General features: G+C 41.7%; 9 protein-coding genes across 11 annotated transcripts; 1 reads left to right on the forward strand and 8 right to left on the reverse strand.

Moving 5' to 3' along the window:
* Positions 1 to 1,136: 1,136 nt before the first annotated feature.
* On the reverse strand, positions 1,137 to 6,887 carry LOC139447159 (uncharacterized). The gene is made up of 3 exons (XM_071228351.1): positions 6,581 to 6,887; positions 6,084 to 6,272; positions 1,137 to 1,360 (listed from the first exon to the last, which is right to left on the reverse strand). Exons 1-3 carry the CDS (start codon positions 6,885 to 6,887, stop codon positions 1,137 to 1,139), a joined length of 720 nt encoding a protein of 239 aa, XP_071084452.1.
* An 8,263-nt stretch (positions 6,888 to 15,150) lies between these two features.
* On the reverse strand, positions 15,151 to 27,808 carry LOC139449135 (uncharacterized). Its single transcript, XM_071230619.1, has 4 exons — positions 27,792 to 27,808; positions 19,007 to 19,385; positions 18,166 to 18,354; positions 15,151 to 15,374 (listed from the first exon to the last, which is right to left on the reverse strand). The coding sequence occupies exons 2-4, from the start codon at positions 19,368 to 19,370 to the stop codon at positions 15,151 to 15,153; spliced, it is 777 nt and encodes a 258-aa protein (XP_071086720.1). The 5' UTR covers positions 19,371 to 19,385; positions 27,792 to 27,808.
* A 10,376-nt stretch (positions 27,809 to 38,184) lies between these two features.
* LOC139448546 (uncharacterized) lies at positions 38,185 to 43,372 on the reverse strand. The gene is made up of 4 exons (XM_071230113.1): positions 43,295 to 43,372; positions 40,184 to 40,368; positions 39,593 to 39,673; positions 38,185 to 38,635 (listed from the first exon to the last, which is right to left on the reverse strand). Exons 1-4 carry the CDS (start codon positions 43,329 to 43,331, stop codon positions 38,273 to 38,275), a joined length of 666 nt encoding a protein of 221 aa, XP_071086214.1. The 5' UTR covers positions 43,332 to 43,372; the 3' UTR covers positions 38,185 to 38,272.
* Positions 43,373 to 48,874: 5,502 nt separating this feature from the next.
* On the forward strand, positions 48,875 to 71,310 carry LOC139447940 (vitelline envelope sperm lysin receptor-like). Of its 2 annotated transcripts, none has more exons than XM_071229439.1 (10): positions 48,875 to 48,947; positions 62,658 to 62,707; positions 63,552 to 63,594; positions 64,478 to 64,665; positions 65,029 to 65,183; positions 65,711 to 65,859; positions 66,619 to 66,697; positions 67,418 to 67,571; positions 70,621 to 70,651; positions 71,169 to 71,310. In XM_071229439.1, the coding sequence occupies exons 1-10, from the start codon at positions 48,914 to 48,916 to the stop codon at positions 71,285 to 71,287; spliced, it is 1,002 nt and encodes a 333-aa protein (XP_071085540.1). In that variant the 5' UTR covers positions 48,875 to 48,913; the 3' UTR covers positions 71,288 to 71,310. The 2 variants fall into 2 exon arrangements, with proteins under 2 accessions (XP_071085540.1, XP_071085541.1); XM_071229440.1 differs by lacking the exon at positions 48,875 to 48,947 and adding an exon at positions 60,406 to 60,440.
* On the reverse strand, positions 54,237 to 60,753 carry LOC139447941 (uncharacterized). Of its 2 annotated transcripts, XM_071229441.1 has the most exons (4): positions 60,664 to 60,753; positions 57,501 to 57,685; positions 56,610 to 56,690; positions 54,237 to 55,573 (listed from the first exon to the last, which is right to left on the reverse strand). In XM_071229441.1, the coding sequence occupies exons 1-4, from the start codon at positions 60,701 to 60,703 to the stop codon at positions 55,244 to 55,246; spliced, it is 636 nt and encodes a 211-aa protein (XP_071085542.1). In that variant the 5' UTR covers positions 60,704 to 60,753; the 3' UTR covers positions 54,237 to 55,243. The 2 variants fall into 2 exon arrangements, with proteins under 2 accessions (XP_071085542.1, XP_071085543.1); XM_071229442.1 differs by lacking the exon at positions 56,610 to 56,690.
* Positions 71,311 to 82,766: 11,456 nt separating the features above from the next.
* LOC139448417 (vitelline envelope sperm lysin receptor-like) lies at positions 82,767 to 94,390 on the reverse strand. Its single transcript, XM_071229970.1, has 9 exons — positions 94,352 to 94,390; positions 93,423 to 93,465; positions 92,082 to 92,266; positions 91,035 to 91,189; positions 89,340 to 89,488; positions 88,690 to 88,771; positions 87,674 to 87,827; positions 84,021 to 84,087; positions 82,767 to 82,870 (listed from the first exon to the last, which is right to left on the reverse strand). Exons 1-9 carry the CDS (start codon positions 94,388 to 94,390, stop codon positions 82,767 to 82,769), a joined length of 978 nt encoding a protein of 325 aa, XP_071086071.1.
* A 9,166-nt stretch (positions 94,391 to 103,556) lies between these two features.
* LOC139447661 (vitelline envelope sperm lysin receptor-like) lies at positions 103,557 to 111,684 on the reverse strand. Its single transcript, XM_071229087.1, has 9 exons — positions 111,643 to 111,684; positions 110,469 to 110,514; positions 109,745 to 109,935; positions 108,536 to 108,690; positions 107,523 to 107,668; positions 106,378 to 106,459; positions 105,633 to 105,786; positions 104,695 to 104,746; positions 103,557 to 103,699 (listed from the first exon to the last, which is right to left on the reverse strand). The coding sequence occupies exons 1-9, from the start codon at positions 111,682 to 111,684 to the stop codon at positions 103,557 to 103,559; spliced, it is 1,011 nt and encodes a 336-aa protein (XP_071085188.1).
* Positions 111,685 to 119,152: 7,468 nt separating this feature from the next.
* Positions 119,153 to 125,541, reverse strand: LOC139447662 (vitelline envelope sperm lysin receptor-like). Its single transcript, XM_071229089.1, has 9 exons — positions 125,500 to 125,541; positions 125,011 to 125,053; positions 124,033 to 124,223; positions 123,198 to 123,352; positions 122,205 to 122,350; positions 121,480 to 121,561; positions 120,492 to 120,645; positions 119,710 to 119,752; positions 119,153 to 119,289 (listed from the first exon to the last, which is right to left on the reverse strand). Exons 1-9 carry the CDS (start codon positions 125,539 to 125,541, stop codon positions 119,153 to 119,155), a joined length of 993 nt encoding a protein of 330 aa, XP_071085190.1.
* A 9,224-nt stretch (positions 125,542 to 134,765) lies between these two features.
* LOC139447748 (arylacetamide deacetylase-like) lies at positions 134,766 to 139,612 on the reverse strand. The gene is made up of 6 exons (XM_071229235.1): positions 139,463 to 139,612; positions 138,227 to 138,343; positions 137,833 to 137,950; positions 137,454 to 137,517; positions 136,641 to 136,762; positions 134,766 to 135,439 (listed from the first exon to the last, which is right to left on the reverse strand). Exons 1-6 carry the CDS (start codon positions 139,610 to 139,612, stop codon positions 134,784 to 134,786), a joined length of 1,227 nt encoding a protein of 408 aa, XP_071085336.1. The 3' UTR covers positions 134,766 to 134,783.
* Between the last annotated feature and the right edge of the window lie 4,567 nt (positions 139,613 to 144,179).

Below are 144,179 nucleotides of genomic sequence, written 5' to 3' on the forward strand. Positions count from 1 at the left end.
TGCTCAAGATGTCAATCACTAGATTGTCTGGTCCAGACTCAATTAATTACAGGCCGCCGTCTTGTAGCTGAAATATAGCTGAGCAAAACAAACAAAGAAACAGAATGGCCAAGTTATGACTTTCGTTACTTACAACCTTTTAAAGCATTTCCCTCTGTGAACAATTTCTGACTTGTGTTTCAAGTGTATTTTAATTTTACAACATGCACAGCAACATCAGTTGTACAGTTGCTACAGCAAGACGACTTCAACAACAAAAACACTCCATAGAATATGTTCACGACAAATATGGACAGTCGTTACAACAAAAGAAGAAATTGTATTAAGGAATGGAGATTTGAGAAGAGGTACTTCAAAGGCACTAAATAATTCTAAATCGTCATTACCACTCAACTCGTGAGACGACAATGTTGTCTAAAAGCACAACATATGTTTTATGATATATAAACTTCACAAACAAAATGCGGTATGCTACCATTACAAAATACAGAAATCTTTTTTTCTGTTATGATTTTATCAATCTTAATCTGTGGTTGTGAAATGTTCGGATATTGTGATAATGATCAGCGGGAAGTCCAATATGGCTTTAATTGTCTTCTGACCACATAATCTTGTGTTGCACATAGTCCCCTTTGTGATTTGAAATATTCCACCAATCCATAAATGAATTCAACTGTCTAGAACAATAGGTCAAACTGTATACGGAAAAGGGTATACATGTATGGTTATGTAAAGGTATTTTGTGTCTCTCATAAAGGCTATAATAACGTGCAAACGTGCTGCAGGTGTGATACCCAACGAAAGCATCCAAATACCCACCCCAGGACTCATCATGTGCTACCTAGGGATGCTTATTTGACTGAAAACCCAGTACTCCAAGCCATACACAATGCTTCTCTCAAAGGAGGAGTCAAACAATTCTTTTGAAACACATTATTTCTCGAAACATCCAGCAATATCCGCGAACTAATTTATTGTGTAAGTCAAGAGGACAAATTATGCATTTTCTGTATTTTCGGGCTCTTTATGGACAGTAGAAATTTATCCAACAAGCACAATTCAATTTCATGTAAAGGGACAGATTGGATAAACCTGTCCCAACGCTCGGTAATCTCTTACATATTGGATATTACTGTTTAATTGCCAATGACCTTGACATCACATACTCTTAATTGTTTAGATACACCAGGTACCCTCAGTTCAACGTACTGGTAGGATCCGGACAATGATACACAGGAGAACTCCTGAACACTGCTAGGTGCAAGGAGCCCCCATGTTTTTCTGCAAGTGTCCGGGCAGGCAGTCGACGACCAACAGCCATTTCCCAGCGCCACTTCCAGGGTTGCAATTGGATCCGTGGCTAGAGTGGAAACAAATCATTCACTATTTATGTCATAAATAATCTTTAACAATGTGTCAAGTCTGGGTTTGTCAGTGGTGTGGGATGGCTACAAATAAATATCCCATCTTCACATGTTATGTTTTTAACGATTTCAAAAGAATCAACTTGATAAATTAAATTCGATATTTCTGTTACTCCTGTACTGTGGAGGTTCTTTGCCTGGCATTAACTGTTGCGTCTATTTTGCTGCTCGAATATTGGAACAACTTTACATAGCTTCGGAAGACATTGAACCACAAAAGGGTAATAAACAAAATCATCAAAAAGAAAACCAGTTCCAAATTAAACCAAATGAAACAAGGAAAGATATATACTGGATAGGATTTTGCTTAAAATTACATTCCTCAGGGCAATGAATGTCAAAACGTCAAAAAATACAAAAGAAATAATCTAAAGCAATGTGCCAAGTCTGGGTTTGTCATGGCTACAAGTAAAAATCCCATCTTCACATGTAATGTTTTTACAAAGAATGAATGTTTTTTTTGCGTCACAGGTAGCAACATTTACTGTAATGTCATGAAACGAAGAAAACATAAAAGCAAGAATACAACGTTCTCAGTCAGAGGATAAGTCATCAACATTATGCTGTAATTATAGCGCCAAGCCAACTATTTGCGCTGTCATCAAAGATGATAAATGTAAGCGGTATTTGCGGTAGGAACTACCGCATCCTCAGTGGGCGGAGCTTATACGGGTGTTCTGACAGATCAATATGACGTCATGATTCCACAAATTGGTTAAGTGTAAGCGGGTGACGACATGGAAACGTCTTCAGATCTTCATAAAATGTTACAAGGGAAGGTTCAGATTTATATTTTCATTCCAGTCTAACATAAACAAATTAGTCCTGTGCTTGTATTCTACTGATGAAAACAAAATACGTTTGTCGTGATGATTGAGAGCATAATATGTACCATGGCACCAAACGTAATTCTATGGCCTACGGTCAGTATATTTTCAGTTTATGAGAAGCATTTCTCATAATAACCACGACAATCGTCTTTTGTTCGTATCGTTCGTCTGGCCTAAACCTGGAATCTGGATGACAATGATCGTGAAAACCCTGGTAATGGTCAAACATACTTTCAAGTGATGAAATTACGTTTTGGTTATTTCCGTCATGTTTCCCTTACCCTTGAATAAACGAAGTGTCTAGAGATCCCAGATACTTGGACTTGAAGAAACTGATATTACACGTAGCAGCAGATGAAGGATTGAATTGGACAAAACGGGGAGTGATGCCAGATTGTGTTTTAAAACGAGGTGCGAGGTGTATCCAAATCCATCGAACAAGAAATACATGGGACACATGTGGATCGCATGGTCAAACTCATGTAGGTCAAAACATCCAGTTTTATTTCGGTACTTATTTAATACTTGGTAATGTGCATTGTTATGTTGATACACGTGGCACATTCATATATTGTTATCAAGTTAAGACACATTGGCGCAACTTCTGGTGTTTCAAATGAAACCTCTTCCCAAACACTAGTTGAAAATTCTGTGTTATAATAAGTTTTATATGAGTTTAAAAAATATCATCTGATTATTGTGGTTACCTGTTGAATGCATGTGATCAAAACGAAACACATAAGCTACCCACAGCTATCTGTTTCGTTTCCGGATTGAAATGAAAGAATCTTGTCGTTAATACTTACGTCACGTTAATCTCGTATATATGTTTCGTTACTGTTACGTCTACCGAAACTGCTGCTGTTCTGCTGTAATTATATACACCACAATACAATATGGCACTAATGCATAGATCTTCAGCAACCTATGCTTGCCGTTAAAGGCGACTATGCTTGTCGAAAAAAGCGACTAACGGGATCGGATGGTCAGGCTCGCTGACTTGGTTGATGCATGTCATCGTATCCCAATTGCGTGGATCGATATTCATGATATCCATCACTGTATTGTCTGGTCCAGACTCGATTATTTACAGACCGCCGTCATATAACTGGAATATTGCTGAGTGCGGCGTTAAACTACAAACAAAGAAACAAAGCATCATATGTCACGTGTACACATGACCATGTGCTTTGTTATTTATAGCGCAACCCCAAATAAGCTCCGCCCACTGTAAGTGACGGAGACGCTCAAACACGACCGAATCGACTTTTTTTTATGATAAAACTATAAAACTGGAAGGGAATGCATTTTGACAGGATTTAAGAGAATGGTCGATGTGCAAAGGTCAAATCAATAATAATAATAATAATAATAATAATAATAATAATATTCCCACCACCCTCGCTCTTCCTTCAATCGCTTATATTTACCAATCATTATGGGAGGAAGTGGTTTGATTAACGTTGGGGCTCTTCGTGATAGAATTGTTTTGTGCACTTTTGCGCACATTTGTCTGACGATCGTCTTGTGAAGCATGTCAAGACTCATGATGAAAACAAGGCATTCCACAGTCTTCTTAAACGAGCCAAGGATTTGTGACATAATTTCAATGTCAGTGTTGATTTTGTTGATGGTTCTGTACTGCTGGACGGTTACAGACATGAGTGTCAACCAAGCGAAGTACAATCAATATCAAGTCGGCCCAGACTCAGTTTTTCAAGGAGAGGCTTTCTGAACGACCACTGCATCGAGTTTATGTGCAGTGTGTTGAGATCCTGCAGAGTCATTCGTTTGGGTGAAGTCGTCTGGCCCGAAAAGTGAAACTGAATGCTTTCTGTTCGCTTCCCACTCGAAACAGCCAATGTGTGATTTTGCATTAAAATGTAAATATGAAATGTAGATTATGTAATGAATTTAATGAGACTGTCAAACACGTTATCAGTGGATGCCCAGCTTTGACACATACACAGTATTTTAAGCGACATGATGGAGTGGCGCGGTCATTTTATTACCATCCTCGCCATGCTTGTGGTTTTGACACAGAGGTCCACCCTTAGTACGACCAAAAATATGTAGAGGGCGTCATGGAAAATGGTTAATACAAAATTCTTTGGAATAGTCTCAGACGTATCCAGGCCAACAAACCCGATCTTGTCCTTTTTGATAGATCCAATGAAATCATTTATATCATTGAATTTTCTGTCCCCTTTGACACTAATGTGATTGACAAGATTGAGTGAAAACATGGCAAATATGAGGACCTCGCTTTCGAAATGTCACGCTTGCATCCAAAGTACCAAGTTGTCCGCCTCCCCACTGTTCTCGGTGCCTTAGGTTTGGTACCTCCCAATCTGCTGACTGACATTGGGAGAGTACCCGGGTTTGCTACCAGGAATGCAGCCCTTCTGACAATCTGGGTAATGCAGAAGGCTGCAGTGTTGGGGAGTTTTGTCATTCTCCGAAAAGTTCTGGGTGGGTTTGACTAGGCAGCGCTTCCTGGGAGAAGTCCCATTCGCTGTCTGGGCTGCGTGTAGAGTGGGCAAGGGCCCTGAGCTGATAATGAGCCTAACCAGCCTAACTGTGCAGCCTAACTGTGCCAGGATCACCCAAACCCTCTTTGCTACATTTTTTAAAATTTTAACCTGTACATAATAATAATAATAATAATAATAATAATAATAATAATGATAATAATAATAATAATTTTTTTGAAACGGAACATCTGTGTTGAGTCCTATTAAATAGATATGTACAAACTTACATTAAATTTAAGGAAATATGGTTAAGCGGTTCCCATGTCTTTTCTCAATATGGCTGTGGTGGGTATTTTGAAAATCGGATTAGAAAAAAAACTTCACGTGTTATCAATGTGAACAAGCACGTAAGCTATCAACTGTATTTGGCCTTGTGTTTTTTTTGGAGAAGATGTTTACCGACGACGCTGTACAGGTAGGTGGAATCAAAAGGCCTGTACATATAACCAGTGCTTCACAGATGTTGGCAACCGTCCACTGTACAATAGCACAATGACACCTAACACCAAAGTTATATGCGTTTATGGCTAAAGGCATCTTCCAATACTGTAAATCCTTGAAGAGACTCCTGTCTTGATTAGACGCCAGGTCAAAATCAACAATTTTTATCCCTTTTCAAGTACTCGATCAAGTGGTATTGAAACGAAAACTGTTAGCAAACAAAACGCTTTTCAAATTACCTCGTAGGAATTTAATGTGCTTAAAACATAAAAGTATCAATTATCCTAACTACCACATAACTACCAACACGACTAACATGTGGTCGCTCCAACTGTTCACTGCAAAAAGGAAAACCCTGTTTATGGGCATTTGACGAAAAAACGACGTTTTGGGGGCACATTCTAACCATAGCTCTTCGGTCCAAAATACGTCGTTGATTGACATAGAAAGTCACATTCATGATTAGTCACATTCATACATAGACCACCCATGTATTTCTCTTGGGGCCGATATTTGAGTCGATATTCACTATTCTGCCTCAACTCTTAATGGGTTAAACACATGTTTACATTCATACGTATTTAATGTGGTCCCCTTTAGGCGCGTAAGCATGCATCCCCCTAAGCGGGTTCTATACAGCGAAATTTAGTTTTGGTCACCTTATGGACGTCGCGGATTATGACGTCAACGAAACCCCAGGAATACCAGCAAAGTCTATAACGATTTGGCGAAATCCAAAAGGTTCAGAGTACATGTTTCTTATGGGAACGATTTGGGGCATCCCAAAGCAAAAGAGGGGATAGTGCTGTTTCTGGATCATGATATGCAATTTTACAACAACTCCGGTGACTCACCGCAACAAGACCCCGCGGTGGTTACTTGAATGGTGTAGATGTTGTAGGGTTGTCCAAGGTCCACCTTCCACCAGGGATTGGTACCGTATGCACTCCAGGCACATCCTCCAGTCAGAGCTTTTGGGGGAGAATAGTGGGGGTAGACAGTGGAACTCAAAGAAGCTGTCTTGCCAATGGCGATGTTGTACACTGTTTTGAATTGTAAATTGACGATGTATATCGATTGTTTCGCAATATTTTTTACTTTCTTCAGAAATTTGAGCTTTGCATTGATTGTCCCATCAGAGGTGGTACAGATTATGCTGAAACGATTTAAATGCGAAATCACGTTTGGTTTCGATGAAAATGACGTTGAAAAGTATTTCAATACTATCTAGTTAAACACAACTTCAAAATATAAAAATATGAATTAGAATAATAGGGTTCTAACCAACTTTTTAATAACATATCGAATGAAGTTTAGTTTTGCCAGGACAACGTTTGTTACAGAAACGCACCCTCGATGTATCGTGTGTACGATGTGAATCCCTGGTCCGTCGCTGCTCCTTGTTCCACGAGGAAAGATCTCATGTCACACGTGCCGTTAACAGGGTAAAACTTGTACCCCACACAACCCTGTAGACCAGTGCACTTGCGGGCACAATCCAGCGCCGTGTTTGCCATCTTCCTGTCCAGTTGATGGTTATAGAATACCTGCCCCGAAGGACCTCCTGTCAGTGAGAACTTGACTTGGTCACGAGACGCAGAGATATGTTGCAAACACACCAAATACAGCCACAAGAAATGATCTGCACCTGATACCATTTCTCCAAATGTCACGATGGATGATTTGCCCTTTAATATTCCTGTTTTTTCTGTACCTGGTTGGAAGAACATTGAATCAAAAGTTTAAGAACGCAGGTGGCCAGGAGCAGTGAATGAGTTTGTGATGACGCTCATTTCAGCTTCATTATGCTCGTATGTAGGACGAAAGCTCAAAATGCCACAGGTTTATAGATCAACAATAAATACGACCCGTTCATCCATTAAAACATAGCTATCAACACAGAAATCCCTACATTAAAATATTTGTTTGTTTGCTTAACGCCGCACTCAGCAATATTCCAGCTATATGACAGCGGTCTGTAAATAACATCTGGACCAGACAATCCCTTGATTGACATCATGAGCATCGACCAAGTCAGTGATCCTGAACACCCGATCCCGTTAGTCGCCTCTTACGACAAGCATTGGCACCTTTTACGGCAAGCATGGGTTGCTGAAGACCTATTCTACCCCGGATCTACATTAAAATAGCTGAAACGGCAACACATATATGTATATGTATCAGAACATACTTGGTGAGAAAGCAATGCCTGTCATTGGCAGCAAGCTATAGAGGTAGATGCATCAATATTGAAATAAACTAGCAGGAAAAAGAAACGCCATCAAATAAATAATGGTATTCAGGTTTTCAACAAATTTGCCAAACAGCGCGAAAACAGTTGGGAACACATAGCTGGAATTCAACTTACCTATTCCCTGTGAACATGTGCACGTGCTTCACGTGATTTGCGAGAAAAGTGAAATTAATCACTAAAAAAGTGCAAAATGTGCACAAAGTTACCGTATGAAATTCTGGTGTAAAATATGAGCACGATTGTACTCTCCCATCACATGAAACCGTTTAAAACAATGAACATGCCTTGACTAACTGCAGAGTAGAGGGCGAGAGCCATCGGTATGTTGCAAATGGGAGCGACGCAGGATCACGTTGCTAGGATTGATAGGATTGCTGGCAGTACTGCAGACAGGCCGAGGAGCGGAAGACCCAAGGTCACGACCCCACTGAAAGACCGGTATTTATGGGTGCTTCATCTAGGGTCCAGATTCCTAACTGTGACGTCATCATCCGCAAACAGCAGAAGGACCGTTGCTAGACGATTCCGCCTGTATTGTCTCCGTGCCTATCGACCTTTCAAGGGCATGACGTTAACGTTTCTACACCGACGTCACAGACTGAGATGGGACAGGACTGTACAGCAGTGGCAGCAGACAAATTGGCGAAGAGTGCTCTTCATTGTCGAGAGTAGGTGCCAGCTCTTCAAGGCTTATGGGGCGGTTCGAATCTACCGACGACGTGGTGAACGGACGGCACGTTGTTGCGTCCAGGAAGGTGGACCTTATGGAGGTGGTAGTGTCATGGTTTAGGGTGGCATCTGCGGGGACTAGAAGACAGATCTGGTCATTAACGACAGAAATCTCACTGCACGTCGTTATGTTGATGAGGTTTTGCGGTCTGTGGTACTGCCTTTCCTGCTCCAGTCACTTGCGACTTTCTGAACGCCAACAACGTGACCGTATTGCAGTGGCCAGTCAGATCACCGGACCTGTCGCCCATAGAGCACCTATGGAACCAACTTGGACGCAGGATTTGAAAACGTCCACAGCCGCCATTGACGAGGGATGACTTGGCAGGTGCCCTGCAGGAAGAATGGCGTATGATCCCTAATTGAGTGCCAGGAGACTCGTGTACTCAGTTCGACGTCGTGTTAGGGCCTGTATTGTTGCTGGAGGGGCTCACATCCGATACTGAGCCATGTGTGTAGCACGGGACTTCGATTCTGCGGGTGTGATCGAATACTGGACAGTGCACCCAGCATGATAAACGTGTCTGCAGAAGTTTAAATACATCTTGCCTTGTCTTGTCATTTTCAAATACCGCTCCTGAATAATTGTTTATTTTATAATAAAGCATCACTGTTTCTAAATTTTGCGTCTGTTTTGTTTTAGACCAGTAAATTGTATAGTGACGTTTCTTTTGCCCGTTAGTTTATAATTTAGAAAATATGTGACATCTAACTTAATGTTATGATTAAAACGATGTCTATCAATATCTGCGTTTTGCTCACCTTAGAAATACCTGTCACATCAGAAGTTCCTCGAGAAAAGAAACTACCAGATGTCAGTTTCACAGTAGATTCCGTCGATAGATATCTCTTTTGTCCACGACCAGATCATGAGATGCACTTTTGTGTCGTTCACATGGAAATCGTTCATAAATAACTGATCAACACATCCAAGGGGAGATCAGAAATACATGACCGTCAGTGTTAGCGGCGCTGAACAACAAATAAACCAAACAAAAACCAAACAATTTCCTCGGTATTCTTGACGTTTTACTGCTCTTGCTTAACTCAGACATGCAATTGTTTGAGATTTGATCGATGAAGCCCTCACACACGATTTAGATTTCTTCATGGTTCTTTCATTAGAACGGGGCCATGACGACTTAGGAATTGCAACTCATTGTGTATTATTCCAGGGTCTGCTGAATCTCTTCAAATTTCTCCTGATTATTCACGCCTTGTCAGCATATCCTCGGAGTATTCAACAAAGAAATAACATCTTCAACCAGTGTTATATTCAAATTATAACTTTGACTGCTAGTTACAGTAGCTTTTTCAATTAAATTCTGTGTTAAGTTTTAATACGTTCATTGACAGAATGCCATTGGTTAGATTTTGGATTTTTCAGTCTTTAAAGAAATATACTATTATTTGTGTGTTGTTGCTTACCCATAATGTTGACTAGTATTTGGACCTTTGACAGTTCAAGTTCAGGAGGATTGATTAGTTTTATGAAGCTTGCATTGCATAAATATTAACTGAACTTGTATAATAACGTCGCACACAGACCCCTTGAATCGCATGTCCAGACAGTGAGGATTCCCACACAAGCAAGATATATGAATTACACATATGTAAAAGCTTGAAAATCAAAACTGTAATATTGGAGTAGACAAAAAAGAGATGGCACAATATCACCCCTAGCTTGATAGGCATGTAAAGTGATGTTTAGAAGTCGTGTTTTAGGTCTTTACCGGAAATGACCCAAGCATTTAAGCATAAGAGGCAACCAACTACAATAATATTTCTCTCGTTTGAAGAATGAATAAGATAGAAATTATTTTCTCCTAGCGGTATGTCAATCAAAGTGATTATGTGCCCCTAGGTGGCGTGATTAAGGGAGTATATAAGGGGTTGTACAATTTTGAATTGTTCTCTCTCGCTCACGTGCATACACGTCCTGAAACTTGTTTCTTATATTTATTTGATGTATATGTATATAGTAAAAAATTGTTCTTCATTTTATGATTTTTTGATTTCATGTGTTGCAGATAATCGTTGAAATGGAATACACATTTGAGGGTAATGTGTACTGTTGTAAGTGATGCTTTTGCTTGGCTGGCGAGTCTTTACAATACAGCGTTGCTTCATTGAGAAAGTCCATAGTTGGATGCAGTGATGTTGCGTTGCTTGGCTTGAGGGCCTTTATAATACAGCGTTGTTTTATTGTGAAAGTGTGCATTGTTGGATGCAATGATATTGCTTGGCCGGCGGGCCTTTATAATACAGCGTTGTTTTATTGTGAAAGTGTGCATTGTTGGATGCAATAATATCGCTTGGCTGGCGATTCTTTACAACACTGCGTTGTTTTATTGTGAAAGTGTGCATTGTTGGATGCAATGATATCTCTTGGCCGGCGGGCCTTTCTAATACGGCGTTGCTTTATGCATGATGTGTAATTTGTACATCTGTTAAAACTGTATCATTCTGCTGCAGAGCCCTTATATCACATATCTTCAAAATAAGACCATATATACTTAGCTGAAGACCTTTGATAATACTGCATATACTATGCGAGTTGCATTGTATATAATAAATTATAAAATTCATTTGTAACATGATGTTAATTAATTGTTAGTATTTCTGTTTGGATTTGCATATACATGTCATGAGTATACCCTCCAGTATTTGCTGCTGCATCCGTTGAGGGAACACGGTTCCAGATATTTTTATATCTGGTTTTACGTGTCGGGCTTCAGCAGAACATAAATATTCATAGCAGATTGCTGACAATGTATATACAAATGTGTATAAATGAATATCTTTGTCTTTTACTATACGCAAATAAATCGGCCGTGTATCACACAGCGTATTCCCATATTAATGGTGTTGTGTCTTGATTAAGTATGTAGGGGATAAACAGGAAGGTAATTTCTCACATGTTTGGGGGATAATCTCAAAAAAGCAAACAAATAAGCATTACAATGGAAGAGAACTGAAAACGTTGGTGAGATATGTCACTGATTGTAAGTAAAGCCTCACAATAAACAGTCAGGAAGAAGAGCAAATTCAAAGTGTCTTTATTTATCTGTACAGAAGTTCGTGTAATATAACTACTGAAGAGAAGAGTTGACGCCGTTCTGTTAAAGACTAGAAATGATAATAACCCCCGGGGATAATGGCACTGGAACATAAACAGTTGTCATTCTCTGCACGTGCAACTCGATGATCCAACCTGAATAACAATAGTTGTGGGGTTCTAGATATTAAGAAAGTAGGTCCCCAGAAACCTATCCTTTCAAAATAACTACCGGGGAAACGAAAGTTGTCACCGACTTCACTTGACCAAACACCGAAAACAAAGGCAGATTTATGATGATTAATTTATAAACAGAAATCAGTTTCCATGAATTAGAATGAAAATGCATTGTAATGCCCATATTGCATTCTCTGCAAGACACAAAGAAAAAGTCAAGGGGTCCAAATTAAAAATATACCATCTCCCATTGCAGCAGTGACAGGTTGTAGAAATAGTTTTAAAAAGTGCTAAGCGAATTTATTACTCGAACACACTTTATTAATTAACATTCATCTAAGTATTTTAAATGTGTAAATCTTGTACGTTAGTAACCAATTACCCCCAGTAAACGATACAAACTCAAAACAAATGCCTCTCCACACTGAATTGGATGTGGCAGAACTTGACCTACATCGCGGTCACTCGTTCCTACTGTCAACTACTGTCAATGTTGTGGTTGCCAGTCACCTGCATCTGACCGGTTACATGAAGCAGGATGACAATTTCCTCCTCAGATTTGGCTCATCATGAACCTGTGGATTTATTGGGAATAACCCTGCTGGCACAACGTGATTGCCAATGGAATTGGAATATGACTGAACAGACTTGTTTTAGGCTGACAAGAGAAATTCTTCTCTCCATATTACCCCTCGCCTGTCAGCTTAAAGCTGCACTCGACGCCAACATGTGAAAGAAATGTGACAGCTGTGACCCTGACACAATTGTTCGTGTATGTCTTGCTTAATTGTGCGTGTTCTGAGATGAATTTAATCAAGTTTGTTAAGCTGTTGTGAACAAGGTCCGGTGCTGTGACTGCAGTTATGTCAGGACATTTGTTTGTGAGTTTCCATGGCTTTTCGAAGGGAGCAGTGTCTTGTGGTAGACAAATCCCCTCTGCCAAATCCTAACGTTGGTGGTACGAGATGGCAATGAATATCGATCACAAACAGGTTTGTAAACAACATGTCATGAATAAAGTTTAAAAAAACCAAAAAAAACCAATAGTGTATTATAATGTATTATTTTACTTTCATTATCGTTTGTTTCAGTGAGGAAATTACCTCTCTCTACCAAACATGCCCCTTAGAAGTTCATAAAAGTTATCATTTGTATGCAAAACTCATGCCTTCGTTAAATTGTGTAATCTCATCATCGAAGCAATCAGGTTTTTGGCCTCGAACGTCTAAATCGTCGCCAAAACATCCGATATCAAACGTACCGTTTTTCATTTATTAGACACTCGGGCGTCTGTTTATTTCGCGAGAGCCGTTGGCCCTGTGTGTGTTAGAGGCCTGATGCATTATTTAGAGACCCAGTGTCTAAAAGAAGAAATATTGATACCGTATACAGTTCTAATTATGAGTGATCGATCGGCAGCCATTTTATGGATCGATATGTAGGCTATCGATGTATTCATACGCACGGTTTTTGTGTGAAAAGGCTTAATTTATTTATGAGAGGTTTCTGTTGCTTAGAGGAAACCTCTTTTTAATCAATCAGAATCAAGAATTCTTCAATGTCATGGTACAATTAGTTTTAATGTCAACCGTTTGATTCACTATTTAATGAGGATCATGTCAATTAATTCTCTCACAGTTTCGGTTGCTTATTATTCGTCTTTATAAAGTAAATTCAATACTTGTCAAAGTGCTAACACTGCAACTTATACAGTGCACCTATAACCAACTGATCATAATGATCCAATATTAACCTTGCACCATTGAGACTATGTCTGCGACATGGTCATCTAAAGCAACAAGGTTTAGAAAGCTGATGTGTTTACAAATGATACTGTCGATAAGTTTAGAACATCCTTTGGTGTAACACATTCTGAGCAGTTAAATGGGGATAATCATTTAATAATAACCTTCGGACAATGTTTCAGTTTTCTTATTTTCTTCTTGTTTCAAAATTGAAGAAGGTACAGTATGAATTAAGTAGCGAATGGAAAACAGTGCAAGGTCAAATGAAGGCCATGAAATTCAGCATTAAAGTGGAGCGAGAACAAGCAGGCAATGCCATGGGTTTGACTTTTAGTCAGGTGAGCTAAAAATGTTGTACCAAGACAATGTTGCTCACGTAGTATACATATACACGTGCATGTAAGAGTAGTTCATACATGTACAAGGACGTACTTGACTTTTGTGAGTGTAGTAGCAATTAGTATGGCTGCTCCTTGAGATTAAACACTTTATTACATCGTAAGGGTTATGTAATCCAGAGGATAGTCTGGTATCTGTATTTGGCGTCAGGTCAGTACACAGAACAGAACTCACAAAGGCGATGACTAAACCCAAATAATAAATACCGCAATAATGAAATAACAAAAGTTGGTAAGGGTTCACCCATTTATTGTTAATGTTAACAAAGTAAAGGAAATCAAAGAAGAACGTAAATAAGCACACTGAATGTTGAGTCTCAAACTTAAATAATATTCGTCAATTGACCACAAAATGGTCACGGGATCGAATGGTCAGGCTTGCTGACTTGGTTGATGCATGTCATCGATCCCAAATGCTCATCGATCGATGCTCAAGATGTCAATCACTAGATTGTCTGGTCCAGACTCAATTAATTACAGGCCGCCGTCTTGTAGCTGAAATATAGCTGAGCAAAACAAACAAAGAAACAGAATGGCCAAGTTATGACTTTCGTTACTTACAACCTTTTTGAGCATTTCCCTCTGTGAACAATTTCTGACTTGTGTTTCAAGTGTGTACTTTAATTTTACAACACGCACAGCAACATCAGTTGTACAGTTGCTACAGCAAGACGACTTAAACAACAAAAACACTCCTTAGAATATGTTCACGACAAATATGGACAGTCGTTACAACAAAAGAAGAAATTGTATTAAGGAATGGAGATTTGAGAAGAGGTACTTCAAAGGCACTAAATAATTCTAAATCGTCATTACCACTCAACTCGTGAGACGACAATGTTGTCTAAAAGCACAACATATGTTTTATGATATATAAACTTCACAAACAAAATGCGGTATGCTACCATTACAAAATACAAAAATCTTTTTTTCTGTTATGATTTTATCAATCTTAATCTGTGGTTGTGAAATGTTCGGATATTGTGATAATGATCAGCGGGAAGTCCAATACGGCTTTAATTGTCTTCTGACCACATAATCTTGTGTTGCACATAGTCCCCTTTGTGATTTGAAATATTCCACCAATCCGTAATTCAACTGTCTAGAACAATAGGTCAAACTGTATACGGAAAGGGTATACATGTATGGTTATGTAAAGGTAATTTGTGTCTCTCATAAAGGCTATAATTACGTGCAAACGTGCTGCAGGTGTGATACCCAACGAAAGCATCCAAATTCCCACCCCAGGACTCATCATGTGCTACCTAGGGATGCTTATTTGACTGAAAACCCAGTACTCCAAGCCATACACAATGCTTCTCTCAAAGGAGGAGTCAAACAATTCTTTTGAAACACATTATTTCTCGAAACATCCAGCAATATCCGCGAACTAATTTATTGTGTAAGTCAAGGGGACAAATTGTGCATTTCCTGTATTTTCGGGCTCTTTCTGGACAGTAGAAATTTATCCAACAAGCACAATTCAATTTCATGTAAAGGGACAGATTGGATAAACCTGTCCCAACGCTCGGTAATCTCTTACAAATTGGATATTACTGTTTAATTGCCAATGACCTTGACATCACATACTCTTAATTGTTTAGATACACCAGGTACCCTCAGTTCAACGTACTGGTAAGATCCGGACAATGATACACAGGAGAACTCCTGAAGACTGCTAGGTGCAAGGAGCCCCCATGTTTTGGTGCAAGTGTCCGGGCAGGCAGTCGACGGCGGACACCCATTTCCCAGCGCCACTTCCAGGGTTGCAATTGGATCCGTGGCTAGAGTGGAAACAAATCATTCACTATTAATGTCATAAATAATCTTTAACAATGTGTCAAGTCTGGGTTTGTCATTGGTGTGGGATGGCTACAAATAAATATCCCATCTTCACATGTTATGTTTTGAACGATTTCAAAAGAATCTTGATAAATTAAATAAAATTATTTCTGTTACTTCTGTGGAGGTTCTTTGCGTGGCATTAACTGTTGCGTCTATGCTGCTGCTCGAATATTGGAGCAACTTCACATAGATTCTTAAGACATTAAACCACAAAAGGGTAATACACAAAATCATCTTCTGCCCTATTACTTGTCCGAATACACAATACCAAATATTTATAGGGTGTCTCACAGATCTTGTGTCATCATACCTCGGTTCCAATGACATTATATACATGGAGCAGAAAGGAGCCAGGAAGGGATGCTGGGGTTGTAAGGATTAATTGCTAGTTCAGAAAAGTATCCTTGAAGAGGCTACACCTTACCACCCGCAACTTCTCAATGTGTTGGATAGACTACCGAAAAACGTATGATTCTGTACAGACTACCGAAAAACTTATGATTCTGTACCTCACTAATGGATTTTGAAGTCTCTGGAATGTACTGACCGAGCGACTACTTGTTTTACTCAAGTCTTTAATTAATTGCTGGTCAACTCACCTTGAGAAGTATTCGCAGGGGCAGTTGGTCACTTCGGAACCCATTTCTACCAGAATAGGAATATTTCAGGGCGATTCTCTCTGTCCTTTGCTTTTCTGTTTGTCAATAAATCATTTAAGCTTTTTGATCAGCAAAAAGGAAGGTTATTACCCACGACCTCCTAAGCACGGATCCCCAACACCTCTTATTCACCACCTTCACATGGATGACCTTGAACGTATTGCTAATGGAGGATCCACACTAAGAGGACTAAACAATTCTCCTTGTCGAGTCCATGTTTTAACCATATTGGCATATCCTTTGGACTCAACAAATGCAACATTCTCCATCTGAAAAGTGGCAAGATAGTAGAGGGAGGATAAGTCAGGTTACTTGGGGGAGGACTTTTTACCATCTCGTGGTAGGTCAGGCCTATACTACTTTAGATACAGATTAGGGGCAAACTCCAGACATGTCAGACAACAGATCCCATCACTTTCTCTCTTCCCTCAACTTATATTTACCAATCATAATGGGAGGGCGTGGTTTGATTAACGTAGAGGCTCTTCTTGATAGATTTGTAATGTGGACTGATGATCCTCTTGTGAAGCATGTCACGACTCATGATGAAAACAAGGCATTCCGCAGTTTTCTTAAACGAACCAAGTATGCGGGACATAATCTCAATGTCAGTGTTGATTTTTTTGAAGGTTCTGTACTGCTGGAGGTACAGAAATGAGTGTCAAGCAAGCAAAGTGCCATATCAAACTAGTCCACACTCAGTTTTTCAAGGAGAGACTATCTGAACGACCACTGCATCGAGTTGATGTGCAGTGTGTTTAGATCAGCAATCCTGCAGAGTCATTCGCTTGGATGAAGTCGGCTGGCCTGAAAAGTTCAACAGAGGGATTTCTGTTTGCTGCTCATGACCAGATATCGTCAGTGTGTGATTTTGCATCAAAATACAAATATGAAATGTAGAATATACAATGAATTTAATGATGCTGTCCAACAAATTGTCAGTGGATGCCCAGCTGTGGCACAAACACAGTATTTTAAGCGACATGATGGCGTGGCTCGATCCTTTCATTACCTTCTTCGCCTTGCTTGTGGACACACAATCCATAGTACGACCCAGAATATGTAGAAGGTGTCATGGAAAATGATCAATACAAAATTCTTTGGAAAAGGCCCGTTTCCAGCCTCAGATCTATCCAGGCCAACAAACCTGATCTTGTCGTTTTTGATATATCCAATGATATCTTTGCATTGAATTTTCTGTCCCTTTTAACACTGTTATTGACAAGATTCAGGAAAAACATGGCAAATATGCTGACCTCGCTTGCAAAATGTACTGCTTGCATCCAAAGTACCAAGTTGTCCGACTCCCATTGTTCTCGGTGCCTTAGGTTCGGTACCTCCCAATCTGTTGACCGACATTGGGAGAGTACCCGTATTTGCTGCCAGGAATACAGCCCTTCTGACAATCTGGGTAACCTAGAAGGCTGCAGTGTTGGTTAGTCTTCACATTCTCCGAAAAGTAAAATGATAATAATAATAATAATAATAATAATAATAATAATAATAATTGAAACGGGACGTGTGCCGTGTCTCTTTAGTAACTTAATATGTACGAAATTAAAATTTTGTAACAAATATGTCCATTATCCTTTTATTCTCAATATGGCTGTCGAGGTGGCATACTGAAAACCAGATTTGAAAAACTTCATATGTCAAATTTGGGAAGAAGCATGTTTACTATCAGCTTTATTGGTCAAGTGATTTCTCAGGAGAAGATGTTTACCGACAACGACGACACTTTACAGCTAGGTGAGATCAAAATGCCTGCAAATATAACCAGTGATGGATAGGCGATATGATGGCAAATGACACTCAGCCCAAAGGTTATGTGTGTTTTCGGCCCATTACCATTTTGGTGATTCACCCACAATCATAGGGTTCTGGCGTGCCCAAGGGGCGCAACTCTTCACAGTTGCGCCAGTTCTGGGCCAATTCTGCCTGGAATCTTAATGGGTCATTTGCTGAAGCTCAGGGTACATGTTTCTGATGGAAAGGTTTTGGGGCATTCCACAGGTGAGAATATGGCTGCTTCTGTTTTTGCATGTAATACAAATACCTCGGAGTAACACACCGCAACACGAATCTGAGGTGGTTACTTGAATAGTGTAGATATTGTAGGGCTGACCAAGGTCCACCTTCCACCAGGGATTGGTACCGTATGCACTCCAGGCACATCCTCCAGTCAGAGCATTTGGGGGAGAATAGTGGGGGTAGACAGTGGAACTCAAAGAAGCTGTCTTGCCAATGGCGATGTTGGACACTGTTGTGAATTGTAAATTAGAAATGGCATTACAACAATACTGCTACTGTCTACCTTACGAAACTACACCACCAGTACCCCTTCTAAAACTGCGACTACTATTGCGAGGATAAAAAGTATAACTTCTTTACTTTGACGTCACCTACTTCAACAACAACAACACACAAAAAAACCAAAAATACTACTAAAAGGTCAATTACTAATTTACTAAAATCAACAAATACTACAACGAAACATTCTTTGTTAAATTTGCTTGCTACCATCCTGAATTGAAAAGTTTGTCAGTACATCGCAATAGTTTTAACTTTCATCCTGAGCTTGAACTCAGCATAGACTGTCCGACCAATGATGTTTGCAGATTAATGTGTGCAAACGATTTAAATACGAAATCACGATTGGTTATAATGGCAACGATGTTTGAAAGGATTTCAGTGCTGTCTCTGCCGGATGTACTATACAGTATTTTATCCAGTGAAAGCCTCATATATTTTCCTGGACGACAGTTTCAACTTCAAAAAATTAATTTCTAATTAGAAACACCAAATATTGGGTTATGTAACCTCTACTTCTTGCGATGTTTAGAGTGTTTTAAATTGGTGGAGATTATCGATAGATTTTGTTTGCAAGGACAACGTTTGTTACAGAAACGCACCCTCGATGTATCGCGTGTACGATGTGAACCCCTGGCCTATCGCTGCTCCTTGTTCCACGAGGAAAGATCTCATGTCACACGTGCCGTTAACAGGGTAAAACTTGTACCCCACACAACCCTGTAGACCAGTGCACTTGCGGGCACAATCCAGCGCCGTCGCTGTCATCTTCCTGTCCAGTAGATTGTTATAGAATATCTCCCCTGTCGGACTGCCGACCAAGGAGAACCGAACTGGGTTACAAGATGACGAGGTTTGTGGCAAACATAGCAAAAACAGGCACAGGAATACACCTGCACCTGGAACCTTTATCCCAAGCTTGGACGTTCCGTAGATAGTTTTCGTGTTACGTTGTTGTTTGAACATCACTCTATGGTGTACCTGGATGAAAGGAGAAATGATTGCAAGTACTTTTCGCTTTTGTTTTGTAAGCGGAATGAAAGTTTTATCGTATGACATCATATTGGTACATTCGTACAGTATACAGTATGTGATGGAGAACGACACAGGAAATCAGTGCCAGCAAACACAAAACAATCATATCGCTTCCTGACACCCGTGAAGATCCGGGGTAGAATATGTCTTCAGCAACCCATACATGCCATGAAAGGCGACTATGCTTGTCGTAAAAGGTGACTAACGGGATCGGGTGGTCAGGCTCGCTGACTTGGTTGATACATGTCATCGATCCCAATTGCGTGGATCGATGTTCATGATATTAATCACTGGATTGTCTGGTCCAGACTCGATTATTTACAGACCGCCGTCATTGGCTGGAATATTGCTGAGTGCGGCGTTAAACAACAAACCAACCAACTTGTTCCTGAACTATCACCATGACATATGAGGAGATTATCAACCATACCTAGAAAAGTGTTTTAACCCTATTGGTGCCAAGGGACTATATATGGCCCCTCATCTTTCACACCCTCTTAGTGCCACCGGACCATATATGGTCCCGTAAAAATGTCCCTTTTCATCTGTAAATTAAGATGTCAAAGACTGAGCGCGCATAATCAAAATTATAACCATCATCATCACCCTAATCATCTCAGCTTTAATATCGTGTATCGTGTAAATATGTTGAGATTAGTAAAGTGGTTACCGCGCCTCTCGACCTTTTTCTGTAATGCGAATGACGGCGATTTTTTTTTATGCACCCATGTCTCATACACGTAACTATTATAATATCAGAGAGCCAATTTGAAAAAGAAATCTATCAGCCTGGACAGAAAGATTTACCTTTCCCCACTGTATAGTTATTGTTACCGACGTTTAGTCGGCAACGGAAATATTTTGTTCAAGTATTGCATATTATTATCGACTGTGTGTCATGATGGTTTAGTATGGCGCTAGAGACGAAACGACAGTGCAGATGTGGAGTGAGTGAGTGAGTTTGGTTTAACGCCGCTTTTAACAGTATTCCAGTTATATCACGGCGTGTCAGCTTAATGTGGGAGGAAAGCCCGAAGTGGTGCAGGTCTCAGACGTTTACCACTTCGGTGAAACCCACGAGCACGGGTATGGTGCTGACAAACCTAGAAACATAATTGGGGCGAACCAGGATTCGATCCCACAATCATAGGTTTCTGGCGAGCCCAAGGGACGCAACTCTGCACAGCGAATCGCGGCGCATTAGACGACTGGGCCACCCGTAACCCCCTGCAGATGTGAAAAGATAGCTATGATCGTTATTATTCATTCGTCACCACTCGCCCCTTTCCGTAACCTGCAAGAAGACTCGTCCCCCTGTCGCTGAATGTTATGTGCGAAAATACGACAAACCAATCAGAATGCGCGTATGATTTCAAGTTCTTCGTCAAAGAATCCCTCAGAAATAATTTTTGATTTACATATGTCTTGCATCTAAAATATACCAAAGACACAGTTAAATGTGTTCAATCATACTGTATAATTCCGCACGTCCTGATGTGCTTTAAATTGCATCTGAAATGTATATAATATATGGGGAAAATGTGTGAACGATTATGAAACGAGTTGACAATTGTTTTAAGTATGCCCGTTTGCGCTAAGACGGAACCCGGTCACAAAAATGGCCATGAGAGGGGCACGCGTCGCTATTCGGCTTGTCCCGGAATAACACGAGTTGGTCACGAATGCGTTAATATCATGTTCGCATTGTGAATATTTATAGGCAGGAAGTTCATGATCAAAACGTAAACATTGAATGGACAAGCTCGAAGTGATCGACAGGGCACGTTCGCATCATACCAGTGCAGCGATTTCTTGTCTACTCGCTTTCAAACATGTTCGCCCGTTTCCACAAATAATTATAAGTGCTGCTTCTTTCAAATGAAATGACTAACAGTCATGTGTTATTGCTCAAACTACCTGACCGTGTGAATGAATTGACCTAATCGTTTCACATGTTGTCGGGGGGGGGGGGGGGGGGGGGGGCAGTCGCGATTCGCTCTGCAGAGTTGCGTCCCTTGGGCACCCCAGAAACCTATGATTGATGGTTCGAATCCCGGTTCGCCCAAATTATGTTTCTAGGTTTGTCAGCAACATACCTGTGCCCCTGGGTTTCACCGAGGTGGTAAACGTCTGAGATCTGCATCACCTCGGGCTTTCCTCCCACATTAAGCTGACACGCCGTGATATAACTGGAATACTGTTGACAAGCGGCGTTAAACCCAACTCACTCACTCACTCACATGTTGTCGCAATAAGAGATTGTAAGTGTGGCCACGGCATCTAACGTTAAATGACGCCAAATTGTAAACGAATTGTGTCATGGTCGGTTTCATATATGGTAGCTCAGCCCCCATTTCTGTCGAAGGTACACGCGATACAAGTATTGAAAACATCAACATTATTTCGAAAATGATTTTTTGCATTTGGATTAACCGCTTGTGGATACAATGTGCTGTAAAGTTCATTGAAACGGTGATAATGGCGCTATGATTGGTTTGATGAAATTAAATTTACAAATGATTGATGTTGACTGTACTCTCGATTAACGTATGATAATCTTATTGCAAGTCTTCAACACTTTTTCGATATGTTTTCTGAAAAGTCAGAAATGAGTAAACGCTTTATTTTTTTCGTCCAATGACGTAACAATCTTCAATTTTATTTGTGTAGGCAAATGGACGGTCGGCGATTTCCCGCCGCTATGATTTTGTCGTCTGGACAGATGCGTGTGATTTGACCTCGGTGTTGTGACGTGGATGACGTCATGTCAAACAACTGATCTAATGTTGTGGACGTATAATGGAATTATATTGGTTGGTTGGTTTGTTGTTTAACGCCGCACTCAGCAATATTCCAGCCATATGACGGCGGTCTGTAAATAATCGAGTCTGGACCAGACAATCCAGTGATTAATATCATGAGCATGGATCCACGCAATTGTCAATAACCGGACATTTAGATTTTCAAACAAGGGCGCTTACTTGACTTTAATTACCCCATTCGGGTGATTCCATGTTACGATAAAAGTGGCAAAGTAGGAAATTTACAATATCAGACTTGTCGATGGCTTGGCAGTGCATTTAGATCTTTTGGATTTGTTGACATCAGATACGGTTGGAAAGACAATCAACTCGAGTTGAATGTTATACAATTTGGTTACACTGTGTGACGGAATGAGGACGTTTTAACACTTTTGATACAATGTATACGTTTTTGAAACCGCGACATTGAAAAGTGAACGTTGTCCGAGAATTGCGATCACGCGGCACTGGATCCACCTCCGGCTATAAAAATACGCAGAGGTGGAGAATATTAATTTTCCTATCCGATATTGAAAATTTGACTGCAAATATTAAACCGGTTTTGAAAACAGACCCTGCTTAGAGTTGTCCAAAAATACATTCTGCGTTGAAAAACAACAAATTTCGACCTTTTTATCGTTCACCCATAAAAGTACTGTGCGGCGATTTATTTTATTTAGCAGTTTTACGGAAACTGCGAACAAACTTCTGCCTAATTTCTGAAGGACATAAATATATATATTGAATGGATTTATGTGCTCATGTATATCGCCAACCATTCAATACACAAAATAGCCTGCCGTAAATGACGAAAACTAATTTCTCTCTATTGCGTCAAAAGACGACAGAGAGGTTAGACATGTACACAGAAAAGGGGGCGTAACTCCGCTATGCAAAGCAGTAGTTTATTGTAACTCAGGTGAGAATTAGCCGTGGATAAGGACATTATATTTTCGTGGTGTTTTGTTCACGAGGAACCAAACTGTTCCAACACAAATATCGATATTGTAGCTGTACACGTTTGGGTATCAAAAAATTAAGAAATGATAAAATTGTATTTCATAAAAAAGGAATTAAATAGCGAAATGGATATGACCCTATCAACCTTATAAATCAGTCCTTTGAGGCCTACATTCTCCTTATTGTGTAAGTGTAATTTGACTCATATTGCACCATTATTAATGACACACTAGCCTTTTCATCAAATGTAATGAATTACTAAAAAAATGACATCACTTTATTTGACGTCATGGCTGGTTTTACGTCTTTGACAACGTCGGATAAAGACGACACTGGTATGTAAATTAATATATATCTCCCCTAATTTTCGTTCAGAGTATGGCAAATCTTGATGTACAAAACGGAATTTGACGCGTTTCTCGACACAACATAAAATGACTGTTTTATCATGTAAATACTGTTTTGAATAGGTAAACAATTAGATAGGTTACCATGTATCTTAAATGAACAAAACCAGCACCTGTTTGGTATCAGTTTTACGTAATGACGTGCGTCTAAATACATAGATAGCCTACATATCGATTCATAGAAAATGGCTGCCGATCGATCACCCCATATGAACTGTAAAACGTATCTATATTTCCTCTAATACACGCTGGGTCTCTAATACCAGCCAGGTCTCTAATACACGCCGAGTCAAGGCCTCTCGTGAAATTAACAGACGGCATATAGTGTCAAATAGAGGAAATACGGTAGTTTGATATCGGATATTTAGAGCATTCTTGGCCGCAACCCTGACTGCTTCGATGATGACATTAAAAGACTTAACGAAGGCATATCTTTTGCATACAGATGAAATGTTTATGAAACTATTTGGGAAATGTTCTATGGTGACCAGAATCGGAACAATTTAAGCTATTTCCTCATTGAAACAACCGTAAAAGTAAAACATAACATTATAAAAAGTGTTTGAAAAAAACTTTATTCATGACAACATGTTGTTTACATACCTTATTGTGATCGATAGTCGTTGCCATCTCCGTCAACCACCATCGTAAGGATTTGGCAGAAGAGGATTTGAAAGTCCATAACTCAGAAAACACTTGTCCATTCGAAAATCCACGAAAACAATGTCCCGACATAAATTGAAGTCAAACTTGATGAAATTCATCTCAGAATACGCACAATTAAAAATATCATTCACGACCCACTATTTCGGGGCCAAGAATGTCTCATTCCATTCACACTCTGGCTTGGAATCCATGAAATCTTGAAATTGACAGGTCATACCATGCAGATACTGAGATAGGCCCAACCTCGTCAAAATGTCCGGCTCGTCGGCTGGCTAAAAACGGCTGTTCAGTCATACTCAGTTCCATTGGTGATCGTATTGTACCAGCAGGCTCGATCATTCCCAGTAAATCTACAGGTTAATGTTGAACCACATCATAGATCGGGGTTGTCATCCTGCTTGGTTTAACTTGCAACGGAGAATGTAAACACAAGATTGACAGCCATTGACAGCTGTGAGGTGTGAGTAACCGTGATGTAGATCAAGGTCTGCCACATCCAAGTTCGGGGTGGAGAGGCATTTATTTTGATGTTATTATCATTTACTGGGGGAAATTGCTAACTACCCTATAACACATGTTAAATGTATAACAGAATGTTAATTCAAAAATGTGTTGTAGAAATATATTCGTTTAGTATTTTAAAACCCTTTTCTACAACCTGTCACCCCTACAATACTAGAAATGATGGCATGTTGGATTTCCAAGAAATGACCTCTCTCGCACAGTGTACAACTGTGTACAACAACCTTGTAGAAGTTAAAACATCTGTCTTTGGACGAAGTTTGGAGCGTTATTTGCCAACTTCTTTTTTTCTTTTCAACTATGTATTTTGTACACTTATTTTGAACTACTCACGACTATGGTGATTTTAATCTTGTACTTTAGTAATAATTGTTACATATATAACTATCTGTGACCACTTTTCGGAATGTTCTAAGATTGCGGACCTGTGTGCCTGTGTTGTTTCGCGTTGCAAGAGAGCGCCGTTTTCAAAGCGTTGCTGCCGTCATGGTAAAATGGAGATAAACCTACTGTGTTTTGAAATTCGATGTAGTCCCAGTGTAGTCTCAGTCTTTTTTATAATTACATGTATATATTAAAATAAAGAGGTACACCTCTACTATGGGACTACATCAAATTTCAAAACACATCTCCTAAATACAAAACGACAGGAATAATTCGTAAATGGTTTGTGACCAATCTCATTAAAATCAGATCTTAGTTTTCGCTACCGCGAACTCTGACCGACCAATGAAATGACTGACATGAAATCGACAGCCAATCAGAAGGCAGCTTTCTCGATCTTCACGACACTAGTTAGAAACTTCTGACTACGCTTCGAAACATATTTTGACATATTCTCGATTAAAAAAATTAAAACTGATGAAAAGAACATTCTGGAATGTAGATTGTATGGATATAATCATAAAACCCGTAACTGCTGTTCGGAATACCCTCTGTTAAATACTTCGAGGTTGGATGATGAGAAAACACATTCTGACTGTCACTTTCATGATCTGGTAAGCGACGCTCTGATTGGTTGGGTGAAAGGTCGTTCTGACGTGACCCGTAATGGGATGTCCTCAGATCTTTGTTTAGCTTAAACAAACAACTTACCGACAAACGTTGGTAGTCTCACGCCAATAACTGTTCAGCGGGGAACAGTAATTCGTTCTGGCCAGTCTGATATTTCTTTTTCGAAATAGGCCGTCTGATATTATAATAGCATACGTTTTCAACAAGTTCAACATGGCTGAAAAAGGTCGAGAAGCGCGTAACCACTTTACTAATTCGTCATATTTCCCAATCCGTAGCACTGTATAAAATATGAGTTACACAATATTAAAGCTGAGATGATTAGGGTCACGATGGTTTTTATTTAATTTATAAACACTCAGTGACATGTAAATTTACAGTTGAAAAAGGACATTTTACGGCACTAAGAGGGTGTGGAAAGTGAGGGACCATATATGGACTCGTGGCCCCTGTTGTCCTGTTGAAACAGCTCCCTCTGCCGGTCAATGATTGGAAGAAGGTGAGGTTGAAGAATATGATTTATGTGGCGATTTGCTCTCAATTTCCCCTGAACCACAACCAAGTCAGATCTCGTGGTGTAGGATATGGCATGGCACTACCGCCACCGAAATTGTCGAATTCACGTTGTGTGCGTGTCAACACGTTGTCTTCCATCTCGCCGGTGTAGAAGAAATCGTGATTCATCGGTAAACCACACTCGTCTCCAGTTTTTCAAATTCCAAGGCTGTAAGATATGACACCGACGCAAGCGTCGCTGTCGATGGATCTGTTGGAAAACAAGGACGACAACTTGTCTTCTAGTTTTGGGTCGGATTCCAGCCTCGCGAAGATTGTTCCTGACAGTCTGGTCCGATATCCTCCTCAAACCAGGGATGCGTCCATCAGCCTCCGTAGCTGTGGCATTTCGATGACGTAAGTGGAACAGTCGAATGTAGCGATCCTGTGCAAGGGTGGTAACTCTTGGTCGGCCGGTTCTCGGGCGGTCTGCGGTGGAATTGAACTGTGTTTATTGGTCGAAAAGGCGGCAAATGGGGCGGTGATGGACGTTGAAGTGGCGTGCGATTCCCCCCTATGGCGATGTTCCGATTGGCAGCGATGAGTCTCGGCCTTTTCGAACTTGAAAAATGTTGACAATTGAATGACAAATTATTGGCTTATGCTTGCCTTTTTATAGCCACTACCACGAGATACGAATGCCATAACTTGCACGGGGGGCACGGGTTGCCCAGTCGTCTAAGGTCCCTTGGGCACGCCAGAAACCTATGATTTTGGGTTCGAATCACGGTTCGCCCCGATTATGTTTCTAGGTTTGTCAGCACCATACCCGGGCTCATAGGTTTCACCGAAGTGGTAAACGACTGAGACCTGCATCTCTTCGGGCTTTCCTCTCACATTAAGATGACGTGATATAGCTGGAATACTGTTAAAAGAGACGTTAAACCCAACTAACTCACTCACTCACTCAGTTGCTCGGCACAAAGGGAATAAAACAAGGACTCGCAACTCAAAGTCAATGAGTCGGACTGACAAACCGCGATATAACTGGAATACTGTTAAAAGCGGCGTGAAAACCCAACGTACTCACTCACTCACTCATAATTTGCACGTGCATTTTGCTTTACTGTTTTCCTCCATGACATTTTTTAACAAGTGTGAAAAGAATGCCGTTTAAGACATTGCAAATCGACAATGGCTGCGTTTGGATGCACCGTTTGTCGAATATCGGGCCACCAACATTTTTCTAATAACATATTTTCAATTTATATACCGGATTTTTTGTGATATCAGGTTCAATGAACTACATACTACCTATGCGTTTCTTTTTTTGAAGAGTGTAGTTATTTACTGGCCGCCGTCATATAGCTAGAATATTGCCGACAACTACAAATAACAAACAACTCTTTAGCGATATAAGTCATATTGAATTAAAGCTTTAAAACAAATTCAATTCAAATCATTCTATAATAGAAATCTCCACATACCTTGGAGCTGGTTGTCACTTCCGAAACATTCGCCTGGCAAATGAGGAACCTATAATTAATGAACATTTCTATCTTTGTTTGTGTGTAGTTGCCAAGGGATACACTAGCTTGCGTTTGTTTATCACTTCTTTTGAAAGTACTTTGTTAAGGCAACCCTGTACTCAATGAAGTGACAACAATGCTATACTGCTCTACCAGTGTATGTAAACAATTCCAAACACAATTTATGCTTGGTAAACTCCTGACACAGATAACAGACTGATTTTTGAGATTTGTCCAAAGCATATATACTGTATGTAAACAATGCTAATATCCGAACACTGTTCAGATATAAGCGACAAAACCCTGTCCATATTCCTAAGAAATCTCGAGTGTACGATTCCAACTATGTCATGAGCATGTGTTTATTAATCACTATAAAAGTAATGTTTCTTATCAATGTCATATGGATTTCACATTTTTCATTCTTTTAATGCTACGTGTTGATTCGGTACATGGTAGCACATGGTTATATAGCCACGAATTGCACATAAAGATAGTAACATAAAAAACAAACAAAGGAGGGCGACAATGTGATGACAGGGATGAAGTCTGAAGCGAAACTTCGCGCTGAAAGAAAAAAAATAAGTTCAAATCCTAAGTCAACTCTCCCTTCATTGCCATAACAACTTCTGAAATGCTACTTTAAGATATTATTATCTATGAACGCCCATGGACAAGAAGTTTAACTTAAACTAAATGTATCAATCATCTAATATGGTTCATTAATGGTCAAAGAGACAATTCCCTTTCACTGATTTTTCACAGCGGCTACAGCCTCTGGTGTGTACATTTCACAGCGGCTCCAGCCTCTGGTGTGTACATTTCACAGCGGCTCCAGCCTCTGGTGTGTACATTTCACAGCGGCTCCAGCCTCTGGTGTGTACAGTTCACAGCGGCTCCAGCCTCTGGTGTGTACATTTCACAACTTTTGAGGTTCTATCGGGCTTCCGCTTTCTACCAATATTTCAAAGAGCGTCATACGACTCTCGCTCAGAAGTTGTTTGATCAAGGTGACAACATTCGAAGCCTCAGTAAAGCTTTCAAAATGGTTTTATGGATTGTTTGATGTTTAACGTGGTAACATTCAAGCTATATGAGTCAAAGTTCACGTATATCAGCCAATCAAATTCCGTGCAAGTGTTCACGTGCTTCATAACACTTAAAATAATATTTATAATTGAATATCATTTGCCTAGCGAATGTTTCTTAAATGTGTGTTTGTTTGTTGTTTAACGCTGCACTCAGCAATATTCCAAGTATATGACGGCGGTCTGCAAATAATCGAGTTTGGACCAGACAATCCAGTGATTGATGTCATGGGCATCGATCCACGCACCTGTGATACGATGACATGTATCAACCAAGTCAGCGAGCTTGACCACCCGATCGCGTTAGTCACCTTTTACGATAAGCATGGTCGCCTTTTACCGCCAAGCATTGGTTGCTGGAGACCTATTCTACGCCGTGATGTTATGGCCAAAATTTCGCTTTCTCACGATCTCGCATTCTCGTGTTTCGGCATATTTAGCTCGTTTCCAAAGGTTGAGATCGCGAGAATGTCCCTTACAGTATTCTATACCAAATGCTACAGCAGTATATTTTTCCTAACGATTAGAATTCAGACCACGTCCCCGCAAGACAACAACTATAGAATGTAATATGTAACTAATTTGCTATTGTGGATGCTTACTTTAAAATAACCACTTGATTTGAGCTTATGTGAATTGTACATTATGAGTATATTGAGTTCAGAAGATTTTCGGTCTTTCCAAAATGGTCACCATATAATATTATAAACTATTCTGCTTTCCTTAAAAGCGTTATAAAGTGTACTGATATCCCACATCACTATGCTTTGGGTGAAGATTATGTGCTGTTGTGCTTGGCGTGGAAATCGTGTCCCATTATGCTTTCGGGTGAAGATCATGTGCCTCTATACCTTCTGTGATTATGCCATGCTGCTGCGCAAATGTGTATATCTCGTACCAAAATGGTTTTGAATGTCACATGCTCAGCTATTGGCCACAACTGCAAGTTTCATATGACGATCACCTCTGCATATTTAGCATAAATATCACCACCGCATGCTTTACATGAAGATTACCACCGCATGTTTTACATGAATATCACCACCGCATGTTTTACATGGATATCACCACCGCATGCTTTACATGAATATCACCACCGCATGCTTTACATGAAGATCACCACCGCATGCTTTACATGAATATCACAACCGGATGCTTTACATGAAGATCACCACCGCATGTTTGACATGAAGATCAACACCGCAAGTTGTACAATCGTACAATCTGCTTTTGGCAGAGATTTCTCAGGAATAATGAATACTGTTTTGTCGCTTCTTTTCACATGAAGATCACCACATTATCTCAGTCTCTCTTGGGCTATTTGGTTTTCTATTTAAATGAATATTAAATAATTTGATGCACATTTGTCTGTCTTCATTTACTTCCTTGGAGTTTATATTCTTTTAAGTAACATCGGAACTGAAGTATATGTGTATATGGAATTGAATGCAAATGCGTAGTACTACATAATAATCTGATATAATCATAGTTATACCATATGGACTCTCAATATGGGAAACATACTGTCGTGGCAGTTGAACTTCATTTTAGTAATGACTATGTCATAACTAATGGGTAGCCTCGCTCCAACTTGCACTTGTGCAAAGAAGGGTTGGTTTGCCGTGCCATCATGAGAGAACCTTCTTATAAGTTGGAAATGACAGTAAGTCATTAAGAGGTTACCCAACCCAGATATGGGAAGCTGTGGGGGTCAACAGTTGAGCCGTAACGGTGAACGGTGTGACGCCTCCAATCTGATGGCGAAATGAGAATCATCGCTGATTCTCCTAATAATAGCTAGCAACGTTAACTGTATGGCCAAACTAATCAAGACGTCCCTCCATACATGTACATTGTAGGTGTTTTTTAACTAAGTAAATGAACACGTACACACATCACGAGTGTCAAAGTGGTATGTATCAAACCCTACATCAGTATATGCTGGTACATACATGTATGCATGTAGATTTGTACAAGACTAGAGACACAGTGCACGTTGATCATAAATCAAATATTCATGTCTAAAAGAATATTTAATGACATCATTATTATAGCAGGAATATTTTACAAAGTGGTGTTGACATGTATTTATCAAATATACCTGCAATCCATTCACAGCGTAGCACCATAGTATACATTGTACATGTGTGGTGATGAGATGCGATGTGATATTCCCATAAAACTCATAATTAGAGACATGAAACAATAAAACAGTTTTCGCAGAAATCTGCGGATTATTTGCGAATTGTTCGCAAATTATTCATAAATTATTCGCGAATTATTTGCAACTTATCCGCTGAATATCCGCGGATTATTCGCAATGTTACTGCAGAACACGAAACTATTGCGTTGTAGTGTACACCCTATAAACGAATGCTTGAACAATCGTCGGGGACATTATTGATCAATTTCAGGTTCATTCGTCTTTCTTGTGTGTTTGTTTGCTAATACACCGCCAACATTACAATTGTATACACCGCCAACATGTTCGGTTTATTCTCATGTAACACCTAGTCCTCTTTACTTATCCACTCATGACCATATTTGTATTTCTGTAATCATCTGATATTTTTTTTATATCTTCTTTTTGGGAGAGTATATTTATTCTGATAATGTTCCATCAAAACTAAACTATATGTTTGATGCAGCCTCAGAATTTTGAAAAGGTACAGGAAACGATCGTTTAACTATTGTCTTTGAAGTTGATCAAGAACGTATCGATCGATGTCATGTTTTATTACTTTCCCAAACGCTGCAAACGTTTGATAAAGTACTTCATTGATGCAGATCACAACATTCTATTTCTTGGCACCATGTACACTCCTTTATCACCGACCTTAATCACCGGAGACTTGTTCCATTGAAACAACTCACGTTGTTGAAATCCCTCGTGAATACATTGCTCTTCCAGTCATCCAGTCAACAAACAATATACTGATCCTTCACTAAGGCGACAAACATACATGGCGTCTTGTGTTGACAAACGACAATGTGTCTGCCTAGAACACTTTACAATACAAAACTTTACAATACAAATGAACAATGCGAAATTAGTTGACATGTTGATGCATTAAACAGTGTCCCTGAATTTAAGAATAATGTCATGTTGAGCTAAGTTTATGAACATTCATGTCCGGATCCTCGGGTCTAAGATTGTACCGTGCAAATATTCTCTGGCCAAACAGTTCTTTGATGAATACCTACAATAGCAAAATCAATTGTAATTATATTACACGATTTAGATTTGTTTGCCTCTTTGAACTGTATGTTAATTTGTGTCTGAATCGGGGATGAGGATGTGATTGTTACTGTCTGATAAAATATGCAGATGGCTTGTGGATATTCACTACACATCTTGCAACATACGACCCATAGGCAGTTTCCGTGGATTTACATTCAAACGAAAAACATCATGGGGGTCACGGGTTAGAGATTCCGGGTTAGAATTGGTCCCCAGCAACCTAAACACTTTGTGAGAGACAACTTAATGGATCGGGTGGTCAGGCTTAGTGGTATGGTTCACTGTCATCGTATCCCGAGGACGTGGGACTTTGCACATTCCAATCAGTGGTTTGTCCGGCCCAGACTCGATTGTTTACAGGACGTCCACATATTGCTGGAATTTTGCAAAATGCAGCAGAATCAAAATAGTGAGTGAGTGAGTTAGTTGTGTTTAACGTCGCTTTTAACAGTATTGCAGTTATATCACGGCGTGTCAGCTTAATGTGGGAGGAAAGCCCGAAGTGATGCAGGTCTTAAACGTTTACCACTTCGATGAAACCCACGAGCACGGGTGCTGACAAACCTAGAAACATAACTGGGGCGAACCGTGATTCGAACCCACGATCATAGGTTTCTGGCTTGCCCAAGGGGCGCAACTCTGCATAGCGAATCGCCGCGCCTTGATTGGCTGATACGAGAACTTTGATATTTCTAGTGCTACGTTTGATTCACCTGTTTGATCACAAACAAGAATATCTATTTTTAATGTAGGTTTTTTCACTTAACCAAAACTGTGAACTCCGGGCATGATGACAGGTGATAATTGCTATCAGTTGAATCCATCCGTTAGTTGATCCATCTCTAAAATCCACCCGTTATCCGTTGATTCCATCCACGAATCCATCCGTCAGGTGATCCATCCATGAGATCCATCCGTCAGTTGATCCATCCCTAAAATCCATCCATCAGTTGATCCATCCATGCGATCCATCCATCAGTTGATCCATCCATGAGATCCATCCGTCAGTTGATACATCCCTAAAATCCATCCATCAGTTGGTCCATCCATGAGATCCATCCGTCAGTTGATCCATCCATGAGATCCATCCGTCAGTTGATCCATCCCTAAAATCCATCCGTCAGTTGGTCCATCCATGAGATCGATCCGTCAGTTGATCCATCCATGAGATCCATCCGTCAGTTGATCCATCTCTAAAATCCATCCGTCAGTTGATCCATCCATGAGATCCATCCGTCAGTTGATCCATCTCTAAAATCCATCCGTCAGTTGATCCATCCCTAAAATCCATCCATCAGTTGATCCATCCATGAGATCCATCCGTCAGTTGGTCCATCCATGAGATCCATCCGTCAGTTGATCCATCCATGAGATCCATCCGTCAGTTGGTCCATCAATGAGATCCATCCGTCAGTTGATCCATCCCTAAAATCCATCCGTCAGTTGGTCCATCCATGAGATCCATCCGTCAGTTGATCCATCCCTAAAATCCATCCGTCAGTTGATCCATCCATGAGATCCATCCGTCAGTTGGTCCATCCATGAGATCCATCCGACAGTTGATCCATCCATGAGATCCATCCGTCAGTTGATCCATCCATGAGATCCATCCGTCAGTTGATCCATCTCTAAAATCCATCCGTCAGTTGATCCATCCCTAAAATCCATCCATCAGTTGATCCATCCATGAGATCCATCCGTCAGTTGGTCCATCCATGAGATCCATCCGTCAGTTGATCCATCCATGAGATCCATCCGTCAGTTGGTCCATCAATGAGATCCATCCGTCAGTTGATCCATCCCTAAAATCCATCCGTCAGTTGGTCCATCCATGAGATCCATCCGTCAGTTGATCCATCCCTAAAATCCATCCGTCAGTTGATCCATCCATGAGATCCATCCGTCAGTTGGTCCATCCATGAGATCCATCCGACAGTTGATCCATCCATGAGATCCATCCGTCAGTTGATCCATCCATGAGATCCATCCGTCAGTTGATCCATCTCTAAAATCCATCCGTCAGTTGGTCCATCCATGAGATCCATCCGTCAGTTGATCCATCCATGAGATCCATCCGCCAGTTGATCCATCCCTAAAATCCATCCGTCAGTTGATCCATCCCTAAAATCCATCCGTCAGTTGATCCATCCCTAAAATCCATCCGTCAGTTGGTCCATCCATGTGATCCATCGGGGATTTTATCCTCCATTTCTTTCGTAGTTAACCCTCCCATGAGACCAGATGTATTTACTGAATACTAACGTTTATAATTGTCAAAGGACATTTCTCTCTGTCATTTTACTAATAATAACTATATATCTACTTACATTAAACACATAACTCATGTCCACATTTTAACTTCATCATATTCTAAGTCCGAGGTTTGCTTTTTCTTAGTAATTGACCGACTTTTTTCATGTTTCATCATGTTCAAGGATACATTCTTGACATTTTCCTTCACTTAATCATCAAATATTAGTGAATAATAAACTCAGTTGTTATACATGTTGGGACAACTATAACAAATTCTCAGATCCGAGATGTAATGTCATAACATCAAGATTAATGCTACTATTAATCTATTTCTACCTAACCTATAAATGCGTGTGCAATAGACAACCCTACAATCATAGAATCACAAGGTTTTGAATTCTATATCTTTCAGGTTGTTCGAAATATTTACTGGTGAGTAAATTTTGCTGTTGTAGTTTTAACATACCTTAATAATCATTAATTCTATGTACATATAAGATAAGACATGTATGTAATCTGAATTAGCATTCAATTATGTAGTGTTCGTTATAATTAGTACAGAAAATCCCCAATGATGTCAGACGTTCTATGATGAATAAATGAATTAAATGAATTCAACTTAATTCAACTTAATTCAACTATATTAGTAGCCTGCGCTACTTCTATATTTATTAATCTCACAATTCATTATTTCTGAACGTTTAAATTATACGCTGATCGCAACAATCTATGGAGATTTTATAAATGATTTTTCCCGAATTGATTCTTTATCCTTTCCTTTCCACATTAAGGAATGGATCAATTAAATGTGTGATTAATGAGATTTGCTACTAATAAAGTTTATATTAAAGGATTCACGGATCTAACGGATTGATTTTAGGGATGGGTCAATTAATGGATGGATTAACGGATGGACTCGACTGATAGGAGCTGTTTCCTACAATGATGCATTGGCTTAGATACATAAATGTATACTGAGTCAAATTAAAAACTTCAACTTTTTAAAAGTAACCCCATATATGATATACAACGGACAAATGTATCAGAGAAGGTAATTTTTAATCATTAATGTCCAAAGAAGGACTTTAATTAACGGTGGTTACCATAATTTGTTCCAAGCACCTACGGTATTCGGTAATAACATCAACAGTTTAAATCATAAGTTCCAAGCACGAGAATCTGATGTCACACAAGTTCAGTAGCGTTGACAACTGCCACACAACGCCTCCGCATGGACCCTGTGATGCTTGTGAACACATGATTGGGAAGACGACGCCATTGTTGCTGCAAAATGGTGCCAAGATCTTGCAAATTCTGAGGTTGGTTCTGGAGAGTGCGCAGACTTCTGCCAAGAACATCCCAGACGTGTTCGATGGGATTGAGGTCGGGAGACCTTGACGGCCAGTCCATGACGTTGACTCCCGCATTCTGAAGGAAATTCCTATTCAAAATTGCTGTGTGGGGTCTGGCATTGTCGTGTTGGAAGATCAAACCGGGTCCACGTGCTGCCATAAAAGGCAGAAGTTCTGGTGCCAGTACCTGGTCGCGGTAAGCAGCAGCGTTGAGGTTACCACGGATGACAAGAAGCCTGGAACGTGCATTGCCACAGAAAGCACCCCACACCATGACACTTCCGCCTCGAAATCTGTCAACTTCCTGTACACAACACTGGGCGTAACGTTCATGACGGCGCCTCCACACACTCGCCCTACCATCAGCAAATCGAAGATTAAATCGGGATTCATCACTGAAGACGACTTGATTCCAATTCCTCTGAGTCCATCGTAAGTGTCGCTGTGCCCGCAATTGACGTTGACGTCTGTGTAATTGAGTCAGAATCAGCCCGCAGTATGGCCGCCGTGCTTGAAGGTGAGCAGTTCTCAGACGGTTTCGAACAGTTTGCGCACTCAGTCTACCCCTAAACAGTTCATTTCTGGTTGATGTAGCCGTCAAAAATCGGTTACGGAGGTGACGTAAGACAATCTGACGACCCTCTGCATGTGACATCACACATGGTCGACCTGGCCGAGGGCGATCAGCGGTGGTACCCGTTTGCTGTAGACGCGTCAGTAAATCATAAACAGTCCGTCGGCTACAACCTATCGTCCTTGCGACTTCAACTACGGACGTTCCCGTCTGCAACATGCCGGTGGCACGTTCACGTTGCAAAGGCGGGGCCATGACAAATGACCATAAAGACTTTTGTTTTCTTGTGTTTTTCTTTTTTTTTGTTAATGACTGCTAACAAGTATGGCTGATAACACGTGCGGTATCATGGCCACGTGACCAGTTGCACGTGAAAAAAACACTTTTGCCACTATAGTGCTGTGCACATGATTTTGATCGATTCACCTGCACAAAAACGGGTGTTATCTGAAGACAATACGTGGCCATTACTGTTTAAATACACAATAAGGTCCCACAATGATAACTGGTCAAATGTTAAAATTTTAGGATTGTGAAGTTTTTAATTTGGTTCAGTATATTATAAGTTACATATGTAGCAGTTTAGTGAATGTTTTTTACGAGTCAACAAACACATACTACGGGGTTGAGGTCTTTATTGCGATGAGTGTGATCAAGGATCTAAGATAACATACACCCTGAAACACATAATAACACAATAAATGATAAGTAAAACATTACCATTACTGCTAGATACATAGCATAGGCTTATTACAAGTAAGTATTTACATATATCAGTTATCCATTAAACACTAGACTGAACCTTAAACGATTATACTAGAACATATACAGTAATAACATGATCCACAATACCGACATTTAAGGGAGATAACTCCTAGATATTCAATTGACTATAATATATACACAATATATATACATAACGCTTACACATTTTGCATAAACATATACAATACTTTAAGACAGAAATTAATGATATGATCTTACATTAAATGTGGTCATCACAATTAGATTACATCGTAAGTCTTAGACAGATATAAATAACACAAAACACAATGCATACCCTGTGGGTGATACAAGGGTGTGGATCCCAACTGCCACATGTATGGCAACACCATAGATTATCTGAATAAACAATACATAGACTAAAACACTATTTAACATTAAATATATTGAACAAAGTAATACACACATTTAATTTACAATGATGTGCATGTATCACATCTGAATCTGTACATTACAAAGCTTTTTAAAACACTCTTGAAGTAAAACACTTTCACACATATTTCATTGAAGTGATAGAATACATTTTAGTGATAGTGTATGGGTGTTTAGCTTATCTTATGCAGATTTAAATATTTAGACATGATCAACATTTATGTTAGATTACATGCATTTAGTTTACTTCATATATAAAACATACTGTTATTTCAGTACAACACAGGATAGAGATTACAACCATTTAACTGACCTGATTTAATATTATCTCTTTAATCTTTGCTGGTCTGAGCAGTTCTGTCAGTTCATGTGCTGAGAGAGTATGCAGTGTAATCAAAGCATGCAGTTTAACAATAGGTGTTAGCTTGGCCAATCAGCAAATGAAGCTTCTGGCCATGGGGCAGTTAGTAGGTAAGACAGGTCAGATACACTTTGTTATAGCTGACTGAAACTGACAACTAGTTATATATAATAAATATATGTAAAAAAACTAAAATGAAATTGAAACGAATATAAACAAAAACTACATCGGCCACACATACTGTTTGAAAAAATAAATTAGCGATTCAATATGAGATATAGTATTTCATAGTCAGTGCTTATCCGCATTCATGTAAAAATAATATTGAACTATGTGTACGCAGATATCATATCACAAGTAAAGATAACACATTTTTATCAAAAACTACCACAAAAGTCACAATACAGGGACATTTTCAAGGGCCCTTGCTCCCAAATGCTTCGTAGGCCTTCTTAACGTGGTTGTTCGACTCCGGTTCGTCTAACTGTTTTCGTAATGTGTCAATCTGCTTTTGCATTGTCCCATAGTGATTTACGAATCCAAACGAACGAGCGTAGATGCAGAAGAAGATTGTTCCAATTAGGCAGGTGATGAAGAGAATTACTCCCAGACTGATAACGATGATACCAAGGACGACATTGACAGTTGTGTACGGCTCACATTTGATAGCGGCGTCCGGATTGGTTGAAACACATTCACTTATTGCCCAACCAGTGACCGAGAATTGCAGCGAGGCAAAGGTGAGGCATAGGATGTTCATGACATAGTTCACCAAAACCTGAAAAAGAAGTTTTCACATGTGGTGCTTTTAATTGTTAAAAGTATTCATATACGACTATAGATTTCAAATAATGTTGAGATGATATTTCATATATAATTTCCTTGATTTATACAATCATAAAGTTTATATAGGGCAAACCATATCGTGACCTTGACCTTGACCACTAAGGAGGGAGCGCTGTTCCCTTTTAAGAACACCTGGTGTCACGCATGCAGTAATCGAAAGTCGTCAAAGGCGCCGCAATTCGCTGTGCAGAGTTTCGTCCTTCGGACACGCCAGAAACCTATAATTGTGGGTTCGAATCCCGGTTCGCCCAAATTATGTTTCTAGTTTTGTCAGCACCATACCCGTACGCTTGGGTTTCACCAAAGTAGTAAACGTCTGAGACCTGTATCATTTTAGGCTTACCTCCCACATTAAGCTGACACGCCCTGATATAGCTGGAATACCGTTAAAAGCAGCGTTATACCCAACTAGGCATTGCTTGGGGGAGCTACAATGCACTGTAGCTCACCTAAATTGCGAACAGATTTGATGCCGCTTCAATCTTATGGTGACAAACATCTATAGTGAGATTGGTTCAATATATAACATCATGTACAAAGAGGTTGAGTTCAAATGATAATAATAATAATAATAAAGACTTGGAACGAACTATTATTCAATCTTCTTGTGGTTCTTAAGAATAAATAATTCTAAATCCTCCTGTAAATATTTTGTGAAATCTTTTAACAAAACACGTTACACAGATAATGCTTTGTCGTCATAACAAGGATCATGGATGCCTTATTTCACCTTCATAGGTCAAGCAGTTTCAGAGGAGAAACCCACAAGCAGAATCATGCCTGTTATACAATTACTGTCTATTGCTTTTGGGCTGTCTGCATTGCCCAATTGTACCAAATAGAATACACTGACCATCAGTAAATCAGGATCTCCCTGCACTGAACTTACGTGTCTTTTGACCCGCCGTTCATCATTCTCGAGGACGGCATTGTTGGTAGCTTTCAGGCCGGATATACTTCCAACGAGGACCTTGGAAAATGACAAAATATTGAAGATGACGTGAGCTACCAACTGTCCTCCTCTAAGAATGGCATCCGACAATACAGTTGCCGTTTACCGACAGCTTCGAATCCCGAAAGGTTATACGTATACTGTTTCTTCTGAAAATGTGTTTTTTTGTAATTCAGTCGTCAGTGTTTCACCTTTTTGTAGTGGAAATATCAAAGAACTGTTTGAAAAAAAAGATTTGTTGTATACACAGTTTCATTTACAAGTGTGTCAAGTATGCCTCTTTTAGTTGGGCGTTGAGGTAGCCAGGTGGTTAAAGCATTCGCTAATCACGCCGAAGACCCGGGTTCGATTGCCCACATGGGTACAATGTTTGAAGCCCATTTCTGGTGTGCCCCCCTGTGATATTGCTGGAATATTGCTGAAAGCGGCGTTCACTAATTTAGTTTGATACCAATATTTTCTGTTTCTGCATTATCTTGTAAGGTTATTTGATTCTAGGTATTCGAATGGTGTGACAGAAATACTTACTAATATCCCTGTGATGAGAGCATACCCATTTATTTGAGGGTAGTTTGGATTTGTCAAAGCGACACCCATTGAAGCAATGCCGACGACAATGCAGGGCACACTTGTGACCATCTGAACCCACGATAACATCCGCAGATGATGCGCGCCCTTGTCACGGAAGTCCTTGCCGTCGGGCGTATTACACGCTGAAGCATAAAATGAGAGATAAACAGCTTATTGTCTTGAAGCAACCATACGAATGTTCAGTTATATTTATGCTCCACTTCGTTTTGGGATGTCTTGTTTTAACCATTTCACCTCTTTTCTTAACTTACTGATTTAAACGTTTCTTGCGTTACCATGTTAAGATTGTGTATTTAATGAATGCATTCCAACAAATTGAGACCCACCCTGAATATCGACTCCAGATGTCATAACGAAGACACTGTTAGTACTGAAGCTGACTGAAGGGATGTTGAATGTGAATATGTTTTTTCCGTTTTAGGTACCTTTGTACCTCTGATATTATTGTCTAATGTGTCATTGGGGTCAAAATGAACGAACCAGCAAATATATTGATTCTGAGGGAAATGAAACCTTCTTATTGTCAGCCGTACGGTGGTACTAGCGTGGGGCATGTAAGCCTTTCAATGTCAGCCGTACGGTGGTATTAGCGTGGATCATGTAAGCCTTTCACTGTCAGCCGTACGGTGGTATTAGCGTGGATCATGTAAGCCTTTCACTGTCAGCCGTACGGTGGTATTAGCGTGGATCATGTGTAAGCCTTTCAATGTCAGCCGTACGGTGGTATTATCGTGGATCATGTAAGCCTTTCACTTTCAGCCGTACGGTGGTATTAGCGTGGATCATGTAAGCCTTTCACTGTCAGCCGTACGGTGGATGGTATTAGCGTGGATCATGTAAGCCTTTCAATGTCAGCCGTACGGTGGTACTAGCGTGGGGCATGTAAGCCTTTCAATGTCAGCCGTACGGTGGTATTAGCGTGGATCATGTAAGCCTTTCAATGTCAGCCGTACGGTGGTATCAGACATACGAAGGTACTAGCTTTGGGCATGTAAGCCTCTCACTGTCAGACATACGAAGGTACTGGCGTGGGGCATGTAAGCCTCTCACTGTCACACATACGAAGGTACTAGCGTGGGGCATGTAAGCCTCTCACTGTCAGACGTACGAAGGTACTGGTGTGGGGCATGTAAGCCTCTCACTGTCAGACGTACGAGGGTACTGGCGTGGGGCATGTAAGCCTCTCACTGTCACACGTACGAAGGTACTGGCGTGGGGCATGTAAGCCTTTCACTGTCAGACGTAAAAAGGTACTGGCGTGGGGCATGTAAGCCTCTCACTGTCAGACATACGAAGGTACTGGCGTGGGGCATGTAAAACTCTCACTGTCAGACGTACAAAGGTGCTGGCGTGGGGCATGTAACTCTCTCACTGTCAGACGTACGAAGGTACTGGCGTGGGGCATGTAACTCTCTCACTGTCAGACGTACGAAGGTACTGGCGTGGGGCATGTAAGCCTCTCACTGTCAGACATACGAAGGTACTGGCGTGGGGCATGTAAGCCTCTCACTGTCAGACGTACAAAGATGCTGGCGTGGGGCATGTAAGCCTCTCACTGTCAGGCGTACGAGGGTACTGGCGTGAGGCATGTAAGCCTCTCACTGTCAGACGTACGAAGGTACTAGCGTGGGGCATGTAAGCCTCTCACTGTCAGACGTAAGAAGGTGCTGGCGTGAGGCATGTAAGCCTCTCACTGTCAGACGTACGAAGGTACTAGCGTGGGGCATGTAAGCCTCTCACTGTCAGACGTAAGAAGGTACTGGTGTGGGGCATGTAAGCCTTTCACTGTCAGACGTAAGAAGGTACTAGCGTGGGGCATGTAAGCCTCTCACTGTCAGACGTAAGAAGGTACTGGCGTGGGGCATGTAAGCCTCTCACTGTCAGACTTATGCATAAAACGCTGCATAAAATGAGTCATGTTACAATACACAAACATATTTCCTATTTATGATTCTGTTTTGATTTAGCGACACCCAGCAGACATCATATACTGGATGATATCACCAGTGCGAGTGCAATGACGGGTTTCTGTATCTATTGTATGTACATTTGTGTTTGAGAAATTCCTCATTCACTGTGGCAAGTTCCGTCTCTTGGGCATACCAGAATCCTATGATGGTCGGTTCAAATCTTAGATTCGCCGTGAATAGTTCTCTTCCCAATTTAAGCTCACGTGCAGTCAAATCGGCCCTAAACCAGTGTCAATCACTGACCAAACATCAGGGTATTTGCAGGGCGCTTCAAACACTACAGATCCAAACCCGCGAAGAAGGCCCAGTTAGTTGTTACACCAAAGTTGAAAATTTTCAGAATAGTTGCCATTTCCTGAAAACAAATACAGCCATATTTCTCCCTTGATCAAATATTTAACCCGACATTTATACAAGCAGGAAAAAACCGTCATATCATATAACAGTACACTGCAAATAATTACTTATTTTTATGATGTAGGTAGAGTACTTATATTTTGTGAAAATGGCACGTGCGCAATGTCACTGGCTGTTGCCACGACGTTCAAGATATTCCGAATACCTAGTGGGATTATTGATAAATGAATTACAGTTAGAGTTTCGATATATATATATTTCTGCTCGTAAACCTGTAAAATTCAACACAGGACAGCGAGAACGTCTACATCGTTATCAGATCTATGTAACATGGGTGTGACAAGTCTAAAGTTAGTACCATGTGCGAAATACGCTTGAGTAAGAAAGCGCACGTAAAATCTCCAATGATGATGATGATGATGTCTAAAGCTGCAGTGCTAAAGCAGGGGTCTGATCTCTTGTCGATCTTTTTCGGGAAGTATAAATAAATGACTTGTAATAACATGCATGAAAACATTTATCTCATTTCTGCTTTCGTCTGATCGGGATCGTAATATTATGTCAGTGAAAATATGATATGCCAGATGTAAGACAGACTTTGGCCTACATTCACATACACTGTGAAGCTAAATCTCGAATTGTGACACGTGGAATAAATGAGTTGGGTGAACAGTTATGTCAGTGCGATGCTTGGTATATACTGGTATATACTGGTACTTACTGGTGCCCACATAGCATACACAACCGGTGTCATCCATGGTCAGTTCTTGAAGTGGTCAGTTAAACAGGGATACAGAACTCAACACTAGTAGCCGTGAACTGAGGGCACAAGGCCGTGTCACTGGCGATATCACGAGGTCAGATAACAATGTTTACACACAAGGCGGTGACGCAGACCTACATATACAATCACATGACCTCAGCTGACTGATATTCTCTGATCAAGATAAACAGTCTTTATCAGTTGCAGCAGGAGCACGAGGGGTACATGGGTACCCGTTAGGTTTTATGTCACGAGCCGGTTGGTTGGTTGTTATACGCCGCACTAGGCAATATCTAGCTATATGACGGCGGTCTGTAAATAATCGAGTCTGGACCAGACAATCCAGTGATTGATATCATGAGCATCAATCCACGCAATGGAGATCGATGACATGCTTCAACCAAGTATGCAAGCCTGACCACCCCATCCCGTGCCGGTGGCCAAACAAGTGACGAAACTGTAGGCATTAAATATAGTCATGCAGTATATTGTAGTGACAGTTGTGAAGGATAGTAAGTGGGTGAGTTACACTGTTACATCGTATCTGCGAAAACATAATGCACGTTATAAGGGTAACTATGTTATAAATATAGAATACTAAACGAGCTCTCGTGTAATACCAATTTTATGAAACGAGTGAATAGTTGTGGTATCTGACGAGCGAAAGCGAGTCAGATACCACAACTATTCACGAGTTTCATAAAATTTGTTTTACACGGGATCGAATTTAGTTTTTTATTTATTACTTGCCATTGATAACGTTTTTAGAATTATACTGTTGAGTATGAATAGGCTGACACCTACACGATCCACGGCATAGTCCAATTGAGTTTAACAGAATAATACTTCAAACACGTCAAAAATTGAAACGTATGAATTTAATACCATACAACGGTCCACCTTTAGAATTCAGGCGTCCGTTCCACAAAATTATCGTAGGGCTAATCGCAACTCACATACTTTAACTTAGACAAACGACTGTCGTTGCGCTACAATACGATCGCCTTGTGGAACGGGCCTTGCACCTCAAAGTTTACAATCACGTCACAATACCTGATGACGTAAATTGTGGAATTTTGTTGCAAGGTCCATCGGCGAAACAACGCCATGTGACGTCAACCTAGCAACAAGGTTGCTGGGGTCATCGAGTGCGCATAAGCTCCTCTCAGTGATCTATCAACTCCATACGCAATGTCTTGTATTGTAACATAAATGTAGGTATGTTCCCTGATCTGATTGGTTAAAAAGTGTTGTCGAATGAGCATAACATCGCTGAAATTTTGGGGTCTCATCACCGTGTATGTATACATTAATTAATGGAACTATTTTTGAAATCATCAACATGGAGGAACAGACAGAAATTTACCCTGACTTCCACATCGGAGATTTCGATGAAATATTGAGTGAATGGGGCGACGAGACATTTTCTGAGATAATACAAGAATTTGAAGGTAAATGAAATTTACCTTTTTCTATTAATTACAAAATCATAATCATGAATGATGTAATTTTCTTGGGCTTGGCCAAAGGAAAAGACAAAACAAAATCAATTTTTAACAGAGTAAAAAACATTTATTGCAAGCAGTACAGTACAAGCAGTACAGGACATCGTGGATGGGAACCTCTCCAAATCTACTGGGGGTTAAAATATTTCGACGTAAGCCATTGAAACATAAAAGAATACATAAACACATACCAAAATTTCCTACGCAGATTCGATCAACATCAGCGAGAGTTACGTATACCTCCCTTTCACCATTGCCATAATGGCAATGTAAAGCGTGACCAATGTGTCATCGCAAAAATTGGCAATAATATAACGAGATTGACCAAAATCTTAACATAAATTAAATATTTCGTTTTGTAAGATTTGAGATATGTTATACTAAATGGATATACGGAAATTTCATTTAAACACGACACCGTAATAATAACGAATTACTCCCACTTACCGTCACATTTGTACCCTGAACAAGGCAATCTTTTCACTTCCAGAATGGCTTGGTTTCCGAGGTTTTGAACCCACGTTCGAAGAGCTCCCTGCTTTTCAACTGAATGAGAGACTGAGGTTCTTTTATGCCGAAGTCAGAAATGCTGAGGGAGACCTTTACTCAAAATCAGCTCGCTAACGAACGTAATTTGGTACCTGTCATAGATACAAATATCCTGCCACTGTCCACTGCTCCCGTAAATAATTTCCAGGTTAATTCTTCTGCTAATTTCCACGGCCTCTCTCACATATGTTAATCCACTGTAACAGTAAACAACTTTTTCAATCCCAGCTAAGCTGCATGTCTGAAATTTCGCACATGTTTGACGTCTCTTGTCACCACCTCAGTTTCAGGCGAGTTGACACTATCTTGTACAGGGGCCAAACAGTATGTACGTCTTTTCTAATTTTGATTATTTGTATTTCATAGATACGCATAACTACAAATAACAAGTAAGATGAGGAACTGTGATAAAGAATTGAATTTGTGATATTTCCTGTTGTTTGTTTATTTTCTGAGAACTGAGCTTGAACATGTGACCACCCCTTTCGTAAAATGGACCCTCATTATTGGAGTACCTCGAAACCATTGATCGGTTTCGCGGCACACCATATCATGCATCTTTTCGAAGGTGAGCACGAGGAGACGTATTACTAACGACAGTTTTGTTGTGTCATGCGCTAAATAAATTAGTTCCTCCTAAATATCGATTTAATTAACGTTCATGTTACAATGTCGATGAATATTTCGTTTTGTAAGATTTGCGTGATGTTATGCTGAATGGATGTACGGAAATTTCATTTGAACACGACGCCGTAAATATTTATCTCCTAAATAAGCCAAGGGATGTCGAGAGCTTTCAATATTTGTTCGTGAAACGTGTTCCGAGAGTACATAAGCACGCGTTTTGGTATTACACAATGTGTAATACAGCTATATGTTTATTATTAAACGTGTGATCTCTTCACGGGCACGTAATAAATTGTATAATGTGGTATGCAGATAAAAGGACTTCAACAAACGTCACACTTTGGATAAGTTGATAGCATGGATCTATTCTAGGTTAACATGAATTGATTTATTGAATAGAAACAGCATATATGTGTATGTGTCTTTGTTTTAAACTGGAACGATTATTCCACCAATTCATGGATCACATTCTGTCCACGCTTTTCCAGGCCTCTTGCGTTTAACCAACGTAACATGATACGATAAGAAAAGTCGCCTCTGTGCAGCCCGGCTTCTGTCGGGAACAGCACTGGCGTGGATAAACTTTTCACTCGATTCGCCGTATAAAATAGTCCTGTGTTGTCGACGCTGTGACCGAGTATGGCCCATCTACAATTCTATGGTCTGGTGTGTTCATTAGTGACAACTCTGACATATGGACAAGAAAATATTGTTGCTGTGGTTAACCAAGTTAACATGTTGCAGATGGAAATAAACCACATGAAAGTGGAAGTTCCGAGGTTTGAGGCACGAGTGCTGAACAAGATGGCGATGTTGGAGTTGATGCAACGAGCTGACCTGGTGGAGAAGATTGTGCCGTCCTATATACAGGCTCAGGTCGAAGAGTCTTTGAAGCAGATTCTCCATGCGCAGTCTTTTAAAGCAATGGTACGAAACTACATGTATTCACAAGTGAAGCATCTTAAACGAGCTTATCAGGCGATGAAGAGACAGGTGAAAAGTATCAACAGGCGTGTAAGACAAAAGACATTAACGAAGACCGTATCAGGTGTTGACGCACAATCTGAACGTCTGAAATCTGAAAAGACAACATACATGCTCAATATGTCTGATATTCATGGAGTGATGAACAGTTCTAAGCACACTGAGACAGGGAAGCTGATGAGCCATCTACAGACAATGATGACTAATACATGGAGCCGCGTGAGACACGTGGGTCAAGAAGTGAAGTCCTTGGGTGGACAGGTGTCTCTGCTGAACCAAACATGTGCGAAGGCGTCACTGGAAAGACGAGCTATTCAATCGACAGTGGATACACTAGAAGCGAAGGCGAATCAAACTCGGGAACAGATCGGGCATATAACGGAACAGGGTACGATGCTGAAGACCTGTTTGACCCAGATGAACAATTGTCATGTCGGGGACACAGGGGGTGTCACGGCGGGTGACAACCCCAAAGAGACCAACGTGAACCGAAGGCGTCAGAGTTCTACTCCCTTGGTGATCCATGGGCCGTCAACAGCTTCTGCGACAGAAGCTACACCAGCAGCTACACCAGCAACTACGTCAACAGCCATCATGCAATCTCCGGGGCGCTATGTGGAGGTCATGACGAGGATATTAGTTGTGAAGCTTGAGTCTTTTACCGTCCAAAACCCCCATCTTCTAGACGTACACAACAACGCTTTGCAGGTATACGGCTATATGCGTACATCACACATTTCGTCTGTAACGTATGATTCCAGAGCAAGGAGCCTGATTTTTTGCAGACATTTACCAAAGGTCATACTGTCGTCTAATTTGGATTCCTTTGATGTTTCACGACTACGTAAAGGTGTTATCTCCCTTGGAATGGCTGTAGACGTTGACAGACGATTAATATTCCTCTCGACCTTCAAGCCAAGACGTACAATCAGTCGGATGTCAACGCGCGGAAAACACTTCCGGGGCATTGTAGACCTTACAAGGCATGGGTCATTTAACCCATATAACATAGCTATTGATACCAGAAACAAGATGATATATTTCTGCAAAAATAGTGATGGCTTTTGGTCAGTGGGTTATGATGGTAAGAATCTTCGCAGGATACAGCAGACGGGGAGCTCAAGCGCCGTTACCATTGACAGTCAACGGAACAATGTGTACTTCAGTGATGCTGAGAGGGTGATGAAGTTATCACTATCAACAAATACAGTTACGGAAATCATAGGACTGAGTGGCAGGATATGGAGTATGTGTCACGTGAACAACAGTTTGTATGTTGCTGGATATGTTGGGGGATTTATTGATGTCATATACTTAGGAAACAATGTACACTTTAATCTGCAAACGATGAAACACTCCAAGAATATTGTGTTGCCGTTACCCTGACTACTGAGCCTACGTAAGATCCGGGGGAAAGAAGTTCTTTTGTTGTTGTTGTTGTTGTTGTTTAACGCCGCCCTCAGCAATATTCAAGCTATGTGACGGTGGTCTGTAAATAATCGAGACCAGACAATACAGTGACTAACATCGTGAGCATCGATCCACGCAATTGGGATCTTTGACATGCATCAACCAAGTCAGCGAGCCTGATCACCCGATCCCGTTAGTCGCCTCTTACGACAAGCATAGTCGCCTTTTACGGGAAGCACGGGTTTCTGAAGACCTATTCTACCCCGGATCGTCACGGGTGGGGAAGAAGTTCTGGATTTCCATAATTCATCAAATGAGTAGTGGAACTCAGTTTGAAATAGCATTATGCGTGAGATCATATAGGAAATATTTCACATATCTCTCTATACATAACAATATCCCAGAGCGATTTCGCCATCATGCATCTACCTGTTCTTGATTAAGTACGGTATGTGTAAATGAACCTCGTGTCCCCGAGTCCTTCCGTGTGGCATCTGTTGGAATGAGAGGGAACCTGGAGGAGGAACCTGCCAAACGTATGTCAATATGTTGTCTATATGCTGTTTGATATGCACGATACACGAGGACGATATTATATCTGTGTTACAGACTCTCATGCATTTTTCAAAGTTTACAATGGCGTGTCAACTTGTTGTGAGAGGATATCACGTATCATAATCGGGACGAATCGAGGACTCGAACCCATGATCAGCGGATCCTCGCACTACCAAAGGACGCAACTCTGCGCAACAGGTTGTCGCGTCTTCATAACTTATGATCACCAGTGGGAAAAAGTAGCAATGATGTTTTCTTGTCTTCGTGTTTAAATTGTATGAAATGAATTAAACATTTATATATATAACAGGCTCGAAAAGATCCAAAACAAGGTGGCATTGATTTGACAAATATCCCCAATGTTACGTTCACTTTATAGGATGCCAATTGTAAAAAGGGTTGACTTCAAGTTGCTAAGTCTTACGTGAAAGTATGTCAATTGAACAGTTCCATCTTATCTCAACGACCTTGTCCATGTGTACCAGTCATCTAGGAACTCGCGGTCTGGTGACAAACATCAGCTGATCACTGTAGCAGAAAATTGGAATGCTCTTCCAATTGAACGGTCCCATCATTTGATATTTTCAAGTCGAGACTTAAAACATCTTTGTTTGATAACTTAGCCATTGAACTCTAGTTTACATATGTATGTATTTTGTCAGCGCTTTGAGCATGTTTTGTTGCGTGGAAGTTAGCGCATTATAAGAATTCTTCTTCTTCATCTTCATCTTCGTCTTCTTATTATTATAACGCCAAAGCGTCTACCAAAGCCACTTGTGTATGAATATTATTTGGGTGGATGGAATTAGTCGTGTGAAATCCCCGGTTGATTTTGTGAAATATTGCGGAAACAAGTTTTCTGTAACAATGACGGTGTAGGTTAAACACTTTAGGATCGACGGGGCTAAATTACTGTAAAACGTAAAACCCGGTTAACTCGAAGTCCATGGACTCTTCGAAATGTTATGGTCCTAGAACAATCCTTATTTGTACAAAGATGAAATACCGACACTCAGCTTGTCTCCTCTTTTCTGAGGACTTAGAGTTGTGGAGGCCCAATCTATTTCCGAATATGAGATAACGAACACTATCACAAGCAGTTTCTGACTACCAAATGCAGTCTGTTTAGGGCAGTAAAATTGTCTGAGAGAGGATTTTAATATACTAAACCGCAAAAGAAACGCCACCCCAAGTAACATTGCATGAAAAGTTGGCATTAAAATATCTAGGTACTTTTTGTCAAAGTTTCTAAAAAATGGAATTTGATCATAAAAAAACAAAGCAGATGAACACTATCACAAGCAGTTTCTGACTACCAAATGCAGTCTGTTTAGGGCAGTAAAATTGTCTGAGAGAGGATTTTAATATACTAAACCGCAAAAGAAACGCCACCCCAAGTAACATTGCATGAAAAGTTGGCATTAAAATATCTAGGTACTTTTTGTCAAAGTTTCCGAAAAATGGAATTTGATCATAAAAAAACAAAGCAGATGACAATAAAACCGATCATCCAAACGCATCACGACAACGGCCATGGTAACCCGATGTACGTGAGTTCCGTGCAAATTGAAATGCACATGCGTTCCCCCATTTCTTGCCCTATAAAAATCTACCCAGATCAGATAACATTCATTCGTTATTTAATTGCCCCCACATGCCAAGATTGACAAGAAATCAGAGACACCAAGCCTCTAGACGATTGCAAGCTGGATAAACCGCCCGGCAAGTAGCCAATGCATTTCAAGTCCAGTTAAGGACCATATACAAGCTCCAGCAACAGTACCAGACCACCAACACTACAGATGACCGACCACATAGTGGAAGACCAAGGGTCACCACCCAACGTCAGGATCGTCCGATCGTGCGACAGCATCTTCAAGATAGCTTTGTTACTGCTGCGGAAAATGTTCAACAGACCATTGGGACACACCAGCGACACATTAGTGCGGATACCGTGCGTCGACGATGACGAGCAGACACCCCCACTGTCACAGGCCACACCGAGGACCCATTCTAACACCACGTCATCGCCGGGACCGTCAGTGGGCAACACAACACCAGCATTGGCGCCACCGGCAGTGGAGAAAAGTCCTCTTCTCAGACGAGAGCCGTCACTTTATCTGAACAGCAGATGACAGAGAGAGAGAGTCTGGCGACGCCGTAGAGAACATTATTCGGATGCATGTGTTGTTGAAAGAGACTCGTGGTCCGAGCATCATGGTGTGGGGTGGAATTGGTCTTGCACAGAGGGTCAGCCCTATGGTCTTCCAGAACATTGGTCCAGGGAGAGGCAATGGTGTAACAGCAGCTCGGGACATTGATCAAGTCTTGAGACCACACGCCTTACCTCATTTGGCACGTCGCTGCAACCACGAGTTTCAGCTTGATAACGCCCGTGCCCACACTGCGAGAGCAACAAGAGACTTCCTCCAGCAGAATGGCATCAGAACCATGCAGTGGTCTGCCCTCAGTCCCGGTTTAAATCCAATTGAGCACCTGTGGGACGAGATTCAAAGACGGCTAAATGACGTCCGACCAAGGCCGACAACTGCAGCTGAACTGCAACAGGCGTTCCTCGGAGTGTGGGCTCAAGTGCCTATGGCCTTCATCAACCGCCTCATCCATTCCATGTATCGACGTTGCACGGCAGTCATCAATGCACATGGCGGACACACGAGATACTGACATTTTCTCAGAGACTAGTGTTTCACTTTAAGAACATTTGACACTTTAATTTCAACCTTGATGATCAGTTTTACCAAGTTTCATCTTTTTAATATGTCTCAAAGTATGTTTACAGCGTTTGGACAAATAAGGTTTCTCATATATCTATCCATGGTGACGTTTCTTTTGCGGTTCGGTAGCCGTCCCTTTTAAAAATGATTGATTCGCCCTTGCTAGCTTTTACCACACATGGGTTTCTCTTTTCAACTACATGTCGAGAAACATCTATATTTACATCTAGCCGGCTGTTTGTCTAAAGGAATTTGTGTCGGCGATATGAATGGCACCGTGACATAATATTATGTGCAGAATGTCGGTGAAGTAAGACATCAAGACTGTGAGAGACGAAAACATCCTTATCACTTTGGTGTATTCCTGATGTTGACTCTGGCTGTGTTCCAAAACAGGCGGCTTATGTTCATAATTACATGTATGGTTACGGCTTAAAGTTGCATCGTCAATTTTCCGACACGGGCGATATATTGATGAGTGAGTGAGTCGGGCTTACGCCACGTTTTAGCAACACTCCAGCAAAGAGTTCCACAGTGTACCAATGTTGGGAATCGAACCAGGGCCTTCGGCGTGACAAGCGAACTTGTTTACCACCAGCTAGTCTACCCGTTGCCCCTCCCCACCCCACCCCACCCCTATAGAGCGATTACATAGCCAGTACAGTTGTGAAGTGAACTTGTTGATACTGTCGCTTTGAAAATAGGGTTACGTAACATTGACACAATTTCGGTAATCGCCACAACAAATATAAATGTCCAAATTTGAATGTAGGTCTGAATTAGTTTTATTATCCACGTGTTGAAGAACAGGTGGCAAAATCCTAAGTCCGTACGTCACTCGTGTGTCGTAAAGGTTGACCTCGTTTAATTCGTTTTGATTGGATAACCGTGACCTCTGTGAGACCGGAACTACTTTTTTCATAAAATATCAGGTGACGTCGTTCACTTTTCCAACTACAAGGCAGAGCTGAAGCAATCTCATGAAAGCGAGAGACATTTACAAACACTTTATTAAACCAAACAAGATAGTCACAAGCATCAAATTCGCTTAAAGTTTCCATTCTATATTAGTTATGCACAGAGCTACTACAGACATTATATAATCGAGCTATATCCATTTGCAATGTACGACTACCGATAGATCGAGGGTCCCCATGAGCGTGACGCACCCAACCACTTTCGCGATTTTCAAATTGATTTAACGTGAAAGTTTAAGCGTGGTGAAATGAAGTCAGTTTAAACTATCTGGATAGATATCAAGACTTGCGTTGGATGTTCCGGTTGAGCCATCAGTGTCCCTTTCGAAGCGTATTTTGTGACCCTGCTTCCGAAGGTGTTAGTTCATGAATGAACATACACGACTGCAAGGCCAGGTCACACAAAGTGAACAGTTCCGATACAAATCATTCGTAAATTCCGTGGGTGGGTGTCTGACCTCTGTTCTGGCCCAAAACATCCCCTATTCGCTATTAAGCTCTAGGGTAATACCCTGTGTGTAGATAACGCGTGTCCTTTTTTATTCCGATGGTGGCATTTCCCATCGTTCGAAGCTGTTACTGATATGCAAGCTGACTTCACGTCTTCAGTATAGGGTCGTAACATCAACGTCTTCTTAAGGATATAAATTTAGCTAATAAGATCAAGGAAACCGAACCATTTTTATTGCACAGCCGGACCCGTCGGTGCGAGTGACCGGGTGTTGATCCGAGATTGAAAGCACGGCGCTTATTGACTTTTTAAGTTTTCTTACTGTTGTCCTGCGCACTAACAACAATACGCTTGTAATTACCATAAGCTCTTCTACATTAAGAATTTTTTTTTTTTTTTTGCATAGACAACAGCAGGAACATGTAATCAATGCGTATCCATAGAAATGTCAACAATGCCCATATTTGGGCATATATCAATATTCATGCGCAACCAGATTTGGAACCGGTTTCAGTTTGGTCTGTTAACGTACGACAGTTGTTATGTATTTACACCTCAATACATATTTAACGTGGGTAATAAATAAACTATCATACTCATTCTCGTTAGATACCATTTTTACGAAACTCTTTCTCAACTTTCTAATGGTATCTAACAAGAACGAGTGTAATGGTCTCCATATATTTCATTGTTGAAAGAGCAAACAATGCAAATTAAAGTTTATGGTTATGCATGTTTTCTTACAATTTTAACGGTTACAGTCAACCATCATTTTGTTTATTTACCAGTTAACACACAGTCACGCGACGAAAGTTGGTAACTGTCGAATAATAACCATTGGCCTAACTAAAAATAAAACTTTTGTAGTATTTCATGTCAGAATAATAATACTTTCTTCATTGTTATCATGTAATATTTTTACCGTGAGATGATGTTCGACAGTCCAAGGAGAGTCGTTAACATATGTTCTTGTTTCTAATCACTTTTTTCAAAACTAATCGGACTAGCCGGGTTAGGAGGATTTAAGGTTCTTTAGTTGGTTACGAATCTGTTAAAGTAAAAATAATTCAAATGTATCACGTGATATCTTTTGGTGCCGTCTATCGCAATGCAAACGCAAAATTTGATATGAAACAAAAATCGTTTTTTAACATTAACCATAATTATATATTAAAGCTAAGGCAATTTGAGTGGCGTTACAAGAAACGAGAATATATTTTAGCTTTAGCTTCACGACCATGTATGTAATCAACACAATACCCAAGTAGCATGTCGAGCACTTTATAAAATGTGCCGTGAAGATCCAGGGTAGAATAGGTCTTCAGCAACCCATGCTTGCTGTAAAAGGCGACTAACGGGATCGGTTGGTCAGGCTCGCTGACTTGGTTGATGCAAGTCATCGATCCCAATTGCGGATCGATGCATATGACATCAATCACAGGGTGGTCTGGTCCAGACTCGATTATTTACAGACCGCCGCCATGTAGCAGGAATATTGCTGAGGGCCTCAAGGAACTCTGGACAGGAGAGTGACTGAGTTATCCACCCAGGGTAATTCTCGCATGTCTTCCCAGGGTACAACACTGACGTCACGAAGGCATATGCAGCTGAAGGTCGTTATGTGGAAGTGGCCGCATGGAACTCTGGGTAGGAGAGTGTAACCAGGGGTCATAATCGGATAAACCTGGGACTCGAACCCAAATCTGGCGGATCCTAACCATCCGTACGGTTTTAAAAAGAATAAGTAAGTTAGCGATTTAAGGTATACACACATGTAATGGGTTTGCAATAAACGACAACATAGAATTTCAACGATGTCGCGAGTATTTGACAAATATGGTTCATTTCTGTTGAGGAACTTTTTCAGAAGTCCTTAGACACCTTGGCCCACCTGCACAAGGATAGCATGGCATCCATACTTAAACACAGGCTTGTGGATACTGTTATCCCCCACTGGCACTTCTTGAGGAATAACGGCCATTGTAAATAGCAAAATATTTGGAAACTGTAGAGTGAGTACTTTTTGCTAAACGCCGTATCAGCAATCTTGCAGCTATACGCGGCTTGGAAACTGTGGAAACGAGTTTCGTGTTCGGTGGACTGTTTTATATTGATCAAAAGTGTGTAGTTTCACATGACCCTTGCGTAGACTTGTCACTTAGCAGGGCCATTTCTTGTTGTATCCGATCCTGGTAATCCATGAATGCAAACACTCGCTTGTAAGAACACAGGAACGTGGAGCCTACTATACTGGTGATGAGCTGAACCACGCCGAGGAATATTACAATAAAACCAAGGCCGACATTGGCTGTTTCGTATGGCTGGCATTTGTAAGCTGTGTCCTGATTGGTGGAGAAGCATTCACCTACGGCCCAACCAGTGAAGAGGATTTGTAGCACTGACATGGAGATACAAGTGACGCTGAGAGTAAAATGAATGGTGATCTGAAAGCACAAGTGTATGAGTGAGTAATTTAGGCTGTGTAACGCCATTTTCGACACGATGCACTTACGTCAAAGCAGCTCAGCTTTGTGTGGGAGGAAACCCACAGACCATCGTAATTGAGGTGTTTGAGTGACTCGAATCAACAACTCCGAACACCAAACTGCGGCGCTTTAGACCAAGTGGCAACATGACCCCTGTAAATGTTCAGTTTGGGGTAGAAACTCTCAAAATTATCTTACCTAATATCACAGCACGGGTGGGTTCAATGACGTTACCAAGGATTATCCAGGTACCCCCCACCTGTACTTTTCTATACCCCTCAACCTGTCCCTTTATTCAGTATTCAATAATGTATCACTGTTTTTATCTGAACATATATTAAAAGTACGTGTTTGTTCAGTATGTTCAATTGCCAGTTATTTTATTCTATGATTTTACAGGATTTTCTGGGTTTTCTTGTCCAAAAACAACTCATCTCCTGGTCTGGGAAAATGACATTTTCACTCGTGGCTGATTGAAACGTATCATCTCGGTATAATCACAGTGAGATACGTATGTTTATTTACATGAAAAGCCAATGTCCTCTTATGTATTGCGTGAGGTGAGGTGAGGTGAAATTGGGTTTAACGTCGCTTCCAAGATAATTACGCTTCTATAGCGACTAGCATACACGTGTATGTGTGTGTGGCTGCTTGTACTAGTCCGGACTGATGCCGATTTAGAGTGCTAGCACACTGAGATATCACGCCGCAGTTTAACATGGATACCTCACTCAGACACAGTACTAGTATACTGCCTCCGAGCCGACCAGTTCTTGTTTTAGCCCTTTAATGCCGAGCGCCAGGCAGGGTAATAACAAGTACCATCTTTTAACGTCTTTTGGTATGACGCGGCCGGGGATCGAACCCCGGACCTTCCGCTCTCCGGGCGGACGCTCTACCACTAGACAACGGAGGCGGTCATGTATTGCGTGAACATTATATTTGCGATAAGGTAAATGTATTGCAAGGTGTGTTTAAAGTCCTGTTTTCTTACGTAAGCACGAACTCTCACGCCAACTTCTTCAACAACATCCTTCTTCGTCGCTTTCCTTCCGTAAACACCGCCGATGAAAACCTGGAAAAAATATAAACGTCACTCCTGTGACATCCTAGCCACACAGGGGAATTACTATCGCTGACTCGACCTATATATACAGCAATACCATGCATGGCATGAAAACATCATGAGCAGATATCTTGGATACGATGACATGCATCAACTAAGTCCGCAAACCTGTCCTGTCGAACCCGTTTTCTCTTCCGACAATCATGCTGATTGTGGAAGGCCACTTCTAATTATAATGTGGATCTTCACGGGGGAGTTGACATATATCAACAAATATTAATTTAAATCATTTTTTTCAAAACATGATAAAATAATTTACTGACAATCATTCAACTTCGGAACTTGAACAGTGAACTTGAATTAGAGTACACATGATGTGACAAACGTAAGCGGCTGAAAATTCGATGCAAAAGACTTTATTATAAAACCACAGGGAATTTGACTTCATCTGGACTCTTAGAAACATATTAAGCACCCACCCTTATACTCCAGACCGTTTCGAACGAAGTTAAAAATATTTTGGCTCTAGATTTCAATCATAAAAGTCACGTCATATTAAAAAAAAACTATTGTGTCCCGGGAGAGAACTGAATAAGTTAAACAATTCCTTCAACTTACGAAATTGTGAATTGCGAGATCAAGCAGGAATTCTTGTGGTATTATGGATGCAAGATCCAGCTACTGTGTAAATTTGAAGAAATTTATGTATTCTAAAACGATTGACTAATATTCCAGGAACAAAATTATTACCACGAATCTAGAAACATATGTAGTTTTGTGTAATATTCTTGCATGACGTAAACAATAAACTGCACTCACCAGAATACCCGTTAACACCGCATGTCCGTTTATCTTCGGGTATGTCGGGTTGGTGAGGGCCACGCCTACAGACACAAGGCCGGTAATTACGGAGAGTACACTGGCGACGATCTGAACCCAGGACAGTCGCAGCAGGAAAAGTGCCGCCTTCCTCCGTACATCCTTCGCTTCCAAGGAGTCAGGAGCTGATGTGGTGGAACAGACAACTGTCTAAGTGATTTAGGAAAGGTTTCAGAAATATTCATGTGAGTTTGTTTCAACGCCGCTTTTAACAGTATTCCAGTTATATCGTGGCGTGTCAGCTTAATGTGGGAGGAAAGCCCGAAGTTATGCAGGTCTCAGACGTTTACCACTTCGGTGAGGTCCGGGGTTCGATCCCCGGCCGCGTCATACCAAAAGACGTTTAAAGATGGTACTTGTTGTTACCCTGTCTGGCGCTCGGCATTAAGGGGCTAAAACAAGGACTGGTCGGCTCGGAGTCGGTATACTGTGTCTGAGTGTGGTATTCATGTTAAACTGCGGCATGGTATCCCAGTGTGCTAGCACTATAAATCAGCATCAGTCCGGACTAGCACAAGCAGACACACACACACACACACACACACACACACACACACACACACACACACACACACGTGCATGCACGTCGCTATATAAGTGCAATAATCTTGGACGCGACGTTAAACCCCATTTCACCTCACCTCACCTTTCCACATACTATCTACGCTGCGTATTTCACCGCAAATACTTTTTGCAGAGTATGTTCCCCGTTGTATTCCGTAGCGTATGATCTACGTGCTGTCCCAGCGTCCATTCCCCTATGTAATCCATAGCTTATGATCGTATGTTCCCCGATGTATTCCGTAGCGTATGATCTACGAACCATCCAAAGGTATGTTCCCCGATTTAATCCATATGATATACGTGCTGTCCCAGCCTCCATTCCCCTATGTAATCCGTAGCGTATGATCACATGTTCTCCGATGTATTCCGTAGCGTATGATCTATTTACTGTCCACGGGTATCTCCTCAATGTAATTCGTTGCGTATGATCTACGTACTATCCCAGAGTATGTTCCCCGATGTAATCTGTAGTGTAGATCTACGTAATGTACCTGCGTACGTTCCGCAATGTAATCCGTAGCGTACGGTCTACGTACTGTCCTAGCTTATGTTCCCCAAAGTAATCCGAAACGTTCGATCTACGTACTATCCCAGATTATGTTCCCCGATGTAATCCGTAGTGTAGATCTACGTAAGGTACCTGCGTACGTTCCGCAATGTAATCTGTAGCGTAGGCTCTCCTTTCTGCCCAAGCTTTTGTTCCCCAAAGTAATCCGTAGCGTACGATCTACGTACTGTCCCAGAGTAAGTTCCCCGATGTAATCCGTAGCGTACGGTCTACGTAATGTTCCTGCGTACGTTCCGCAATGTAATCCGTAGCGTAGGCTCTCCTTTCTGCCCAAGCTTTTGTTCCCCAAAGTAATCCGTAGCGTACGATCTACGTACTGTCCCAGAGTAAGTTCCCCGATGTAATCCGTAGCGTACGGTCTACGTAATGTTCCTGCGTACGTTCCGCAATGTAATCCGTAGCGTACGATCTACGTACTGTCCCAGAGTATGTTCCCCAAAGTAATCCGAGGCGTACGATCTACGTACTGTCCCAAAGTATGTTCCCCCGAAGCAAACCGTAGCGCACGATCTTCGTACTGTCCCAGAGTATGTTCCCCAAAGTAATCCGAGGCGTACGATCAACGTACTGTCCCACAGTATGTTCCCCAAAGTAGTCCGAGGCGTACGATCTACGTACTGTCCCAGAGTATGTTCCCCAAAGTAATCCGAGGCGTACGATCTACGTACTTTCCCACAGTATGTTCCCCAAAGTAATCCGAGGCGTACGATCTACGTACTGTCCCAGAGTATGTTCCCCAAAGTAATCCGAGGCGTACGATCTACGTACTGTCCCAGAGTATGTTCCCCAAAGTAGTCCGAGGCGTACGATCTTCGTACTGTCCCAGACTATGTTCCCCAAAGTAATCCGAGGCGTACGATCTTCGTACTGTCCCAGAGTATGTTCCCCAAAGTAATCCGAGGCGTACGATCTACGTACTGTCCCAGAGTATGTTCCCCAAAGTAATCCGTAGCGTACGATCTACGTACTGTCCCAAAGTATGTTCCCCAAAGTAATCCGAGGTGTATGATCTACGTACTGTCCCAAAGTATATTCCCCAAAGTAATCCGAGGCGTACGATCTATGTTTTGTCCCAAAGTATGTTCCCCAAAAGTAATCCGAGGCGTATGATGTCCTCTCGGAATTTCCACGTTATCATTTAATGAGTGATTGAATGAGTGAGTATGGTTTTACGCCGCTTTTAGCAATATTCCAGCAATAATGGAAATGGGCTTCACACATTGTACCCACGTCGGAAATCGAACCCGGGTCTTCGGCGTGACGAGCGAACGCTTTAACCACTAGGCTACCCGACTCAAACCCTTGAAAGTCATTATGGTGAATTGGGAAAAGGATTACGACCACACTTTCTATTTAGAAGTTGCAGATTCAAGTAAAAGTACCCAAATCCCCCCTTACATACTTACCATACTAATTACATGAAATAGAAATTCAAATTTGAAAAACCCCAAAACAGTTCAGCTGGGAGAAGAGTATTCGGCGTCACGATAACCATGTGCGACTACCACTGTAGCAGAAATGCAATTGCTTACATAAAATGGTTTTGTTTACACTTAAAATTAGCCTCGTTGTGCCTCTGATAACTGTGTTTGTAAACATAACGGTTGCGACATAAACTCCATGCATGGTTGTAGGCCGCCTAGCACAGCGGGGAGCTGTGACTCGTGCCAGCGATAGTCCAGAGAGCTCCGCGAACGGCTATCGCTGTGAGGAGCTTGACACATGCCCACTGGGACTGGAGTGAGTGAGTGAGTATGGTTTTACGCCGCTTTTAGCAATATTCCAGCAATATCACGGCGGGGGACACCAGAAATGGTCTTCACACATTGTACCCATGTCGGAAATCGAACCCGGGTCTTCGGCGTGACGAGCGAACGCTTTAACCACTAGGTTACCCGACCGCCCCCACTGGGACTGGTCATGACGCTAATTTGTCAAACATCGTACAGAAATAACCATTAAAATATTTACCGATGGCATTCGAACGGCAACAGCAACCAGTATTCTCCATATTTGGTAATTTCCGAAGACGAAGTTGGGAGCGAGGTGATCAGATCTTTATCAGTGTTTGCAGACCCACGTCATCAACACGGTCGCATGACCCACGCACGTGACTGTTATCACGCGCCCTATCACTGATACGGTTATTGTTATGTCTAGCGACAGACACTGATATGTGCATGGCAACACTCATTGCTAAGGTGTCAATTTCGGTGGTGGTATCTATAACACTTGCAAAGTTAATTTCGGGAACAGTTAAACGTTGGATATTGGATATTAAAAATCTGAAAACGTTTAGTTAAATGTTGTTCGTTTGTCTTCTCTCTGCGTGTGTGTGTGTGTGTGTGTGTGTGTGTGTGTGTGTGTGTGTGTGAGAGAGAGAGAGAGAGAGAGAGAGAGAGAGAGAGAGAGAGAGATATTCCCATCTGCACATTATTGTATCTGATATAGTCAGTGGTTTTATAGTACAGTTACCTTTTCTAAATAATGGACATCGTCTCTGGTGGGTAGGGCGTCTGATTAGACAGCGGGAGGTGGTTCGATCCCCGGGCGCTTTACACCAAAAGCTTCAAGTCAAAGTCAAGCCTTTCTTTCATTCTTAATGTGGAACACATGTACACTTTGACAATCGAAAAACGACATTTCTGCGATAGTCTTGCAATAACTGGACAGATTTGAAAACACTAGTCTGCATATATGAGTATTGGCAAATGCAGACGTCTTAACTCCATATATTTTGGACACATTATTTAAACTTCCTGACCTCTATATCTGTTTCGTGAACATAGACGCTGTTCTAGCTGTAATTTGGGTTTAACTCGTCTCCCCCTTTTCAATCATGAACAGACCCGTGAAGATCCGGGGTTGATTGGTCTTCAGCAACCCATACTTGCCGTAAAAGGCGACGGACGGGATCGGGTGGTCAGGCTCGCCGACTTGGTTGATGCATGTCATCGATCCCAAATGCGTGGATCGATGCTCATAATATTAATCACTGGATTGTCTGGTTCAGAATTGATTATTTACAGACCGTCGTCATATAGCTGGAATATTGCTGATTTCGGCGTTAAACTACCAACCAACCAATCAACCAATCATGAACATATTTGGACTGGGCCTAAAACGTGGTAGAACTTCTCGGTATTTTACATCAATACTATTAAGATACATTTCAAAATATAAGGCTTCCTTCATTGACAGACCAAAAGACGTTAAAAGATGGTACTTGTTGTTGTCCTGCCTGGCGCTCGGTTTAAAGGGGCTAAAACAAGCCCATTTCTAGTGTCCCCCGCCGTGATATTGCCGGGATATTGCTAAAAGCGGCGTAAAACCATACTCACTCACTCACTCTACTTTCGTAGATCTGTCGTACGGGATCTCCAAAACACAACACCGCGTTTCCCTTGGCCACAGTTACGAATTCCACCCCGAGAACTAACCCATGTTTTCCACGTGCAGCAGCAACTTTTGTCCGAATATAAAAGGCTTGCTGAACACGTGCCACTCACGTGGTCGCTGTCTGACTGGTAGGCAACTCTTTTCCGCTCGTGAGTAAAATGAAATTAAAAGGGGGAAAACGAAAAGAAAAACAATTAAACAGGGTCGTATGCATCAGTTATTTTGGAGCTTGCTTATTTTCATGTTTTACTTAAGTGACCGATTTCACTTCACAAATTGGTTCTTGGTCTGTGAATACATGTCTTTCCTCGCGACTCTTGTAAGGGTACCACGTGTGAGAGCAGGATCGACCGCCGCAACGTACGTGCCTGTCGCAGGAGGTCACTGGAACGAGAATTGGAAGGCCTGGCTCCGAACATTTGGTTGACCTGTGCCTAAAATCTTTTCTTGCGGCGTCGCTCTTCAAGCGCAATCTTGAACGCGACGTTAAACTCCCTTTCAAGTAGTGTCTTTACCCTGAGGTTCAATCGCGGACGATCCTCGAATGAATTTTTATTTTATTTCAGATTCAAGAATGTCTACCGAACACGCACTGTTGGCGTTGCTTGCCTTCGTGGTAAGTAAAATCGGCCACGAGACCCTTATCTATCGTCGCAATTGGAAAGAATCATTCTTGTATTGCATTAGGTGTTCTAGGTGTTGGGGGTCGACAGTTGCCTGTTTGCCTGCCCACCTTACCTCGTATATATTATATTATACAATCTATCATCGAGTTCCTGTGCATGTGGTCTGGCCCGCTGCATGTCATTGGGTCCTAATTGCGGGGACCGATGCTCATGTCAATCACTAGGTTGTGTGGTCAAGACTCGATTATTTCACTTCACGCCGTCATAAAGCTGAAATATTGCTGAATGCGGCGTTAAACAAAAAAAAATCCCTTTTTTTTTTTTTTTTTTTTGAAGTAGTGCCGAACCAGAGACTCGTGGAGACCCCAGTAGACACTCTCATCCGGGGTAGAATGGTCTTCAGGAACCCATGCTTGCCGTTAAAGGCGACTATGCTTGTCGTAAGGGGCTACCAGCGGGATCGGGTGGTCAGGTTCGCTGACTTGGTTGATGCATGTCATTGTATCCCATTTGCATGGATCGATGCTCATGATATTAATCACTGGATTGTCTGGTCCAGACCCGATTTTTAAAATATTTTTTTATAATATTATTTTTATTATCTAGAACAGACCACCCTAATATAGCTGCAATATTGCTGAGTGCGGCGTTAAACAAATTTACCGAAACGCTCATCCCTAACCCAATTCTCCCAACCTGAATCGAATTGTTGCTTCAAAGGGGGAAATGTCACCGACCCAGTCGTAGATTATGGCATTATTATCTATAGGTTGTACACTGAAGGTCGTGTGTGCATTTTTCAGTCGTTTTGAAATTTATGATTTCTCTTTACAGGCTATTGTTGAAGCAGATATTCCGGCAGGCTATATCCTGAAAAGTAAGTTGTAGCATTGTTTACTATACGTCCATGGCGACGCCCGATATAATACGCCATAGTATTTCAAGCTTACAAGAGGCCTTAAATAGGACTGAGGGTCGATGCACAGGTCACCGTCATCCAGCTGGAATAGGGGGCACGGGTGGCCCAGTCGTCTAAGGCGCCGCGATTCGCTGTGCAGAGTTGCGTCCCTTGAGCACGCCAGAAACCTATGATTGTGGGTTCGAATCCCGGTTCGCCCCAATTGTTTCTAGGTTTGTCAGCACCATACCCGTGCTCGTGGCTTTCACCGAAGTGGTAAACGTCTGAGACCTGCATCACTTCGGGCATTCCTCCCACATTAAGCTGACACGCTGTGATATAACTGGAATAATGTTAGAAGCGGCGTTAAACCCAACTCACTCACTCTACGTAGATGATATATTTGTTTTAGACTGTGGCACTAATACAAATAATAGCCTGAGAAATATTTTTAGAACTGTATTCACTCATATGTACTCTGTATTTCTGACTTGTCTTAAATATCGGTTTTGCTGTTACAGCTCGCTGAGTACCTGTCCGAATATATATTTAGTTTGCCGTGATAACGAAGGAATATTTCTTTAAACACCCTTGAAAATCCTGGTTAGAATACCAGTGTCTTCAATACATGTTTGCGTTAAGGCGACTATGCTTATCGTAAGAGGCGACTAACGGGATCTGGCGCTCAGTCGCTAACTTCGTTGATGGAGGTGAATCGTGGGTTCTGATTCCGACTCTGTTTACAGACAGACGGCGTATAGCTGGAATATTGCCGAGTGCGGCGTTAAACAACATTTACAAGTTTTACGATACCTGTCGAACTATTTAAACTGACTTCTTTTTTATGCCTACTGTTTTTCAGTTACGCCCATTTGTGGCGCTAACGGTTTTACGGATGGGTCGGTGACGGTGGTGACGGATCTGAACGCGGACGCCAAGGCCGTGTGCGCAGGAGGTTTGAGAGTTCCGTTTTCTACCAGGGATGGTGTGAACTTTAAACTTCCGTTTTCGTATTTCGCCAGGAAAGGTGGCCGGCCCTGTGTCTTCGTCGTAAGTACCTTGATACATCAAATGCATGCTAAGTTCTAAACTGTAGTACCTACAACGTACGGGCGGTCGGGTAGCCTAGTGGTTAAAGCGTTCGCTCGTCACGCCGAGGACCCGGGTTCGAATCCCGACATGGGTAAAATGTGTGAAGCCCATTTCTGGTGTCCCCCGCAGTGATATTGCTGGAATATTGCTAAAAGCGGCGTAAAACCAAACTCACTCACTCACCTACAACGTACATGTTGCGTGTGACGGAATATGTGTGGCCCGGGATGTTGGATTCGAACTGCTGCACACGCTTTTTTTTCCTTCTTTTTTTAAACTTGCACCAGATATGCATTCTACTGTAGTCTGTTTGTATTCAAGAGACGTCCCAACTCCAGGATGTATGCTGCCAAGGTCATCGTGTCATACGGAGAGCCGGGGAGCCTATTGCATCAGTACACGGAGGAATACACGATCTCATGCTCGTTCGGGACCAAAGGAAAAGATGTCAGCGCCGTTCAGAAAATAGGCAAAACGTAAGATTAACGTTCGCTTTGGATTGTGCTTTGGGTGCGTCAGGCAGATCTATAAACGGTCGAAAGTGGATATTAAGCAGACATTAACGAGCATTTGGTGTTATAACGCCGCAATCGGCAATATTTCAGCTATATGACGGCGGTCTGTAAATAGTCTAGAACAAATAATCTAGTGATTTACATGAGAATCCAAGTAATTGGGATCGATGACATGCATCAACCAAGTCTGCGCGCCTGACCACCCGATCCCGTTTGTCGCCTCTTACCACAAGCATAGCCGCCTTTTACGGCATGTATTGGTTGCTGAAGACCTATTCTACCCCCGGACCTTCACGGGTCGGGAACATTTGAACTCTTGGACGTCCACATCAACTGAACCGCTAACAGCTCGCTTCTTATTTCCGAATCTCTTTCGATATACTCCCACAAAAAATAATTGTCTACCAAATACAAGTGTACCATCTGGTGTCGAACATGTAATACGCGGAAGCGAAATCTTGTACCCTTCAATTTTATAAATGTTCAAGGTTGATGGCCCCGAAAGAGATTCAAACCAACGTTGGCCGCAAAAGTGGGTCCCTTATCTCCTTGAGGATGCTTGATGTCCTTGGAAACGACATGACTGGTGTCAAGGTCAACCACGGCCGTAAGGTGTGCATCAGTGCATCTGTTACAGGTACGTATCCTCCAACACTGCAATATATTCATAGATGCTACAATATTTAGTTTACATTCGAGCAGCTCTGAAGTTCAGATTTCTTCATGGCAGTAAACTGTACAATTAGAATCGTACAGAATTGATACAGGGAACATATCTGTACATCACTTGCTTGATAAGGGTGTCAGGACCTACACCGAAACGTCGCTCCTAATTGTAATAGTTGTTCATCCATATATCGAAGCCTTAGTACTCCAACTTGATGAATTCTAGAACCATCACGTGATTTGTTCATTACAAGAATAAGTGTACTTTTTAGAAACCCATTAACTCGAATGATCTAAGCCCATATTTTGCTGGAACGCGTGACACTGAAACAGTCGTTTGGATAAGAAAATGACTTTTTCTAATTTTAAAAATGAATTTAATTCACGTTCTCAATTTTATCTAAACCTTTATTGTGAAAGGTCATTGTTTCTTCCTGTAACGATGTTCGAGTTCATTGGCGTTTAATTTAGTTCCTGAGCCCTAATGTCGATGGCCTGTTGACGGATACACTGGCCTACACTGGCCTCGACATCATGCCATGACCTCTCCTTTAGGGACAATCTCGTTAACGAAAGGAGTGACTAGGAACCGACCACATTGCACAGCAGAAAAATGTAACTTCCTTGATGGTGAAAGATTTAAAAAAGTATGCACTTGTCTCGCTTGGTTTTTTTTTCACCTTCCCATGTGGTGACTTCTTCGTGTACTGATGACGTTTTGTTGTTCCAGGCCCCGAGAAAGGCATCCGCCCCGTGTCTTGCGATGCTATCGACAGTTCTAATGCTCGCTATGCCATCCTAAGAGCTGGGTAGGATTACGTTAACACTACACTGTAGATAATCTGTACATGGACAACTGTGCATTTATTAAGAACCCTACTTTGTTGGATACTTTGTATGTGGTACATTTAAAAACTGACTGGTGAGTTTCATTGTTGGAAACACAACACATGGCACAATGAAGCTGACGTTGTCAATCTACGTTATGTGAATTCTAAAAACAAACCATGCTTGTAAGAGGCGATTTAACGGGGCGGATGGTCAGGCCCGCTGACATGGTTTGATGCATATCATCGTATCCAAATTGCGTGGTTTGATGCTCATGTCATATCACTGGATTGTCTGGTCCATATTCGCTTATTTACTGATAGCCGTCATATAACTGGAATATTGCCGAGTGTGGCGTCTAAAAACTGAGTTAAAAACCACTGTAGTATGGGCGCCCAGCCCACACCACGAATCTTGACTGATGCATTATCCAGTGAAAAAAACGATTGTCAACTTTGGAATCGCCACTAAGGCAATCAGTATGTAGAGTATCCACGCTCTGCTACAGCGACATTCGCTATTTCGCTGAATCTTGGGTAATTCAAAAGTTCGGTTAAACTTTGAACAATGACGGTACAGTTTACTTAAACCCAGGAAATGGTCGAGTAAAGGCCACAATACTAAACAGACGCCTTGTTTTTTAGACGTTATCAAAACCTTGGTTTTTATCACCATTCCTTGTTCGAACGGTCATGTTTCAGCTGCGGAGATGGAATAGTGTTCAGCAAGAACAAGGGCTTCAAGACCGTCGGCAAGATAACGACCAGCCCTGTCTTCAGGGCTTTCAGCATCAACGTTGACAAGGCGCTCAAGTTCGAATGCAATTTCACCCTTTGTGCGTCTCGGTGTGACGGTGTAAGTAGACTCTTCTGTGATATGTTATTGCAGGTAACGACTTTCAATGTACGTCTACCACTTAATGGAAGGCATTTCAATTGACCGAGAAGAAGCAAGCACAAGATTAACAAGACGACCCGGGATAGAATAGGTCTTCAGCAACCCATGCTTCTCGTAAGAGGCGACTAACGGGATCGGGTGACTTGGCTGATGCATGTCGTCGAATCCCAATTGCGTGGATCGTTTCTCATGATATCAATCACTGGATGGTCAAGATGATTTACAGACCGCCGTCATATGGCTGGAATATTGCCGAGTGCGGCGTTGATCAAATTTAACGGATGTCGACGTACCTACACTGGTTTGTATTGGCATGAGAACCTGTCATGTAATACTTCAGTTTTATTAGCTCGCCTGACTGAAAGAAAAGTTGTAATTGTTTTTGTTTAGTCATGAGCTGGTCGCTCGTCATCTCCCAGGTAACCAACTGACTGCTTTCACTTCACATGATTTCTCCTTACAATGACCTATACTAACCCCAAAAAGAAACTGTACAGCAAACTGTACTGTAAAGGTACAGTAATTTATTCAAAAACAATAATGTTGCGCGAAACAACGTGACTCGTGAACATCGTGCGTCTCCACCAGTACAGAGGATGACCGACATGTCAACACCACTGTAGACGTACCCGGCGATGACGTCATAATGACGAATAGCAGGTCTCCTAGCACGTAGGCCGTAACTTTTGCGGATTGTGGATGAATCCGCCTACAGATAGGAATGCTGCGGTCTGGTGTTGCTGGACGCGGATTTCGGAGATAAACCAGTCGAATCCATCGCTCTGGAGCAGGTGTTGTAACCCTCGGTCTTCCTGAACGTTGATGCTCTGACGTCATTTTGTTGTGCATAACGACGGACTAACGTCCATATGTCGTTACGATGACAATTGAATGTTGAGCAACCTCCCGTTGGGTGGAACCACACCGTAGCATACCCAGGGCAATATAACGTTCAGTTGTTGCCAGTCTTGCATGGACCCGTGAAGATCCGGGGTACAATAGGTCTTTAGCAACCCATGCTTGTCGTACGAGGCAACTAATGGGATCGGATGATCAGGCTCGCTGACTTGGTTGATGCATGTCATCGATCTCAAGTGTGTGGATCGATGCTCATGGTGTCCATCACTGGATTGTCTGGTTCACTCTATTTAGACAGCCGTCAAATAGCTGGAATATTGCAGAGTGCGGCGTTAAACAGTCTTGGCATGGCATTGAGGCGGGCTGCGTCGAGATCTTCATTTGAAAATGTGAACGTTTGGAATGGTTATGTCTCACTCGCTTTATTGCATGCATGTGACCTCGCGTGCATTACGCCTTCCAACGTCAAAACATTTTCATTGGCACAGTCATCTCGGTTTTCAATCACTCGTGCACATTTGGGCTTACTTCTCTTATTCCTGTGGTTTATAATTATATATAATATTCCAAGGCAGTTTCTTTTTTGGGTAGTATATATTTAATTAACATTTTTAACTACCGTAATGGCCACCATTAAACTGTTACAAGCCATTAAAGGTGTTTAGCCATTTATACTAAATGTAGTGTTCTCTACAATTCTATCCAAGTGTAATTTGAAAATCTCATGAAATTGATTCACCGAGGAGGCTGAATTTTCGTATGTTTCTACTCTCGTGTATTACAACTTCGTTCCACATTTAGAAACTATTTGAAAACTGTTTTGTGTCACGGGTGGCCCAGTCGTCTAAGGCACCGCGATTCGCTGTGCAGAGTTGCGTCCCTTGGGCACGCTAGAAACCTAGGATTGTGGGTTCGAATCCCGGTTCGCCCCGGTTATGTTTCTAGGTTTGTCAGCACCATACCCGTGCTCGTGGGTTTTACCGAAGTGGTAAACGTCTAAGACCTGCATCACTTCGGGATTTCCTCCCACATTAAGCTGACACGCCGCGATATAACTGGAATAATGTTAAAAAGGCCGTTAAACCCAATTCGCTGACTAGTTATGTTTCATTGTTCCTACGTTTTGTGGTGTGTAGGCAGATACTGGTTGAATACCAGTTCTGATAGCAATTCTTTGATACTTTGACTAAGTACTCACGGAAATGAAAAACTTTTTTCGACCTCAGATCTTAAATAAATGCAGTTAATATACAAAATATGTAAATATTCAAACAATTTAATTAGTAATTGGGCCGTGGCACAAATACAGCGTATCAAATGCTTTTAATGCCTTTTTACACGTAAAAGTGTGTAAAAATGTGAATAAAACAGACTATTGTGAAACGGGGCATAACCTGGTGTAAGTAGATCAAGGTGACCTATGACACCTTGACAACAGGTGAGAACAGGTGCATAATGCCTATAGTCTGTTTCTGCTATGTCAATTTGGACTTAGTTATATTTTTGAATGTTGAAAGTGCCGACAAATTACCTCCTGTAAAGTACATTTTGTATTGTTCACCGAGAACAAACTAGCAAATCCAGACTAGTACTTTTCGAGTTTTGTTATTTCGTATTTACAGCTACGTAACGCTTTGTGTCGATTTTTAAATTGAGAAAAACAGGTTTTTTTCATTTCCGTTTGTATTTTTTAATATCCAGCTGAGCAACACGAGACACCATCGGAGAGTTTCCTCTTGGTACAGATACATAAACTTGTCCCACGTAAAGTATAACATACGTACTTCGTCTTCACGTGCATAATACCCTTACCCCTAGCAATTGCAGTGGCGAAAGTCAGTTCAGCGATTATAGACTTGCGACAGTCGATAAACTAAAGTAGATTGCCATGGCTGCAGTTGATACCCAACAGGCCCCGTTCTCGAGGCGCTACCCTTACTACCTGTGCCATTTGTAAGCGTTCAGGACATCTATGGTTCCTGAGGCAGACGCCTTCTGCTTGACAGAAAAAAAAACTGACTGCGACGTGAAATAAATCTCACAGCAATATTGACTATTCCAATCCTTTTCATGTACAATGGATATGCTTTTCCGAAGGATTTTGCTGTCGGACAAGCTCAAAGTGTAACCATGTTACCATTCTTTGCAGAATTCCTGTACTAACGCACGGCGTCGCCGAGGTAAGTATAACTGACCGTCTCTCGTATACCTACCCTAACACTGAAGACAGGTTCGGTAATTTGCTGATTTACGTGCCAGCGAACACCGGTGCTCACATGAAGTCACTGGTTTGTCTACTAAAGATTAGCTCTTTTCAGGCGGTCGTGAGCTAGAAAATAGTTTAGCGTTGTAGTAACTCGGTGGGAAATGAGTCTGAGAATACAAATCCCCAGAACTTTGAATCTATTTTCATTCATATATAGAACCGACAATGGCTTTACAGATTTTGTTCACACTGCTTTAAAGCATCTTTAAGTCGGTTGTCTACATCTAGAAACTAGTACATGTGAGTTTTGATTTTAAGATTCAGGGTATATTTTCATGTCAAGCCTAGTCTTTTACTACAGAGTACATGTTTGTTTAGCTTTACTATCGCTTTACCCATGTTTCTGAATGACGCTGCAACTAGTTCATACCAAAATATACTGATTAAATTTAACGAGCATTAATGGCAACTGTTTCCAAATTCATTTGCAGGTACCAGGGACGACGATAAGAAGTTCGTGCTGGCAGCGACCGACTCCTTAAACTTAAGCGGAGGAGCTAAACAGCGTCCCGTGGGAACGGTAGAACGCATTAAACACCGGACGATTTGATGACGCTCTGTACTTAACGGGTTGTGGGAGAAATAAATATGAAAAATCATTTTCTCTTCCTGTTATGCATTACGACCAAATTTACTATTTCATGAAGTCTTCCAGAAAACATGTTTATAATCAGTTGGAATAAACGTTTTGAGATGTGCTACTCCATGTGAAATTGACAAATGTGCGTGAATCGCGTGCACGTTTGCATGTTATCATAAAAAAAACCCTTTGATATGATTGGCATCGAGATATCATAATTCTAACATTTCCGGTATTGAGATTAAAATCTCTTCGGGTTTTCTATTTTTGCCTTGACGTATGTTTCTTTTGGCACAATTTGAATTTGACTGCAACGCAATCAGGCCAATTTGAAACAATTGGAAAATAGAAAATGTGGATTTCATGGGAGACTCTCCTCCATGGTGTGAAACAATAATTTCATGACGATAGTAGTACTGTATTTTTGGGTCGAATGTATACATCCTTAGTCATGAAACTACTCTTCACAATGTGGGTCGTACTAACAATATTAATTTGAAAGAATCTGCTGATCCTTAACTTCTTTTGAGTAGTATATTATTGTTAATATGGTTATAATTCATTAAACCACTTGTCGATGAGTCGATCCTGAATACAACTGTAGTCTCTAATTGCTTAAACAGTGAAGCATACCCGCGAATTGAGTTGTTCCCACTCTCGTAATGTCTGGTTACATAGTTGCCCGCAGAAAGTGGTTGGTGAAATAGTCTTCGAAACCAAGGTGAAGCATTCACGATACAAGCAAGAGGTTATTGCGAGATGGTAATTGGTAGACAATATCACACGTGGGTCTTCGGTTAGGTCCGGCAGAAGGCATCGGGGGGGCCTCGACCCTCGATTTAATGTAAAACGCAAATGATCCAAAATATTGAAATATTGCCAAGCTTGTATGTTTGGTTAACGAGTAGCACGTTGATATATTTCCTTAGTAGAAATTAACTTTATCCTGTAATAGCGACCGCTAAGTGTCATAATATAGTTCGTCGTTTATATTTCTTCAAAAATTGAACACCCGTTTTTGTTGGAAATAAAAGCTATACATTAAAGTGCTCAAAGTCTCGCTGAGTACACGTGTACTTATTCAAGTTGTCGCAGTCAGCGACGGGATCGGGGGGTCAGGCTCGCTGACTTGGTTGATGCATGTCATTGATCCCATTTGCGTGGATCGATGCTCATGTTAATCATTGGATTGTTTGGTCCCGACTCGATTACTTTCAGACCGCCGTCATATAGCTGGAAATTTTTTGAATGCGGCGTTAATCAACAAAGTAATCGGTAAACCAGACCTCGCACAAGAGGATTTATGGAAGACAAAGGGGCGATATTTGGCATCAACTAAGTCATTTCATTATCTTTTGTTGGTAACGTCTTGTTCAAGCAACGTAAGTATTAACCCCGCTGAGAACAGACGGTGAGCCTGACCACCGATCCAGTAAGTCGCCACTTACAAGCATGGGTTGCTGAAGACCATTTCTAACCAGGATCTTGGTGTTTTGAAACTGCCGAGTCGGTTTGTTCTGAGATCGACTAAAGTGTGGGAGTGCTAATATCATGGAGTCCGGTCCAAAGTTGTGAGTTTGGTTTAACGCCGCTTTTAACAGTATTCCAGTTATATTACGGCGTGTCAGCTTAATGTGGGAGGAAAGCCCGAAGTGCAGGTCTCGGACGTTTACCACTTCGGTGAAACCGGGCACGGGTATGGTGCTGACAAACCTTGAAACATAGTCGGGGCGAACCGGGATTCGAACCCACAATCGGTTTCTGGCGTGCCCAATGGACGCAGAAGGTCACCGGTGATTGAAACAGGTGGTTACCCTACAGCATGTTCACGAACTGCTGTAACACTAGACGTTTGCGAGGTCAGTGTAACCTCCCGATTCTGGGCACCTTGCCAGGTTAATAGAAAACAGCCTGAGGTATGGCATTCCATTCCCAACATCATGCGGAACAAGGCAACTCCTGGCGGCAGAGGTAATCCCAAACATGTTCGAGTTCGCTTAAAGCCAGGAAATCGAGACGGCCACTCCAGCCTGCGTATTCTTGTTGATAAATTCATTAGCACTGTTATAGTGCAAACCATTCAATTCTTTTATACAAAATTTACTAATTGTTTCAAAAATGCACCGAATTATATCCTTTGTATACAGCAAACATTTGGTGTATTCCCCTCTGACCACAAGCCCCTCAAGGCAAAACCCTTAAAGCCCAGCGTCTGCAAATGTTAATTAACACCTTACATCACTGGAGACCCGTGAAGATTCCGGGTTACAATAGGTCTTCAGCAACCCATGCTTATCGTAAAAGGCGACTAACGGGATAGGGTGGTCAGGCTCGCTGACTTGGTTGATGCATATCATCAATCCCAATTGCGTGGATGGATGCTCATGATTCAATCACTGGATTGTCTGGTCCAGACTCGATTATTTACAGACCGCCGTCATATCGCTGGAATATTGCTGAGTGCGGCGTTAAACAACAAACCAACCAACATCACCGGATGTTACGTGATTCCTCCATCTACAAAACCTGACTGACATGGTCAATCGGGAGACGTGCCCAGATCGACAGAAGCGTTCGCTGCGGCCGCCGTCTCTCAAACTTTCTATGTGACACAGCAGGTCTCCGCACCCCCGGAAACACTGGCCACTCGGATGTGGTGTGCGTTCTGTCACGTGATTGCCATTTCGACCTGAAAGTATTTCAACCGGCAACAATAAACATGTCTATCTTCAACCCTGAGCTACCTTCCGAGAGGAAAATGTACGCTCTTGGGCACAATGGAGAGGACGTGTAGAATCGGGCACATCTGTTAACGTTGTGCAGTCATTCTCGGTTAAATAGTACAAATACAGTCGCTCAGATGACGCCGATTTATTCCTAAATTGTAGTGTATTTGAAGACACATTTCTGCGCTTTTATTAGTTATAAATAATACATGTGCAAATAATTCAGATTTAATTTCCTAGCTTAAGGGTGCCATTATTCAATTGTCGGTGAATAACATTTCCATCATGAAAATGTTAAACTAAGATATATATATGTGTGAAGATGTCAGAAATACTATCATTCTGAAAACTTCAGTTTAGTCCTCTTATTTAAATGCCAAAAATCCAGCATGTGAGCCAGAATTGAATTGTCAAATATACTTAAATATTTTGTCGGCAGATGTTAAGAAATTTTAAGTTATGCTAACTTTCGTTATGCTTAGCTCATTTGTTTATAGCATATTTTGTAACCAAACAGGTTTATTCAAAGCTGGAAGAAACATACAAAAAGTATATACCTTGTAAAATACAACAAACGCTATAGTTGGTAAGAACTTGTTCGTTAAAGAGGCATTTTCAAATGTTTTTAAGGATGTAATTATACGTGACAGCTAGAAAAAAGGTAATGTGAATTTGAGTTAGTTTTAGCCTATGGTGATGAACAGGGCTTCTATATCCAAAAATGTTTACAGAACAGCGCAAAAACGCAGCTTTTATATCTGGATATTGAACCATAGAAGTTCAGATGTAATTTACGTTTGATAGGCATTTGAAAAAAAACCGTTTAGTAGTAAATGTAAACCCCAAAGACTATTTAACCACACGAGTTTGTACCACTGGCCATTGCATCACGCCTTCTGATGTCATCAGGTTTGGCTTGTCCATGTTCAGTATAACGAAATTACGAACTCTGACGTAAATTTCTCGTTAATGGGATCTTGATTTACTGCTATTTAACTTCTAAAATCTGACAAATCTTTCTTTTATTTTGTGCTTAGAGGTGTCATGAATTTATATTACCCGAAAGGTTAAATTAAAATTTTGAGTTTTTATCATTTTTAGTCAAATTCAATGAGATCAATTATTGATCGGAATTCTTCAAACAACCCACCGCCAGGAGCCGTATTTTAAAATATATTCGAGATTAATTGTGAATTGTATTTGTAAAATTAATCACTGGGTCAGAATACACTCAAATACAATAATTTGTTTAGGAAGTAATTTCAAATGCAAACTAACAGTTTTCAGAGTGACGTAAATTACACATTCAGTATGGAATAGATTAGTGTCAATAAGTTAAACTGACCCAATGCAACAGTAATTGTTTGAAGGTGTTTTATATATGCTGCTACTTTAAATTAGACTGTTTATTGCAGACAATATGGCAACATTTTTAAGATTTGAAATTTACGTCACGGTCATATGTACTGTGCTACTGTTTGAACGACTGTCTAAATGTGAGAACCAAGTATATTTTCATATCGCTACGTTATATGACTTCCCATGACATTTATCAAAATATTTGGATGTATGAAGACTTGCCTTCACGGGATCCGTAATGAGGCTTATATGTTGTCCTCGGGTTTAATTTCTTGCATATGCAAATAAAAGAGAATAAGTATAAAGTAGACATCTTTAAAAGTTATTGTGCGTAAAAGTATCTAGTTTCCTTTTAGCTTTTAAAATATGCTGCATTGCCCATGAAAGGATCTTTAGGAATTGCGGCAGAAACCTAAATGTTGAACCAGGTTTTGTTATGTAAATTACACTGTAATATCAGGGAAGGGCACTTTGTATTACTTGGGTCAAGACACTATTTGTCCCTCAAGGCTGAATTTATCGTTATAGTATTGTTGACGTTTCTACTTTATGAAAATAAAAAGTTTTCATGAAAAATCACAACTTATTTTTTCTATACTTTGCTCAGCTAATTATTTTATTTAACTGAGAATAAGTGACGCATGGTCCTCATGAATGGTATCGCAAATGGGGCCAGTATCTCGTCTCTAGCGTTGTGAAGTGAGATTTCCAACGATAAAATGTAATCATATCCTTGCAAATGAATTTTTGCGCGACTACAGTTGCATTATGAAAACGTTCATGTTGCCGTCTGCATACTCGCTTACTCCCATCACGAAAGCTAAACAGTATCAGTAATTAAGGATTGACTGTGTATTTTTTCGGTTCATTGAGGTATGAATCGAAAAATCGATGTGCAAACTGTATGAATCCGCGTTATACAGTCAATGCTTATAATTAAATTCGACAACGTAAAACATGTTTTATCTACAATAGTTTAACCCCAAACAGTTGCATATATCAAAACAGACAAAAATGACGACATTGATAAACATTCCAGCTGTAGGAATACATACAGTGGCGTGACATGAATCAGGTGATCGTTTATTTTATGCACATAACTTGACACGCCTACACAGTCAGTAGCCAATCAACGGAGAGTGGGATTAAAACAATGTTCATTGGACCTGTCAATTAAGGCAAGAGGCGAAAAGAACTGCAACAGTCAGACTGTAACGCACGGGAAGAAATATGTCCGAGAGAAGGCGGCTGTTTCAAATAACATGGTTATTTACTGCGTGATTCAAACATTGCTTCCCTGATTACGGTAAAACACAGTTGGAGAAATGCTAGTTAGAAATGAAACCCGAAGACATGAAAGTTGAACCGAGGCGAGCGGGAAAAAAACAGGTGAGCGAGCCTGCACGTTTGCTGTTTCATTCATTCTCGGCCTTCGGTTTCAAAGGGTAGTTTGGACAATGAATATGCATGAAAGTCGCTAAATGTCCTGTGCATGACGATACATGTCAGCAGAAAGGGAATTCCCTCGACTGTAATATTGGAATTCCCCGATATTCCGCAGTAATAAAAGTAGTGCACCGCGGTGAGCGTGGCTTAATTTTTTACATTCATTGGGAAATGAATGCAATAACACGTGACCAATTCAGCTAATCAGAATGCAGGAATTTCCATGACCACAACAAAAATTTAATTATACATCAATGACGTGGATTCCAACGCTGACGTCAGCACCATTGCGATTTCTTTGACGGAGGACCTGCTGAACGCAATCTGCTTCTTTATGCTGGTCTGGCTAATGCGAACATTGGCGTTAATGTAACCATTACTTATCTAACGTGACGTCAGAAATCGGTCAAGTTCGAGAAGGTTCACTCGGTTCCTATCCTGCCTGTATTGACCATAGGACGACCTGGTATTCGTGCAATAGCCCGACCATAGCCAATCACACCGAGTGCCGTTAAATGAACAGTTTACAATGATGACATTTGTGAAACTTGTCAAACTTCTCAAATATTGTTTAATTAAAAAAGCAACAAACATTCCGATAATGATGTGTTTAACAAATGGGGCTTTGCATACAAGTTCTAGATTTGAATAGACCTTCGACTGTATCGTCCATAAGTAATAACTCACAAAATAAACTGACGTCCAAAAGAAACTTTACCAGAGTTTGAGATCACTCTTGCTCAAAAACAACAAAACATACATGCATGAAGTAAAGTGTATTGAGAAGATCAATATATCAACATAATCAATACTGAAAATGACAATTATACCGCGACCGAGAATGACGTCAGAGCCCCACAAAGTTGGGTGTGGTACAAAACTTGAGCTTTCAGAATCATGGACAATAGGCAGAGTACATAAACAATCTCTCACGTTCAATAACAAGTCATTAGTAGCGTGTGTGATCACCAAATGCCTCAATACAAGCAAAAACTCTTCGACGCACAGAAAAAGTCAGTCGTCTGATGAGGTCACGTGGGATTTGACGCCATTCTTCTTGGAGGGCCAAGATCAGTTCTTGCCGGTTGGCTGGAGAGTGTGGTCGTTTTCGAACACGACGATCCGTCAAGTCCCAGAGGTGTTATATGGGGGACATGTCGAGTGAGCGTGCAGGCCACGGCAGGCCGTTGACGTTGTTGGCTGCGAGGAAGTTAGTCACAATTCTGGCTGTATGGGCTCTAGCGTTGTCATGCTGATAAATGACTCCACGTGGCTGCTGTTAGAGAAATGGTAAGACAACTGGACGAAGAATGTTATCCATGTAACGCTGAGCTGTCAAGTTTCCGTCAACGATGACCAGCGGTGTCCTCTCCTGCCCACAGATCCCTCCCCACACCATGACACTCCCTCCACCATATGGTGCGACAACCTGCACGCAACACGCCGCCGTTCGTTCACCCCTTCGGCGGTAAACACGTTGTCTTCCATCAGCCCTAAACATACAGAATCGACTTTCGTCAGTGAAGACAACCCTCTGCCAGTCACGTCGTAGCCAACGTCGTACAGTCCGGGCCCATCTCAATCGCAGACGACGATATTGCGCTGTCATATCTGTCCTCTGTCTGGTCTAAAAGCCCTGAATCCATGAGCCCCGAGTCTCCTGGCCACTGTCTGTCGACTAACCCTGTGACCTTAGGCATTTGTCGCCGATGACGTCACTGTCAGGAAGCGATTTCGGAGGTGCAAGGTACGCAAGTACCGGTCATCATGGGGCGTGGTCACCCTGGGTCTGCCTGTTCTTGGCCTGTCAGCGGTCCGCCCTGTCTGTCTGTAACGTTGCATCAAGTTGGTAACGGCAACACGGGAGCAACCGAAGGTTCGTGCAATATGGGCGAGGGTGGCTCCCATCTGTACCCAAGGCTCGTTCACGTTGTTCGACTGTGAGTCGTGGCATTTGTGTTTTTTTTATCACTGTGGATGTCTGACTAAAATCACTTGCCGTTGCAATCGTTTTATATCCTTACCCGCACGTGCATTTGCAGATGCCGTGATGCACGTGTTTTTCATTTTTTTGGCGTGTTATCTCGCAAACATGTAACAGACGATTAACATTTTCTGCAAACACTATGGTTGTATGTGTTTTAGATAGACTTCATCGAAAAAAATTTTATACTTTGTCTGAAACTTATATTTTCAGTTGGTAAAGTTTCTTTTGGACGTCAGTTTAGTTAAACACCCAATTCTTTCATTGTTACTATAGTTAATCTGTCATGACATGAATCTCGATCTGATAATATACTGAACAGCATTGAAAACGCACCACCATGAAAATGGATTTTTTTTTTATCTGGGCTTAAGTCATATAATATACGGGGTGTGTGTGTGTGTGTGTGTGTGTGTGTGTGGGGGGGGTCATCCATGTTTGTCGTGGAAGAGTTAATGCCCTTTACTACAGGAATAACATATTGGCAAATCACGTCATCCCATTCTTTCATCAGCACCAGGATATGCACACCTCCCAGCAAGCTAACGCAAGAGCGCACACACCACGTGTTTCAACACAGTTCCTAGCGAACAATAATGTGCCTCTGCTTCCATGGCCAGCCCTGTCACCCGATCTATCGCCAATTGAACATCTATGGGATTACCTGGGTCAACGCCTCTCACGTCGTCCGCAAATACAGAACCTGAGAGAACTTAAAGATACACAACAGTCCGTTTGACTCCAAATGAGAACGATGAATTGCAAAATAACTCGAAATCCAGAAAAGTGTATGAAACATCAATTCCGGTATTTGACCATGAATACCCTGTACCCAACAAAATTTGAATTTTGTTTATTTTAAGACCCATGACGGATGAAGTTCTTTAAGAAATATCATGTAATTCTGTATAGAAATGTGTACATGACACGTAGGGGGGACAAACCGTGGAAGGCACAGCGCAAGCATGCATGCACTGCACGTTCCGTGGTAGGGGAAATGACAGAGCGTTAGTGGGTCCGTCTCATGATAATTTCAGTCGCAATCTGACTCGCTCATGCCATAGATCTCGTCGTCGGAACTGCTGGTGCCTGAACCGACTGCCACTATTATAGGTTGGACTGTTGGTGGCCGTAGTCCATCTCGTGACCAATAACGTGGCTCTATCTCGTCAACGACTGTGGCCACACAGCGCCTCCATGTTTCTACTGTTACCCGACCAAGGGATTCCTTTACGAGTTGTTCAACGTCTCGTTATTTGAAAGTTGTGTTCGATCGTCCAACGTCACCCTTGACGATGCCCCATACCAACTCGATTGGATTCAGGTCGCAGTGATAAGGTGGCAGTCGTAAGACAGCGTAACCCTGACCCTTGATGTAACTGTCAACTTTATACACGGGGTCAGGTTTCATAGTTTTGATGATTTCATAGAGCTGTGGTTTCGTCGCTCGAGAAGGAAAGGTAGTGTTCCTCCGTTGCAGCCAAGTAACCATGTCTCCTTTTCGGTTATTAGAGGTTGGAGTATTGCTTTCTGGATCCTGCACACTATGATACGGTGCATTGTCCATGACAATGAGAGACTTGGTAGGCAAAGCAGGGACTAATTTATCTTTCACCCACTCCAGAAATACATTGCCATTCATTTCTGTGTGGTAGTCCCTGTTGTCTTTGGCTCTAAAGACGCGGTCACAGTCTGGGAGAAAACCCTGACTAGCAGAACCAGCATGGAGAACTATGCGTCTTTCACCCTTTCCCATTGGTAACTTTCTACCAGACTCCTTACAGTCACCACTGGGTACCCACTGACTGCTGGCTGTGTGTGTGTGACGCATTTACCCATGTCTCATCTAAGATGACTCATATCCTTCTTCACGTTTCTGCTTGATGGTACGAAGGTAATGATTTCGGAGACGAACAATGTCAGACCGTTCACACAACACAGCCCTATTTTCTCCAGTTATCTTTTTGTATTTGTAACCAAATGTATGCAACAGCTGCCATAGTTTGTACTTTGTAACACGTAAATCATGGTCAGTTTCAAGGTGTTTCTTCAAAATTCTTAGGGACAGGTACTTATTTTCTGAGTGCAGTTTAGCAATTGCACGTCTGACTTGATCCCTCTGAAAACTGTCTAATTTATCAACCTTGCGTGGTTTTGACATGTTCCCTACCTCCTTGGCCTGACGATTTGTATCTCGTCGACTAACAACATTTTTAAGTTTCTGAGGGGACATACCAAGAGCTTTTGAAGCTCGTTTCAAGAATTTATTTATTGCATAAAAAGGCTTTGCTCTTTCTGCTTCACTTCTAAAGAAATCACACACATTCAACATCAACTGTTTAACATCTGCTGAGTAGCGCATCTTGTCACTGAACGAACACGGTCACTGTGTAGCACGTGCAGACCGTGCTTGCGCCGTTCCTTCCACGGTTTGTCCCCCTACGTGTCTTGTACACATTTCTATACAAAATTACATGATAGTTTCTTAAATTTCAAGTTATTTTGCAATTCATCGTTCTCATTTGGAGTCAGACGGACTGTACGTCAAGAGTGGAATGCCCCAGAACACTATTCGCAGACTTATTCGATCAATGAGAAGACGTTGCATGGCCTGTGTTGCTGTCAATGTCGGACATACCAGATATTGACTTTTCATTTTATCCTTATGTGTCTTCCTTACACTGATGACGTAATTGTAATTACTGTGTGGTATTCCTGTTTCCTTTGTTGTCTTTCTTAATAATCCGTCTATGTCTGTTCTAATCAAAATCGGTCATTGCTCATTTCAAGATTTATTGCTGGTGCGTTTTCAATGCTGTTCAGTATATATATTAATTGACTATATATAATAAATCTTGATAGCCATTTAATAGAAACCAACGTTGGTCCATAAGTCCTTCAACATGGTAGAAATATGGCGATTAAGATTTTCGAGTTGGTCCTGGGAGAAGAATATACTAAAGTACTCACGGAAATGAAAAAAACCTGTTTTTCTCAATTTAAAAATCGACACAAAGTGTTACGTAGCTGTAAATACGAAATAACAAAACAACTCGAAAAGTACTAGTCTGGATTTGCTAGTTTGATCTCAGTGAACAATACAAAATGTACTTTACAGGAGGTAATTTGTCGGCACTTTCAACATTCAAAAATATAACTAAGTCCAAATTGACATAGCAGAAACAGACTATAGGCATTATGCACCTGTTCTCACCTGTCATCAAGGTGTCATAGGTCACCTTGATCTACTTACACCTGGTTATGCCCTGTTTCACAATAGTCTGTTTTTTTCACATTTTTACACTCTTACGTGTAAAGAGGCATAAAAACATTTGATACGCTGAATTTGTGCCACGGCCCAATTAGTACTAATTTAGTTGTTTGAATATTTATATATTTTGTATATCAACTGCATTTATTTGAGATCTGAGGTCGAAAAAACAGTTTTTTTTCATTTCCGTGAGTACTTTAACCCGGGGCATTCATTCCTCAACACCCCCCAAATAATCACGAATGTTGGGAGGGTGGGAGGATACAATTCAGTTTACCGCAACTGCAAATATCAAGACTATGCTTAAACATTTAAGTCGACTAGAAGTACCCTCTGAAAGGCTATGGCAGCTGCCATCATGGTGACCGCTTAGTAAACACCTCACCCCCAATCTCTTTAACCACTAGGGCTTCCCAACTCTGAGGCAATCCAGTCGTGAGCATCAACGACCCACACCGCAGAACCACGATGGCAACCCGATTGTACTTGGAGTCGGCTCCACTAGAACCAGACATCACATTTGTACAAAGAGAAAAACAACCCCTTGCTATAGCTTCATACACTAACTCATTTACCCAGTTATCAAGAAACCAAAACGACGATTTGCTTTTTTTGTTTATTATGACAACCACCAAATAAAAACATAAAAACGGGTGGCGTCGATCATCGCCTGTTCTGGGATTTCGCGAAGCTGCTGCCAGTCAGCTTGTAGGCCGCCGACGTTGCTTGGGTCCTCCACGTCCACAGCATGTTCCTCAGAGGCGACTCTACAAAAAATGGTTCTTGTCAACAGCGAGACATTTAAGGGAATAAAACACATGAACAATATTTCACTTACAGTCTTTGGGCGCCAGCTTGATGTGATAAGAAAGTCCATGTGACATGTAGACGTTCCGTCTGTGATAGTGTCGCCAAACCAATGATCTGGGATTCGATCCATTGATTCTTTCATCTAAGTACTTGCAATTGGTTAAATGATAAAGCTAATATATTTCAGACGGTAGTGTTTTTAGCCGTTTACGGTGCGAGTGAGTTTGGTTTAATGCCGCTTTGAACAAAATTTCAATCATAGCATCTCATCTTGGCGTGAGAAAAGCGAGTGATGCAGTTATAAGGTTAGATGAGTGAGTATGGTTTTACGCCGCTTTCAGCAATATTCCAGCAACATTACGGCCGGGACACCAGTAATGGGCTTCACACAATATACCCATGTCGGGAATCGAACCCGGGTCTTCGGCGTGACGAGCGAACGCTTTAACCACTAGGCTACCTGACCGTCTAAGGTGAGATGAAATGGAGTGCAAGATTCGTGCACTTGTATAGTGACGTTCGTGCATGCCCGGGTCTATATCCCCTATTCAAGTTTGTTGTGTAACGCCGCACTCAGCAATATTCCAGCTGTATATGTCAACCAGACAATCCAGTGATTGATATTATGAGCATCGATCCAGGCAATTGGGATCTATGACATGCTTCAACCAAGTCAGCAAGCCTGACCACCCGATCCCGTTAGTCGCCTTTTACGACAAGCATAGTCACCTTTTACGGCAAGCATGGGTTGCTGAAGACCTATTCTACCCCGGATCTTCACGGGTCAGGCCGACCAGTCCTTGTTTTATTCCCTTAATGCTGAGGGATCGCTGCCGGGGATCGAACCCCCCAACTTTCTCTCAGGGGCAGATGCTCTATCCACAAGACCACGTAGGCACCTGCAGATCCCAGACTTCCGAATTGTTGAAACCGACGAGAATGCAGACAAAACCCAGAAACAACCAGGGCGAACCCTGTTTCGAACCGACGATCATAGGTTTCTGTGACTATTCCGCACAGCAAATAGCGTCGCTTCAGACGACTGGGTCACCCCTTTAAGTTTGCCGTAAAGGGAGTGTTGACGACATATCTATGCCAGCATATTACCTTTCGGTCTTGTCAAGACTGCAGCTGCTCTTCGTCTACGACCTGCACCTGACTTGACACATGACGTCTGGAAATTGAACATATTAGTCACGACTTGCCATAAGACAGATAATGTTTCCCAAAGCAGTCCTATCGTGGTTTTGCGAGAACCTGTGATATGCGATGCGTTTCGGGCTTGTGATAAGTGAATGGAAAATGCATGCATCATTCGTGGCCACTCGTGTCATTCCGTGGTTGGTGGATTGGTTAGTTGTTTAACGCCGCACTCAGCAATATTCCAGCTATATGACGGCGGTCTGTAAATGATCGAGACCAGACAATCCAGTGATTTACATGAGCATCGATCCACGCAATTGGGATACGATGACATGCATCAACCAAGTCGGCGAGCCTGACCACCCGATCCTCTTACGAAAAGCATGGTCGCCTTTTACGCCAAGCATTGGTTGCCTAAGACCTATTCTACCCCAGATCTTCACGGGTCGTATGGAATTTGAACTTCAGATTATGTCGGATGCTCGCTGGTAGCGTCAACCGTATGGTAGAGTAGTAAACCGTGAAATAGGTCCACAAATTATGACACTACATTTACCAGCACAAAATGAAGCGTACTTTGAAATAACTAAATCGGGAAGATTAATATTTCATGCAAAAAAACTAATTTGACCTGTGAATTGGGCTTTCAATTCATCGTCTTGAAAACATGAAACAAATTTGTAATGGCCAGGTATGTTCTGAGAAAAGGTTACAATCACATACTTTTTCGGATTTATTCTGACCAAAACAGTTTAGGAATGGCTATTTTTTGGATATTTTTTATGAAATCGTGCGCTCAGTCTTCACCATAAACAATATTCATCATCCCCGTTTTTTTGTTCTGTATAATCAACCATTAGGGTCCCAGTGGGAAGGTTTTTTTTTGTCGCAATCTGCAAACTTCCAGCCACAGACCATCTTCCCGAGGCAAGGGAGTTTACTTACTTTAAAAGTCCAATTCCCACCCTTGCCGAACCAGGCTGGAATTACTTGGCTCGATCGTGGCGCCACTAGTGGCTATTACCAGTTATGTCCCTTCTAAGCCTACCAATCAGATTCCACCTCGTATCATTTGCGTTTGCTTCACACAAAATGGTGTCGCCCGGTCAGGACGATGTGATCCATAATCAAGATCTATATTGTGATGAAAACGGGTCTTACATCGCGAAATGCATCAAATCACGTGAGCACCTTGATTAAAAATATCTGCTGACAACGAGTTGGCGGTGCACATTTTTTTGCAAATTCTGCAATCGACCGAAATCTGCAAGACAGTTTACGAACCGTATTTCGATTTCGGTGTGCGATTTTGATTAGACTATGCATAAATTCGTTAGTCGAGCCAAAATGTAACTCCATAATACCAGCCAAGTTCGGTTGGACTGTCACTTTCATGATCTGGTAAGCGACGCTTCAATTGGTCGGATGAAAGGTAGTTCTGACGTGATCCGTAATGGGATGTCCATCTTTGTGTAGCGATAGCGAGAACTAGGATCCGATTTTGAAAGCCGGTTGATGTTATATTGCCATAACTTTTCGAAATCATATTTTGTTTTAATAGAAATCCATGGTACAATGAATTATATTGTTGTGAATGTAAACACGATGTTTTAGAGGCCCGTCCAAGTATGTTTATTAGATGTGCTAGGTTTATTTTGTGGAGTTAGGTATTTATGGTTCTGAAAATGTACGTAACGATACTTTTGATAGATATTACACACTAGAGTTTTGGGTGGTTCCTTGCAACAGCCGAACGATAGGTCCGGTCAGTCCGGTTCAAACTCCATGTAGCTGGTGTAGCTTGTGGCATGACGGGCTAAATATATCACGTACTAACGCGAGGCCATCAGTACCATTTGTAGTTACCATGACAGTTCAGTATGATGAAAGAACGGTCACTTCGGTATTTTGTACTTATGAAATAAACGAGTGGGAGTTGTTTATCGCTCAATAAAACACTGCAGGGAGAATAAACCACTTGGAACTGCACCCCTCATGGTTTATTCTCCCTGCAGTGTTTTATTGGACGATACACGACCACGAGTCGTTTATTACTTATGAAATATCAACATGATGTGCAGCCTCTTAGGATGATGATAAAATGTAAAAAGCTTTAAAAATATTTACCCAAATCTTAATGATACCTCCTTCAATAGAATCCGACCTCGGTAACGTCGGACAAGTCCAATTTATGCAGAGGTGGGTTTTCCCGCACATTTTCCCGCAATCTTCACGTCGATCACTTGTACCTTTTCTACCAATACCGATTGTCATCTCTTTTGGATGCGACCGTTCGGCCATCGCGAATATCTACGTTGCCTAGCGATATCTACGGGAACAACCCACTAGACACCTAATAACCTCCAATTTACGACGTCATCAAGTTGCGAGCGCTTTTCGAATCTCGATGAATGACGTCATGGTAGAACAATGTTTTATCGTGAAATAAACGATGTTTTGTTCATTACTCTTTGCGATTTATCGCGTAGCTATCATATATACAAATAAAATATTATGGAAGCTACAATGTATCATTTGCTTTTCGGGAGAAGAGTGAAAGTGTCCATTTTCTTGCCAATTGTCCTAATACAGTCCCTTAATAAAAATTTAAAAAATCAACGTTTTGGTTTGGGGGAAAAAAAAGCTATACCAGCTCATCTCAAACTCAAATTGACCTGAACGCTTTGAACACGTGTTTATTTAAGTTTGTCACAACCAGTGAAGGAGAGCTCGGACAAATGGTACCTGTCCAGCCTTAAAAATCCCCATTCGTGTTACAAAACAAGGGAAGGGCTATCAGTATTATACTATGCATCCGATTCTCAATTAAATTTGTCAATTACATTATATGGTATTAAGAAAAGGCGAGGACCATCTGATTCTTTCACATTACCATTGTTAATCTGTCAATGCTTGAGCAGTATACGTGGTGAGGTGAGTTGAAATTGGGTTTAACGTCGCGTCCAAGATTATTGCACTTGTATAGCGACGTGCGTGTGTGTGCGTGTGCGTGTGCGTGTGCGTGTGGCTGCTTGTACGAGTGCGGACTAAAATTTAATGCCCATTTTTATAGTGCTAGCCCTGTGAGATGCCATGCCGCAGTTTAACATGAATATCGCATATACTGACTCCGAGCCGACCAGTCCTTGTTTTAGCCCCTTAATGCCGAGCGCCAGAGAGGGTATCAACAAGTACCATCTTTTAACGTCTTTTGGTATGACGCGGCCGGGCATCGAACCCCGGACCTTCTGCCTTCCGGGTAGACGCTCTACCACTAGACCACGGAGGCGGTCTTAGTAGTATACGATAATAATTACTCTTGACTCACTCCTTAAAATAGTTTCATTTCAGAAATCATGTCACAATCTCCATTTAAGTAATTTCCCACAGAAGATAACTCGCACACTGGTGAGGATTGATTGGTTGTGTTTAGCGCCTTGCCATTCAAATCTGACTCAAACGAAGCTATGGTAGTGAATAGTGAGCATTTAAAATTAAAAATCACACATCGGCAAGGTAGCGAAGAGATCTGGGGATCTGAGATTTATAATGGGATGAGATACAGTACACTCGTTAAATGTACGTCACACTGATAGGCGATAACCAGAAAGACTTACCCCGTCACATGCTTTAGAACAAACTGAGAAGTTGCACTCAAACTGAAGTCCATCGTCACCGTTGATAGTAAATACTCTGAAATAATAACTGAGGGCCACCGTTCCCTTGGTGACGAACCCCTTGTCCTTCGCTAGGATCATACCGTCGCCGCAGCTGAAATATAAGGATTTGAAATTACTATAGAATGGCCAGCGATGCAAGGGTTTAGCATTTGACAAATATAGCGCCATCGATATAAGCAAAGCGAGTGAGTGAGTTTGGTTAACCGCCGCTTTGAACAGTATTCCAGGTATATCGCGGCGTGTCAGCTAAATATGGGAGGAAAGCCCGAAGTGATGCAGGTCTCAGTGAAACCCACGAGCACGGGTATGGTGCTGCCAAACCTAGAAACATAATCGGGGCGAACCGGAATTCGAACCCACATTCATAGGTTTCTGGCGTGCAACTCTGCACAGCGAATCGCGTCGCCTTAGACGACTGGGCAACCCGTGCCCCCCCCCCCCCCCCCCCCCCCAAAAAAAAGTCTTGATCTTTTAACCCAAACTACTAAGTTCTGTTTTGTCTCCACTTTTTACCGTAATTTTCCATGCCAAAGTCCAACTCATCAATATTCCATCTAAGCGACATTATAATGAAGTTCATAAAATCAGCTTGAATTTTGGTTGCAGAAATCGAAATAAATTTTAAGAGGACAAAGTCACCGATATCCCCCGCAATGTAAATACTTGTACAAATATCGGAATAAAAAATATTAACTTCATATACTTGTTTCAAAATCCCAAACTATGAGAAGGCACCAGTTCACAACTAAACCTATCTATATACCAACTTTGGTGAAGAAATAACGTACAGTTTTCAAGATCTGCTCCAGAAACGACATCTTGGACGGACGGTGTCGATTTTAATAGCCCCCGCAAAACGCGTTGCGGGGGATAAAAAATGAATAGGAAGAGCAATTAAAGAAAAGGTTAAAGAAACTTTCTATGTCTTGAGGTGACCAAAAGCTTTGACTTACCCATCCCTCAGCATCGACAATTTGTTTCCTTTTGAATTAAGGGCGTTGCAAGATACTGCCTGGATCCCTTTGTCGCCAGGGGCTGAAAGAGTGAGTATGGTTTAAAATCACAAGCGAGCGTTTGGGTCAATGCATATTAGATTTAAGTTATTCAAAGCGACTTTATCAACACATTTTATGAATCAATCAAGCAGTTAATGGGTACATCAATTACGCGGACAGTGTCAATTCGACACGAATGTATTCTTACAGCAACTGGACTGAAGATATCCTATAATCACTCCATTGATTTCGGCTACAAAGGAAGCCCTCAATCATGAATGCAAGCGTTATCTGGGATAGGTTGGATTAAAGTTAGAGGCTTCACCATCTTTACAAATTACTAGGCTTTACTTTGGTTGGTTGGTTGTTTTACGCCGCACTCAGCAATATTCCAGCTATATGATGGCGGTCTGTAAATAATCGAATCTGGACCAAACAATCAAGTGACTGATATCATGAGCATCGATCCACGCAATTGGGATCGATGACATGCATCAACCAAGTCAGCGAGCCTGAACACCCGATACCGTTGGTGGCCTTTTTCGGCAAGCATGGATTGCTGAAGACCTATTCTTGCCCGGATCTTCACGGGTTTTGGCTGTACTTACTCAAGGTGAAGACCTTCAGTCGTACCATCTTGCCGGCTGGGATGGACCCGCCCGTGAGAGGTCTGCCCAGCACATCTACCAACATGACTTTGATATGCGATTTGCTCACCGGCGGCCTATTGCCGTGAAGCACCAGTGGAGCACTGACTCTGAAATGAGTTGAAGAGTGGTCAAGACCTATTGTTCTGGGTAATCAAGATCCTTCCTTCCTCCTTCCTTCCTTAACCCACGACGTTTCTGGACAAACATTTTTGAATCACGTGATCCAGATCTATTTCCCAACTATTTTCCCATTTGGTTGTTTCACGCCGACATATTCATCGATCTACGCAACTAAGACACGATGACATGCATCAACCAAGTCAGAGCCTGACCACCCGATCCCGTTTGTCGCCTCTTTCGACACATTCGGGACCAACTCGTGTTATTCCGGGACAAGCCGAATAGGATATTTTCCCATATATTATATATACTTCAGATGCAATTTAAAGCACATCGGGACGTACGGAATTATACAGTATGATTGAACACATTTAACTGTCTTGGATACATTTTTAGATGCAAGACGTACGTAAAAATCAAAAAAATATTTGAGGGACTTGAAATCATGCGCGCATTCTGATTGGTTTGTCGTATTTTCGCACATAACATTTCTAGCAGGTTACGGAAAGGGGCGAGTGGTGACGAATGCTTTCGACAGTAACAGTCGCCTTTTACGACAAGCATGGGTTGCTAAAGACCTATTCTAACCTAGACAACGAAAAGATCGCATGTTTTACTTTAAATACAGCCACTGAACCAACTGGGAGCAAACAACCCCAGAGAGGAAGGTGTTTACATCACATACCAATGAGCAGCCATCCCTACCTTTACCTGCAGGGTCAAACACTTTACCTGCAGAACCAAACACTTTACCTGCAGGACCAAACACTTTACCTGCAGAACCAAACACTTTACCTGCAGGACCAAACACTTTACCTGCAGGGCCAAACACTTTACCTGCAGAACCAAACACTTTACCTGCAGGGCCAAACACTTTACCTGCAGGGCCAAACACTTTACCTGCAGGGCCAAACACTTTACCTGCAGAACCAAACACTTTACCTGCAGGGCCAAACACTTTACCTGCAGGACCAAACACTTTACCTGCAGAACCAAACACTTTACCTGCAGGGCCAAACACTTTACCTGCAGGACCAAACACTTTACCATCAGAAACATGCTGCATGAACCATATGACGTCAAGCTGACGTCACCAATGTGATAAATTCAACTTTGATCCCCTAGTTTGTCCAATGCGATACGACCTAGATTTTTTCTTTCAGCTACCCTTTTTAAAAATTGTCCAAAAATCAAGCAGTGTCCATTACACGATTCCTACGATGAGTTATGTATATGAATACGTATCAAATAATTATATCGGATGTTTCCGAAAAGGTGAACGTACCCTGCCCCACCGAAGGCACCCTCGACTACTATTTAGTGCAAGAAAATTATATTTTAAATCTACAAAAAGCAAAATATAATCCACCTGGAGCACCAAGCAGAGGTTAATTTCAGGAGCTGAGAGACTAGCGACACCCGTCTCTAACGTTATTAGCATTACACTTTTAAGCCATTACTTCCGGTTTGGGAAAACATGCCCAATGCCCACCGAGATGAGAAACAGCTTTAAATGGCTTCGTCTAGACTTACGGTGGGGAAACTTTAAGAGGCTTGCTGCCTTTCTCCCCTTCTGGCTGGAAGGAGCACGATATCTTAAACTCATCTTCCGGGGAGTGAACACGCTGGCCTGCTTCACCAAATGAAACATGGATCTCGATCGTGAACACTTCTGAGTGTGGCTTTTTCTGGGGAAATATGCGTTTAAGCATAAATTAACATGAATTTAATATTTTCCAAGCGACTCAAGATCATACTGATTCGTAAGAGTTGTAATTACTTCACGGATCCCGTGAACTAGAGTTACACATAGAATCAAACTAGTGATTGAGTGAGTGAGTTTTGTTTAACGCCGCTTTTATCAGTATTCCAGTTATATCACGGCGTGTCAGCTTAATGTGGGAGGAAAGCCCGAAGTGATGCAGTTCTTAGACCACTTCGGTGAAACACACGAGCACGGGTATGATGCCGACAAATCTAGAAACATAATCGGGGCGAATCGGGATTCGAACCCTCAATCATAGGTTTCTGGCGTGTACAAGGGACGCAACTCTGCACAGCGAATTGCGGCGCCTTAGACGACTTGGCCACCCGTGACCCCAATCGAACTAGTGTATGTTAAGAGCCTAAAAGTAGAGACAAGGCAAATACATTTTTGAATAGAATGCAAAACTTTCTCTGGAGCAGTGGCGACTTGGCAAGCGAATTGGCATGTCACGAACTTGTTGAAATATTCCATATCGTTGTCTCTTACAAGCTTAGTTTTCCCAAGACATCTAACTCGCATAAGCATATTCGGCTACAGAAAATACATCTGTTTTGTACAATTTGTTCAGGGCGAAATTACCGAATCGGGACAAACGGTAAAGAAATTACCAAGCGGAAGTTCGAACCGACAACGAATCGTTGGCAAAGTTAAGAACCGTTTCTCCTCTTTTCTCAGAAGCACACATCCCTCATTATCATGGGATGGTCCCAGATCGCCCAGATCACCTGACGTGACCTTGGGGTGTCAGAGCTTGACTGAGATGACTCGAATCGGGAAAATGATGACACCTATCTATACATTTTGAAACAAACCTCAAACACACAAGGGGAAGAGCCCTTGCCCGGGTATGATATTGGGAGTCCAAAGAACACAAAATCCTCCGTGCTAAAGAGGACTTCCTTTCTTCCCGCACAAATGGCCTTTGCTTCCATGCCTATGTCAGTCATTATGGTGACGAAACCATCGGCAACACCGTCACCGCCGCATTCAGGGGAAACTGAATTCATAAAACATTTGTTGTGTTTGTTGGCTAACGCCACACACAAAATATTCCAACTATATAACGGCGGTCTGTAAACAATGGAGTCTGGAAAAGAATCACTCATCTACGTAATAGGGATACGATGACTTGCATCAACCAAGTCAGTGAGCCTGACCACCCGATCGTGTTAGTCGGCTCTTACGACAAGCATGGGTTGCTGAAGACCTACTCTAACCCGGATTGACTGGCTCCATGTTAAACTACAGCATGGTATCTCACTGGGCTAGCACTATAAGCGTGGCGTCAGTACGGACTTGTACAAGCAGCCGTCTACCTGAGTAAATGTTCGTCACTATACCACAGAAATAATTACCACACCTTCTAATCATGACCATGGAAACCTTCAACACCATGGCTTACCCTTGAACCCGACTCTAATAGCATGACACTAGAAATAGCTGTACAATTAAATCACATAAGAGATATTCTGTTATGTTTATGATCGAGATGCAGACGTCACGCCAGGTACTTATAATAGAATGGCGATTGTTCAATGGATAATCGAGATGTTTTTCGTTTAAGGCCGCACTCAGCAATATTCCAGCTATATGACGGCGGTCTGTAAATAATCGAGTCTGGACCAGACAATCCAGTGGTTGATGTCATGCACATCGATCCACGCAATTTTGATAATTCAAACATGAGGGTTGACCTTACACACGTTGCTATTCGAACCCAGGTCTTTGGCATAGCACTGTATATGAGAAAGGAGTGATAGGAAGAATGGTTTTACGCCGCCTTAAGCAATATTCAAGCAATATCACGGCGGGGACACCACAAATGGGCTACACATGTGGGGAATCGAACCCGGGCTTTCGGATGCATCAACCTCTAGCCTACCCCACCGCTCTGTGAAAGGGTTTCTTTAACGTTGGATTCAGCAATATTCCAGGTATATGACGGCGGTCTGCAAAATATTTTTTTTAAAATCGAGTCTAGACTAGACAATCCAGTGATTGACATGAGCATCAATCTACGCAACTAGGCTACGAGGACAAGCATCAACCAAGTCAGCAAGCCTGACCACCCGATCCCGTTAGTCGCCTCTATCGACAAGCATATTCGCCTTTCAGTGCAAGCATTCTAACCCGGACCCTGTGAAAGTTCTTACTGTCGAACACATAGCCAGGCGGAACAGGAGCCCAGGCGGGTACCTGTGAAAAAAGAAATATTGTCTTGCACTTAAACAGTAGTGTACCAGCATGTTGCGGCTACGCTTTACATAAGTGGTATGAGAAACGATGTCCGATATGTCAGTGTGATGAGGTGAGGTGAAATGGGGTTTAACGTCGCGTCCAAGATTATTGCACTTATATAGCGACGTGCATGCACGTGTATGTGTGTGGCTGCTTGTACTAGTCCGGACTGATGCCGATTTATAGTGCTAGCTCACTGAGATACCATGCCGCAGTTTAACATGAATACCCCACTCAGACACAGTACACTGACTCCAGCCGACCAGTCCTTGTTTTAGTCCCTTAATGCCGAGCGCCAGACAGGGTAACAACAAGTACCATCTTTTAACGTCTTTAGGTATGACGCGGGTGTGGATCGAACCCCGAACCTTCCGCTCTCCGGGCGGACGCTCTACCATTAGACCACGGAGGCGGTCGCAGTGTGATGACATCAGCTCAGCTTGTATATAAAGAGAATGTCCGAGTCACTCTCCGAGACCCAGTGTATTTAAGGAAATCTTACTGCAAGCATGGACTGCTGAAGGTGTTTTTTAACTTATTTTCAGTGTTTGTTGTTTAATGCTGCATTCAGCAATAAACCAGCTATATGACGGCGGTCTGTAGATAATCGAGTCTGGACCAGACAATCCAGTGATTGATATCATGAGCATCCACGCAATTGGGATCGATGAAATGCATCAACCAAGTCAGCAAGCCTTACCGCCCGATCCCGTTAGTCGCCTTTTACGGCAAGCATGGGTTGCAGAAGACCTATTCTACCCCGGATCTTCACGGGTTACGTATATGCTTGTATACATGCATACATATATACATAAAATCACATAACCTTGAAACAAATACTGACCATCAAGCTGAAAACGGCCAAGACAATGTATGCAGTCATCGTTTACCTGAAACAAACAACATTGACGATAATCACTTGCCAGTTTGATATTTCCAGGATGGGTACCTTCATGAAGGGATACAGAATGTTTGGGCATTACGTATATGTATCAGTTTGTTGCATGGGTCATGAAAGGAAAATATAAACACCGAGATGCGAGTCACCTAGTTTTCTTTCCATGACATGGCTCTGTTTTACTGGTGGAGAGACAGGTTTACAAAACAGATCTTGTGCCAAAGTCCAGCCGGTAGTCATGTTCCCATCTAGCAATATCCAGCAAAATGTCGGCGGTCTGTAGATAATCCAGTGATTGATATCATGAGCATCCATCCACGCAATTAGGTTGGTTGGTTGGTTTGTTGTTTAACGCTGCACTCAGCAATATTCCAGCTATAAGGCGGCGGACTGTAAATAATAGAGTCTGGACCAGACAATCCAGGGATTAATATCATGAGCATCGGTCCAGGCAATTGGGATCGATGACATACACGAACCAAGTCAGCGAGCCTGACCACCCGATCCTGTTAGTCGCCTTTTACGACAAGCATAGCCGCCTCTTACGGTAAGCGTGGGTAGCTGAAGACCTATTCTAACCTGGATCTTCACGGGTATGTTCCCATGGGGATCCTTAAAAAATAACGATAACGTCTTTATACATACCATTTATCTTTAAAATACTAAATATTTCGATTGACCGCGATTCCTCGAACACACGTTGAGGACTGAGGATTCGACCTGTTTTCCGGTTTAACTTTGGCAAAGTACATGTCAAATCGAAATATGCATGTAGAATGATGTCTGGCTTCACGTTTGTGAGACGTTCCTCAATGTTCGCTGTCCGAGACATTGAGTCGGTGTTGCCCCTACCGCAATAAGAGCGAGGGATTCGTTGCTACATACATATGTATTTATAAGCCATTACTTTATGTCGGATAGTGTACATTGAAACAGCCAACATACCAGCAGCTGACGACATGTATGCAGACGATACGTTCAGAACAAAGAGGTTCTTGTAACCTGCTTTCGACTGTATGTTACCAGACATAGGTGAATTAGAAAAGCGTACTTATACAGGAGCAATGGTATAATCCAATAAAAATGGTTATTCGAAAAATGACATGAATACAAAAGGCCTTCCTACCGTTATGCTCTCACCAAGACGGTTTGTCTGTCTATCGTCTCCACGGAACTGCATCCAGGGGAAATGAGGTCACAAGCGTGGCGAAAAGCACGTGGAACTAAGGACATGGTGAGTTTGGGTGATTCATTAATATAAAAATGTTCATGGGTTTTGGTTCTCTGGAGACACAGAACGGAGAGTTCAAGCATATTCTTACCGACATTAAATCACGTTGCACGTTCTCCTCTTTGTGATATATTTTGCAGATTCATTTCAAGACATTTAGCTGACTGGTGTCAAGGGCGAGGTGCAAGCGGACCTGAGCACCCGAACAATGCAAGGTTATAAAGATTTCCGAGTCATGTTGGTAAGTTACACTCGTCTTATTTGGGAAAGATGTCATGCACCGCTTGCTATGTATTAACGTTTTCTGACGTTAACGTATTAGCTTTCGGTTACTTAGTGATATAGTCATATTGAAATACAGAAACCGACATTAACTATGCAATGACATGCTTTGGAACTGTTCTATTTCAGAATCGCAAACTCATAAGTACATACAGTTTTGCCATAACAGTGTGTATCAGTGACAGCGTGTGTCACTGACAGTGTGTATCAGTGACAGTGTGTATCAGTGACAGTGTGTATAAGTGACAGTGTGCGTCAGTGACAGTGTGTGTCAGTGACAGTGTGTATCAGTGACAATGTGTATCAGTGACAGTGTGTATCAGTGAAAATGTGTATCAGTGACAGTGTGTATCAGTGACAATGTGTATCAGTGACAGTGTGTGTCAGGGACAGTGTGTGTCAGTGACAGCGTGTGTCACTGACAGTGTGTATCCGTGACAGTGTGTATCAGTGACAGTGTGTATCAGTGAAAATGTGTATCAGTGACAGTGTGTATCAGTGACAGTGTGTATCGGTGACAGTGTGTGTCAGGGACAGTGTGTGTCAGTGACAGCGTGTGTCACTGAAAGCGACAGTGTGTATCAGTGACAGTGTGTATAAGTGACAGTGTGCGTCAGTGACAGTGTGTGTCAGTGACAGTGTGTATCAGTGACAATGTGTATCAGTGACAGTGTGTATCAGTGACAATGTGTATCCGTGACAGTGTGTATCAGTGACAGTGTGTATCAGTGACAGTGTGTATCAGTGACAGTGTGTATCAGTGACAGTGTGTGCCAGTGACATTGTGTATCAGTGACAGTGTGTATCAGTGCCAGTGTGCGACAGTGACAATGTGTGTCAGTGACAGTGTGTATCAGTGACAGTGTGTATCAGTGCCAGTGTGCGACAGTGACAGTGTGTGTCAGTAATAGTGTGTGTCAGTGACAGTGTGTATCCGTGACAGTGTGTATCAGTGACAGTGTGTATCCGTGACAGTGTGTATCAGTGACAATGTGTATCAGTGACTGTGTGTATCAGTGACAGTGTGTATCGGTGACAGTGTGTATCAGTGACAGTGTGTGTCAGTAATAGTGTGTGTCAGTGACAGTGTGTATCGGTGACAGTGTGTATCAGTGACAGTGTGTATCAGTGACAGTGTGTATCGGTCACAGTGTGTATCAGTGACAGTGTGTATCAGTGACGGTGTGTGTCAGTGACAGTGTGTATCAGTGACAGTGTGTATCAGTGACAGAGTGTATCAGTGACAGTGTGTATCAGTGACAGTGTGTATCAGTGACAGTGTGTATCAGTGCCAGTGTGCGACAGTGACAATGTGTGTCAGTGACAGTGTGTATCAGTGACAGTGTGTATCAGTGACAGTGTGTATCAGTGACAGTGTGTATCAGTGCCAGTGTGCGACAGTGACAGTGTGTGTCAGTAATAGTGTGTGTCAGTGACAGTGTGTATCAATGACAGTGTGTATCCGTGACAGTGTGTATCAGTGACAGTGTGTATCCGTGACAGTGTGTATCAGTGACAATGTGTATCAGTGACAGTGTGTATCAGTGACAGTGTGTATCGGTGACAGTGTGTATCAGTGACAGTGTGCATCATTGACAGAGTGTATCAGTGACAGTGTGTATCAGTGACAATGTGTATCAGTGGCAGTGTGTATCAGTGACAGTGTTTATCAGTGACAGTGTGTGTCAGTGACAGTGTGTGCCAGTGACAGTGTGTATCAGTGACAGTGTGTGTCAGTGAAAGTGTGTGTTAGTGACAGTTTGTATCACTGACAGTGTGTATCAGTGACAGTGTGTGTGAGTGATAGTGTGTGTCAGTGACAGTGTGTATCAGTGACAGTGTGTGTCAGTGACAGTGTGTGTCAGTGACAGTGTGTATCAGTGACAGTGTGTGTCAGTGACAGTGTGTGTCAGTGACAGTGTGTATCAGTGACAGTGTGTATAAGTGACAGTGTGCGTCAGTGACAGTGTGTGTCAGTGACAGTGTGTATCAGTGACAGTATGTGTCAGTTTCAGTGTGTGTCAGTGTCAGTGTTTATCAGTGACAGTGTGTGTCAGCGTCAGTGTGTCAGTGATAGTGTGTATCAGTGACAGTGTGTATCAGTGACAGTGTGTATCAGTGACAGTGTGTGTCAGTCTCAGTGTGTGTCAGTGACAGTGTGTGTCAGTGTCAGTGTATGTCAGTGACAGTGTGTGCCAGTAATAGTGTGTATCCGTGACAGTGTGTATCAGTGATAATGTGTATCAGTGACAGTGTGTATCAGTGACAGTATGTATCAGTGACAGTGTGTACAAGTGACAGTGTGCGTCAGTGACAGTTAGTGTCAGTGACAGTGTGTATCAGTGACAGTGTGTCAGCGTCAGTGTGTCAGTGACAGTGTGTGCCAGTAATAGTGTGTATCAGTGACAGTGTGTGTCAGTGTCAGTGTGTGTCAGTGACAGTGTGTGTCAGTGACAGTGTGTGCCAGTAATAGTGTGTGTCAGTGACAGTGTGTGTCAGTGATAGTGTGTATCAGTGACAGTGTGTATCAATAACAATGTGCTTTATTGACAGTGTGTGTCAGTGACAGTGTGTATCAGTGACAATGTGTGTCAGTGACAGTGTGTGTCAGTGACAGTGTGTATCAGTGACAGTGTGTGTCAGTGACAGTGTGTATCAGTGACAGTGTGTGTCAGTGACAGTGTGTGTCAGTGACAGTGTGTGTCAGTGACAGTGTGCTTCAGTGACAGTGTGCATCAGCGTAAATATGTCTTCTTATAACATCCTCATGGTGAGTCCAGGCCCCAAATGCCCATGGTTGTTGTATTGTAATGCCCGACGACTGGGGTCGTTGCATTTCCTATCAACCACAACTATGCCGATCTGAATCAGGATTTAGAAGAAATATGAAGAGCAATACTCTTAACACATTGATAATGCAGCAGATATTCATTCATGTCTCCATTTCGTTTTGCGAGTAAGCGAGTAAGCGAGTGCTAACAAGCACACATCTATTCGTGGATTCCAAGAGGTAAACGGCAAATGCCCACATACTATTTGGCTTTTAAATGTCCTCCCGTCGACACGCCGTGATACAACCAAAACACCTTTTTTCTAAACGGCCTCAAACCCAGATCACTCACTGGCCGACGTTACAAATACTCGACCTATATCAATAGCTTTCACACATTGATCCCTTGTACAATCGAGCCGAAGCATTTACCATTTGGATACTTCTGGCGAGGTAGCCCAAGTATAGAAAAAAGGAGCTTGTTTGGGATGAGAATTTAACATGTGTAGGACATTTCCATAATCACTCTGGTCTTGTTGGCACGTGATGTGTGCATGGCAAGATTATATTTGATCCGACTGCAGGGTGGACTTATCCAGGCGCCTTTCGAGATTCTTGAGGCGCGTTTAAACATAATGCACCACGCATTCTAAACACAAAGAAAAAAGCACACCCCTATTTTTAAACCATGACAAATGGCAAAATTCATGGCATGGGAGCTGGGCGATGCCAATGTCATCGGATAGAAAAACATTTGACAACAAGTAAAGAAGATATTGTTGAGTTGTGATTGAAATTTACTGACAAAACATCACGGTAACACGGGTACTTTTTTTTTACCTCAGACAATACCTAAAAAAATATGGATCTGCAGGATTAAGTAAACGAGTTACGTTTGATGTTTCATGTGAAAATGTTCCTTAAAGTCTCTACTTGACATGACACGTGAAACAGATCAGTAGCCCACGTGCCCGGATAACGCATTCCACCCTACGTCTCATGCCTCCAGTCAGACGTTGGATCTGTTGATGGGTGAACAACAACCACTCCTCATGCAATGCTGCTTCCAATTGGCGTAAATCTTGTACAGAAGGATCTCGTGCTTGTATGCGCCGCCCCAGAATATCCCAAACATGTTCAAGGGGGTTCACATCTGGGCTCATTGCTAGCCAGGTTAGAGTCGTTATTGCATTGGCCCACATGTAATCCACGACTGCATGCGAACGATGAGGCCTGGCATTGTTATCCATGTACTGAAGTCGAGTAGCAAGGGGGTGGTTGTCAAAGTGAGGAACGACGACTGGACCTCAAAACGTCCCGGATGTACTGAGCCCATGTTAAGTTGCCCCATGTGGTGACCATATTCAACCTGCAATCATGAGAGATATACCCCCAAACCATTACCGAGCCCATGCCGTATGCAACAGTTGGTTTAATGTTCCTGGGGGTGTAGGCCGTGTTCCGGTGCCTCCAAACTCTCGTTCTTCCATCAGTGACGTGGAGCAGAAAGCGACTTTCGTCTGACCAATGGATCCGTCTCCAAGTTCCCAGATTCCAGTTCTGTCGCTCAATACATCATGCTAAACGAGCAATCACAGCTGTTTCAGACGAGTGCTTGTTAAAAGGGTTCTCGGCGTATGAGACGTAGAAGGTCCCTGTCGTCATAGGAGGTCTTCCGGATCTGGGACGGCCCTGAACGTCACCGGTCTGAGCATGTTTCTCGATTTAACGGCTTACGACAGTGTGATGATACCCTAAATTCCGGGCATACCATGAATGGCACGTGAGCTTTCATCACGCATGACTGATAACATCTCGAGAAAACATAATTCTTCCCGTAATTAGATCTTTCATGACTGCTACAAGTATTGCTACCAAACAATAATGAAATATATTAGGGTGTGCTTAACGTTTTTTGCTTTGTGTATATATTGCGATACTTGGATAAAGATCGAAATTCTAGTTGTCTCTTTGGAGATGTCTGCATGTAATTTTGAGTTAGTTCAAGATAGTCGCAAGTAACGAGTCATAGCATGCGACCAGGCAGAACAATTGAAAAGGGTTGTCAAATATTGGAACACGACACGTATTGAAATGGAAAAAATGTCCCCACCGAAATAACGGGTGACGCCATCACAATGTATTTTAACGGAATAGAATACACTTGGAAATAATTCGAGTTTATCTCCAAGATTGTCTGGAGATAAACTGCCATTTCTAAAGATTTACCACAAAGACGTTCCTGGGGGACCTCGGCGTAGTCTTTGTATTTTTGTTTGAGCAATATTCAAGCTATATGACAGCGGTCTGTAAATAATCGAGTCTTGGCCAGACAATCCAGTAATTGACATCGTAAACATCAATCAACGCAATTGGGATCAATGACACGCATCAACCAAGTCAGCGAGCCCGACCACCCGATCCCGTTAGTCGGCTCTCACAACAAGCAGAGTCGCTTTTTACAGCAAGTATGGGTTGCTGAAGACCTATTCTATCCCGGATCTTCACGTGTACGTCCAGGATATAGTCCGAAACGTCAAGATTACTTTCGCACGTGGGGTTTATCCGAAGCCGCTAGCCCGAGGACGAGCCGCACGTGCAAAACTAATCGTGACTTTGAGAACAATATCCAGCTTAAAACAAAGTCAAAGTGCGGGGTAGACTTTTTGAGGTTGGTTCTTCAAACATGGAAAAGATAGGAACAGAGCGCGCAAACACAACATGGTCGGTAAAACGTATTGGAGGTAAATCTGGTAGAGAGTGCTGGAGATGCACGTACATTTGTCATTGTGAAAGAAACATTTGAAGATCAGATGAAAATTGTTGAAGTCGATTTTTCTTTTAAGATGCATAATTATCCTATTTTTATTTAAGTAAGAGTGATCTATTCAACGCTGATTTCTTTGGAAGTGATTCAGAACCTCTTGAAGCCTAACAAAGTTGAACATCTTTAAAAAAAGATTAAAAAAAAACCTGAGGTAAGTTGTCTGTCCTTCCATCTGTCTTTGTATCTAGCGGGGGTACCGGTGGCCCAGTCGTTTTGGGCGCCGCAATTCACTGAGCAAAGTTGTGTCCCTGGGGCAGGCCAGAAACCTATGATCGTGGGTTCGAATCCTGGTTCAACCAAGCCAGCCTGACCACCCGATCCGTTAATCGCCTTTCACGTCAAGCATTAGTTGCTGAGGACCTATTCTACCCAGGATATTCACGGGTCAATTGTGTTCTATGGCTAGCACCTTTCCAGTGCATCAAAGTAGTGAACGTCCAATACCGGTTTCACTTCGGGCTTTCCTCCAACATTAAGCCGACAGGCCGTGATGTCACTGGAATACTGTTCAAAGAGGGGGCCAAGCCCAACTCTAATGTATGTATCGATATGCCCTGGCGCCGTCATCGGTACATCTGCCTTGATATTGACATGCATGGAAATGAATACATCAGCTCATAACAGTTATATTTAAGAACTGACTTTCACTTTGTGCGAGTTCATTGAAGTGTGAACCTTCATAGAGTGAGGGGCAAACTGAACGAAGAGAGACGCGACATGAGCGTATGGATCCACAACTTGCTCTTCAGAAACATCTTACACAGCACATGTGTTCAAATCATATCCTCATTAGATGAGAAAGTTCTGTAAAGAACTACCTCAGTAAGTCAGTCACAACGACAGCGCGTCGTAATACATTTACATCAAGTACAAGACGTCAAAATGGCCGACACGATAAACGTGAAGGGAGAGATTTCCGAAGTTGTTAATGAACCTGTGGCGGTTACATGTGTTAATCATTGATCAACTGGCCGATTATTGAAAGATGAATAAAGATGCGTCGAACAGACACTAAGGTAAATTCATAGATTGCTGGAGACGGTCAGTGTCAGCTGAAGACACGGATCGAGTCGATAATACGATAGTTTAGATGAGCATTTCTTCGTTTGTTCATTAGGATAGGCCGTAGCGAGGATATTCGTGAACATCATGCAGTCACGCTTTGACATTTCTGAATGTATACTGAAACCCTGAGACCAAGAATAAAGGTTCTAAATGATCAGAACACTTATGCATGTTTTCGTGCTAGGGAATTCCCAGGGGGTTTGTGGATGTGGATGTAGTCCGTCAGTGTTTACGTCATTTCAAGAACACGGTCTCGTGAAACACGTATGAACGTCGATTTCGCGGTCATGTGACCGACCTCTCGTCCAATGGAAAAGCCGTATATTGTGTAAACTTCAAATTAAAAAATAATTGCCGTTTAAGACATTGCAAATCGACAATGTCTGCGTTTCGACGCACCATTTGTCGAATATCAAACCAACAACATTTTCCAAAATCATATCCAATTTATATGCCGGATTTTTTGTATAGTCTACATACTACTTGTGTTTTTGAAGAGTGTATATGACGTCGGTCTGTTAATTAAGTCTGGACCAGACAGTGATTGACATCATGAACATCGATCCACGCAACTGGGATATGATTACATGCATCAACTTCGGATGCATCAACCTCTAGCCTACCCCACCGCTCTGTGAAAGGGTTTCTTTAACGTTGGATTCAGCAATATTCCAGGTATATGACGGCGGTCTGTAAAATATTTTTTTTAAAATCGAGTCTAGACCAGACAATCCAGTGATTGACATGAGCATCAATCTTCGCAACTGTGCTACGAGGACAAGCATCAACCTAGTCCGCGAGCCTGACCACCCGATCCCGTTAGTCGCCTCTTACGACAAGCATCGTCACCTGCCTACGAGAGTGCAGTGCTCGTAAATTAAAGCAAACCATGAACTTCATACAAACGCAAAACGGCCGTTTTTCTTTTATAACGTTTATTGACATCCAACCACCTTATTACATTTTCCTCAACTTTTTACGGGTTGTATACGTCCCGTGCCAACCGAGAGGAGCCCACGTTGACCGTGCGAGTGACAGCATACCCGTTGTCCGTCAAGGAGTAGGGTTCCGAGAGAGCATTGCTCTTCCATCCCCACAGGTAGGACTGCAGTCGCCCAACTGAAAGACAGGAAACAAGTCCCACTTGATACGCAAGTATTATTTGTTCAAAGCCGCACTGGAAAATATTCTAGCTATATGACGGCAGGCTGTAAATAATTAAGTCTGGACCAGTGATTGATATGAGCATCGATCTACGCAATGGATTCGATGACGTGCATCAACAAGTGAAGCCTGACCACTTGATTCCGTTCTCTTGCGACGAGCATGGTTGCTGAAGACCAGTTGTAACCCGGATCTTCACGGGTAGAATTAGAGATGTAAATCCGAGGTCGAAAATAAGCATGAACGTTTTGCATCAGCATTTATGCTATGTTACAGTTGAACAATTAAATCTTAATTTATGGCCTGAAATCACTGTCAAAAACAAATTTCAAATGACAAGACTATTTGTTGGGTACACGTGTTTCAAGTGTTTCAAGATTACTCATGAGTTGAGCACCCGATTCTTTGATGTTATTGGTGCCAAGACAGATGCACTAGAGTGATTTGAAAGAATGGGGTGTCCTTAAACTTCATTAGAGTAAATTGAATACCCAGTGTGAATACACGGGAGTTTTTACTAGTGGCGAAAACAAGTTATCTGGAACTTCTTCCAAGACTTCGTGAAGCCACAGCCAACTGGATGCACGAACCTTCACACAAGACAGTTACGTTAAACATAAAATATGTTTAAGGCAAGGGAGCGAGTATCGCTTTACACCGCATTTAGCAATATTCCAGCAATATCACGGCGGGGGGGGACTAGAAATGGGCTTCAGACATGTGTAACCATGTCGGGAATCTAACCCTGGTCCCGGGGGCAAGGGAGTTAACTTAAAAACATAAAATAAAAAAAAAGAAGTCTGGTTGCCACACTTGCGGAAGGATGCAAATACATGGCAATGTTCATTATGCCAGAAGCCAAGGTTTGAATTAACGTTATTTTTTGCCGGGAAACAAGACATTAATTATGCAATATTTTCGTCATATCATGCGAAACGGATTGTGCTTACCTAGCCCTGTTTCTCGACGTCTTCGTGCGGGTTTTTCCGATGAACAAGAGGGCTGAAAGCATTGTATGTGTATGAAAGATTGCGAGTTGAGGAAATCCTTTGATATCCGTTTTAAAATGGGCGATGCTGTAGAACATTTACATCTCAGCCATTTGTCACAGCTGTATTACAGCAAAGAATGCATGCGCTAATTGAACAAGCACATGAAATGGGCCTTCGCACATTGCACCATGTGGAGAATCGAACCCGGGTTTCCGAGTAACGAGCCAACGCTTAAACCACTAGGCTACTCCCCAACCCCTATTTATCGTGGGGTGAACAACTCGCCCCTTTCCGTAACATGTAACAAGACTCGCCCCTATCGATAAATTATATGTGCGAAAATACGACAAACCAATCAAAATGCGTAGGACTTCAAGTACTGACAAAGAATCCCTCAGAAATAAGTTGATTTTATACATGTCTTGTATCTAAATAAATACATCCAAGACAGTTAAACGTCTTAAGTCATACTGTATAGTCCTGATGTTTTAAAATAGCATATGGCCTACTTATGTAAGGGGAAATATGCCTGAATCATTATGCAACGAGTTGACAATTCTTTTAGCTATGCCTCTTGCGCTTTGCCGGAAACCAGTCTCAAAAATGGCCACGGGAGGGGCACGAGTAGCTATTCGTCTTGTCCCGGAATAACCCCGAGTTATTCACGAATGGGTATGCACGGGTGTGGGATATCGCGTGTCCCGTCATGTAGCGTCACAATCTGAAGGAACTTATCTCTGGAAGAACAGCGACTTCGGATGCCAAGGACATCAGCCCCATTCACCTAGTTTAAACTCAGATGTCGGACAGCGACCTCTCGTCTTACTGAACAGACGTGTTACATGGATCTCTTGGCCAATGCAATATCTTCATTATATAGCCAAAATGATACTTACGCCATTGCATTTTATAGCACATATTGTGAAGTTGCATTCGAACCGGAGCGTCCAGTCGCCATTGACAGTGAACACCTTGAAGAACGGGCTGAAGGAGCGCTTTTCCTTAGTAATAAAGCCCGCATTCTTATCGATTATCATACCGTCGCCGCAACTGAAATTTATGAAGAGACATGACTAGTGTTCTGTCAGGGGTTGGTTGTTTAAAGCCGCATTCAGCAATATTCCAGCTATATGACGGCGGTCTGTAAGCAAGCGAATCTGGACCAGACAATCTAGTGATTAATATCATTAGCATCGATCCACGCAAATGGGATCGACGACATGCATCAACAAAGTCAGCGAGCCTGACCACCCGATCCCGTTAGTCGCCTTTTAGGACTAGCATGGGTTGAAGACCTATTCTACCCCGGAATCTTCACGGGTCGTGTTCCTGGGAAATGAGAACTAGGTTCTTTGTCGACTTGGTGCATGTCAAGAATTGCGTGTTATGGAATATCGCAAAGTCAGATTTAGGTTAACGTTTTGCTATACTGCAAGGTAGTTAAGGATCAGATTCATATCATGACCTTTGTATGGTCATTTCAGAAGTCGAACTCGTTCGTGTAAGAAATGAGAACCGTCAACCATTTGACCATGTATACTGTGTGAAACTATTCATGCTTAGAGATGACTTTCTAGTAAGCCAGCCTCATTCGGGCTATTATCCCACTTGTTCCTTTCACAAGCCAAAGTGCGTGCATACCCTGCTCTCAACAGCGAGTATCTGTTCCCTTTGGAGTCCATTGCGTCACACGACTCCACCTGGATGCCGAGGTCCTTAATTGCTGTAATGAAAGACACAGAATGTTACCCCGCCTGGTAATAAGGGTAACGCTCTTTTTCAGGGCATTATCATTTGCAGAAGCCCGAGGTTTTCCATTAACTGCACGACGAAGGAGGGCAGTTGAAATGACCGAGGGCTTCTGCAAATGATAATGCCCTGAAAAAGAGCGTTACCGTTATTATAGCTAAAATGGATGGATTTTGTTAATAAAAAGAAACATCGGTTTTGAAACATTTACTGCAATCAACACGAATGTCACTGACCACATTTTACAAATATGGAAACGTGATAGAACTAGATGACGTCACTATAATACGTGACGTCATTTTCTCTACCCTATGACGTCACCTAACAACGGGCTTGATAATGGCCAGTCGTTAAGCAATATGAGGGCATTATCAAGTTACAGTGGCCCGCTTATTTCTGATGACGTGCGGGTGGTTTAATGATAATTCTATCCATTTTAGCTATAATGTAGGATTGATTATAACTACTACATGATCACTATTCCAATGACATACCGATATGCTAGAAGCAATCGAGATCAGTTGATATGTGGTGGTAGGCTAACTGCCCAGTCAATATTCCATCTGAATGACGGCGGTCTGTAAATTATCGAGTCTGGCTCAAAGTTACTAGTTAGACATGAACAGAGATACACGCCGTGGGGTAAAGGTAAGGTAATTAACAATTTACCTAGTCTGATAATCATATCCCTCGAGTTAATTACAGTGTGCGAGTTGGGTTTAACTCCGCTTTGAACAGTATTGCAGGTATATGAATATAGACCATCTTAATGTTGAGGAAAGCCCGATGTAATGTAGGTCTCACACGTTTAAGACTTTAAACCCACGAGCACGGGTATGGTGCCGACAAATCTAGACATGATCGGGTCGAACAGAGATTGGAACCTACAATCAGAAGTTTCTGCCATTCCAAAGGAATGCAACTCCGCACGGCGAATGGCACGCGCCTTGGTCGGCTGCCCACCCGTGCCGGACCCAGCATAGAGGCGTCTTGGAACCTATTCTAACTCAAACCAACCCTCAACAGGGAGTACTTACTGAATGTTCTGGCCATGAGTCTGACGCTCTTCCCAGTCGGTATGTTGCCGGTGAGTGCCGTGCCCTTGACGTCAACCAAGAACACCTTGACAATTGACACGCTGACCGGAGCCTTGTTGCCTTCGATCACCTTTGGAGCGCTTACACTAAAACAAAGTTCATTTCATAAATCCTTCAAAGTCAGAAAACAAAACTTCAAGTTTCTCTTGCGACTTACACACGTTGGTGAGAAACCCTTTGAGATTTCTGGTATTAAAAAAAGACGTACGACGTCGGACTCCAGATCCTGAATTTGCTACTTCATTGTTATACCCGAGGTCAGATTATGGCGGACTAATTTCACTCCCCCTAAACATGGAATCACCGACAAGTTTCTCGTGCTTAAGGCGAATTCACCCACGTCTGCGTCGAAACTTCGCGGTTTTTTAATAAAGGTTTCATTTGTCTAGTTTGAATCATAGCATTAATAATACAGATGTTGTCTACTGTATTGAGGTCACGAGCAGTAAACCGGATGACTACAACCATGACCGCCGTTTGTATTAATGTGAAACTGCCATCATGAAATTAGTCATGTGAGTGAGTTTGGTTTAACCCTGCTTTTAACAGTTTTCCAGTTATTATCACGGCGTGTCAGTTTAATGTGGTAGGAAAGCCCGAAGTGATGCAGGTGTCAGACGTTTACCACTTCGGTGAAACCCAAACCTAGAAACAATCGGGGCGAACCGGGATTCGAACCCACAATCATAGGTTTCTGGCGTGCCCAAGAGACGCAACTCTGCACAGCGAATCGCGGCGCCTTAGACGACTGGGCCACCCGTGCCCCCAAATTAGACATCTATCAATGTTTATATTAAATAGTGATGTTAGAGCGTAAGAAACATTGCACGAGTGTCAAATACATTTGAACTTAGAACGATTAATATAATGGTACTTTACATATGTGTAGTTTTCTGTTCCCGTTTACCTTACTTCCGGCATGTCCACAGGGTAAGTACAAACTTAATACAAACCCGGGAACGATCTTCAGAGGACCGCTGTCTTTCTTTCCCTTGGGCTGGAAGGTGCACGTGATGGTGTATTCCTCGTCCGACTGGTGGAGACGACTGCCTGGCTCACCAAAGGCCACAATGACCAGAATCGTGTATACAAGGGAATCTCGCTTTTTCTGATGACGGAAAAAAATGTCTGAACGAGCAGTTTATTACAATGTCAAACTCAAGGCAAAAATAACTACATGACAAAGTATTTTCAGGTGATGCCAGATGAAACTGGCTTCAGTGACGCGTGGGGTGGCTTGATGCCACAGTTTAACACGATACCCAACTCGGAGACCAGTCCTTATTCTTCCATTACTCGCTTTACAGAGTTTCCGTTAAATTAACCAACAAATTTGAAACTATGCACTGCAATTAATGACGCGTCACCACCACTACACAGCCGCTGTCTGGAGGAACGCGGTATGTACAAACACGTCAAATATTTACAAAGCTCAATAACGTGTTACATGCTAAGCTAAAATCCCCATTTTTTCAAGATCAGACCAAAGTACTTTTGCCTCAGGTATACGTTCTAACATTTTGAAGTCCCCTTGCAGCCCCTTACATTCACACTGCACGAGTGAAACATTTTTTTCGCTACATAGGATCAAAACCAAGCTCATTAAAATACCTTAGTTCACTACCGCTAAACAAAGATTTGAAGACATCCCATTAGGGGGGTCACGTCAGAACGATCTTTCATCCAACCATTCAGAGCGTCGCTTACCAGATCATGAAAGTGATAGCCGGAATGCTATTTCTAATCATTCAACCTCGAAAACTTTAAAACGGGGTATTCCGAACGATAGTTACAGCTTTAACGACTGAATCCATACAATCTAGACTATTAGTCATTCCAAAATGTCCTTTTGTACTGTTTCAAATTTGGAGAAATTTGAAATGTTTCGAAGCGTAGTCGCCAATTTGAAATTAGTGCCGTAAAGCCTGAAGAAAGCTGCCTTCTCAGTCATTCCATTTGTCGGTGAAAGTTCGCGCAAGGTCGATCCGACGTGACCCGTAATGGGATGTCTTCAGATATTTAGCGGTAGCGAGAACTAAGATGTCATTTTAATGAGATCAAAACACTAATATGAATACGAAAACCATTGCGTTCCATGCTCCTTTCAATCGTTTTTAATGGTAGAAGGGGTTCCACAGCGAAAAGAAAAACAGTTGACTTACTTTGTATTTACAAACCGACTTCCCTCCGCCCTTTCCTGGGTACGACACGGGCACGGCGTAATTGACGCCATCTTTGGACGTGAGCTTGACCGAGGTTCCTCCTGCACAGACGGCCTTCGCCTCAGCGCTGAAGTCTGTCATGAGTTTCACCACTCCATCGGCAATTCCGTCAGGCCCGCAATCGGGGGTAACTGAAAATACATGTTTATGGCATAATTCATAACTCAAATTATAGAGCCGACTACCATTAGGTGAACAGTTTGCCGTTTAATGCCGCACTCAGCAATAGACGTAACGATTTTCATTTAAAAAACGCAATTTGCAAGACGAGTGAAAACGAGTCATTGCAACATGGGCAATCACGATCTAGTTATAACTAGACCGATTACATTTAATTAGAATCGCTACCCGTGAATATCCGGGTTGGAAGAGATCTTCAGCAACGCATGCTTGCTGTAAGTGGCGACTAACGGGATAAGGTGGTCAGGCTCGCTGACTTGGTTGATGCACGTCATCGTATCCCGATGGCGTTGATAGATGTTCATGTCACAGGATTCTCGGGTTCTGATTAGAATGTTTACAGACCGCCGTCAATGGGTGGAATATTGCCAAGTGCGGCGTTAAACAATTAGAAATATGGGTTAGTGACAAGTTTTGGATTGGTTCCAAGTACATGTGTATTATCGATACTCAACATAGTTAGTATAAAACAAGTTATACTCACTATCCAATATGTAGCCGGGAGGTATCGCCGACCTGACGCTGCTAGCCTGAAACAGCAACATGGCGACGTAAAAAGACATGTAGGCGTAGCCCACCATCAGTGGTACAGGTAATAAATAAAGTTTTGCCAATAGTTAGCGACCTCTTGGCATTGACGGGGTGTGGAGGGCCATTTGCCCTTCATTTTCAATTTGTCGCAACGTTTTCTTAATAAGGGTTGCGTTTGTTCATAAGTAAATCAACGTGGGACCCGTTAAGATCCGGGGTAGAATAGGTCTTCAGCACCCACGCTTGCTTTAAAAGGCGACTATGCTTGTCGTAAGAGGCTACTAAGGCGATCGGGTGGTCAGGCTCGCCGACTTGGTTGATGCATGTAATCATATTCCAGGTTGCGTGGATTGGTATATTAATTTCAGTTAAGTATATGAAGCGTATACTTGTCACGGAGTATGCATTTCATAACCCGAGAAACTACAGAACGAAGTGCACGTTCAAGGCCGAGGAAAACATCTCTCGTGCAGCGATGTCAAAGGGAGACATTTGACATTCCAACACGAATTCTATAACTGAATAACTATCATTCTGCAAATGTCCATACACCAACCAAGTCAGCGTGCCGATTACCAGACCGTCAGTCGCATCTTTTGACAAGCATGCGCATAAGACCTGTACTTTACCCGGATCTTCACGGGTCTCCCATGTCTGAATTTTACCGATATTCTTGACGTCAATACATGTTGATTAAGGCCGCACTCGGCAATATTCCAACTATATGACGGCGGTCTGTATAATAATCGAATCTGACCAGACAATACAGTGATTGGAATCATGAGCATCGATCCACGCAATTGGGATCGATGACATGCTTCAACCAAGTCAGCGAGCCTGACCACCCGATCCCGATAGTCGCCTTTTACGGCAAGCATGGGTTGCTGAAGACCAATTCTACCCCGGAATCTTCACGGGTCTTGTCAATACAACTGACAATAAAACAGCATTGGCGAAGTGTTACCGTCAGACTGTCACGAGTCGTGGTGCAATACATACTGATGAAAATTAAGGGAACAGTTTTAGACAGTAAAGTGATATGGCGTCATGGGTTCCCTGCCCGTCTACCAAATACGCGTTGGAAACAGTCTTTGAAGAAACAATGAGCTTTTAAAAACATTACATACCGCCATGCAGAGAATCATCAATACGGGGAACGCAATCGCCATTTTGTCCTGAAACACATGATGCAAAAGCGGTTTTAACATGGGTATAATGGTAATACTGACATGATCACGTCACCAAAATTTGGGATGGAAACAACTCCTGGCCATTGAACTGATGGAAGTACTCACAGTAATGCTCTCGCCACGATGGTTAGTGCTCGGAACGTTCAGTATTATCATAGCCTTCATTTATATGCGGCACATAAGCGTGAAACACGTGCAGAAACGCCGGGTTGCGTTTTGGCGATACGACCAGGGTAACCTGTTCACAACCCTCGTTACTCTTGTGAATGTGACACCACGCTGCACACAACAGGGTGAGGTGAAATGTGGTTTAACGTCGCGTCCAAGATTATTGCACTTATAAAGCGACGTGCATGCACGTGTATGTGTGTGTGTGTGTGTGTGTGTGTGTGTGTGTGTGTGTGTGGCTGCTTGTACTAGTCCGGACTGATGCCGAGCTAGTACTAGCTCACTGATATACCATGACGCAGTTTAACATTAATACCCCACTCAGACACAGTATACTGACTCCGAGCCGACCAGTTCTTGTTTAGCCCCTTAATGCCGAGCGCCAGACAGGGTAACAACAAGTACCATCTTTTAAAGTCTTTTGGTAATGACGCCGCTGGGGATCGAACCTTCCGCTCTCCGGGCGGACGCTCTACCATTAGACCACGGAGGCGGTTGCACACAACAGTGAGAGTGCGATGTTTCGTCTGCTTTTTACGCGCACGCGCACGCAATATATATATATGATATATATTTGTGTGACGACGGTCCGTAAGTTTGTTTGTTTCTTTTTAACGCCAACAATATCCCAGCTATATGACGGCGGCCTGTAAATAATCCAGTCCCGACCATTCAATCCAGTGACTGACATCTGCGCACCACCCGGCCCCGTTAGTCGCCTCGTAAGACAAGCATACATGTAGTCGCCCTTTGCTGAAGACCTATTTTATAACCGAATCTTCACGGGTACAACCCTTATCTAAACTGAAGTGAGTGAGTTGGGTTTAACGCCCCGTTTACACTAATCCAGCCATATCCCGGCCTCTCAGCTTAATGTGGGAGCAAAGCCCGAAGTGATGCAGAGTGTGGTGACAAATTTAGGAACATAATTGAGGCGAACCGGGATTCGAACCAGGGATTGTAGGTTTTTAGTGTGTCCCTTAGCTGGCCACGTCATGCCATTCTGGGACAAGCAGACTGCAAACTCGCCCCACTCTCGAATGATTCCATATTGGCGTATAACAAGAGAACTGCTTTAAACAAGAACGATAACTCTATAACGATATTTGCGCCATTAATGTTTGCAGAATACCCACGTAGACGTTTATTTCCAACACAGCGTGGCATTGCGTAGGCGTTATTTATGGATAAACGAAAGGTTTTTTTTGTGAGCACCTGATAGCCAAACAATCATTGTGTGCTGTTCACATTATAACACGAGTATGAATAGCATGCTCCCATCAAATACGCACACGCCCAAATTGTGCGCCGTGCATTAACATGCACGTACAAAAGGTCTCATGAACATGCATTGGAAGGGGGGGTAGCCTAGTGGTTAAGCGTTCGCTCGTCGGGAGTCCCGGGTTCGATTCCGCACAGGGATGCAATGTGTAAAGCCCAGTTCTGGTGTTCCCCGCCGTGATATTGCGGGAATATTGCTAAAAGCGGCGTAAAATACTACTCACTCACTGTATTAATTTTGAAAACTTTGTATGAAACACAGTTACTTTTTCCGTTAGTATAGATATCATATTCCATAATTATGTTATAATATTAAGCGCATATCAATAGTGTATAGTGTCCGTACACGCTGTTCATAAAAAGGCTCACTCAGTCACGACACATAATCGTAATTGGTGTCTCTTAATCGTATTTTTTTAAATTGGCTTAGGGGGTTGGCTTAAAAAAAACTTGCACAAAACCTACATTGTTGCACGGTTTTAGTTATTGTACTAAAGAAATGCTCGTAGTTATAAATAAAATAAATATCTAGTTCGAGAGCATTCCTCACCACTCGCAACCTTGCGTAACAAACATCAGGGCTCTCGTCACCCTCTCGATGGCCACGTGAGTCGAAACGGCGCCGATCATGATGAGCCGCGGGTTACCTTGGTCAATATCATCCCGATTGTTGAAATCAGTTATGGGGCAATATGGGTTTGTTATATTTTGGGGGGAACATGTAAGTTGTCAGTTCCAAAACCATAAGGTATACGAAAAAATGAAGTGTGTTGCTAAAATTGTGGTTTACGTGATAGGTGATGTACGCGTGTGTTTGTTTACATTCAGGAAACAGCTTACTCGATTGCGACAGGGAGATAAACTCTTCTTGCCTCTTTAAGATAAGGTAGTTGGACAAACAAATTCAACGATTAGACACCAGGGTCAGATTGATCGAACCTGTATAAAGCTTGGCCAATATTCAAAGAACTTAAGCACCTAACATGTTTAAACAACATTGTTTTGAGGGGGCACGGGTGGCCCAGTCGTCTTAGGCGCCGCGATTCGTTGTGCAGAATTTACGTCCCTTGGGCACGCCAGAAACCTATGATTGTGGGTTCGAAACCTGGTTCGCCCCGATTATGTTTCTAGGTTTGTGAGCACCATAACCGTGCTCGTGGGTTTCACCGAAGTGGTCAATGTTTGAGACCTGCATCACTCTGGGCTTTCCTCCCACATTAAGCTGACACGCTGTGATATAACTGGAATACTGTTAAAAGCGGCGTTAAACCCAACTCACCCACTCACTCACGGGTGGTCAGGCTCGCTGACTTGGCTGATGCATGTCATCGACCTCCATTGCGTGGACCGATGCTCATGATGTCAATCACTTGATTGTCTGGTCCAGACTACCTTATTTACAGACCGCCGTCATATACGGGAATATTGCTGAGTTTGGCGTTAAACAACAAACAAACAAAACAGTAACATGGGTTTTCAATACGTTTTTCTAGTAATCCGTGGATAACCGACCTTCTCGTGATTATGTTATATTTCTGAAAATTAAATTATCTTGGTCAGTAAAAGTGGCTGAGCGTTAAGTCTATTAGTTTAGTTTAATACCAAGACGTTCCGTCTATTTTATTGTCCAGCTGCACATTTTAGGGATAGGCTGTCTGTGTTTATTTCCCACTATTCAACCCAGCCGAAGTAATTCACTCATTAGTGTTAACTGGTCGCAGCCGACTTAATAAGCTGTCTATGCATCTTGTCAAAGTGTTGTTTAAGCTAGTCTCATTACTGTAATACAGTTGCCTAGTTAAGCCGCTTGTGTATTTGTTCTGATTTAATTATTCAGCTATCATTGTCAGTAGATTGGGTTTCTTTGATACCTTATATTGACGTCCATTGATACTATTAGCGGCTGGTAATAAACGTGTGAACCTATTAACACGTTTACTTTATTCTTGTTTACAGATTCGCGACATGGAGCACAGCATTTAACACAGATATGTTATCCTCAGATGTATATTTACATGTATATCATTTAAGCTATATATAGAGTCTACCATTTAAAGCTGAAGTATATAGCTCACTCATAACACTAATCAGCGTAATGCCTCTAATTATCAGGAATAATTCCATCTCCATGATATCATCTTCCCGAGTCAAGGGAGTTAACTGACTTTAAATGTCCACTTTTCACCCTTGCCGAACTAGTATAGTATATAGGCTGGAATACTGGAGTTACATTTTGACTTAACTAACGAGTCTAAGGATAGTCCAATTAAAATCGCGCAACGAGAGAACCTGGACATTCGATTCGTAAACAACATGGATTTCAACGTGCAGATTTCGATCGACTGCAGGATTTGCAAAGCATGTGCACAATCAACTGGGCGTAGACAAATATTTTCCAAATCGTTTCATGTTTTTAATCAAGATATTCAAATGATTTAATGCCCTTCGCGAGTTAGGGCCCCTTTTATTACAATATAGATGTTGATTATCGATGAGATCGTCTTGACTGGGCGCCGCCATTTTGTTTGGAGCAAATGCAAGTGATGTGAGAAAGGAGAATCTGATTGGTCAATAGAAGGGACATAGAAGGGACATAACTCGTAATAGCCACTGGTGGCGCTACGGTCGAGCTTGAAAAATTCCAGCGTTTTTCGACAAGGGTGGAAACTGGACTTTTATGGCCAGTTAACTCCCTTACCCCGGGAATATGCCATGTTATATATTGGAAGAAGTATACCAAGTGTACATTGCTGTGAATATCCCATTTCTATAAGAGGTAGTCAAACAATATTTACAGCTATTCTGGTAAATACGGTTTTCCTTTCTTAGACAATTCACTTTTTGCCTTATTGCACGATTGCATTTCCTCAACATTCATATCAGAATTTATTCCTTCAGTCACGTGATGCATATCTCTGTGCTCTATCAAAAATGTATCAATATCCCATAGGCTTGATTTGAGCAAAGATACGGAAATGAAGGAACCACTGTTACAACCCTTAGTGTAAAAATTACTCTTATTGCAAAAAATTATAAAAGGGTAGCGGGTTAACTCTTGTAACAACCCTTAATGTAAAAAAATTACTCTTAATGTAAAAATATTTTACATTAAGGGTTGCGAATTCACCTTTGTTACAACTCTTAATGTAAAAAGAACTCTTAATGTAAACAGTTTTACATTAAGGGTTGATGTGATAGATAATATTTTATTAGATAACATTAAGGGTTATCACTATGAAATAATACTTATCGAACTTTCATGAAACTTCGCAGATTTAATTGATCGTAACTTTGTCTAGATGTGCAAATGACTAGTAATCATTTTTAGATTCCCTCTCTACGACGACAACCTGGTTGTTATATTCAGGCTTCATAACCAATTTTGATCAAACTTACTGTTTTACAAAGGCTATTTTTCGATACTCCGCAAGGTAACCTCGTTACTATTCTAATACCGTGATTATTTTATGTCAGTTAGGAACCGACCATTCAATCTCTTGGGGGAGCTGACATAAGCTCACCACGGAACTTCGTACCAAGTGAGCTGTAAATGCTATATTTCGACATTTTTTATAAATAAATCGTATTGCATTGTGAATAGATTTCGAATGATGGATGACGTTGCCGTACAAAGACGGATGGCAATACGTCACATAAGCCTTTCGGACATCTTGCATGTATGGCTAACTAACTTAAGCTAACTAGAACTGTCCTATGGGGAATTAATGAAGGCAGGTTGTACAGTGTCCCTAGCTACACTCACGTACATATCTGAAAGAAATCGATGTAGTAGTTTAGAAGTTGTCCAGACAAATTGAAATGAAGTAATAAACAGCAATAACTCCGTCAAAAGGAAAAACCAAAAACAAAAACAATTGCACTTTGCTCAAAAACATGAAGTGGTTCCATTATAACCCCTACCTTCGTTGCGGTGTTACAATGAACTAATAATCTAATGAAATGATATTCACGAGGGTTTTCAAAAGGAATTCATAAATAGATACTTACTCATTAAGATGTTTGAGACCTCTAAATTACAAAATGGCGGCTGTGAGACCATCTTGGATTTCTGAATGAGGTTATATTACTGTATGTTGCGCTGATCATCCACACCTAGTTTCATAAAGAGCTCTTATTAGTATGGTGAAATAGTCTTAAGTAGGGTTAACTATCTAAATTTCGACCAATCAGAGGACTCCATTCCGTTGGTATTATAATAAAATGTACTTTGTGTGCAAAAATATATCTAAATATCCCTTTTAACGAAATCAAATAAATAAATCAGTCAGATGCCTCGGTTATATTGCTATGATGGTAAGAAAACCAAATCAGTTGCGTCCGGAAATACACTGTCTAAATACCAAATTTGAATACCAAATCTCTGAATATCGATTAATCAGCTCTGCAGATGCCCTTTCCTTTTCCATGGAAGCAAGGTAGTAACGTAAAAAAAGTCATATTATACAGTGTCCCTAGATACACCTTTGTACCAAGATTTAACAAAATCGTCAATTATGACCCTAAAGAAAACCTGTAAATAACGACCAGGTTGTCGTTGAGAGGTTGTTGGAATATGAAAAGTGCAGTGCGCTTACACAAGTTTTAGTTGAAACATATTTTATTCTCATGACAAGGATTGGGCATAAGTTATCACAACGTAGAACGCCCTCTCCCATAGATTTACATGTATTATTTACAGTTAATAAATTAAATGACAAAGGAAAGAAAAGAAATAGAACACAAGTTCCATGGCTTTACTTTTCGTTGTTCCTGACGTCCCATTGGCGTAAAACAAGTACTTTTCTGTATTCATATTGATCATATGATAGTGTATTAAACTTCAGAATATTTGAAAGATGTACACACTTTGCCTCAGATGGCTATAGCATAGAAAAACTAACAAAAAGTGATATTCATTTTCGATATGGTTTTGCTTACAAACCTTTACATATTCTAAATTCACGAGGAATATTGAAATATCGTCCACGTTCAATTTCTAAATTGTAAGAATTGAGCCGAAAGCGAGTCAATGTGGTCCCGAATTTATTTACAGTTATATTACTTAAATAATTCTCACATGAAATTATGCACAGTGTAATACATCCATAGGTCATTTTGGGGGCTTTCGCATTTTAACCGCTGGCGTAACAGATTTAAAAATGCGGTTTTATTACCACATGTTTGAAAGTACCAGACATCACCAAATCCTAATCTGAAAATACAGTTTTAAGTTTCGTTACCCAATTTACGTGGCCTTGTTCATCTAACAACCGCAACATATTGTAACATTTTTGGGGGTAAACGAAATGCCTGCATATTATAAAGAGCCAATATTCGACACATTTCTCAACAGCGAGCGACTGAATAGAACATTGCCAGACAGTTCTAAGTCACTGAACCTCCAATTTGTTTTACATATAATCTAGCCGGAAAAATGCTATATTTTTTAATTGGGTACTCTGGAAGATGACCTAGGTGTTGCCATCATTGTACTTGGATTAACGCCGCACTCGGAAATATTCAAGCTACATGACGACGGTCTGCAAATAAGCGAGTCTAGACCAGACAATCCAGCGACTGACATCCTGACCATCGATCCACGCAATTGGGATCGATGACATGCTTCAACCAAGTCAGTGAGCCCGGCCACCCGATCCCGTTAGTCGCCGTTTACGGCAAGCATGGGTTGGTGAAGACCTATTCTACCCCGTATCTTCAAGGTCACGTGCCAATGAAGCGCCGTTGTGAAAGCAGAAGGCTGTTAAACTAGTTTTATTACTTGTACCTCAAAAGATTGAATGCGAGCAGACAATTCCAGCCCTGCCAAGAGTGAATTGTTTCTCTAGATCTAGTGATGTCCAGTTTCTGGTCCCTGGTTGAAAGACGTGTCCTTCATGTTCACGTATTTGAAATGGTTCAAACATCAAAAACCATGAATAAGTAAATTGATTTTATTTTGTTTTTATTTATGAACCACCACCATCTAACGGTACAGGATTTACTGGTTGCGTCTGACACTTGACCGAGGAGCTTCGGGTTGTGCAGCAGGTACGTCCACCGCAACGCCGTTCAGCGTGTACATGTCCGTCACCGCTTGACCGGCGGATTTCCAGAGGAAACTTCGTGTACCGTCACCTGTTAAATACAGAGACAGTTGGGGTCAGTTAGACGTTCCAACGCATTAGAAAAGACCAGATAACTCGCACCTAGTCACCACATGGGCAGACAAGGTTTATTTAATGTTTATAGCCGCCCTCGTTATATTCTCAGACAAGTCTGAATAATTATCGAGTCTGGACCAGACATGCCAGTGATTGACATGAGCATCGATCGCACACTTGGGATACGATTACATGCGAGAACCAAGTCGGCGAGCCCGACTATCCGATCCCGTTAGTTGCATCTTATGACAACTATGGGTTGCTGTATGTACTCGGGTGGCCAAGTTATACTTAAATTGTGCCGCCTAATTTCACTGAGGATTAAGCATTTTATGAAGAGAAAAAAATAAAAAAATAAAAAAAACCCATAATTTTCCGGGTTTTAATAAATTACCTGGCTGTTCCCTGCGTTTACGCCATTCAAAATAACATGACGGCTGAAAGGCAAAACAGAACGAGTATTAAAAAATGCAACATGTGTTTAAGGATGCAGTCAATATTTTAGTGTGTTTGTTTTTTTGGTGGGGAGAAGTTAGAGGTATTACGAATACAGGCTAGCTGTAATAGCCAAGCAAATATTACAATGAATATGTACAACACCTGTTATAGCACCGACAACCTAAATTCTAAATTGGTTATTTAATAAACGGAAAGAGGCCAATTTGTGTTTGTTTATGAACGCCGCACCCGGCATTATTCTAGTTATGAAAATAATCGCGTGGACCACACATTCCAGTACCTGACCTGAGCATCTGTCTACGCATTGGGATACGATGACATACATCAAGCAAGTCAGCGAGCCTGACCAACCGATTTCGTTAGACGCCTGACCCGTGGAGATCCTGGGTAGAAGAGGTCCTCAGCAACCCATGCTTGCCGTAAAAGGCGACCATGCTTTTCGTAAGAAGCGATTAACGGGATCGGGTTGTCGGGCTCGCCGACTTGGTTGATGCAAGTCATCGTATCTTAATCGCGTGGATCGATGCTCACGAGGTCACTCAATGGATTGGCTGTGACCGCCGTCGTATAGCTGGAATATTGCTGAGTGCATTAGTCGCCTATTGCGGCAAACACGGGTTGCTGAAGACCAACCCGGGAATCTTCGTGGGTCAGAAGCCAAGAAATTAGAGCAGAATAAGTTTGGTTTTATGTCGGTTTGCGCGGTTAATCTCTTACCCCATTGCATGTTTTGGCGCAGACGGTAAAGTTGCATTCAATACTCAGTTTGGGATCTCCGTTAACAGTAAACAGTTTGAAGAAAGGGCTGTAGGCCAACTTGTTAGTGGTTTTGAAACCTGTCGTCTGCCTGATGACCAAGCCGTCCCCACACCTGAAAAAATACATACAAGGGCGCTGTAGCTCACCTGGCCACAACTTGGTTGTATACCCGAATGCGGGAGTTCGGCTTAACGCCGATTTCAACAGTTTAATGAGGGTGCTGTGCGTGAACATGAAAGTACTGAACTTACGTTCAACACTTTGTTGCTGCCAAACATTGAAAGTATTTGGGCGAACCGAGATAGAAACAGGGGAAGAAATGGAACGCATGTGCATTTCAATTTGCACGGAACTAGCGTGCATCGGGTTACCGTTGCCATGCTTTATGGCGATCGGTTTTATTGTCATCTGTTTTTTTCATCAAATTTCATTTTTCCAGACAATGTAATGTTAAATTTTATAAACTGACAAAAAATATCCAGATATTTAAATGACAAACTTTTCATGCAATGTTACTTGCGGTGACGTTTCTTTTGCGGTTCAGCAACAATTATATTTATATATATATATATATAACTCAAAAGTTAAAGACCCGATTCTTTCATATCACTATAGTTAATGTCTTGGCATGCGAGATTAACTATAGTAATATGAAAGAATTGGGTGTTCTTTAATTTCTTTTGAGTAATTTATATAAATATATAAATATATATATATATGCGAATACCATACATTTCAATATATGCAGACCTATTCATATCCAATAGTAATGAAGGTTCGATGCACAAACGAACATACTGTTATGGTGCGAGACAAGTCTTCAGATAATTGCAAATTTAATGATTTGCTCGTAGACTGGGCTCGTATATATGCCCTGTAGTCTGTACATTAATCTTTACACAAGATTAAAGTGAGGCAATTAAGTAAAGAAAATACATAAACTCACCCCGATCTTAAAATAGAGAATCTGGCGCCTTTGGAATTGATAGCATCGCATGATTCAGGTCGGATACCTTTGTCAGTAGGTCCTACAAAAAGACAAATTCTGTATATTACGGAAAATGAAAATATCGCCTACCACATGCAGTCACGCCGTCTTACATTATTTCCATGCTATGTGGTCTGGTGGTGTTAGTCTTCGCACGCATGCGGTACCGAGCAAATTACGGACAAGACAGACGTCACCAAGACAATACCCAGTTTGAGGTGAAATGTGGTTTAACGTCGCGTCCAAGATTATTGCACTTATATAGCGACGTGCATGCACGTGTATATGTGTCTGCTTGTACTAGTCCGGACTGATGCCGATTTATTGTGCTAGCTCACCGAGATACCATGCCTCAGTTTAATATGAATACCCCACTCAGACACAGTATACCGACTCCGAGCCGACCAGTCCTTGTTTTAGCCCCTTAATGTCGAGCGTCAGACAGGGTAACAACAAGTACCATCTTTTAACGTCTTTTGGTATGACGCGGCCGGGAAAGAATCCCGGACCTTCCGCTTTCTGGGCGGACACTACCTTTAGACCACGGAGGTGGTCATACCCAGTTTAAGATTACTGGGTTTAATTATATTCCCTGGGCAGCGCGGATGAAGAACGGACCCGAGAACAAGGTAGGCTAAACCTAAGTGAGTTTGTCGTTAGTCGCTGGACATGTGAATCCTTACCGAGAGTGACGGCCATCAGGCGGACACTTTTGCCGGCAGACACCACACCCGTGAGCTTCTTCCCAATGACGTTAATCAGGTACAGATGAATGACAGAGGGGCTCTTCTCGGGCGTATTTCCTTCAATCACCTTTGGAGCATTGGCCCTGAAATGAGCAAGGTTGTTAGTATTTAAACACACTGGCAAAATAAATGAAGATTCTATTGCATCTACTTTTCAACGCGAGTCTTCAGGTTGGTTGTTTTAACGCCGTACTCGGCAATATTCCAGATACATGACGGCGGTCTGTAAATTAGCGAGTCTGGACCACAATGCAGTGATTGACATTAGCATGGATCCACACAATTGGGAATCGATGACATGCTTTAAGCAAGTCCGCGAGCCTGACCACCCGATCCCGTTAGTAGTCGACAAGCATGTTCAGCGTTTACGGCAAGCATAGGTTGCTCAAGACCTATCCTACCTCGGATCTTCACGGGCCCCCAAGTTACATAGTTCAGCTCAATACAACCAGAGTAAGTCAGGAGCAGATCATGGGGGCTCCGTAATCACTTACTAACGAAACCCGAGTTTCGAGTGACCACCCAGTGAGCCCTAACGCTTCCTGTGAGGTAAAGACACAAGATCCTGACCGAAGTGGGTTTTTTTAATACTAGCCCGCTGACCTCGGAGGGGGACAATCTCTCCTTGTCAGCCAGGAATATCATAGTCTGGGACGCTTAGCAAAAGTGTTTCTTCACATGGGAAAACACGAATAGCAAACTACTAGGTCCATACGGAAATTGTAAGTAATCGCCATTGCTTAGGAACACCATAAAGACATTAATTTTTTCCCTTCTTGAAAAAAATACATGTTGAAATGCCAACATGGGAATGGTTATAAAAATGCGTTTCGTGCTCGAGATGTCGATTAAGCAACTTGAAATTTCAAGAAATAATGAAAAGAGTCCCCGTGAGGCTTCTGTACATTGCATGCCTTCCGAGCAACCTACCCATCCTTAATCGTGAGAGAGGTGCTTTTCTTGTTGCCGCCTGGCTGGAACGAACACGTGATGGTGTAGCGTTCATCCACCTGATGGAGCCGGCTCCCGGGACTGCCGAATGCCACCGTCACCAAAATTGTGTACACAAAAGCGTCTTTCTTTTTCTGAAAAAAACCAAAGGCTTGCGTCATGGCGGCCTCTAAAAGTGGCAACGTTCCACTCGTCAGGAAACGGGGGGGGGGGGGGGGGGGGGGGGGGGGAGTATTGCTTAACGCAGCAGTATTTCCACCTATATGACGGTCTGTAAATAATCGAATTTGGACCAGACAATCCAGTGATCGACATCATGCGCAACAATCTATACAACTGGGAGACGATGGCGCCCAAAAACCAGTCAGCGAGCCTCACCACCCGATCCCGTTAGTCGACTCTACGGCCATCATGGCAAGACAGTCTAGTCCCTAAAGTGATATTACAGACAGACCGGCCTATGTGTTGCTGGCCACGATAATAGCAAAGCCGTTATCTAATTTGTGTTGGCATCAATTACTGAACTCTGAATATATAAAAACATGTAGACCGGTGTTAAAACCAATATCCTGCCACACTCCCTTGGATACTTGCAGTCTAAGGCACCGCAATTTGCTGTGCAGAGTTGCGTCCCCTGGACACGCCAGAAACCTATGATAGTGGTTTCGAATCCCGGTTCACCCCGATTATATTTCTAGGTTTGTCAGCACCATACCCGTGCTCGTGGATTTCACCGAGACCTGCATCACTTCGGCCTTTCCTCCCACATTAAGCCGACCCGTCGTGATATAACTGCAATAACCGAGATACTTGCCACAAATTTGCATGCAGACGACCCCCCGCCTGTGACAGGGTAGGACACGGGTAGAGTGAAGAACACGCCATCAGTCGTGCTAAAGCTCACTGCCTTGTTGCCCCCACAAACAGCCTTAGCCTCGGCATCATAGTCCGTCATCAGTTGTACCACGCCGTCGACAATGCCATTGGCCCCACAGTTAGGTGTAACTAGAAACACAAGCAAGCATACACTCGTTTAAGGCCACACTGCTGGGCACTACAATATACCCTGGCACCCTACGTTGAAGGAATGCTGTAGATTAAAGCGGTTTAATTACCCCGTTGTAGATACTAGGAAGGCTCGTAAATATCCCACGTCGTTTTTAAGCAATTCGCTGACTAATCACGGTTACAATTTGTACCTAATACCATTTTAAAGCGTCAGAATTTGTGACCTTGCCGATTTGGTGCTAGAGACCAAATCTTTATAACAAGGCAAGTGTGCCGACTTAGACGCCAACATATTTGTAAGCTCAATACATGAAAACAAAACGGAATGTTTTCTTTAAAAAAATTTTTTTATAAAAAAACCAAAGACTATAAAAATCAAAGTTTGAACCGCCTTCTGTATGAAAATTGTTCGCTAAATTTGAAACGAATCTATGCAGCAGCTTTCAAGTTTCAAATGTTCAAGTCAAAAACATTTAGAATAATCGAAATATTGAAATCAGACTTGGCACTGCCGTCGGACGGATGGAATTCATTGTTATAACTATCTCCTCCTAGGTCGGAGGGTATTATAATACTACTAATAAGTCCAAACCACTGAAGATGCTCAAAACATTACATTATGAAGGTATCAGCGTGCAGGGAAATGTAATTCTCATGTCCCCAGGGAGTAATGGTACAACTAATGTTTATGGCTTTTAAGATTTTTTTATTGATTTTATTTATAGACCGTGAAAAATACACAAAAGAAACAAAAAGTACGTCGCAAGAAAATGGAAATACTCACTGTCCAATATATATCCTGGAGGTACAACAGCCCGGGCGGCAGCCTGAAAAATACGATGTTGAGAAATCAATATGCAGAAAAATACTGCGTTACAGTTGCTAAAAGTTTAGGAATGAACTTGCATGCTAAAGAGCAACCAATGCGTTACAATGCGTTTTAGAAGCACATCGCAAACCGGACAGATTTAAAGTATTGCGTAATGGCCGATCAAATGAATCATGTTGTCGATTTGTGATAAGTGCACTCGAGCAACGCTTCCATTTTCCCATTCATTGCATGGTGAAACCATTTCGTCTGCAAAATGGAGTGAACGTTACTTTACGCTGCGATATTCCAGCTATATCATGGTAGCTTATAAAGACACCCTGGCTAGACAAGGCAGGTCTACAACATGAGCAACGACGTCGGGTACGACGAGGACGCCATGTCACACATACAGCAACAAATGAACTTACGCCACCCCACCCCACCCCTACGTTGTGTACTTACTATGACGCCAAGAATAGCCAAAATAGCCATACAACCTGCCATTTTTCACCTTTAGCCTGCAAAAGAAATGGCCAAACTAAAAACCTTAATTGCAAGGATGTATTAACAGAAGGAAATGTATTTAGCTCATTATCACTTAAAAATGAAAGTCTCTCAATTTTTACATGGTGCTTTTGGAACCTCAGAAAACAATTCCCCAAATAATACTTAATACTTGCCACGCAGATTTCTGGCTCCAACTCTGTACCTGACATTGAGTGTGGTCCGCGAGCTCTTATATACCTCAGAAGACATCTCGTGCTGCACGTATTGCTCGGGGTTGCGTTTAGGCAGTTGAACTTAACTCATAATTACCTCATAAACCGTAACACTTCGATCGAGTATTTTGTATTTAACGCGCTGAACTGTGGATGAAGACACACATTGGTGCGTTTTAGCGATTGAATGAAGCTCATTGTTAGTTTTAAAAAAAAAAGTTCTTCAAGTGGGAATCTCTTCCATGTGTGTCATATAGGCTGAAAAGTCGCGATTACTTTTGCAAAACTAATCGTGACTTTGAGAACAATATCCAACTTAAAACAAAGTCGCTGTAAAGTGGGGGGTAGACTGTTGGAGGTTGGTTCTTCAAACATGGAAAAGATGGGAATAGAGCGCGCAAACACAACATGGTCGGTCAAAAGTATTGGAGGTAAATCTGGTTGAGAGTGCCGGAGATGCACGTGCATTTGTCATTGTGAACGAAACATTTGAAGACGAGGTGAAACTTGTTACTGATGAGTTTTCTTTTGAAGGATCAAATTATCCTATTTTTATGTAAGAAGGAGTGATCTATTCAACGCTGATTCTGTGAAAGTATTTCAGAATTTTTTGAGGCATCACAAAGAGTAAAAATAAACATATTTGAAAGAAAAGCTCCCCTGCAGTAAGTTGTCTGTTTTTCCGTCTGTCTTTGTATCTCTCGGTGCACGACAGAAACCTATGATCCTGGGTTCGAATCTTGGTTCGCCCCCATTGTGTTTTATAGGTTTGTCAGCACCATACCTGTGCTCGTGGTGTCATCAAAGTCGTGAACGTCTAAGACCTGCATTACTTCTAGCTTTCCTCGTACGTGAGACCGCCTCCGTGGTCTAGTGGTAGAGCGTTCGCCCGGAGAGCGGAAGGTTCGGGGTTCGATCCCCGGCCGCGTCATATCAAAAGACGTTAAAAGATGATACCTGTCTGGCGCTCGGCATTAAGGGGCTAAAACAAGGACCGGTCGGCTCGGAGTCAGTGGGGTATTCATGTTAAACTGAGGCATGGTATCTCAGTGAGCTTGCACTATAAATCGGCATCAGTCCGGACTAGTACAAGCAGCCACACACACACACACACACGTGCATGCACTTCGCTATATAAGTGCAATAATCTTGGACGCGACGTTAAACCCAATTTCACCTCACCTCACCTCCTCCTACATTAAGCTGACATGCCGTGATATGACTCGAATACTGTTCAAAGTGGTGTTAAACCCAACACATTAATGCATGTATCTATTGATATGTCTGGCGTTGTAATCGGTACATCTGCCTTGGTATTGACATGTATGGAAATGAATATATCTGTTTTTAACATTGAGTTATTATAGGCAATACAATGGTTAATACTTTACATATACGATATAGAGATTATTATACGGATGACGTCAAAAATCTTCAGCTATGACGTCGTTTCCAGTGTGTGACGTCATTCAGATCTTGCCACATAAGATTCGAATGACATTAAAGGGGAAGTGCACACGCAAAAATCACTTTCTTTCTCGTTTAAAACAAAACGGAATTTTAGAATTAGTTAGTATCAGTGTTTGAAAATATACACTCATTTTTCTCACAGTCAATGTAGCGAGCTCACAATAAGTGTGAAAATGTCATGCTGTTATGAGGTCTTCGTTTTCCGAGCTAAACAGGCCTGAGTTATCCCCCTTAGATTATGACGTAATTGGTGCCAATTTAACTGGGCCCCTGTCTTGTCACAACGCAAAAGATATCAAGTACCAGTTTATGGCGAGACAACATGGCATCCGATACCTTGCCTGGTCCGAAGAAGTTCCCTTGACCCTTCAAGAAATCGCAAAATCATACGATTTTGAACCAAAACGAGCAAGCTTAGCGGTATGGAAACGATGAAAATCAAGTGGAAACAAGAGAAGACCCACATCACCTAATTTGTCACCCGACCCCGACTCGACATCTACACAATTAGGCCTACCAGTGACAACGTGGTAAGAATAACACTTGATGTGTGTATACCTAAATTACCTATATGCTCATTATTATGTTTTCAGAAGCGGAAACGTAATATTCTATGAGATTTTTGTCAAGCCTGGTGACCCGCATGCTTCGTCAGCAGGCCTATTCATCCTGTCCCACCCTGTTACAACCCTATCGCCGGTATCGGCATTGTCGTCAATCTGAGTTTGTCTGTATTATGTGTAACTATTCCCACCACCTATAGACTACAGATCAATGCTACTTGCCAATATCAAGAAACAAATACGATCTGTCGCCAAACCTTGTCTCAACAAGATTACACATCAGGCCCACCATCTGATGAGACCATATGCTTAGTGTAACACGAAAATGGGGTACGTCCCAGTACGTTTCTAAAGTCGGTTGCCGAGTGGAAACGTACTGGGGAAAAAAAATATTCTCTTTGATTTTTTCCCATCCGAGTTCAAAATACCTGCCATATTTATTGATAAGTAATTGGATGTCGTACTTCACACCGTCCCCATTTGAAAGTGAAAAGATAGATCTCTCCATTGATTTGTTTAGTGTTTGAAACCAGTTACTGCAGTAGGACTACAGTATCTTATTCTATTTAATAGACAATTGGTTATTGGTTTGTTCTGACAACCATTCATAGAAAATGTATTGCAACTTTGCAGGGAAACTATTTATCATCTATTATGGGGCCAGATTTAAAAAAATAAATGTTTTGAAACTATAAAAAAGAAAAGAAATATCTAATATATAATTTATTATTAAAAACAGTGGGTTGTTTAACTGAGTGGAACAGATATATGTAAAATGTGTATAAAAAGCTCATTTACCGTCACAATCAATACATATAAATTATCTAAGAAACTATAAGAAAAACTTGTTGAATATTAGTGAAGATATTTTAAATTGTAAATCTTTGTTTGGAAATTTGGACATCCCAACCTGACCTTTTGAGCAAAACATCTGTAACAACCACCCCCTAAAATGCAAATGAAATATGAAATCATTTTTTTATATGAGTGAGTGAGTAGGGTTTTACCCCGCTTTTAGCAATATTCCAGCAATATCACAACTGGGGGACACCAGAAAAGGGCTTCACATGTTGTGCCCATGTGGGGAATCGAACTTGGGTCTTCAGTGTGACGATCGAACGTTTTCACCACAGGGCTACCCCCCACCCTTTTTTATATGAACACTTAAAATAAAGTTTAGAAAACATATAATATGATTTACTTTCATCAATTTATTTTATTATGCAATTTTAAGATCTATCATGCACAACAAACAAATCTGACAAGTAAAATAAGAGATTCGAGTACCATAAATGTTTATTTGCCAGCAAGTTGTGAAAGCATATGTAACTTGTAAGGTTATTAAATTAAATCATTGATATTGAAACATGCCCACAATATTTCAAGAAGTATTGAAACCTACAGTAATAAACACATCATGTCAACATAATAGAATTATAAACTGTTTTGGTATTTATTGAATTATTAAAATGTATTAAAAATTATGCATATATCATCACTACAAGTTACTTCTTATATAAGCATCCCTCCAGTTTTAATGACAATAATATATATGTAAATGGTATGATATTTTTTTGTAATGTGCATTGCTTGACTAATAAAAGACACTTTTTCATTTCAGAATCTATCTACACCTCATAAACAAGAGGTTGACTTTGGGGATTTGCGGAAATAGTTGAAGAATCAGAGAAAAGTTATTCCATCTTGTGTTGTCGACATGATTCATGAAAGATTTCCATCTGATGTATGTAATGTTTTTCTCTATGCTCTCTAAAATAAACTTTTTTCAGTGAAATCTTGTTTTATGGTCTCTGACAACAATCAGCCTTTGCTGTTTCATTTGATAAGTTTCTGTAATACAGGATGGCTGATGCTGGATCAGGTAGTTTTGGGCAAGGGCGAAGGCTGGGGAAGAGACTGAAGAAAATATCACAAGCACTGGCTAAATGCTCAGTGGCAACTTGTTAGTGCACTGGTTGACTATTTCAAAAGTACAGCTCTTTTGTTGTCTGAAGCACTGTACCTCACAAGACACTCTAATATTTTATGACTTATAACTCTGCATGAAAATAAACACAATTTGCACACAATGAAAATGGATCTCAACACCAGGGATTTCTTGTGACACCGGTGGGGCAGGATACTCTCACCTTTCTCGAACACCTGGTATTATCACTATTTGATAGCGTTTAATTAACACACGCTCATGATTTAGTCAGAATCCTACCATCAACTGTATTTTACAGAGATTTCATATGAATATGGAAAGGATTTTGTCGCATTTATACTCTTCCATATCATTGTGGGACCTGAAAAATAGAAAAATAATTTTAACATAAATTTGTCAAAATAATATGTACATGTACACTGACTAAATAATTGTAAAAGAAGGTGGTAATAATTTTCAGCAGTGACAGGCATGTCACTGGGTGCCTGAATACAAATATCATCAGTTAACTGTGTACAAATTGTATCAGATCTAAACTTTTATATGTCATTCACAGTAAACTTTCATTTGTCATCCACACTACACTTTTACAACAGAAGACAACAATAGAGAATATATTAGATACACAAAATAGTTCAATACAGAAATTATTTGCATATAGTATTTACATTGTATGATTATTCATTGTCAAAATATTATTTTGTACCTCATACTGTGAAGCACAGTGTGCCATGCTTCTGGTGTACATGGGACAGCGATTTTACACCATGATGGACCAGGGACCTGTACTTTCTGGGCATCGGTGTCTGGCATGACTTGGCTCGAAACTTCATATTTGAAAGATACAACATAGAAACATTAACACTTTTGTCATCTATATCTCACTATCACAAAATATAAAATGGTTATTTGATTTTTTTTCATGTATCAATGTGCTATAAATTGTATATATGTGTAAATTGCATTGAACATGAAATTTGAATATTTTGGGTGGTAGGTGGGCGATGGTTTGGATAGTGACTGGATATTTTGTCAGCTACAAACCAGCAAAACCAGATATCTTTTTAAATAAAAAATATATAAAGCCTAAATATAAAAAAACAAACATGTTGCAACAATGTATTTTTGCGGATTTTTGCTTCGACAGTCTGAATCAAAATTATTGTTCATGATTATTTAAAGATTATGTACACACACAAACACACAGGATTTCATGAGTTTATATAATTTATAAATTGTTTTCCTGTGTTATTATAAAGTTTATTAATTACCGAAATGAGATGATTTGTGTTAATTCCAGACGGGAATGGCTGTAAAACTAAAACATTACGTAACATTACGTAACACAACTTACTCCATCAACAGGAGTTTGTGCAACGATCAGCTGATCAGGAGTATTGATAATAACCATGCAGGAAGTGAACACGTGAACGAGACAACATCGCCGATATTCATGATTATCAAGTGAAACTATGTACAAATATAGCTCTACCCCTGCTAAAATAATTTCTTAAATACTGATGTGGTTAGAATAAACTAAAACAGCAAACTTACCTGATCGAGTTACTTCAACTTTACGGCGTTTGTTTACAAAAACATCCCAGTCAGTGTCTTGATGAGAGTGCTGTCCCTTTAGCCCGTTTCCATATAAGGATCGTATACCATCCGCTTCCGATCAGTTTCAGCACAGGACCATATGTAACTAATAATAGTAACAAAAACGGCCTTCGGCCTCGTCTATAATTTTTTGGCGAGTTTTTTTTATTGTTATGATTAGTTACATATGGTCCTGTGGTTTCAGAACCAGCAGGTATCTAAACTCTCACGGAAGACGACAGCAACTCAGCAAGAGCGAATTTGCGCAACACAAATAAACGAATAAGCGCAATTCATACAACGGACCCTTCCAACCATAATTGCAAATCTTACAGTATGTTATCAGTGTATTGTTGTCTTTTCAGTCGCGATTTTGGAAAACGAAATAACTTTAGAGTAATTGTGATAAGCGTTGTGTCTTGGACAGCTCGGCACCGAACAAAACAATAACTACGCTGCGCATTTGAGAAGATAGAACCACACACCTACATACACCACGTGAAACGCTTCTAATAAAGTCTTATGACGTCATTCCTTTATCAATTGGCACCAATGACGTCATATTGCAAGGGGCATAAGCCATGGTGTGTTTATTATGGAAATAGAACTCTCTGTAAATGTGAAAAATATGAACCGATTTTATGAATAAAATAAATTTGATACGTGTGATATTTTAATTGTTTTGCCTCTAAAACTACTAGGGAAATACTTTTCATGATGAAAAAGTACAAGAAAAATAGGTTTATTTTCGTGTGAACTTGCCCTTTAACAATGCCATCCTGATGACGTGAACAATACACTGGGCGTATGAAGTCATATTTGTATTTGTGCACATACGATTTTTTGTGAATTCGGTTATTTCTAACCCTATGGAACCCGTGAAGATTCCGGGGTAGAATAGGTCTTCAGCAACCCATGCTTGCCGTAAAAGGTGACTATGCTTGTCGTAAAAGGCGACTAACGGGATCGGGTGGTCAGGCTCAGTGACTTGGTTGATGCATGTCATCGATCCCAATTGCGTGGATCGATGCTCATGACATTAATCACTGGGTTGTCTGGTCAAGACTCGATTATTTACAGACCGCCGTCATATAGCTGGCATATTGCTGAGTGCGGCGTTAAACAACAAACCTACCAACCAACCGTCAGAGTGGGATGCGTTTTGGCGATACATTTTATAGTGAGTGAGGGAATAAGTGTCAGCGTGTCAGCTTTATGTTGGAGGAAAGCGCGAAGTGATTCAGGTCTCTGGCGTTTACCACTTCGGTGAAACCCACGAGCACGGGTAAAAACCGAAGCTGTCCCGTCTGTCGGAAATATAAATATATAATTGTTATAAAATTAATCGGGGGTACAGGTGGCACAGTCTAAGGTGCCGCAATTCGCTGTGAATATATGCGTCCATTACGGGCACAGACACTTATGATTGTAGGTTCGAATCCCGGTTCGCCCTGATTATGTTTCTAGGTTTGTCAGCACCATACCCGTGCTCGTGGGTTTCACCGAAGTGGTAAACGTCTAAGACCTGCATCACTTCGGGCTTTCCTCCCACATTAAGCCGACACGCTGAAACTTACTCCCTCATTCACCATAAAATGTATGTATCGGGCTTATAACTGGAATACTGTTAAAATCGGCGTTAAACTCACTCAAGTTCTTCCAACATATAAATAGCCATCGAGGGGCGGTCGGGTAGCCTAGCGTTCGCTCGTCACGGCGAAGGCCCGGGTCGATTCCCCACATGGGTACAATGTGTAAAGACCATTTGTGGTGTTCCCCGTCGTGATATTGATGGGAGAATGCTAATATTGTGGTTGTGAATATGGTTGCACAAAACCATAATCAATTCTAAATCATACACCAGAAATGGGCCTCACACATTGTTCCCTAATTGGGAGCTGAACCCGGTGTTTCGGCTTGATGACCGAACGCTTTTCCCCACTCTGTAACACCGCCCCTATGTGTACAGTGTCGAGGTTCATGTTCGAACCCCCGACCCTGTTCCTTAAATGAGCAAAGACGATGCGACGATCTTGGGCCGGGGTCGTGACACTTGGATGTCCTGGGCGTGGTCGATCACGTGTGGTTCCAGTTTGTCGTTGGCGCTGTGCTAGCCTGACGATTGTTGAATTGTGACAATAAGACCTTCTGGCAAATTGACGTGTTGACACACCAGCCTCGAGAAACACAACAGCTGCATTTTATGCATTTTCACGCGATTTTCACGAGAAAACGTGATTTTCAGCAAATGGTGGGTCACGTGATCACACATGGGTGCATCACGTTTATTTCAAAGTCAGATTGATCCAAGCACCGTTTGAGTTCCAAATTAGTGTGTCTTCCTGTATCAATGATTTGTTTGTTGTTTAACGCCGCACTCAGCAATATTCCAGCTATGACGGCGGTCTGTAAATGATTGAGTCTGGACCCGACAATCCAGTGACTGACATCATTAGCATCGATCCACGCAATTGGGATCAATGACATATATATATAATGTGTGTGTGTGTGAGAGAGAGAGAGAGAGAGAGAGAGAGAGAGAGAGAGAGAGAGAGAGAGAGAGAGAGAGAGAGAGAGAGAGTGATGTTGGATCCACAATGCTGGATGCCGGCAAACGGAAACGCAACTGAATTTTAATTTTCATGGAAGGCATTCGGGGCTATAATTTGTACCATGGTCGTTTGTTAAGCTGGTTTTGGCGACCCATATAATCCACATTTGCGGCACTTTTGGCCGTTAACATTACATTTGGATACAGACTTATGTAAAAATAATGTCCCCAAAATGCATTGATATTTCAGTGGGAAACATTCATGAGGTATTTTGATGAAGTGACGTTTCTTTTGCAGTTGAGTATAGCTAACTCGTAAATATGACCACCCGATCCTGACCACCCGATCCCGTTAGTCGCCTTTTACGACAAGCACAGTCGCATTTAACGAAAAGCATAAAACAGACACGATATCTTACAAATACACGTCACAGGCGTAGCCTTATGGTGTATAACAAATAATTTCCTTAGACTCGGCAGTCCTTATTTACTGTGGGCACGGGTGGTCCAGTCGTCTAAGGTGCCGCATTTCGCTGTGCATAGTTGCGTCCCTTTGGGCACGCCAAAAACTTGTGGGTTCGAATCCCGGTTCGCCCCAATTATGTTTCTAGGTTTGACAGCACCATACCCGTGCTCGTGGGTTTCACCGAAGTGATAAACGTCTGAGACCTGCATCACTTAGGGCTTTCCTCCCACATAAAGCTGACACGCCGCGATATAAGTTGAATACTGTTAAAAGCAGCGTTAAACCCAACTCACTCACTCACTATTTCCATCATAGTCATTTGTAGCGCTATAGCAAACGGAAAACAAGTGATCGATTTGTTGAAGCTTTGATTTCAAGCATTATAGATATATAAAATTACAAAAAAACATGTACTTATGAATACAATGTGCTATCATTTCAGTTCTTTGTTGATAAAATCTACAATACTGCTCATGATTTTTGGACCGGCATCGAACCCAAACTTCTCAAAATCAAATGCATTCAAGATTCCATGAAACGAGTCCGACAGGTACTGAAGCTGGACTTTGTTCCCAGCATGCTTCAGTCTCTCAGCAAAGATGAAGCTCTCGTCGCGAAGTTGGTCCCATTCCGCAGCCACAACCAGAGAAGTTGGCAGATTCTTCAGATCCTCCTCCATCAGCGGTGCCACCCTGGTATCACTCATAAGTCTGCTGATATACTTGACGTCATCGGTTACAGAGCTTGCCAGAGTAACTTCCGGTTCGTAGCCATCTGGAATTAACTCTTTCGGGAGTAGTTTGTAATCGACGAGTTTAGTACATCTCTGCACCAATTCCGGTGTCGAGTACTTCCTGGCCATTAAGAGATCACTTTGAGTCTTTGTTAAATTGAAATAGGCACGAGTAAAGAAGACAGACATCGCCGCGGAGCTCTCATATTTCTCGCGCAGTTTCATGCATGGCAGAGATTTGTCACACATTTGGAATATCCCGTAGATTAGGAGCTGTGACTTTAGAGCTGGTTTTATCTTCTGGTGTCTCAGCTTCAAGGAAACTGCTGCAGCCAGATTGCCACCGGCACTGTCACCTAGGAGAAATTGGAATCTTTGATTCAAAACAATATGTGGAGAAACGGACAGTGAAATCGTCACATCTACTCATTTTGTGATTAATCAATGTGAGCCTTGAAAAAGTTGAATAATCAAGCTTTGTTTTTTCCGGGGAAAATATTCCCTTATTTCAAAAGATTGGGCGATTTTTAACGTAAGAGTTGCTTCTTGCCTGAACTAATCGCCATAATCGGTGTTGTTTATCACCGCATTCATCTTCCCAAGGCAAGGGAATTAACCGACAGTAAAAGTTTAGTTTCCACCCTTGCCGAACTCGACCGGAATTTCTGTGTTCGATTGTAGCGGCACCAGTGGCTAATACAAGTTATGTCCCTTCCATGTCCCTCCTATTGACCAATTAGATGCATTTGCAAAGGGTGACGCCGAGGGAAGTCGATCTGATGGCTAATCAAGATCTATACTGTAATAAAACGAGTCTTACTTCGCGAAGTGCATCAAATCACGTGAGCACCTTGATTGAAAACGTGAAAATAATTGGAAAATATCTATTGATGCTAAGTTGACGGTACACATGATTTGCAAGTCCTGCAATCGACCGAAATCTGCACGGCAGTTTACGAACTAGATGTTGATTTCGTTACGCGATTTTGATTGGACTATGCATTAGTCCAGCCAAAATGTAACTCCGGAATTCAAGCCTAGTTCGGCAAGGGTGGAAACTGGATTTTAAAATCAGTAAACCCCTTTGCACCGCATTAAGCAAAATTTGGGATGGGATGGCGGCCTTACAAACCAGTGATTGAAATCAACAACATGATCAGTCAAACAGCCCGAACACTGGCTTTATTTAGTTGCCTCTTAACAGCAATCAAGATAACTGGGGACCTACATGGCTTGTGGTCCAGGAATATTAAACCTACAGAAAAAGAAACCATCTTATTCCAGACACTTGCAGGCATGCTGCTTAGAATTCAAGAAGCTATACAGTAAAGTACGGTTATAACGAACACGCTTATAACAAACTTACTTTTTTGTCCAACATTTGCTGTAGTTATGCAGTATATATGCTTATAACGAACTACGGTTATAACGAACTAAAATTAGTGGTCCCTTTGAGTTCGTTATAACCGTAGTTTACTGTATTAGTATCGGTTTACGTCACTGCACCGCCATGTGTTCCCGAGTCCCCTGCAAACAATCGGTGACCATGACATTTACCTCCTATTGCGACCCTGGTCGGGTCAAGACCGAGGTCACGACCTTGTTTCAACGCATACAGCGCCACCTGGAGACAGTCATCAAAACCAGCAGGAAATGGATGTTCTGGGGCCAAGCGGTACCTGGCGAAATGAAATTATTGCTATAATGTTATTGGGAGATTCGTGTATTTTTACAGAGCCTTAGAAACACGTGTAGATCTCTCTTTTTCGGAGAATGACATCTTAATAGCCAAGGGAGACAACTCTGAACAGTGCGCCGGTTCACATAAAACCACCTACGTTAACGGGTAGAATCTTAGGGTTCGCCCGCAAACACGGAGAGGTGGGGTTGGGGGTACATATGTGGCAGATAAGCGACCGACCATTTGACATTCTTGCTGTACCTGGGATTTTTTATACCAAGATTAGCTGTTATGTTTTAGCAAAACGAGATATTTTTTATTTCAAACTGTGAGCCTAAATATTTTTAAAATTAAAACACCTTGCAACAATATCATGTTTGTGCCAGTCATTTTCTCCTTTTTTTTTAAAGGTCTCGAGGGGGCACGGGTGGCCCAGTCGTCTAAGGCGCCGCGATTCGCTGTGCATAGTTGTGTCCCTTGGGCACGCCAGAAACCTATGATTGTGGGTTCGAATCCCGGTTCGTCCCAGTTATGTTTGTCTAGGTTCGTCAGCACCATACCGTGCTCGTAGGTTTCACTTCGGGCTTTACTCCCACATTAAGCTGACACGCCCTGATATAACTGGAATAATTTTAAAAGCGACGTTAAACCCAACTCGCTCACTCGCTCACTCACAGGTCTCGACTTACTCGACGGATATGACGATGATGTTGGCTTTGCGGGCGATGTGTACGCAAGGAGCATCGTAGGCAGCTGGAAACAACATATGCATGGTTTATGTGTGTATCAAGCACACAGTGGAATCCGTAGTCCCGACCCTCGTCAATCCACTTCACACGCCTTCCAGTAACACACCTTCCAGACCGTTTATGTGTGGGAATTCCACTTATATCTACATCAATGCTATTTATGATTCTCCGATCTCCGGACAAAGTGGTCTGGATTAAAGTGATGTTATTGCACATACATGCAGGAAACAGAATAAAAACACACCAGCTCAAGGATTAATTACCACTCCATAAAGATATTTCACAGAGCGACAACACCTAGACATAATATTATACTTACGAATGTTCAGGACTACCCAGCCACCGCCATGGTAATACACCAATCCAGGCAGTGCCCCTGTGGCTGACTTGGGTTTATAGACCCTTACTGGGACTCCATTCAATTCCGTGTCGTAAATCTGAAACGATGTAAGCAATTCAAGGTTTGATCGGAGAGGCTGGTCAATTGCAAGGACAAGGGAGGGGGATGAAATCACACACACAGACAATATGGCGAGATATACGGACTGCTTCATCAATGTGTATCTTTCTGGTAAAACCATTAGGGTCCATGGGTGATAATCGAAGGTGGGAAACACCCTGACTCCCCTTAGCCCCTTATTATTTACTACAAAATCGTTGTGAACTGTAGTCTTCAAAGTAAACAGAAGGTCGCGAAAAAAGGACGCGATTACCTCAAGTGCTGCTTGATCCTCCTGTGATGGCGGCGACGTCATGAGGTAGTTAATGTTGCCCCGTATAACATCAGTCCTGTCTTTCCCACTCAGGCCAAGTTGATAAAACAGTTCAGACTTCCAGAACAAAAAGCAGAGTATGCGATGATACTGACATACTTTCTTTGGAAGCCATTTTATTGAAAGGTTTTAGGCAGAAATTCTTCGTGGGTGAAATGTTTTCTATTTTAGCCAAAAAAAACACGAAAATGATCCCTGGACATTTTAGGTATGTCCTCAGTGACAACAAACATATCCTACACTAAACATGCTTCATCCTGTGACCGAAATGACTGCGTGTCACCTGCTCCGATGGCCAAGCAGTGTTATGTGTGCCATCACTGGTCTAAATTATTATAATATACATTTATATACCGCAGGTATCCAGTTACTAGTATCTGCTGAAATGCGGTTCTATCTGTTCTCCGACTACTGGATCCGTTTGCATTACAGTTATCATTCTCAACTCCCTGGGAAGTATACACCCAAAGCTGCCTACGGGCGCTGGAGTGTTTTACATCCACATCACATACCGGGTACCCATTCCCTGCTGGTGAACAGAGGCACATTCAATTGCCTATGGTGACACCACACGTTTTGATACTAGTGTTTGGAGTGTATGTATTCGTGTTTCCAACATCTGGCCATCTACCATCGCACGAGTGGGTTCGTTTGAGTGCATAGGGTGTATGTACTGTACTCTTGGGGGTAGTGACAACACTGTGAGTTAGTGAGTGAGTGAGTATGGTTTTACGCCGCTTTCAGCAATATTCCAGCAACTGAAATGGGCTTCACATATTGTACCCATGTCGGGAATCGAACCCGGGTCTTCGGCGTGACGAGCGAACGCTTTATCCACTAGATTACCCGACCGCCCCTCTCTGTAAAGACCTGTAAACATTGTTGATCCCAAGGCTAAATAACAACCCGGTCACTAGCGGGATACAATCTTAGCTTTTGACCGCAGAGTTATGTCCCTTATCTGAAACGTGATCCGCTGATCGTCGGTTTCGATTCTTGATTCGCACAGATTACAACCCTTGATGTTAAACATCTAAGACTTGCGTCGCTTTGGGCTTTTCTTTAAGTATGAAACAAATGCCTTGTCACATTAACAAAATCATGTTTAAAGCTGTGTTCAACCCTCTTAATCAGATATAGTTCCCGGATACATTGTATTGGGTTTGGTCTACTTACGACAACGAAACTGAACTTTATCTTGGCAAACATCGTCTTGAGCTGCCACTGGTTGCCAAGGTGATCAGGTAGAGGTGTGTACAACATGTAACCAAGACCTGCCAGCAAGACGCCGCTTACCACAAACAGTGCGGTACCACATTTACCCATCCTGCAACAGAGATTACCACAGTCATACGTCGTCATAAGCGCTCTGCTAATGTTGACTCGGGTAGATATCTTCTTGGTTTTAGCAATTATTTACGTTGAAAGTACACTCCTCGGATAGATAGCAGTTGGTAATAGTAAACGCCCCTTTGGCGTTTCCTTGAAAATTGTAGAGATTTATTTTTGGAACTGACATGAATATTTAGTTTAAAAATACAACGTTTTGACCGTGAATGTTGCCTGGAAAAGCTAGTGCATATACGTGCGTGCGTGCGTGCGTGCGTGCGTGCGTGCGTGCGTGCGTGCGTGTTGCTTGTACTAGTCCGGACATTGTCGAATTTTCTAATGTCTTCTTGGTTTTCCCATGTCCAGAATTGTCAAGAATTATTTAAACAATTTAAAATCTAACATTTGAATTTGACCACATTTTAAAAATGGCAATGTGTATTCATAATTGAAAATCTGATCGAATTTTATTGTTTTGTCTATAATTACGACAATGAAATCCGATCAGGTTTTCAAATTGTTTTAAAGTTAGTTGAAGTTAGACATGTATTTTTATGTGTGTCCCAGGCGATACTGTAGGACCCCATGATACATGGTCAGGCCACGATTTCTCGAAACAAACTTAAGTTTTCACTAAAATCTCAAAATGAGTTTGCAAAAAAAACTCAGCTGAGTTTTTAACTCAGGACTTAGGTTCGATCTCAGTTTGTTTTTTTATGCGATGTAAGCGGCCTTGGCGCGAGATTTGACTTCCGTTTCCAATGTAAACACGGTTTGGTTCGAGAAATGCATTTTGCTCAGTTTTCTCAAATTTGAGTAAAAACTCAGACTTAAGTCAGTTTTTTACTTAAGTTTGTTTCGAGAAATCGGGGCCAGAACTCGTACGCGTCTCGCCATAAGTCATGGACTGTTGAATATTTGTGTATTCGTATTAAGGTTGTCCCGTAATCAAAATCCTACTGCGATCGACATGTATATAGAGGTTATCGCGCTTGTGTGTTTGGGGATGGTAAATATCCTGCATTAGGAATAAACATTGTATTTGGCGAGCCTTGGCGAGCTAAATACATAGTGTTTATTCCTTATACGGGATATTTACCATCCCCTAACACACAAGCGTGATAACCTCTTTATCATATAATGTCATTCTTTAATTCTGTGCTTCAAAATCGCTTTCCCTCTCTCATAAACATTACTGAAACATTGCGAGTTTTCCTGGAATGCGCGCATTAATATATTACGTCAAAGGGTAAGTGTTGTGTCAGTCGGACAGTGACAGTAGCCAATATAGTTCCAACTGAAATCTGTTTCTTATACAGTGGCGAAGCAACATATACGCAAAACAAAAAAAATGTTTTTAATTGCCTTTCGCGGCAATTCATCGGTCTTTCCGCTAGAGTAAACTGCCCTTTGTCAAAGGGAAGCTACTCTAAACCTAGTCTACGAGACGTCACGGCCACAGTCAGACGTTGTTGACAGTCGGTCTGTCCTGTCATAACGTTACGCAGTGTAGTCAGATTTACACACAGCGACAAAACGAAACAAGGTAACAATTCAAACATATTTCGGCCAAATCCAACTATTTTAATTTGCGGAGAAGGTTTCAAGCCGCAGAGGTCTACAAGAACAGATAAAGCTACTGATCCCGCTTGGCTAGGCCTCGTGCCCTCGCAAAATTGTTTCTCCAAAGTTGCCAAAACTTATAAAATGCCTTCGTTACGTCACAGTTAGACACTGATTTTCAGTATATTAGACTGTTCTTTTGATAATGATAGCAATTACCTCTGTAGTTTATCCAGAATCCCGATGGTTAATTCTGACTCGATCGCCGAATGACAAGGGCGACGCCATGTTTGTTTTTAAATAGTGAAAGTAGTCCCTACTTGACCTTTGATATTTGCATCTCTATCCGCATATGACCTCAACGGATATCGTTTTTATCCGTTGGCTTTATCCTGCCGAAAAACCTACCCCTTATATGATAAATGCCGGTTCTCGTCCAGTTTGTAGATGTGTCTACATACACCGCCGAAACCGACTATTGTACGTGAGCACATTGCAATGACAATAACCATTCATAATAACATATCACATGTATCTAGTCAGACAGTTTAAATATCCCTGTGGTCACGAATGAAAGTAGAGGTGCGTTCAACGTTTAGACAAAAGGTTAGTGAACATTATTTAACATATCGAACACTAGAAAGTAAGATAATTTACCTGCTGCGGTGTCTGGGTGTTGTGTAAGGTCGCCTGGTTGTGTACTCTGCTTCCAGGCCTAGGTCGGCGGACTTTGAGTTGACGGTACGCACATTCAGTGAACGATTGCGTCGCGATTGAGTGGCAAGTTTACGTTGTGGTCATATGAATTATTTTAAACGCCTGTTGATGAAATGGTAAACTTTACAATACGTGGTATTTCTTCATTCAAGGGTTTAGAGGCTAGCTGCATTAATCATGAAGTGATTGAATGTTGTTTTAAGCCACTGTCAGCAGCGGTCCGGCTGAAATACGGAGACCAGTTATAATCGAGTGAATTAAACGAATCAGCTGTTGATGGCAACAATCCAGTCAGTCATGGCTTTGTGACACGTGTTATGTACCGGAACCCACCCTTTCCACGTTAGGCCTTCTGCTCATGGGCACCCTCACATGGTATTAATTATATGATAGCAGTTAAAGAGTGAGTGAGTTGGGTTTAACGCTGCTTTTCACATTATTCCAGTTATATCACGGCGTTTCAGCATAATGTGGGAGGAAAGCCCGAAGTGATGCAGGTCTCAGACGTTTACCATTTCGGTGAAACCTACAAGTGCTGACAAACCTGGAAACATATTCGGAAATCGAACCTCCAATCAAAGGTTTCTGGCTCTGCACAACTAATTGTGGCGCCTTTAGACGCCACTCTAGCTCCAATAGGCCGAAACAGCTTCCATTACGCGTAAAAGTCAAAATAGTGGTTAAAATTAAATGAATGGATCACTCAAAATCAGTGAAGACATCAGGTGTACGCGAAAGCATCCACCACTCGCACAATTTGAATAAAAAATATATAAAGTAAATCATGCCATATTCATGAATTTGTTTTCTTTCGCGAGTTATAATTTAGTAAGTATTAAAACAATTCAGAAATATGATCTTCGTCTTTAATTTAGAACTTCACTGCTTAATTCACAAGTATATATTAGGCTGACTCCGGCAACAGAGTGGGACCACAAGATAAAGGGAAATAACTCGACTCGCCATGCCTAACATGTCTTCGCACAAATAGGCACAGGCTAGCCTGAAATCAAAATGTACGCTCCAGTATCGTGCTGAGCATAATAACATTTTCAAATGTTCTTATTTCGACCTACAATTGTACATTAACTGTTATGTTTGTTAGGAAAAAGCAATAAACCAGAAATAGATAAAATATTGGCTTATAATCTTCCTCGCACTGATAACGTTTGACGGACTATCCGTCCCATAACTTCAATAAGTCTCCATATGAAAATGTTCCCCGGTCGCTCACCCGTATATTTACAGAACGGTCATGTGATCAAACATATCTTGGTTCAAACATATCTTGACCGACATTTGATTCATTGCTATAAATACATCGTACCTGTATGTACAAACACTGATATACATGTATACCCCTTTTCAGTGGTCTGAGCGCAAAGCTTGTTAGTCTAAACTGATATTGAGTTTCAGCTTTGCACAGTATCTTGTTTATCTCACTACATCGTGGGTGTCAGCGTAATTTGGACACATACACCTAGACGAGTGGGATAACATGCAACCAACAGCATGTTGTACATATAAACGAAGTATTGTTATCAAATGACAATTCTATTTTAAATGCCAGAAATTTGAAAAAATATGGATATACAAAAATGAAATATACCTCTCTTATTTTGATATGGATATATTCCTACCGTTTTACCCAATATTCTACTTCAACCCTTACCTAAACGGGTGGTAGAATTGGCCAGATTCTATCGCTCGGCTGGTCAACCCATGGACAACTTGAATTCCAAAACAATGAGGTGATACATGCGCCAGTCTGGTGACACATGGAGACCCCGGATGCTGTATTTCTTAAGAAGGGTGTCACTTCTTCTTTTACATGTGGTTGTCATAGTTATTCATGTCCTTATATCTTGAGTATTTTGTTGCCCTGGTGTTGCAGGTTCGCTTCTTCTGTGACATCGTCCCATTTGACTCTGGTTAACGGGTGGGAAACAGGTATACAAAGGCGTATCAAATACACCATTCCTTAACAAACTCAATCTGGTTCATCAAATAATTACAAACGTTGACAAGTAAACTCTGTTTCTTTTTCTGAACTGAAGAAGAAGTACATCAAAATGTTGATTTTTGGCCATAGTTTATAGTTATCTACATATCTGCTGATGGTAACCCGTAGAAATTAATTTCGTTTGCTATTTCCAAGGGCGTCGAAATAGTGAAAAATGTCAAACGCCATCGTGGTGGGTCACTTCTTGTTAAATGCTCCGTGTCCCCAACACCCTATTAATGGTCGTACGGTTGTGCGCCGGTGCCGGTGGGGGACGAGATG

Source organism: Haliotis cracherodii, unplaced genomic scaffold (assembly GCF_022045235.1).
Source record: "Haliotis cracherodii isolate W230 unplaced genomic scaffold, xgHalCrac1.p SCAF_7, whole genome shotgun sequence".
Taxonomy (NCBI): Eukaryota; Metazoa; Mollusca; class Gastropoda; order Lepetellida; family Haliotidae; genus Haliotis; species Haliotis cracherodii.

Excerpts from the sequence above, each read along its gene's own strand:
- LOC139447159 (XM_071228351.1), bottom strand. The coding sequence starts at position 6,887 with ATGGTATCAGGTGCAGATCATTTCTTGTGGCTGTATTTGGTGTGTTTG. Across the intron at positions 6,273-6,580 it reads GTACACACGATACATCGAGG|TGTACAACATCGCCATTGGC; the intron begins GTGCGTTTCTGT and ends AATTCAAAACAG. Across the intron at positions 1,361-6,083 it reads CACCGCGGGGTCTTGTTGCG|CCACGGATCCAATTGCAACC; the intron begins GTGAGTCACCGG and ends TTTCCACTCTAG.
- LOC139449135 (XM_071230619.1), bottom strand. The coding sequence starts at position 19,370 with ATGTTCAAACAACAACGTAACACGAAAACTATCTACGGAACGTCCAAG. Across the intron at positions 18,355-19,006 it reads GTACACGCGATACATCGAGG|TGTCCAACATCGCCATTGGC; the intron begins GTGCGTTTCTGT and ends AATTCACAACAG. Across the intron at positions 15,375-18,165 it reads CACCTCAGATTCGTGTTGCG|CCACGGATCCAATTGCAACC; the intron begins GTGTGTTACTCC and ends TTTCCACTCTAG.
- LOC139448546 (XM_071230113.1), bottom strand. The coding sequence starts at position 43,331 with ATGGATGACACCGGTTGTGTATGCTATGTGGGCACCA. Across the intron at positions 40,369-43,294 it reads TGTATGCTATGTGGGCACCA|CGTGTAATACGCCCGACGGC; the intron begins GTAAGTACCAGT and ends TTTATGCTTCAG. Across the intron at positions 38,636-39,592 it reads AACGGCGGGTCAAAAGACAC|GTTTTGGTGAACTATGTCAT; the intron begins GTAAGTTCAGTG and ends CTTCTTTTTCAG.
- LOC139447940 (XM_071229439.1), top strand. The coding sequence starts at position 48,914 with ATGAGAGGGAACCTGGAGGAGGAACCTGCCAAAC. Across the intron at positions 63,595-64,477 it reads GGCAGGCTATATCCTGAAAA|TTACGCCCATTTGTGGCGCT; the intron begins GTAAGTTGTAGC and ends ACTGTTTTTCAG. Across the intron at positions 66,698-67,417 it reads TATGCCATCCTAAGAGCTGG|CTGCGGAGATGGAATAGTGT; the intron begins GTAGGATTACGT and ends GTCATGTTTCAG.
- LOC139447941 (XM_071229441.1), bottom strand. The coding sequence starts at position 60,703 with ATGGAGAATACTGGTTGCTGTTGCCGTTCGAATGCCATCG. Across the intron at positions 57,686-60,663 it reads TTGCCGTTCGAATGCCATCG|CTCCTGACTCCTTGGAAGCG; the intron begins GTAAATATTTTA and ends CCACCACATCAG. Across the intron at positions 55,574-56,609 it reads GCGTGAGAGTTCGTGCTTAC|ATCACCATTCATTTTACTCT; the intron begins GTAAGAAAACAG and ends TTGTGCTTTCAG.
- LOC139448417 (XM_071229970.1), bottom strand. The coding sequence starts at position 94,390 with ATGACTGCATACATTGTCTTGGCCGTTTTCAGCTTGATG. Across the intron at positions 89,489-91,034 it reads CCTCTTAAAGTTTCCCCACC|AGTCAGTGCTCCACTGGTGC; the intron begins GTAAGTCTAGAC and ends AACTCATTTCAG. Across the intron at positions 88,772-89,339 it reads ACTGAAGGTCTTCACCTTGA|CCCCTGGCGACAAAGGGATC; the intron begins GTAAGTACAGCC and ends TCACTCTTTCAG.
- LOC139447661 (XM_071229087.1), bottom strand. The coding sequence starts at position 111,684 with ATGGCGATTGCGTTCCCCGTATTGATGATTCTCTGCATGGCG. Across the intron at positions 110,515-111,642 it reads TGATGATTCTCTGCATGGCG|GCTAGCAGCGTCAGGTCGGC; the intron begins GTATGTAATGTT and ends TTGCTGTTTCAG. Across the intron at positions 105,787-106,377 it reads TACTCGCTGTTGAGAGCAGG|TTGCGGCGACGGTATGATAA; the intron begins GTATGCACGCAC and ends CATAAATTTCAG.
- LOC139447662 (XM_071229089.1), bottom strand. The coding sequence starts at position 125,541 with ATGGCAGGTTGTATGGCTATTTTGGCTATTCTTGGCGTCATA. Across the intron at positions 124,224-125,010 it reads TCCAGGATATATATTGGACA|TTACACCTAACTGTGGGGCC; the intron begins GTGAGTATTTCC and ends TTGTGTTTCTAG. Across the intron at positions 119,753-120,491 it reads GCGCCAAAACATGCAATGGG|CCGTCATGTTATTTTGAATG; the intron begins GTAAGAGATTAA and ends TTTGCCTTTCAG.
- LOC139447748 (XM_071229235.1), bottom strand. The coding sequence starts at position 139,612 with ATGGGTAAATGTGGTACCGCACTGTTTGTGGTAAGCGGCGTCTTGCTG. Across the intron at positions 138,344-139,462 it reads TAAAGTTCAGTTTCGTTGTC|TCTGAACTGTTTTATCAACT; the intron begins GTAAGTAGACCA and ends TTGTTCTGGAAG. Across the intron at positions 137,951-138,226 it reads AGGATCAAGCAGCACTTGAG|ATTTACGACACGGAATTGAA; the intron begins GTAATCGCGTCC and ends ACATCGTTTCAG.